This window comes from Falco cherrug, chromosome 1 (assembly GCF_023634085.1).
Source record: "Falco cherrug isolate bFalChe1 chromosome 1, bFalChe1.pri, whole genome shotgun sequence".
In the NCBI taxonomy this organism is placed as follows: Eukaryota; Metazoa; Chordata; class Aves; order Falconiformes; family Falconidae; genus Falco; species Falco cherrug.
The window spans coordinates 101,532,173-101,662,545 of NC_073697.1; the positions used below are offsets into that span (position 1 = coordinate 101,532,173).

At 57.4% G+C, this 130,373-nt stretch overlaps 7 protein-coding genes across 14 annotated transcripts in view; 4 read left to right on the forward strand and 3 right to left on the reverse strand.

Moving 5' to 3' along the window:
- LOC114015966 (C-C motif chemokine 3-like 1) overlaps positions 1-798 on the reverse strand; it is a 2,056-nt gene extending 1,258 nt beyond the window's left edge. The window contains exon 1 of the mRNA XM_027805940.2: positions 1-798. This exon is cut by the window's left edge and continues 26 nt beyond it. Coding sequence (XP_027661741.1) covers positions 1-47 — 47 coding nt within the window. The 5' untranslated portion in view covers positions 48-798.
- An 8,995-nt stretch (positions 799-9,793) lies between these two features.
- Positions 9,794-58,810, forward strand: HIP1 (huntingtin interacting protein 1). Of its 5 annotated transcripts, none has more exons than XM_055718773.1 (31): positions 9,795-10,003; positions 41,346-41,409; positions 42,010-42,152; positions 42,597-42,653; positions 43,155-43,235; positions 45,410-45,486; positions 45,765-45,826; positions 47,234-47,374; positions 47,902-47,959; positions 50,929-51,004; positions 51,389-51,520; positions 52,159-52,256; positions 52,460-52,532; positions 52,924-53,107; positions 53,203-53,291; positions 53,381-53,497; positions 53,593-53,694; positions 54,489-54,683; positions 54,827-54,974; positions 55,070-55,156; positions 55,246-55,353; positions 55,532-55,668; positions 55,775-55,885; positions 55,974-56,032; positions 56,166-56,259; positions 56,636-56,736; positions 56,849-56,954; positions 57,086-57,209; positions 57,430-57,491; positions 58,089-58,200; positions 58,541-58,810. In XM_055718773.1, exons 1-31 carry the CDS (start codon positions 9,887-9,889, stop codon positions 58,549-58,551), a joined length of 3,126 nt encoding a protein of 1,041 aa, XP_055574748.1. In that variant the 5' UTR covers positions 9,795-9,886; the 3' UTR covers positions 58,552-58,810. The 5 variants fall into 5 exon arrangements, with proteins under 5 accessions (XP_055574756.1, XP_055574748.1, XP_055574764.1 ...); XM_055718789.1 differs by lacking the exon at positions 9,795-10,003 and adding an exon at positions 33,186-33,338 and having other exon boundaries at positions 58,541-58,767; XM_055718798.1 differs by lacking the exon at positions 9,795-10,003 and adding an exon at positions 33,205-33,335 and having other exon boundaries at positions 58,541-58,767.
- Positions 58,811-61,815: 3,005 nt separating this feature from the next.
- Positions 61,816-75,028, forward strand: LOC114015973 (putative nuclear envelope pore membrane protein POM 121B). Of its 2 annotated transcripts, XM_055716626.1 has the most exons (13): positions 61,816-62,118; positions 62,201-62,404; positions 62,721-62,885; positions 64,747-64,827; positions 65,086-65,257; positions 66,306-66,397; positions 67,247-67,317; positions 68,055-68,179; positions 68,580-68,682; positions 69,005-69,181; positions 69,527-71,233; positions 71,956-72,084; positions 72,316-75,028. In XM_055716626.1, exons 1-13 carry the CDS (start codon positions 61,841-61,843, stop codon positions 72,408-72,410), a joined length of 3,399 nt encoding a protein of 1,132 aa, XP_055572601.1. In that variant the 5' UTR covers positions 61,816-61,840; the 3' UTR covers positions 72,411-75,028. The 2 variants fall into 2 exon arrangements, with proteins under 2 accessions (XP_055572601.1, XP_055572608.1); XM_055716633.1 differs by lacking the exons at positions 68,055-68,179; positions 68,580-68,682.
- A 534-nt stretch (positions 75,029-75,562) lies between these two features.
- On the reverse strand, positions 75,563-78,938 carry NSUN5 (NOP2/Sun RNA methyltransferase 5). 2 transcript variants are annotated; one of them, XM_055716647.1, is made up of 10 exons: positions 78,797-78,938; positions 78,480-78,602; positions 78,237-78,381; positions 78,047-78,155; positions 77,618-77,756; positions 77,086-77,201; positions 76,483-76,661; positions 76,195-76,399; positions 75,965-76,117; positions 75,563-75,781 (listed from the first exon to the last, which is right to left on the reverse strand). In XM_055716647.1, the coding sequence occupies exons 1-10, from the start codon at positions 78,887-78,889 to the stop codon at positions 75,676-75,678; spliced, it is 1,368 nt and encodes a 455-aa protein (XP_055572622.1). In that variant the 5' UTR covers positions 78,890-78,938; the 3' UTR covers positions 75,563-75,675. The 2 variants fall into 2 exon arrangements, with proteins under 2 accessions (XP_055572622.1, XP_055572616.1); XM_055716641.1 differs by having other exon boundaries at positions 78,237-78,411.
- Positions 78,939-79,915: 977 nt separating this feature from the next.
- On the reverse strand, positions 79,916-86,701 carry TRIM50 (tripartite motif containing 50). Of its 2 annotated transcripts, XM_027805937.2 has the most exons (8): positions 85,961-86,701; positions 85,630-85,739; positions 84,051-84,517; positions 83,052-83,147; positions 81,934-82,164; positions 81,574-81,596; positions 81,171-81,295; positions 79,916-80,868 (listed from the first exon to the last, which is right to left on the reverse strand). In XM_027805937.2, exons 3-8 carry the CDS (start codon positions 84,453-84,455, stop codon positions 80,261-80,263), a joined length of 1,488 nt encoding a protein of 495 aa, XP_027661738.1. In that variant the 5' UTR covers positions 84,456-84,517; positions 85,630-85,739; positions 85,961-86,701; the 3' UTR covers positions 79,916-80,260. The 2 variants fall into 2 exon arrangements, with proteins under 2 accessions (XP_027661738.1, XP_027661737.1); XM_027805936.2 differs by having other exon boundaries at positions 85,630-86,701.
- Positions 86,702-86,974: 273 nt separating this feature from the next.
- FKBP6 (FKBP prolyl isomerase family member 6 (inactive)) lies at positions 86,975-107,231 on the forward strand. The gene is made up of 8 exons (XM_055703258.1): positions 86,975-87,101; positions 88,340-88,462; positions 88,704-88,906; positions 90,178-90,297; positions 91,400-91,594; positions 91,924-92,033; positions 95,065-95,152; positions 106,792-107,231. Exons 1-7 carry the CDS (start codon positions 86,975-86,977, stop codon positions 95,138-95,140), a joined length of 954 nt encoding a protein of 317 aa, XP_055559233.1. The 3' UTR covers positions 95,141-95,152; positions 106,792-107,231.
- Positions 107,232-124,782: 17,551 nt separating this feature from the next.
- FZD9 (frizzled class receptor 9) lies at positions 124,783-127,097 on the forward strand. The gene is given in 2 exon segments (XM_027805987.2): positions 124,783-125,036; positions 125,038-127,097. Coding segments are annotated over 2 exon segments (1,752 nt in total). The 5' UTR covers positions 124,783-124,935; the 3' UTR covers positions 126,689-127,097.
- Positions 127,098-130,373: the final 3,276 nt, after the last annotated feature.

The following is a 130,373-nucleotide window of genomic DNA, read 5'->3' on the forward strand; positions in this document are numbered from 1 at the left end:
AGGACAGCTGCAACAAGTACAGCGAGGGCGGGCGCGGAGGTCTGCATGCTGCTGTTGGGTGGAGGTGGATTGTGGGCGTCAGGAGAGAGTGTTGCAGTGCCCTGGCTGTGCCTTGCACGTCGTCCCTGCCTTCGGCCACTTTATAGAGGGAGTCGGCAAACGGGGACAGAAACGCAGTGGAAACGTTGCTGGAAGTCATGACACAGTGGAAAAAGTCCTGTGTCAGGGGTACCACAGGGCCCTGGGTGGGGAAGTGCCCAGGGCCCCAGAAAGAGTAGTGCCCTAACATGGCATGTTATATATCAAACCACAAAATGACAGAGAACAGGATATGACCTCTTTTTTCCCTTCCCCTGACCAAAGGACTCTGTAGAGAACCTAGAAGTAATGATTCAGAAAATTAGCAGATGGACTTCTTGCCTAGAGGTCACATGATGGCAAGGGATGGAGAATGACCATGGCTGCCACGCATTCGTGTTTCCTAGAACATCCGCCTCGCAGACCGGGGACAGTTCGCTTCTCCCACAGCAGCCGGAGCAGGAGAGCCCCGAGCCGGGCAGCCCAGCCCAGCAAGGCACACAGGGCCCTGTCCTCCCGCAGGAGACGGGGGCTTCCTCCACCAGCCCCAGGCCATCAAGAGGGAAGCATGCAGAGCAGAGCACAGAGCGTGGCGTCATCCCAGGTCCCGGCTCCTCTTCTGACCACGACCGTCACTTGCAGCGAGTCATTATGAAACTGGTTCTGTTGCTACATTGCAGCTTCACAAATACCAGTGACAGCCAAGATAGCACCATGTTATCCATGGACATGCGAATCAGCCATTAATGTTTACAAAGAGCTTTAGAAGCTCATGACCGTGTTAGCACAGCAAACTTGGTTGAGATGGATTATTTGGCTCCAGCAGTGTAGAACCCACACCCTCCTGACATCACTTTGTTGTTGTCCCACCAGCCACAGCCACATACAGATGAGATTTGCTGGTTTAGCTCATATTGTTTGGAACAGGAATGGTGTCACTGCGCTGGCAGAAAAACCTCTGTTGGAAATGCTACATCCCTACAGAAAGGCTCCGTGGACTTCCAGGCAAAGGCTTGCAGACGAAGCCTCAGGAGAGCAGAAGAAGAATAGGGTCTTCATGGTGCTAGTAAATGTGTCCAGGTGCCAGACAGCCACAGCTGCCATGCAAAAGCTGCATGAGCAGGCTGCCTTTTGCTATGGTCCAGTGAAGAAAGATGATCTAACTCCTCTACAAAGGAGATTACAAAATAGAAACTGCTGCCCAAAGCGGTGGCCTTCTAGGAACCCAGAGGAGGAACTAGAAGGGAAGTGAAGAGATTCCCTGGACCAGCTGAAGAAGAGCTGACTCCAGGCCTGGGGCTCCAGGGCACGATGCACACCATCACCATGTCTCAGTAGACTGAACACTTTGAAAAAGGGAGCCAGACTTGTTAGAAAGTGTGGGCTAGGTGGCATTGCAGGATTTGTTTCACACAGAGCCTTTTGTTTCACTAAAACAGTAAGCATGAGTAAAACTGAGCCAGGGCAGGACCATGCGTGGCTGCCTGGCTGCTGGGGAGCCTGTGCCAGCCTGGAGAGCGGGTGGCCAGGGAAGGTCTGCCTGCAGAGCCCTGGGACCCCAGGGCACACGCCGCAGCGAGGCTTTTGCAAAGAGGCTGCTGCAGCAGGGACAGGCGCTGCCATCACACAGCAAGGCAGTCTCCATTCAGCCCGCAACCCACGGTGCCTCTGCCAGCCATCACAGTTCAGTTCCCAGCTTTGCCTTTGCAGCCGCGAAAGCCTTGGCGTATCCATTCATTTCTCTGCATCTCTCTTCCCTCACTGACGGGATTGCTGCCATCCCAGGTCATGCTGAGGGGTTAAGCTCTCAGAGCAAGAGTGAATCAAGGCAGCCGGAATCAAGCCTGAGGCTTTACTCACCCGTGGCAGAGAAGGACTCATGGTACCTTGCTCTGAAGAGCTGAGGAAAACCCCAGGATTCATCTGGGATCCTGCCTGCTCTATAACCCTCCTTGTCCTGTGCTCCAGAGCCCATTTGGATGCTGGAAACCTTGCACCCCCGGGGGCATGAGGTCCCATCACCAGTGTCCTGGGCTGCAGTGTCCATCTGCAGTGGGGCTGGGCAGATGTCAGCCTGCTGCTGGTCCATCCCTTGAGCGGTCATGAGTGGCTCATCGTGCCTGAAGCACCTAGCTTAACCTATCAGGGAGCCTCAGGAGAGTGGCTGTCCCAGGGAGCTGCAGCACACCCAGCACAAGATGTTAGCACCAGCAGCAGCAGGGCCAGCCTGGAAGGTGTGTGTCGAGTCACAGTCCCAAATCCACACAAATCCACAGCACCTCCGCACGCCCTCCGCGCCCCCGTCCTGCGACATGTGTCCATCTGTGCTGACAGGATGCCTGGGGCAGAGACACAGCAGCTCCCTCCACCCCCATGCCCAGCTCAGCCGTGCCGTAAGCGACCCCCCTCGCCCTGCACCCACGCTTCCCCCACCTCTGGCAACTCCCGGGCTGGCTGTGGATGTGCTGCCTGAGGCAAGAGACTGACAGCTTGGGGTGCCCAAGGTAACAGACCAAGACTGACACCCCTGCCTGAGGCAACAGATGGCAGGTTGGGGCTGAGGGTGCTGGAAACAGGCTGGGAAGCAGATCTGAGGGACTGGCAGGCTGGGAAACCGCCTTGGAGAGGCAAGACTGAGATCAGACTGAGATGAGACAAGAGGAGATGCACCCGTGACCTGCTAACCTAGGTGCCATCAACGTCTACCGCTTTCATTCCCCTGCTCCTTCCATTTCGACCAGTGTGTGCAGACCCAACGTGCACACATTCCCCGTTCAGACCAATCCTAATATTCCTGTTGCACATCTCCGCACAGGGACTAGAATAAAAGTGAGAGGAGGAGAACAGACTGGGGAATGAGCTGGAGATGTCCCTGCTGATGCAGCTCACACCAACACAGCCCAGCTTGGAGCTGCTTTTAGCTGAATGTTCTGGATGTTCTTGCAATATTCAAATATGGGTTTGATGGAAATGTCAAGATTCATTCTGAAAAATCAATATTTTCTATCAGGAATATAAATGCGCCTAGACATATTCAGTGAATTATCTCTCCTTTCAGATATACCGGGCTGCATTTCCTACTTCCATTCATCGCAAAAAGAATTCTTGGAGGTTTTGACACCTCCGTTATTCCCCCTATTCACTGTTTTCCTCAACTCTGTTCCTTCCTTGAAGGAAGATTTTGTATTTCAGTCTTGGCTGATGCTTCCTGCCAAGACAAATAATGCAAATCTCTAAATATTTTGATTTCTAAAACCTCCTCCATATCATACATCCTAAATAGTAGCTATTTATGGAGTCTGTGAAACCTCTGCCTTATGGTGTGTTTCAGCTTTCGATAGAAACCACACATGGTATCTTTGGATGCATCATCAGAGCAGATTTGGCACGCAGGAGGAAGTCTTTTCTTAGCCCTGAAGGCAGCCTGCTCCACCACACTGACTCAGGCTGGAGTCATGACTCGGGAATCACGTTATCACAGCGCCCCTGGGAGCTACCAGATCACTAATGTAGGAAAGTCTGGTTTTAACTGGGAGCAAATCAGCTGGAAACAGAAACAGAATGACTGGGGGATGTCAGCGCTCACTGTGTGGTATGGCTCCAAAAAAGACAAGAAAGACCTCAGATGAAAATAGGTATTTTCCAGAGGAATTGAAACTTTCTAACATGGGAACCGAGGTCTGCAAAATGATGAGTGGCCTAGAAATAGGGACAAATAGCGGTTATCACTGTGCCTCCCAGAGCAAGAACCACAGACCATCGAATGAAGCTGGCAAGAGCCAGGTTTGAAATGAACAGAAGGAAGCAGCTCTTCATACAAGGAGCTCCTTGCCAAGGGACATGGTGATCGCAAGGAAATTTCCATGTGTCTGAGTCAGGGCTTGGATTTAAAAGCGATAATCTCAAGATTTGTAAACTGAGAATGGTTGGAGGCTGAGAATGCACTCAAGGGAGGCAGCACAAATATCTGTCTTTTTCTTCAAGGCATCTGCTGCAGCCACATCTGGAGGTACTAAGGCTGGGCGATATGGACCCTTATTCTGCATCCTCTGGGACTGTTCCTATTTGATTCCCCAGGACAACTGGTCCTACAAAACTGTACAGAGTAGCTTGCGAAATTGCACTGAAACCCTTGGGCTGAAATTTTTATATCAGTATATGCCTCCAGATGAGTATTTTTTGTAAATGTCAGCAGAAAGACACCAGCGGTTTCTAAGCACACAGCAAGGCAGAAACATTTTGCTGCAGTTTGTGCGCTTTTCCAAGAAAAATTTGGGGTGCCTAGAAAAGCCTCACTTTTGGACCAAGAGCCTGAAGAGTGGGAGGTGGCTGGCTGCCATGTCAGGATGTGGCCCTCACAGAAATTTGGCAGGACTTGCAAGGACAGATGCAGGCTGCCTTTACCAGATTACAGCCACGCACACATATATCTTTGTCTCCCTGAAGATGCCCTCAGCACTGAGCACCATCCTGCCTGGAGCTGGGCAGTGTTTGCCCAGCAGCTATAGCACTGCGTGAGTGCTTTAATTACGGCAGCTGAGGTTCAGAGAAACCAGGAGAAAAAGATTCGGGTGTCAGCTTTTGAGACATCCAGGACATTTCTGAGCACTTGGCGTTAGCTGGTGCTTTGTACTTGCAAAGTCTGCCTCCTGTTGTCTTCAGCTGGAGGTACGTGTGACGCCTGCAACAGACTGTGGGACTTCAGGTATCTAGAAGACAAAGACAATGCTCCACAAGAGCGCCGGTAAATGGGGAGTTATGCCCATATCATAAAGGGAAAACGGGGATAGACTGGCTCTCAGGTCTACAGCCCTGCAGCCCCTGCCTCAGACACTACCCACGCTCTTCCACAGCAAGCGCAGGGTCCTGCATGCAGCCCTGCACACCCCAAGTCCTGCACATAAAAGCTTTCCTCAGCGATCCCGCTCTGGCAGCCAAAGGCTGTCTCACAACACAGAAGCCAAGCAAGCCTGCCACGTCCTACCTCGGGAGAGACCAGCTTCTCCCACCACCCGCTGCCGGCACCAGCAGCCTGGGCTTAGTGGTCGCCCCCAGGGCTGCCCTGGGCTCAGTGCAATGCAGCCAGAGCTGCTGCCCGTGCGATGGGGACGCTCTCCAGCAGATGGCAAACACTTCCCACCTCCAGACCCTGCTCCTGAGCGAGTTTCTCACCCAGGCAGCCCAAGGTCCCTGTTGGGTTCAGGTCTCCTCCTGTAGATCCATGCTCAGCTTTGCTTTTCAATTCTTAGACCAGCAGAGGCAGCTCCTGAGGCTTTAGTGCAGTGTACACACCCGCTGACGTTTTGGAGTTACAGCCCTCCTTGCAAAACCTGGGCAGGCAGGACACCTTGCCCAGGACAGAGGTGAGGGCCCCAGGCACCCTCACGCTCATCAGCTTAGCAGCCCCCTCCAAGACCCTCTCCCAGTCCCCTGCCAAGCGGCTGCTCTGCCTCCAATGCTCTCCCAGGTCAGAGCCGGCGTTCCTGTGCCAGGACTGCCCCTTCCCTTTCTGCTTGCACCCCACATAGCAGCCCAAGGGCTCTCTGGCAGCACAAGCAGCCAAGGACTCAGCAGCAGCACCGGTTTGCCCAAAGCATGACAAAAATGGGATCATAAGGTGAAACCCGGCCATATGCACGTTCCTCCTGGTGCACTGTACTGCCCCAAGTGCTCTGTGCTCTGCCAGGGACCGACCCTTCTGCTGGGGCTGGACTGCCACCCTGCACCAGAGACCCTGCTCTTCTCCCTGCACCAGGTGAACACTTTGGCTCATGCTTTTGTCCCAGGGTCAGAGCAAATAGCCCTGTTCACCAGGCCTGGAGGTTTTCCTGCAGCCAGAAATGGTTGCAGTATTGCATTTGTGGAAGGCTGGTCATGGCCACTGCCCTCCCCCTGCATGGCTTTCCAGATGTGCCCTCCAGGGACAGCTCATCCCCCCGGGCGGGCTCAGGAGATTGTGCCTTGGGGTGTCTAAAACGGCCGCTGACCGCTGACAGGGACCATTCGGGAGCTCACCTCCGGGGGAGGGTAAGAGAGCAGGATCTTTGCACAGAGCCCTGTGCCCGCCTGCTCCGGCGCAGCCAGCGGGTAACAGAGGAGGGACTGTAGCACTCTCTGTGCCTCTGTTTTCTTGCTGAAACAAGGGGGATCTGTGCTCTCTCTGAGCCCGGGCCAGGCCATGGGAGGGCAGAAGTGTTGCAGCAGCACCCTGGGACTCTCCCAGCTCTGGCTGGGGTGGGGGTGTCTGGAAAGGGAGCCTTTAGCTCCCAGCCCCTGGGAAAAGAGCATCCCTCAGCCCTGGCCAGGGCCCACAGCCCCTACAGTCCCTTGTGGCCCATCTCCCCCCTCTTCTCCCCCTTTCCTTGCACGACCTTTGGGTTGAGACAAGCTGAAAAGCAAAGTCCTGGTGGAGAGGGAGCAGCCCCCCTTTAGGGCTTCTATGGACAGGAGCCACAAAGCACCAAGCAGCAAGGGGAGGCTGCCCTACAGAGCCCTGCAACAGGGGAAGGACCAGCTCTGGTCCCCCCTGCCCAGCCTGAGCTAGTGCTTGGTGGGTGTCACACACTGCTGAGCACTATGCTGCCCGAAGGGAAGAAGACAGGGGACACACATCATCCTCTCCATGTCCCAGCAGACACCAGACCCATGGCCTCCATCCTGCAGAAGTTACTCAGGTGCAGACAGCCCAGGTAGCTACTGAAAGCAAGGAAGGTGACCACGCTCCACAGCCCAAGCCCCAGGCCTCCTGCCCCAGAAATACAAAAGCAGCTACACCTGGGTGTGTGGCGCTGGGGGAGACAGCATCTGTCCCCACAGACACCCCCATGACATGCTCTCCCATCACCCTTTGCCTCCAGACTGCAGTCCAACCTCTTGGACAGGAGCAAGAAGAGGACAGAGCACCTCAGCAGATGGCTTCCAAGAAAGAGCTGGGGCGAGAGGAGGGATGCCCAACCTGTCTTCCCTCCACCCTGCTCACTTCTAGACCTTCCCCATCATTTCCCCATGGAACCTGAGGCAAAGGAACAGCCCTGTGCCTTCCCCTCTCCCAGAGCACCTCTCAACCTGCCTAAAAACAAGGCTCCCAGTCCCACCAGCACGGAGCCCCCCAAATCCCTGCAGAGCAGCCAAGCCTGGGCGTGAGCCCCAAAGCACAACCCAGCACAGCCACTGCATGAATTGGGGTCAGCCCAGGGTGGTCTGACCAGCTGCCCATGGGCAGGATCCTGGCTCTATCCTGTTACAGCCCCTGTCTTGCAGAAGTCACGAGCAGCCAGCAGAAACAGCCCGCACTGGCCTGCAACCAGCCACCCTCCTCTGCTCCTGCCCAGGCAAGAGGAGTCTCCCAGCTGGCCAGCCCTGGTCCCAAAATGGGCACTCAGCCCTGGCCGTGGAAGAAGAGGACGTGACTGTTCTTCAGTAAGAGGGAGTAGATAACACGAGGTCTCAGTCTTGTGGTCCCTTGCTTTGGCGTCAAGGTTCGGCATCCTGGATCCAGGCCCGCATGCTGGAGAGGTGACGCAGCAGCAGGATGCTTTTAGCCAGGCAGAGGTGTGGGAGAGGTAGGCAGATCACAGGGACCTTGCTGTCCTTTGTCAGATGCTCTCCTCTGTTCTTTCTTTCCTCCATCTCTATTTGGTAATGACTTCATTTCTTCAATTATTAATCACCTCACTGCAATAGTGGCTGAATTAAACCCATTAAACTTCCTCTGGGACCAGCCCCAAGGAAAGAGGCAGCTCTCCAGAAAGTACATTAGAGAGAAGGCAGACAGGGAGTCGAGACAAGCTGGGGTGGGAGGAGATGCCCTTGCTGCACAGTGCAGGTCATTTCCCGTCAGCTGTGAATCTGATATCCAAGGCAGAGAGACAGGTAAGGTCTATCGTGCAAACAGCCTGTTCACACATCCCACTGGGCAGCTACAGGAAAGCATTTGCGTGGCAATTGGTTCTGCTGAAAAATAAGCCAGAAAAGTAAGTTGCACAAAAAGAATTACTTGCACAAGAGCTCCTGACAACCCACATCCTGAACTGTTGTTCCCAGATTGCCCCATCACCCTTAGCAGCGGCAGACAGGGTGGGTTTGCAAGCTACTCCCCACCTGAAGCAAAGACACTGATTTCGTGTGGCCTGCTGTTAAGGATCCAGCCAGGACGACCCCCACAGAGCCCACCCTGCCATCACTGGGGACTAACTGGTGTCTTTAGAGAGTTTTCAGTCTGCAGAAATACCAGTTTGTCCAAATTTTGCAGAAATGTTTAAGTTCTAGCAAAGGTCCCAGCAGGAAATTGGCCTCCAGAGTGGGACGGGATTCCTGGTTGAAACCACAGGAGCCAGACACAGTCCAGCAACTTGCCAGGATGAGAGAAAGCCAAGACCGGGCCCCAGCACAAGTCTCTGATTCTCTGATGAGCGAAGGGACCAGAGCTATGAGCCCAGGTCAAGTTATACAGAAGAGCATCTCAACCATCAGTATGCCAGCTGTTCTGGGGAAGCAAAAACCTTCTCCCACTTCTTTTTCCTTGTTTTTCAGACATCTGTAACCATTTTTCACCCCTCTGCCAATGGTAGCAGAGAAATGCCCAACCCTCGTTGCTCTGCTCTGCCAGTTGTGCCTGCAGCTGCCTCCTGCCGAGCACACCCTCCGCACAGCTCCCCTGCCACAGCCACAGCCGGGTGAGGCGGAAGGCAAAGGCGCACACAAGCTTGGAAAGGGCTGTCAGCCCCCCCCAGCCCCCCGGCAGGTGGCCCAGGGGTGCCTTCTCCCCAGTCCCCGGCAGGACTCAGATGCCCTGAACCCATCCCAGACGCAAAGTGAGGCCAGACAAATGCTGCCCAGCGGGATACCGGGAGCGCGGCCCAGCCCAGCCACTGAGAAGTGCTGGGGGCAGGCCTGGGCCTGTGATGAAGACCAGGGGAAGGGGGGCCGGGAGAGCCGGGGCCGGGGAGGGCCGGGGCGCAGGGGCCAGAAGCTCAGGGGCTCCGCATGGAGACGGCAGGGCCGCCCGCTCCGCGCTGCCCATGGCCCGTCTGCCGGCTGGGTGCAGCCGTCTCACCGCTGCGGGGCCGAGCCGGGCCCCAGCGCCTGGGGGCTGCGGGAGCCGCGCAGTCCCGGGACTGAGGGACCCCCCAGCCCTGCCCACCCGGGCTGGCTCCAGCCGCAGCTCAGGCTCGTCGGCACCGGGGCGCTCGAGCGCGGAGAGGCCCGCTTCGGGCCGGGGCTGGGCCGGGCCCCGCAGAGCCCTGCCCGGCCGGGGCCCCAGCGGCCTCGCAACCCGCCCCCGGCCTCGCAACCCGCCCCCGGCCCCGCGCCGGTCCCGGCCCCGCGGGGGAGCGCCCCGCCGCGCAAGAGCGAGTCCCGGGGCAGGACAGCAGTTGTAAGCGGCAGGCGCGCAGACCAATCAGCACAGGGCGATGGCAAGGGGGCGTGACCACGGGGCTGAGGCGGGCGGTGCCGAGAGGGCTCTCCCTGAAGGCGGGGCTCTGTCGGAGGGGCGGGAGCTGGCGTTGAGTAACGTCCGGTTGGACCAGTGAGCTTGGCGGCAGTCACATGAGCGGGCCGCCGGAGCCGGCTCGGGGCTGGACATTCCCGGGGCTTCCCCTTAAGCGGCAGCGGGGCCGGCAAATGAAAATTAAGAGGGGGGACCGCGGGCGGAGCCACAGCTGCGGAGGCAGTGCCGGTGGGGCGTGCCCACGCGTGAGTGGCCGGTGGGCGAGCCAATGGCGCGGGGCCCGGCCAGCGGAGGCGCCGGAGCGGAGCGCTGGCGAGGGCGCGGCGGGGCCGGAGCGGCGGCGGGAGCGGCGGGGCCATGGACCGTGTGAGCAGCTCCATGAAGCAGGTGTCCAACCCGCTGCCCAAGGTGTTGAGTCGGCGGGCGGGCGGCGGTGGCCTGGAGGCGGAGCGGGAGAGCTTCGAGCGTGCCCAGGTACGGGGCGGGCCGCGGGGCGGGGCGGCCGTGCGTGGTGCCGACTGAGGGGCAGGGGCTGTGGGGCGGGGCCGGAAGGCGGCGCCTGCCAGGTAGCTGGAGTCGGCCCAGGCGGGCGAGGCTGGCCCGCGTGGATTCATCCAGGTGGGCGTAGCTTGTCCGAATGGGCGGGATCATCCCAGGTGAACCACGGGGGGCGGGGCTTACCAGAGTGGGCGGGGGCAGCGCAGGTGAGCGGAGTTGGCTCAAGTGGGCGGGCCTGCGCCAGGTGGGCGGAGATTGATGTGCGGCCCCGCCCACCCGGGGATGGATGGTCCCGCCCAGGAGAGCCCCCTCCCTCCCCCCCCCCCCCCCCCCCCCCCCGCGGCGGGCCAGGGGTTGCCATGGCGAGCCCCGGTGGGACGCCGCTGCTGGGCCCCGGCACGCTGCCCCCCTCCTGTCGCAGCCGGGGCTGCTGGCAGGGGTCTGGGGGCTCCATCCTGCATCCCCAGGGCACGACCCCCTCTGCCTCCGTCCCCCGCAGGGGACACGGCGCTGTGCCCCCGCGGGGCCAGCTCGGGCGGGGCGCGGGGCTCCCGGGAAGGGGCAGCCCCGCGGGGAACCGGGCACGTTTTGCTCCCCACGGCACCCACAGTGCGTGGATGGGCCCTTCCCCTCTCCCCTCGCTCTGAGCCGTCCCTCGGGGTCCTGCATCGCCGGGACGCAGGGGAGGGTGGGGGCCGGGCTGGGGGGGGCAGCGGGGGTGCTTTCAGGGAAGAGGCTGGCGATCTGGGGAAGGGGCAGCGGGGGGGGCGGCTGCAGGGGGGGTGAAGAGGCGGGGGCGGCTGCAGGAGGGGCTGGGGACCCCTCGCCCCTGCCCCCTGCCCTGCCGCGGGGGGGGAGGGGCGGTCGGCGGCTGCGGGCAGGACCTGGGTGAGACCCGGGTGGGAACGGCACGTGGTGGCGGCTCGGTAATGGGAGTAAAACCGAGGGTCGGCGCTGAGGTGCCCTTACAGCAGAGAGACCCACCGGGCTGTGGCTGGATGCAGCGGCAGCGCCGCGCCTCCCCCGGCCGAGCCACCTCCAGTCACTTACGGCACCAAAGGGGGAACCAGGACGGGTTCGCTCGGGCAATCGCCGGCCTGCTCCGTGTCACCAAACATCCCCCTGGGACCCTCGGAGCTCCCCCGGCCCCCCGAGAGCTGCTGCTCTCCAGAAGGGCAGAGCTGGGGGGCCTGGCTGGCGCAGGGGCACCCACGGCACCCAGCACCCCGGCAGCGTGTGGCCCCATCGTACTGGCTGCGTTTCACCTTCCATGCTGATCAGCAAATGGCAGAGGATGGGTTTTAGGAGCTCGGTCCCTGCCTGGCTTTTCGTTCTTTTCTGTTCAGCTCTGCGCAGTTTCCTTCCTCACTTCTTTTTTTTTTTTTTTCCCTCATTATTTTTCATAACTTTGCAGTTTAGGGAACTTGCCAGGCACCCCTCAGATCTTCCACACATTGGTCATCCAGTTTTTACCAAACTTCTTCTTTCTAAGGTTTTTTAATAGAAACTTTGTGAGTTGGCGGGTTTTGGAGATTGGGGGTTGGGGTTTTTTTTGAAAGTGACTTTTCTTAAGAAAAGTTTAGTCTGTTAGGTGGGTTTTAAAGTTAAGATCTTACCCGTGTTTCTGCGTGTAAAGGCTCATTCCCTCCTTGCCTCCGAACCTGCCTGGCTCGTGACAGCAGCACACTCACCAGGAAGACTATTCTGGGCTAAGAGAGCCCAAACAGGCAGAAAATGGGTCAAAACTGGCCTTTAGTGAGCCTGAATAACACCTTGGGTTTGGCACCACCCTATTCCTGTGGTCTGAGACTCAGCTTGACAAACGAGAGCACCCTATGAAGCGCTGGTGGTGGTGGGACACCCTGGTAGTGGGGAGATGTGGTGGCAGGTAGCTGTCATGGTGGTGGGACGTTCTGATGATTGGATGCTTTTATGGTGGTGAAACATTCTGATGGTTGGATGCTTTTATGGTGGTGGGACATTCTGGTGGTTGGATGCTCTTACAGTGGTGGGACATTCTGGTAGAAGGACACTTGCATGGTGGTGGGAGGCTCTGGTGGTGGGAGGCTTTCGTGGCATCACATTGCACATCAGCTCTGCCCTGACAAAGTCCATCTGTTGGCCTGGGGACAAATGGGAATGAATATCCCAGTGGCCTCTTTTCTTCTCCCATGGTTGGTCAGGCATCTCGGTTTTCCTGGTGATGCAAATTGAGAAATCTGAGGACATGCTGAAACATGGTGTCGCTGCCGTTGTGCTGCTGCGCGTCCTTGCTGCCTGCTGGGCAGGAGCTGCTCAGTGAGAACCATGGAGATCAGGCCCTCTGGTCCGGACACACACCCAAGGGCTCCCCTTTTACCACCAATGCTGACGGTTTGCACAGGAAGTTGAGCAACAGGAGCACCAGATCATGCAGTTCTGTCCCGCAGATGCATGGCTGTACAGGGCGCAGCGTTGCCGGGCAGGGGACCAGTGTGCAATGACTGTCTCCCTTTTGCTGGTGTTCCACTTGCTGTCATTCACCTCTGCTCATCACCTCAACCTTGGTAGAATAAATCTTTGGACAGAGCAAAGGTCATCAAGGGAGGAGAAAAACCACCAAAAGTGCAAATTCTGCCGTATATTGAGGTAAATGTTGGTTTATCTGAGTGTGACGTGCATCCCCTGCAAGTTCTCCTGGTTGTATTGAGGAGCATGTCCTGGAGTCAGAGCTCTGCAGTGAAGGTCCGAAGACCTCCTCTTTTAGGTTGGTGCATTGGGATCTTCCCTCCTTGGGTCTCCCTCCCCTTCTCACTGCAGTAGCCCACAGCAGACATCCTTGTGCCATGATGGTGCCAAGGAGTGAGTTTCATTCTGTGCTGTGGCTGGGCTGACAAAGACCAGATGTTCAGCAGCTGGATGAGCCAAGGTCTTGAGGGTGAAAATGGAGTCAGAAGGATGCAGAACTTCTGTGGGGCACAGAGGGTGCACGCCAGGGTGAAATGCTGGGCTGTGTTCCTTCTTCACTTGTGTTTTGGACTGCCGTGGGGAATTTCCCATTGTTCCCAGCAGGGACATGACCAGTGAGGGCAGTTGCAGGCAGAACTGCAGACTGACGGAGGTGGTGCATGGCATCCCCAAGCACCAGCTGGCCCCTGGAAAGCCGAAGGTGTGGGAAGGTCTCCTTCATGACCCAGTGTGATTCTGCTCAGCTGTGCCTACACCAGCCCCTTCCCTCTTTTGGGAAACCAAACACTGGAGAGGGGCAAAGGTGCTCAGAAAGTGAAGGTGGGGGAAGCGTTCTTGAAGTCCCAGCACCATGTGTGCTGCGCTCCAGGCCTTATTCCTGCCCCTGTGGGCAGAAGGAAAGCAGTACACTGTGATTGCATGTTGTCTTCTGGGCTGCAGAGACAACAGAACTCTGCCGTATTTCCCCCCGTCCCCATTGTGGAGAGGGACAGAAGTTTTGTGCTGGTCCCCCCCGAGCTCACATCTGCTGGGGATTCGTGCCAGGAGATGTGGTGCCGCCTGGTACCGAAGTCACGTGCCCATCAGGGTCCCTGTGCACTTGTCCACTGGGGACAGTCCTGAGGCTGATCCATCCTGATAGTGGTGAGTGTCGGGGGAAGACCCTTCTTGTTTAAAATTCCTCCAGAAAATCTAAAAACCTTGTGCTTTATCTTCTTTGACTGCAGGTTTTTTTCTGAGAAAGTCACCAAGTAGCAAAGAGAAACGTGGTCCTCTTGGGTCACCCACGACCGCCACTTTCTCTTGCATGTTTGCTTGCTGGGTTCTTAGGACTGTGCATTGCTGCTGGACCAGCAGTAAACGCAATTTGTGAGTCAGAAATTACCCTGGAAAGGCATATTTGCCACAGTGATTGCTGATCTGTCTGCATCACTGCTGCTATCATAAGGGGTCCCTGATGTGGTGCGGTAGGGTGTCAAACTCTGCAGCTCAGGGTTTCCCTGCAGGGAGATGAAGCATCCTGAATGCAGGTGATGCCACATCTCCTTAGAAAGGTTTTTAAGGTCCCAAGCATCCATGAGCCACTCCACCACCATCTCGGAGGGGCTGCAAAGCTCTTTTCCTTCCTGCTCTGCTGCTGGGGGAGCCCCCTCAAAGACCAGGTATGTAGAGACACTGCAGAAGAAGGAGAAAAATGTATCGGGCACAGTGATGTCAAATGAAACGGGCTTTTTGTTTCCCTCCCCCAGTGTTGGTTAGTAAATCCTTTCAATGTGGGAACCAAATGTTTTCACAACAAAACACAGGTTGAAAGCAGCTTTGTGCCCATCCTGGTCCTTGCAATGGGCTGTGCCACCTTCGGGCATCATTGCAGCCCAACTGCCACCATTAATGCAATTAATCCCTTTCCCCCATCATTTACATAACTGGGAATATGTCACTGTATCTGCCAGCCATAGCAGCCCTGTTGTTTTCAGACCAGACCTGGCTTGGTATGACTTGCAGTCACAGAGGAAATACCATTTTACTACTGAAAAAAACAATTTTTGTGGTTCAGATGCTGCAGCCGCCGGCAGCTTTGCCAAGAACTTCAGTTCTTACACAGGAAATGAGGCTCCTTTCAAAGCACCAGAGTGGGGCTATATATATAGCCTCTCTGAAAAGATATTTAAAGAAACATATTGACACTAGCAAGAACAGGAAAAAATAGCTCCTGGCTGCAGGGAGCGAGGGCTGAAGGCAGCTGAGCCCATCCTGGGGGAGTAGGTGATACAGGGGATTGATTCACAGCTCTTTCATCTCCAGTAAAATGAGCTTTGCGCTGCGTGAACCCCCATGCTTTCGGACTCCTGTCTTTTGATAGGAATTAGAGGTGCTCGGGATTGAATACAGCTTCAGCAGCAAAGAAATGAGTCATCTCATCTCTTTTCAGCAAGTCCCTCTTAGGAACTTATTTCTGTCCCCAGGGAAAGAAAATAGTTTGCCTTTTACCAGATTAAGGGCTGCTTTTCTCTTTAGTGCAATATGGGATTGGGTTGGGTTTTTTTTTTTTTAATATGCAGGAATAACTGTGGTTTTTAATGGGGTGATGGACTCCAGAAGTGGCTGAGCCTCAGAAGGCCAAATAGGTTTGGTGCTGCAAGTGGGGGTGACTTCTGCCACTGAGTCCAGGGGGCTGCTGCAGGTGGGACCATGATGGTTTTGGACCCCCAAGTGACAAGGGGGGACCTTGCCCCAAATCACATCAGAGGCTGAGCAGGGAGGCAGGGATGCTGGGGGACGTTGCTGCCCAAGAACCTCTTGCCCCTTGCTCAGCATGTGCTGCCCTGATGGTTTCAAAAGGTTCTTTAAAATCTGATCTTTGAAATACAGCTGAGCATGAACAATGTGAGCCAGGTGGTGTCATTAAGTTGGCTCTGCAGTGAGGAGAGGGCTCCCACCAAGGGTGTCTTGTACTAAGGAGTGCAGGGGCTCTTGCCCTCTGAAATTCAGCTTGGTTAACTCCATCCTTCTGCAAAGCTGGGGAGAAGTAGCCAGCCAGGCAGATTATTTTTACCAAATTCCCCATCAGGGTACTGTGGACTGAGTGTGGTCCCCTCCAGCAGCACCGGCAGTGACCCCTGAGCCCAGGGAAAATGGTGGGGAAGGGCAGGTAGGATGTGGGCACCTGTCGTGAGGAGGGAGTGGCTCATCCCAGCTCTGCTCTTCCAGGGAAAAAAACCTCTGGACAGACCAAAGTGAACAGGCTGAAGCTGCAGGAGGGACAATTTTGGCTGGAGATTGAGAAACCAAGGGTGGGGAGAAGGTGCCCATTGCAGCTCCCAGCACATCATCCCACGGGTGCAGCGCGGGGCCAGGCTGAGCGTTGCCTGCTCCGGCACCATCCGGCACACAGGCACTGGGGCTGGAGCACCCGAATGCTGTGCCCGTGCTCATCCCATCGCCCACCTCCAGCTCTGTAACTCACTCACTGTTGTGGCTGGTGGAGTGGAACGGCTGCCCCAGCCTCTGTGCAGGTCCTGAGCTTGGCAGACGCTCAGCTTCTCGGGTGCGTGTATTTCTGAGCCTGAAGCTGGATGTATTTGTGGCTGAAAGCAGGCAAGAACAGGCGTAGCGGTTTAGAGCCAGAGGTCGCCATGTCTTTGCAGACTTGTTCTTGCACAAACCTGACATTTTTGTTTGGTTTTATTATTATTATTATTATTTTAATTTAATTTTTTAAATTAAATTTTAAAAATTAAATTTAAAAAATTAAGAATATCAATAGTTACATTTGAAGAAACATCCTCCGCACACAGCAGGCAGTGCTGGGCAGGCTCGTGAGGCTCAGCCCCGGTGGGCTGGGTGCTGGCGCTGGGTGCTGGCTGCAGAGAACTGACTCAAAACCTCCCTGTTCTGAAGGGATTTGGCCCCTCTGCCCTGGGGTGGCCCGTACCGGGGCAGGGGGCTGGCAGCTGGGGGGTTGCACAACAGCACGAGGGCTGGAGGAAGGGCCAGGTCTCAGCCCTGATCTCTGCCACCAGCTTGGCTGATTTATTTTGCACAGTCACCAAGTCAGAAAACTTGCCGGGGACAGGCTGTTCCCGGCTGACAGCAGCCACCAGCAGCGCAGCCTGTGCTTTAGCCCGGACGTGCGAGTCCTGGCCCACGGCTGGCTAATTACACATTGTGGGCTGGCTAATTACGCATTGTGTGCTGTTCCGGGCTAATCACGCACAGGGTAAATGGTCCTTGGTCCACATGTGAAAGGTGAAGTTACTTGCTTAAAGGCGTATACAGACATTTAATATTTTGTCATGGACAAATATTTGTGTGTCCAACACAAACTCAGAGTGGTGTGGGTTGGAAGGGACCTTCAGAGATCATCCAGTCCATCCCCCTGCCATGGGCATCTCCCACCAGACCAGGGTGCTCCAAGCCCCATCCCACCTGGCCCTGAACCCTGCCAGGGATGGATGTGGAACTGTTGGAGCAGGTCCAGAGGAGGCCACAAAAATGATCAGAGGGCTGGAGCACTTCTCCTGTGAGGACAGGCTGAGAGTTGAGATTGTGCAGCCAGGAGAAGAGATGGCTCTGGGCAGACCTTGGAGCAGCCTTTCAAAACTTAAAGGGGGCTTATAAGATGGGGGCAGGCTTTTAGGTAGAGTCTGTTGTGATGGGACAAGGGGGAATGATTTTAAAGTAAAAGAGGGGAGATGCAGACTAGATATATGGAAGAAATTTTTTACAATGGGGGTGCTGAGGCACAGGCACAGGTTGCCCAGAGAAGCTGTGGGTGCCACATCCCCAGGAACTCAAGACCAGGTAGGAGGGGGCTCTGAGCAACCTGCTCTGGTGGGAGATGCCCCTGCCCATGGCAGGGGGATTGGACTAGGTGACCTTTCAAGGTCCCCTCCAGCCCAAACTATTCTATGATTCCATGGGAGATACACAGCTTCTCTGAGCAACCTGTGCCAGTATCTCACCACCCTCATCATAAAACAGTTCTTCCTTATGTCCAGCCTAACCTATGTCCAGCCACAATCAGCTTGAAACTCCCTCTTAGCTCACAGAGCTTCCTTTTGTAACTGCAGAATTTCAGTCCCTTCCTTGGTGGGACATTTCTGCAGCTTGACAAGTCTCACGCTCATGGAGAGCATCTCATGTGGGCTGGTCGTGGTTGGCGTTGTACCACGAGGGTGGGCTTAGCCTTGGGGCTGCTGCAGGGCACAACCCTGGCCATAGCTTCCAACGTCTTCAGGCCAGCACAGAGGTGCTCCCAGGTGGCCCCAGTGCCCACCGCAGGCTTTGAGGTGGGGACGTCCATCAGCTGTGTCTTGGAGCCTGTGCCTTGCTGCAGGACTTTGTGCTCTCTCACTGATCCCTTCTTGCCCTGCCTTAGCCCACTGTGCCCGTGTGGTGCTCGGACAAGCAGATGCCATTGTGTTCTCTGTTTCCACCAACGCAAAGAGCATCAGCGCGGTGGCTGCAAAAGTTGTGTTACTGGGAAGTCAGGTAGCTGTAGAGCTCATTCAGCTTTATTCAGCTCATAGGGAGGCTACCTGGCTTTTTTTATGGCTTGGTCATAAAACTCCAGTTGTGAGGTTGGCTTGAGTTGCCCAGATCTGTCATACTTGAGTCTTGAGGTGGAGAAGACTCTTTGTCACTTGGCTGTTGAGCAAACTAACAAAACTCTGCCTGTGCCCCTCCCATCTGGGTTTTTGGTCCTGCTGCCCCAAATGCTGCATCAAAGGCTGTTGGCAGCTGGTTTCTGTTCCCTGGGGGGTCCCCGTGGTCCGGCATTCACTGCCCGGCTTTCTACCATTTCACTGCTTTGTGACCCAATTCCTGCATGGCACAGTGCAGCCCCTCAGCCACCACCGCTGTGCTGCCGGAGCTGAGGCGGCAGGCCAGGTGTGCCACCAGGGAAGGCACGTTAAATATTTACAATGCAGAAAAAAAGTGAGTTGCAGCAAACAAAGGGACCCTTTGGGAGAGAAGGCTTCTCTCGCCAGAGCAAGGCTGGAAACTTGCAGCTGATTGTTACCATTTGTCTCTTTTATTCCATGCAAGCAGCTCGGCAGTCTCTAGAGAGTGCATGGCATCACTTTTTATTTTAATTAGCAGATGCTGGCTGGAAAATAGTGGTTTCCAGTCATTGTGTTGACATGCAAGTAAGCAAGAATACAGGGTTTCATAGGTGCAAATGGTGTTGTAAGGTGCTTGTGCCAGAACATCAGAGTCACCCAGGGACTGGTCCCTTCTCCTGAGAGCCCAGAAAGGAGGTGATGGCATGAGTGCTGAGACCTCACCAGTAGACCTCACAGACCTAGTGATGTATGTCCTGAGATACAGCTCCCACCAGGCAGCGTTCCTGCAGGATAAGGCATCTGGGCGCAGGAGGGCTCTGGGTATGGTTACAAAGAGTCATTTGCTCTCCTGCACAAGCGAGATGTGGCCCGCAGCTCCCCAGCCTGCTGCTGGTGGAGGGCCCTGTTCATCCAGGTGCGGAATAAATGCAATCTCTGCCATCCACTGACTTAACACTCATCAGCATTTCTGCATCTTGGGGGGCTCGGCAGCAGGTTACACTGGTGCTGTGGACATCGTGGTTGTCCCTTTCCTCCTGAGCCATGGTTACTGTGTGCACCAAGTGTGCCGTCTTCAGGTTGCTCCTTGTGGGCCACCCAGTCCAGCTCTACAACCCTCAGAACTGCTCACAACAGAAGTCCCACACCACTAGTTAGTGTTATGCAAAGATTTTCCAAGGTCTTAAGGCAATGCTGAAGTGGAGACAGAGGAAGACTTTGACGACTTCTGGGTTGAAGAAGTCAATGTAGACTAGGAATGGCCGTACCAAAGAGATGGCTTCTTTGGCACTGAATAAGTCACTGAAGTTGTTGAAGAAGCTATCTGTGCTGGTGGAGCCGTTCCTAGTTTGGGACCTGGTGGAGACCTTGTGTTTTCCCTGCCAGAAAGGTTTTGTGCAGTTCACAAAACAGATGGGAAGGAAATGTTCTGATAGAGACAGCGAGGTCTGGCTGCTTCCACGGAGGTACATACTTGTCTGGAGAGGGCAAAGGCAAAGTGTTTCTGAGTTTCCTCAGTTTTATGGTCTCATTCTGTACCTGGAACTTGCATGGTCTGGACTGTCCTGCTGGGATGCATGGAGTGGGTGTCAGGTGAGGCTGTTAAGCCGTGCAAGAGCCAGCCTGGGGAGCGGGGAGCTGCATTTCAGCATGGCTCTTTCCTCCCCATGGTCCTGGGGGACACTTCATGCCCTGTCTCTGCTTACTGTGGTACCTGCCACAGGTGTTGGTAGATGTACCTGTGCCTCCACCCAAGCACAGAGCATCTGGTTGCTGCAGGGACCCAGGCTTGTGTTGGGGAGGGTCATGCACAGCGTGGCATGAAGGTGGACCTTTACCTCCTGTCCTCGTGCAGGAGGGGTGAGAGGTGGCGGGATGACTTGGGACACAGCACAACCAACATTTTGGTGGGTGGGATCCAGCCTGGAGTTTCTGCCATGCCCCACAGCTCTTTGTGGGCACCTTGAAGGGTGATATTAGCTGAGGAGCTGGGTTGAGCAAGACCATCTCCTGGCTTCACTCATCTCCTGGTGAGATGCTCTTGGCCTCAACAAGAGGACACACTCCTCTCTTGTTTGTCTTCCTGGCTACTGCAGTCCCACTCCAGCTCTTTTTATAGTACAGAAAGAAGTGCCTTGAGTTTCTGAGTCGTCTGGGAGGCCAAGCACACAGGGAGGAGTCGCAGCTAGAAATAGGGCTGCTCACTGCTTATGCATTCCAGTTTTATTATTTTTTTAGCTATGTCCAAGTTTGAAGAGTCCCACTGCCGCAAGCACTGAGCTGGGAACCATGTCCTGCATTTTTTCCACTCGGATTGAGTCTTCCTTCTCCTTTGCCTTATTCCCAGTGCCCTCACACCAGCTGTTGAGCCTCTACGAGATGGCTTTCCCAGGGAATGAGGTCTCTCAACCCTGCCTGTATTTTCTGTAACCCCCAGATTTCACACCTTGGCATGGCTGGTTTGGCAGAAGAGCTCCCTGTGTACCGGCAGCATTGGCCAAAGCTGCAGAAATTAATAATGCCTGGGGGGTGGATGACCGAATCAGGTATTTGCTAAAGCTGCTGGGTGGTGAGTGAAGAGCTCGGACAAAATGTTCAGTGATTTCTGCCCACTAGGAGGGAAGCGAAGCTTCGTCTGCTGCACAGACAAAATAAACAAGAGCAAAAAGGAGAGGACAATTTGTTTGACAAAATCTGTGGTTTTCAGCCCCATAAAATGAGCTGGGATTTTAGCTGTAGTGCAAAGCCAAGGGGCTGGCGCAGGCTCCATGGGCATCCCAGCGGGTCTGCTCCTCTCTCCCATGGGAGTGGGGAATAATTAACTATATCACCTCTAGACTTCGCTATTAATCCCTTAATACTTGGATACCATTTTAGGGCATGCCATGGCTGCAGTCTTCCCCTCTGAGAGTTTTTATCACACAGGCACTGGTTTGGGTCCCTGCTGCCACTTGTCTGCTGGCCTCCGTGGTGCCATGCGTGTGCAAGCATTATTCAGGCAGCTGGGCTGCATCAGCCAAGACAGGCTGACACAACACCGGTGCCTGCTGGGAGTGGGACACACTGGGGAAAAATTCATCTGAGGTCAAATCTGAACCGATCCCTTCCTCTGATCAGCCATCGTGTGGAAACAGCAATTAACCAAACTGTCCCTGTTACACCTTTTATGATTGTCCTCCCTTTTCTGCTGCCTTGACTAGCTCTGGGAACAATTGCTTTCTAGTTATCCAGCTTCACTCTCCATCAGCAGAAAAAAGAGATTTTGCATATCCTGGAAATGCTAAGAACTGCAGATTCCTATCAGAGCGGATGAAGTCTGTCAGCTCCTTTCTTCTGATGATAAGCAAATTTTGGGTATCTGATCCCAGCACCTCCAAGGGACTGTTTCTTTCCAGCTTGCAACCAGAAGTGGTGTGTTTACTGCTCGGTGAAATAACCAGCGGACGTTGTCGTTGTGAGCAGTGTGCGTAGCCATGGTGAAAGCTGCTTCTTCTTATCCTAGGTATTTCCATTTTTTCCAGCCCTAGAGGGCAAGTAGGACTGATGCTCAGCTCCTTCTGCGTCCCTGCCCCACGTAATGGCTGCAGCAGTGATTCCGGGGCTGTCCCTGCAGCCTGGATGCTCCTGTATGTGATGTCTGCTCCTCACCTGCATTTTTTTCTCCTGGTCCTGGTGTTCAGCTGCAATATGCTCTTCTCGCAGGTAGCAGCATTGTGCAGATTCTCACTAGTTGTCACCATGCAGATTTCTGTTTCTCTGTGCCTCACCGGTGAGCGCTTGGGTACGGCACCGAGCACTGGCCGTGGCAGCTGGGCTGTGTTCAGGCCTCTCTGGGTTGTTTATGATAGTATCAGTCAGTAGATTTCTAGCACAGTATTTATCCAGAAATGTAAAAAAAATTGCCCTGATTCCCTGAATGCCATGGGAACATGGAGGATTTTCTACAGACAAGCACTGGGTGCGGCTCCTGTGGTCCTCGGGCAGGTGCCTCACTCAGCCGTCCACCTTCACCCAGACCAGTCTTATTCCTGTGGCGTTTGTGTCCAGGAGGCTGGCTGTCACCCACCGGCTTTCACAGGAGCCCTTGTCCCCATGTCACACCAGTCACACGGGAGCCCTTGTCCCTGCGTCACGCCAGCCAGCTCTGTCACCTTCCAACCTGCATGTTCCTTGGAGGAGGGTGCCCCAGGGCGGCGAGGACCACGGTCCCCTGTGTTGGGCTGGCCTGGCAGTGTCTGACGACTGCCGAACTGCTGAAAAAGAATGAAATTGGGTGTGTTTAGTAGGATGTTTGATTTTGAGTACTTGGAAAACTTCAGGACTTCGCTGCACCAGCCGGACCCTTTATTGCCATCTCTGGGAGAACAGGACTGAGCTGCTGCATGTGGCTCATCTGCTGGTGGGAGCGCTGCATCATGGATGGGGGGTGACCGTGACCGGCGGTTGGGGTGAGGTGCCTGCTTGCACTTCAGCTCCAGCTCAGCTGTCAGTGCATAACCAGGAGCACACAATTTGTTTCTTGGAGCTGATGCCTCATCGTGTTGGCGTCCTGTGTGCCCCTCTGCCAGCGATACATGCCCAGCGCCGTCGGGCAGCAGTAGTATTGTGTACACTACGGATGCTGTGATTTGCTTTCGAGAGCAGAGATTTCCCTCTCAGATTATATCCTCTGATTTCCTGAAACAACAGAGAGATACTGGGCCCACCCTTCCCTCTGCCCTGTTTAATTCTGGCCGGGGCATCCTCAGGGTGCAGAGCAGCTTCCCTGCCTCCTGTCCTGCACCCGGCCGGGGCTGTGCTGCCGCCTTTGTAGCCCCGGTAGTGCTGGGGACAAGCGCTGCATCCCCCTGAACCCCATCCTGCTGCGGAGGAGGCATCATCCTGCTGGTGAGGTTGCAGGAGGCCAGGACCGGGGTGCTGGGTGCCGCTTGCCCATGAGTCAGGCCCGTGTCTCAGTGGAGTCACACGTGGGTGAGCCACGGGGCACCAGTGGCTCCCAGCGCAGGGGCATCTCCTGCTGCCACCGGTGAGGCTCCCAATGGAGCTGCCTCTCGCAGTCTTGCCCCAACCAAGTGCCTGTCATCCATCTTCCCCGTCCTGCCAGGAGGCACGGTTGTGTTTTCCACACCCAGAGCTAGGTTTACACTCTCGGTTCCTCTCCAGCCACGGTGCTGCGGCTGGCAGGAGCAGGACAGCGCAACCCTTTCTTCTTGGGCTGGGTAAGCCAAAGGGTGTGTTGGCACACACCCCAGCCAGCAGTGTTTGTTTTCAAACAAGGAAAATGAGTAAAAACTAATGTTTAGATCTCGGGAAGGGATCTCACAGCCTGCGATTCTCCCGTTGGTACGCGTCAGACAGGCAGCAGTAACAAACACATGAAGCAGTTTCCTTTATAGGCTGGGAGTTTTTTCCACCTCGGGCTCCACCCTGTGTCCCAGCGGAGATCCCTGCTCAGCTTTGCCTGCTCCCCAGGCGCCTTCCACACCCCACGAGCAGGCAGCGTGCCAGATGCTCAGAGCCCAGCAAAGTCACGGATCTCCCTGCGGGGAGCATCACCTGCAGTGGGGAGCGTCCACAGGCACAGGAGAGGTGTCAAACATGGGGAGCGTGGCCTGCTGGTACTCTTAAAAGAGCTTTAAAAAGCTTTGTAAAAAATTTTTTTAAAATTAAAAATTTTAAAAATAAAAGTTCTAAGATTTTTAACATTTTAAAACATTTTAAAATAAAAAAGATTTTTAAAACAAAAATTTTAAAATTTCCTTTTTAAAAAACAAGGAAAGCTTGCACTCACGTACCAGAACAGGACTGGCTTATTTTCCAATTATACATCCATCAGAGACTGTTTCTTGTACCTCCTCAGTCCCATCCTGTTCTGCACGAGGAGCGGGCGCCCATCGCTGGGCACTACGGTTACAGCCACCAGCAGCACACACCGTGCACCAGCAGTGCACAGTGGCCTGGGCACTGGGGCTTGGGGACCACAGCCATGGCTTAACGAAGGCAGATGCTCATTTCTGAACTGCTGGGAGATCCCAGGGGATGCATGCAGAGCTCTGTCCTGCTCCAATGCAGACAGCCCTTTGTCATCTTTGGGTTAGGTCCTATGCATTTATTAAACCAGTATTTATTAATTATAAAGGTCAAACCTTCCCAGCGGCAGAGGTTTGGATGCTGAGCGTGGGCTGTTGCCTTGCTGGGAGAGAGGGGAGTAGTTTCAGCCACAGGGTATCATCCTGGCAGTAGTAGCTTGCTGTGTAAGGGGATGCTGAGCAGTGAATTAAAAATGTCATTTTTATCTGTCATTTGGACATCAGTTTGTTTGCTCCAGCATTTTCCCTCTAGACTGAACTGGGCACCTTGATGCCACTGGGTCTGCTGGGAGGGAGACCAGCCCACTGCCCCTTCCCAAGGCCACAGGCTGCAACCCACAGCTCTTCGGAGCCCATGGCATGCTGGCACTTCTGGGAAGCGGCTCTGCAGGAGACAAGGAGGTGGACAGAGGTCTCCTCAGCTGGGCTGGGGGTGAGAGAGCTGGGAAGTGACCTGCAACACCAAAGAAAGCTGAAGAACCTCTGAGAGCACTTGGGGGAGGAGGCAGCATTGCAGCAAGACGGCGTTGCCCGCTTTGTTCCAACCTCTCCCTGCAAGTGCACGGCACTTAAATATGAATATACTCAGAGCTGGAAACTTTCCCAGGGCTGTAAATGTGTTGCCTATTTCCTATAAATACTTTTTCCACTGCCTGTTAGCTAGAGGCGGGCTCAGCTTCTGCAGCCCTCTGCATCTGTCCAGTGCTGCTTTGCAGGCTGCAGGCAGGGTCTGGAAAGGAAAGGGTCTGGAAGGGTCTGGCAGCATCGCCCCACAGGGAGAACATTTGCTGTGGCATTTCCCAACTTATTGCATGAGGTGATTCAATTTCAGATTAGTTTGTTCCTCATTCATTATGTGGATGTACTGAAACTGTTAACTGCTGGGAGCATCCACTCAGCCCCCTTCTCCCCCATCTTCTGCATCTGCGTGGAAATAAAGCTCAGGAGAAGGTGTGAGAAGGTCCTGGGTGGGGGGTGCAACAAGTCTTGGCTGGGCACTGAGCTGAAGCATCACACACGTGGTATTGCCACCGGGTCTGCAGGTCTGAATTCAAAGGACAAACAAAAGCAGATAATTAAAATGATTCCTCTGATAAGGCAATTTGAAGATCATTTAAGGCAGAAGTGTGGAGACTGCTGAAGGGAGGGGGCTGCGTGTGTGTGGGAGGAGGAGGAGAACAGCATCCGAGGGCAGATGCTGAAGGTATTTGGCATGGCTCAGTCTCCAGCCCCATGGGCACCAGCTGTGCTCCACATGAAACCTCCAGCTCCCCATGCATGAAGCCTCCAGAGCAGAACTTAGGGGCTTCCAAAGGAAATTGGTGGGAGCTGTGTTTTATCAATCATCTTCTGAATCCTGGGCAGCACTGATCCACATACGGAGGGCCTGCAGTGTAGAGAAGCGCAGACAAAGTTGGGGGCCAGTGACGGGGGTAAATGGCCCCATTGCTGGGGATGGGTGCTGAGGGCAGTTACCCCCGCAGCCCTCGGGAGTGGCAGAGGAGCTCTGGGCACCTGCAGCCCAGGCAGCAGCGAGGGGCAAACACGGGAGCACCGAGTGCAGTGCTGACGGCTCAGTAGCACGGCCGTGACCTTTGCTGACCCTGTTTCCTTTGGGGTGTTTTGTTTATCTCGATGGTGTCAGCATCAGGCTTACGAGAAGGAAGCGACTAACTGCAGCGGTGCATTATGCACGTGTGAAGAAAGACCAAGCCTCAGCTGCAGCCAGGAAGGGTTTCCAGATAAGCTGCTCAGACGGATGGGGCCGCAGGGGACACAGAACACATCCGCGAGTGATGAGCAAGTGGTCACATACGTATTAGCTGAGGTTAAGCGTGCAGGTTTACATCCCACTGCCATAACTCACTTAGGTGGCTGCTGAAGGCTGTCTTCTTGCATTGAGGGCTTCAGGGGTGTCCTTCCCCATCTGTCAGAGGATCATTGAGCAGGCTGGGCTGGAAGGGACCTTCAGAGATCATATAGTCCAACCCCCCCTGCTGTGGGCAGGGGCATCTCCCCCCAGCCCAGGCTGCTCCCAGCCCCGTCCCACCTGGCCCTGAGCCCTGCCAGGGATGGGGCACCCACAGCTGCTCTGGGCAGCCTGTGCCCATGTCACCACCCTCGTGGTGCAACATTCCTTCCCTCTGTCCAGCCTAAACCTACTCTCTTCCAGTTCAAAGCCGCTGCAGGCCCTGGTCAAAGCCTCTCCCCATCTTTCCTGTGTGCCCCCTTGAAGCGCTGAGCGGTCGCAGGAAGATGTGCCCAGAGCCGCCTCTTCTCCAGGCTGCACAACCCCGGCTCTCCCAGCTTTTCTCCAGGGCAGAGGTGTTCCAGCCCTGGGGCCAATTTGGTGGCCTCCTGTGGACCCGCTGTACCAGGGCCACGTCTGCCTTGTGCTGGGGACCCCAGAGCTGGAGCAGCACTGCGGGGGGCTGTGAGGAGAGCGGAGCAGAGGGGGAGCATCCCCTCCCTTGAGCTGCTGGTGATGCAGCCCAGGAGGTGCTTGACTTTCTGGGCTGCAAGTGCACATTGCTGGCTGATGTCCCATTTGTCACTCAATGATATCCTCCAGTCCTCATCAGGGTGCTCTCCATCCATCTGTCACAGCACTCTCCAAACTATCAAGCTGCAACAAGTTCTTTTACCATCTCATACCAACATACTCTTCATACAGTCCCTCTGCTGCCTTCTCCTCACCTCATCCAGGGCATATGTTGTCTCTCTTCCCTCTACTTCTTCCTCAGCTGCTCTCCCTTCACTGGCTCTCAACCTCTTCATTTACCCAGCCACACCTGCACCTTGTCTACAACAGCCAACCCACCACCCCTGAAGCCAACCCACAGTTGTGTATTATCAATGCTAATTAACCCAGCTTCAGTCTTCTACATCCCTCCCTCCCTCCCTCCCCCCACCCCAGTCTGTGCAGGTACGGGGGATTGCGCTGACCCAGGTGTAGGACCTTGCACTTGGCCCAGCTGAACTTCATGAGGTTTGCACAGACCCACTGGTCTGGCCTATCCAGGACCCTCTGGATGCCATCCCTTCCCTCCAGCATCTCAGCTGCACCAGTCAGCTCAGTGTCATCCCTTCTATGCCTTCCTTACCCCCCATGGCAGGAAAGGAAGGAGTTTCTTCTGCTCCAGTTTTGGATGGAGAATCTGCCTGAGTCCTTGAAACATCAGCAGGAGGCCAAGGATGCTGCTTATCCTGCCTCTCTCATTCCCTCTTGCATTTTCAATCCCGTCAGCTTTGGAGAGCTGCTTGCTGAGCTCCTAACCTGGGACGGGCCCTGTCCACGGGCGCTGCTTGAGCAATGTCACACGAGGCTCATGCAGCCGCTGTAACACCAATGGCTGTACATTGAACAATGAGCTAAAAATAACAAACGATCAATAACGGCAGCATGAACTCTGGCTTATTTATTAATTATTTTTTTTAGAAAATCTGTATATTGACAACACAACGAGGCAGCTTTCTGTAAAGGCAGGAGGAAAAATGGAGCCGGGCTCCCTGCCCACACCCCAGCCTGGGGCTGGCAGCGGTGCCAGCATCACCCGCGCCCGTCTGTCCCATGGGGGTTGTGCCGTCCTGCACCCTGGGAGCCCCACGCTTCCCTTCTGCCTGGGGTGATGTGGAAGGGCTGCCCTGCTCCCTAGTCCCCCGTGCTGGCCCAGCCCATGGCAAGGAGCTGGGGGAGCTCAGAACCTGCTGACATAACCCTGTCGCTGGCAGCCCCGGGCTGCCCGCTCCTGCCCGCTCTGCCTGCTCTGTGCCAGCGCACGCCTTCGGTGCGGCCGCCAGCCTTGGAGCCGTGCCCGCCTCAGACTGATCTGCTTTTTCCTCTCGCTTTCACATGCCCAGGAAACTGCGGCATTACAAGGATTTGAAAATGGCCTTGAGCTTTTTAAGCACTGCTCTGAAGCAGATATTTTTCCTAAATCAAGATTTGCAAAGGTATTTGGGCATTAGCTGGCCAGGGGGATTTCCAGAAGCATCAGAGCACCCAAACACCCTTTAAATCTGCCTCCCATGCGAGTGCAGATTTGGTACTGAAAAGCAGCTAGAACAATTTGGAGGATTTTTTTTTACATCACCAGTGTTAGTGTAAGTGTTCTCTGAAGGTGTTCCTTGCTGGTTCCCTTCTGAAAATTGCAGTGGTGTGGGATCAGCCCAGAGGGGTTTGGCTGAATTGTGGTGTCTGAGTCCAGAGAAACTCATTCCACCTTCAGCTTCTGCCAGTGCGGCTGCTCCGTCCCTCAATCCCAAGTAACCCGTGGTGTGAGTCTGGCTGTGGGGAGGGGACCTGGGGCAGGTCTTGGCTCAGTGTTGGAAGGACACAGAGCAGTGCAGTGGATCAGTCAGGACAGCTGTTCTGTGTGTTGTGTGTCACGATACTCTTAACATCCCAACTCAATGTGAAAAAAAAGCCATTGCCACAAACAGCAATAGTGAGGTGGGTTCTTCCTCTAAATCACACTATTACAAATACAACCCCGTGCCCAGCATTTGCTCTCTTCCTGTAAAAAGCAAAACTTGCACAGCCAGCGATGCTCACCCAGCTCCACGGACCAGTAACTAAACCCAGCCTAATGAGTCCTTGAGAGCGCTTCCCCTGAGCAAGTGCTTCAGATCTGGAGAGATGCCAAAAAGAGCTGAAACCTGCAAAACAGAAAATAAATAGTTGCCTAAGTGCTCAGTGGTTTTCCCAATGATCCTGCTGTTCTGTTTTATGCCTAGAGCTCTGAAAACCCCAGGATCCTGGAGATCCCATATCAGAGAGATGCTCCTGCAACATCTTGCACAGTTAAGCCATGGGGCTCTGGGGCAGGTGAGTTTAAACTGCTCCTGTACTGGAGCAGCTGGAAAAAAATGCCATTCCCTGAGGAAGACAAATTTAAGAGACTGAATCCAGGGGGTGGTTCGAGACCATGAGTCCCGTTTGGTTCGTTCCCTCAGGGAAGACTTGGGGAAATACAGAGAGATCAAGAGGGAGCAACAGATATTATTAGTCAGCCAGGAGGGAGGCGGCTGCAGGGGAAGAGGGTTTAAAAGGCTTCAGAGTATTTTTAGATGTGGTAAAATGAACAGTGGGGAGGGGGAAAGAGTCAAGGAGACCTTCTGAGAGACGTAAATGCTTCACAGAGCAGCAAATGCTTCACAGAGCAGCGTGGCCTGGGCTTTCCACTGCATCCTGCCCCAAGCATCAGCTGAGGCAGAGATTTGCTCAAACAGAAGTAGGGGATGTAAAACAATAAAAGAAAATGCCTTCTAGATCTTTACCTAACAAACCTTGTCAAGCTGGCTGTAATGACAAAAGGCCACATTTGCTGAGACATTTTAGCCCTAATTCCCTTAATTTTAGCTGGAGTCAGTTGCCAAAACAGAGTTTAAAAGCTGCTTGCGGAGCCTCCGGCAGGCTCGGGTAGATACTGAACATCTCTTCCATCTTCATCCACCATGGTCCAGACCACACACACCATCCCGGCAGCTCACGGGAGAATAATGGAGCTGCAGGAGGATGGAGGCTGTTTCCAGGGTGGTGTAAAGGGTCTTGGAGTGAAGCACTGGGTGAGATTAAATACAGCTGAGGGGGAGAGGTGGGGACTGTCCACCTCTCCTGATCATCCGGGAGGATAACGAAGGCACTCAGAGGACAGGGTGAAGCAAGGGGCTGCCTCCCCCCTGGTTCTCCAGGGAAGCAGCCCTTGCTTTGCCATCCCTGTTCCCTGCCAGGAAAGATCCCTTCCTCCCCAGGTTGGGGGGGTTGGCAGAGGCAGTGCCTTTGATGTCCTGTGGTTTTCCAGCATCCCCCCAGCTGCCTTCATTCACAGGGTGGCTCCCTCCATCCCAACTGGAGTACATCTGCTCTGGAGAGGCTTGCTGGGGCTGGTCTTCAGCAGGCACCTCCTGAGTTGCTGGGATGGGATGCAGCCCAGGATAGGGTTGCTGGGGTCTGGGGTGAAGCATCTGGGTTTGCATACCCCACTGGACGTTCTGCACATCCCCTGTTCCCGCCACAGCGCATGGAGGCGTAGAGGAAGACCCTTTACAAAGCCTTTGGTGGATTTGTGCGAGTGAGTCAAGTAGAATATCTATTTGTCTCTATAGCAGCTGAAGGAAACTGGAAGCAGAGCTGATGGTCCCGCAGCTGCCACGAGCAGCAGGTCAGCGCCTCGGCATCTTTATGGGAGGCCCTGGGAATAACCCGGGAGCGCCGTGTGGGGCAGGACCACCTCTCGTGCACCGGCACCAGTGCTTCTCCGCAGCGATGTGGTGAAGCAGGGAACTCCCCTTGAGCTTGGTAAAACAAGAAGGAAATTCTTTTCACCCTGATGCATCCCTGGGTGGGATTTGTCCCAACAGGTCACGCCAGCCCCTCCTGAGCCCCAGCATGGCCATGTGCACTGGCATCCCCACTCCCCACTAACTGCTTTCAGCTTAGGAAGTGCAGCTTTGCTTGCCACCAGGGAATCTGGGATTCCGTCTGTCCCAGGAACCCTCCTGAAATTGCCTTTAAATTAATTCTCAGGTTTTCTTGTAGAGATGCATTGGCTCTTTAATTTTGCCCTCTAGCTGAAGACCCCTGCCTTGCTGCGAAGCCAGGGGGGGCTGGAGCTCTTTGCCTTTTCCCCAAGTGCTTTGTGGTGGCCTCCAAGATCTGGGCTTTGCCAGCTGGAGCAGCTCAGCCACAAGGAACCACACAGCTGCCATGGCTGTGCCGCAGCAGCTAGACACTTGCACATCCCAGCTCTGCAGCATCCGTAGGAAGCCGTCGATAATGGCAATAACCACTGTCTCTCTGAACTGGCTTTAGCACCAGCTGAGACATTGGGTTCAGGGGTGAGCTTTTGTGACAGCTTGATTTTGAAAAATAGGATTAATGATGATGAGCTGACTTAATTTGTGGGATTAAGGAGGGATGTTGGGAGCACAAAGCCTGTATACGGGAGGTGGGCAGCTTGGCATGGCTGCACACGGGTTTCTGTGGTATTACAGGGTATCACCGGTAAATATGGCTAAAGAATGGATCCTGCATGTTATTTTACAAGCTCTCTATTTCTCATGCAGGTGGCATCGTAGGAAAGGTCACATCCATCCTATGCAGGTGATGGTGGGGATTGGGTTTTGCTCCAGAGGATGCTTTTTGGTTTTGGCTATGCTTTGCAGCGTGTGCTCTTTGCATACCTACCTTAAGGTCTCTTCATTCAAATGAAGCATTAAAACCTGATGACCAAGTGCTAATTGCAGGGCTGTGGCCTCTGGAGGTTGTGACTTCTAGGTGCTGAGGTGCTCTGGGAAGTGTGGACCGCATTTGCAGGACATTCTGGGACAGCAAGGCAGCAGCTGTCATGGCGTTGGGTTCAGAGCAATGCTAAACCCAGCCAAGGGTGAATTAATTAATTCCAGGATCCCATTAAACCAGGGGCAACACCAAGCTAGGGGGATGGGCTGCACAACAAGGACCCAGGCTCCCATTTCCCATGCCAGACCACAGCTGGGAATCGCTTGCTGCGGGGCTTCACTGTGGGGAGGGCACAAATGCCAATGCTACTTCCCAGCCACGGCGCTCAGTTCTGAGTTTGTCCCCTCTGCTTTCAGGGCCTGGGCACCCTGTCGCAGGGATGCTGGGGTTGGTGCTGTGCCTCCTGTGGCCAGCACAGCAGAAACCGTTCCTGCCATGCACACATGCTGTCACACCTATCGTGATAGAGGCTGTCAAGCACTGTCATACCTAGTGTGATGGGGCAGGCAGCAGATACCCGTGATAGAGGCAGGCCTGTGATGGGGCAGGTGTCCGTGACAGGGGCAGGATCCGTGATGGGGCAGGCAGCCACAACAGTGGCAGGTACCCAGCCCAGGAGCACTGCCTCATGTTCGCTCCCAGGCTCAGAGCAGGGACCAGACTCTGCTCCTGGAGGAATTTTGGCTGCTGCTCAAAACCAGCTGATCTAGCAAATGCATCTGTCCAGCAAACAAAAGACAAGCCATGTACCTGTAGTGCTGCCGAGCAGTGCATCCACCTGCCCATCCCAGGAATCACAGCAGAGGCTTTAACAGCCACTTGAGGAAACCACGACCTGGGTCTTGGCCCTAAAAGCTGCCCCCTGCTCCCCCCCCCCCCCGCCCCCGGCTAGGATTAATTGGGGGGGAGGGTGGGTGCAGAGCTGGGTGCTGGCAGGGCACCAGGTTGGTGGCACTCTGCGGGTCCCTGCAGGAGTGTGGGATCCCATTATTTTATTAAAATCGGCCAAGGCACCACCCCAGAGTAAGTGGCTGAGCCGTGGCCAGACTGCAGTAATCCCGGAGGATTAGCGTTCGGCCAGGGCCAGCGCCACAGGAGCATTTATTTCTTCTCCTCCACCTTGGGCCGAGGGGCAGCTGCAATGCTTCACCTCCTCCCCGCGTTGGGGTGGCTTTTAGGGACGACAGAAGAACGGTTTGGGGTTCTTTCGTGCCTCCAGTCGGAGGATGCTAAACTGCTTCTTGAGCACCGGTGGGAGCCGGGAAGAAACCAGATGCTGCTGCTGGGCGTTGGGCTGCACGGTGGCAGGGGGGCAGCGCTGCCTGGGGAGGGGGCACGGCGGGCTGGCCGTGCCGCCCCGGGTCAATTGGTTTTGTTGTTGGGAGCGGAGACTGCGACAGCTCAGTGGGCTCCTGTGCAAGGGAAACCCTGGGCAGGGCACCGGGCAGACCCTCGGGGGCAGCGTCCCCCTTGGACACAGATGTGGGGCAGACAGGGCAGGGGGTCAGGGGATGGGGCAGGCAGGAGCAGGGGTCGGGCAGGCTGCAGCATGGGGGTGCGTAGCGCCCCCCCCGCCCCCGGGCACCCCCTGCGCTGTGCCGCTGCCCCTGCACCACGCACGGGCTGCGGGCGCGTGCCGCGGCGGGGCGCTCCCGGTGGCGAGTGCCGGGTGCCCGGTGGCCCGGCCCGGCCCCCCCTCCTCGACCCCCTCCCCCTCCGCGCGGCTCCTTTGTTGTTCCGGCCGAGCGCGGAGGCCGCCCCCTCCCCCTGCCCAGCGCGGCTGTGCCGCCCCCGGCGGGAGCGCGCCCGTGCGCGGGAGCGCGCCCCCTCCCCTCCCTCCCTCCGCGCCGCCGCCGCCCGGCAGAACCTTCCAGCGCCGCCGCCCCGGTGCCGCCGCCATGGGCGCCGCGCCGCGCTGAGCCCGCATCGCGCCCGGGCCCGCCGCCATGGAGCTGGGCAAGGTGGTAAGTGCGCGGCCCTCGGGGACCCCCGCGGGGTGGCGGGGGGCTGCGCCCGGCGGGGCCCCTTCCCGGGGAGTTCGGCAGCGCGGGCGCGGAGCCGGGGGGCAGCGGGGGCAGCCGGAGCCGTGCGGCCCCTCTCGCGCTTACCGGGGGGTCTCCCCCGCGCGCGGCCGGTGCCCCCGCGCGCTGCCGCAGCCCGGGCCGGGGGCGGCGCCCACCCGCCCGTTGGACTCGCTGCGCCCCGCGGGGCTGGGCGGTGCCGCGCGCCCCCGTGTCCCCGCGTGCCCCGGCCCCGCGCGGCGGTCACGGCCCATCCGGGGCGGGGGGCGAGCTGGTCGGTGCTGGGGGAGCTCCCCGGTGCGGCGGGCAGCCCGCCTGGCCTGGCTGCCGCCGGCTCCGCTGCGGGGCCCGGGCGTCCCGGCGGGATAACGGGCGAGGGACGCTGCCGCTCGCGGGCGGCGTCGCACGAAACGGTGCCTACCGGGTTCCTACCGGGTTCCTACCGAAGCCGCCTGGGCACTGCCGGGCTCCGCGGCATCGCGGCACCGCTTGATTCCGGAGCATCCTGAGGGTGAGATGCGCCCGGGTGCTCCTGCGGGATAAACTTCCCCGGTAGGTCGGTCGCGGGATGCTGTTCCCCCGAACACACACCCGGAGGTGCGCCTCTGACATCTGCGTCCTCTGGCCTCGCTCCTGTATTTCCTTCTGTTTCGAAAAATGCCCAAATACTTGTATTTGCTGGGAAGCAGAAGTCTCTGGTCAGGACCATCAGGAACATTTTAGGAATATTTGAAGGCGGTTAGAACCTTCCTGAACCACCGACCCTGGGAAACAGCCATCCTCCCGCTCCAGATAGAAATCGCCACTGCTGGAAGAGATTATCTTCGCATAAAATCCCCACTTAAAATTAAAATCCTGGCTAACAGGGCAGCTTGCGGGAAAGGCTCTGGCTGTGGCCGAGCCAGCTGGGCAGCGGGGCAGGAGTGATGGAGTGCCCATATCAATAATTAAAGCAAGAAGAGTAACGAGTGTTTTTCATGCGGAGGAGTGTAGGGGTCCTGGGTGGCCTCCTCTTTTTCTGCCTCTCCTTGGACCCAGCTGCCCATGATGGGGTCTCTGGTTGTGCTGTGGGGTCTCTGGTTGCAGTGGGTCTGAAGTGCCTGGCAGCAGGAGCTAAGGCCCATGCTGGCCCTTCCTGGTGCTGGCTGTGACCAAAGCACTCCCCAAGCTCTTCTGCAGCTTCAGTTGTCTTCTCTTTTGGCTGTTATTTTAGCTGGAGGCTTCAAAGGGGTCTGCATTTTACAGCGTCAGCTTCCCCGATGGTCATTGGTGAGGTTTGGGTTTTTCAGTAGCCTCACTTTTTACCAGCTGTTCTCACCAAAACCACTTTTCTTGCAGTCCTTTTCCCTCCTGACCCTCCAAAGGTTTATCTGCATATCGGAAAAGTCCATGTTGCTTAAACTGGTTTTAAAAAAGACATGTCCAGTAATTAATCTGCATAAATTGCTTATGGCACTGGAGAAGTCCAGTGGCTCAGCTCTTTGGGTGCCGGTCCCCCAACAGTGGGCAGTGATGTGTTCAGCATAGCAAGCTCTCATCTCTGGCATCGTTGGAACCAAACCCTTCCAGGCACTGGTGACCAGCCCGGTTCTCCCATCCTGGCACTGGATGGTTCACTTGAGTCCTTGGGACCCACTGTAAGTCAGTTGTGTGGTTGTCTTTGTTCTTTGCCTTTGCTTGCCTCCAAGGTAGAGGAGTGGTCAGATTCCTGCTCTAGCTCTTGTGATGAGCTTATTGTTTGAGCTCCTTATTTTCGCTGGAGGCTCTGGAGAGGCCAGGAGGAGCGGTGGGTTAAGTCCTTGCACGTGAAGCTTGTGGGCACATCATCCTGTGGATCCCAGCCCACCCTGCTGCCCTCAGGAGGAGCTGCAAGCTAGCGGGGTGGTCTGTTCAGAGACACTCAAAATGCGTATCCTCCAACTTATTTTCGTTTTTCTACCATGGTAATGGTACTGCAACTCACAAGGCAAAGGCCTTGGTGGGAGTCAGAGAGCAGCTACCATCCTCTTGTGTCTCCTTGTGGTGTGGAGACCTCTGAACATCATCACATCGCCCTTCCCTGGCCTGGCCCAGGTGGTTTCTGCCCCAGAAGCACTGCCTGTGCTGGAAAGCTCCTCTGTAACACTCTCAGCAGGCTTCACCGTGTGCCAGAGAGTGCTGATAGTGGGTAGACAAAGTGTAACATTGACCTGAAGTCATCATCCTCCCAGCCTCAGGAGAGTGGACCTGGAGGTGGTGATGCCAGGGCAGGTCTCTGCCAAGAAGAGCCTCATGGCAACGCCGTTGGCTTTCAGTGTGGCTCCTGGAGCCCGTGGCTGTCTTATCAGTGACTGGTTTGGGGTGTCCCATGTGCCGTGGCATGGCAGCGGGGCAGCAGGGCAGGGTTGTGGAGCAAGGTGTCCCCAGACACCTCCCTGAGGGCCCCCATGCTGGTGTCCCTTGGGATTCAGGGCTGTCTCTGCTGCACCTTGGTCCTCCTCCTCCTGGCATCCTAACTGGTGGCATCGACATGAGAGCCACTGTCACTGGGAGCAAACCTCAGTGGATGCAGCGAGGTTTTAGGGTTTTTGATGCTGGAGGCCAACATTGCTTTGGGGAAAATGTAGTTGTTTTTATGGCCCAAGTAAAGGGAAATCTGAGACTTGGGTTATTTTGGGGATTATTTGTCATCTGCTGGGAGCAGGAGGTGAGAAGAGCGACAGCACCTTCAGGGAGATGCTCACACAGCCCTGGTCAAGGCACTTCATCCCTGGAGCGGCTCCAGTGTGCAGCCAGCTGGGAGACGAGTGATTTCTTTCAAAACTCATGGATCCAGCAGCAGAGGCAGCCAAATAGCCCGGATTAAATGGTGGGGAGGTATTTTTAATGTCTCACTCCCTACTCAAAGGCAGCATTTATTTTGGACTGAGCAGGAAGACTGGTTTGTGCTGAGCATCCTCTTATCCTGCACATAGAAACAGATCTGTGCGTGCACGAGACGCCCAGCACCTGGCCCGCGCGGCGGCCAGCCCTGCCAGCACTGCCCTTCTGCCTTCCTTCCTCCGGCTGCGGCGGGCGCGAAGCCAGCCTTGTGCCCTGCTCCTGCCAGCCTTGTTCCCTGCTCCTGGCTCTGCAGCCATGGGCCACGGCAGCCCAGCAGAGCGGGGACCACGGCTGCCCTGGCTCAACCCAGGAGCTCTTGCCAGTCCCAGTGTCCAGCTGGCTTTGCTTCGAGACTTTGCCGGAGAAGAAGAACCTTTCCTGAGCCCCGGCTAGGCTGTGATTTGTTTTTAGCTGCTGTTGGTGAGTGATGTTTAAAGAGACATGCGCCCTCCAAAAAGCTCGTCCACGCCCCTGTGTCCTGCACATGCTCCAGGGCTGGAGCAAAACTTTGCTACGCTGGGATTTGCATTTTAATTAAGTTCATGGATATTTTTTTTTTTTTTGCAGGCTTGTAGTCAGGTCTCCCTGTTCACTCGCTTCCCCTGGAGCCCCTGTGTCTGCAGGGCTTGGTTGCGAGTTTTCTGGAGGTATGCTCTGTCCCAGCTCTCCATTTATAGAAAGGAATTAAGGAGAAATGAGGGAGCATTACTAAGAGGATTTGCACTGCGACTTACTCAGTTTCTCCAAATAATTTGCAATAGCTCTGGATTCTTTAATCAACACTCATTTCCTTTTGGAAATGAAAGGAGAAGCGGGAAGGCGCCGTGCAGCTCCTGAGCAGAGCTCAGCTCTTCGCCTTGAACGGGAGATTTGCAGTTCGGGGGGGTGAAAGCGGAATTTGGGGAGTTCTGGCAGGGGGATGAGGGGATGTATATGTGCATGTGAAAGAGCAAAGTGATCTCAGTGCTCAGAAAGCCTCTGTCACTCTGTCCTGGGTCACTCTACAAAGCTTGGGGCTCTTCTGTCCCTGCCTGGAGCCGGGGTGGTCACCCCAGTGCAGAGCTGTCAGTGGCTCTGCTGTGGTGTGGCATCTCCTGTGAGAGGAGCTGGGCTGAGTCAGGGGTCACGGGGGGTGGGGGGTGGGTGGGGGTGGGGGGTGTCCCAAGGGATGTGGTCCAGCTCACCCCGAGGGCTGGCAATGCTCATTGTCAGTGGGATTCCTCAAGACCCATAGGAATGGTGCTAAATTCCCCTGTCCGAGGTGTATCTAGCTGTGGACAAAAGACCTTGCGTGGGTTTCTGGGGCACCCCTGGGTGCTGCGAAGAGAGGAAAAGGTGCTCAGCAGGTCCCACTGCTCTGGGGCAGGATAGTCCCTGGTCTGTATTACCTGACTCTGCTGCACCCCAAAATGGCCTTGAGCCCTTCTGTGCTCGTGGTGGTGGGTTTTCCTTAGCGTGCTCAAGAGATGCTGGAAATGCGAACGGTGCTTGCAGCAGTAACGGCATTGCTCGCCCAGCCTCGGCAGAACCCCCTCAGCCCAGCCCTGCCCCGGGCGCTGCCCCACTGAGGTCTGCCCCACACCTCAGCCCCGTGGCCCTGCCAGGGGGCAGCGTGGCAGTGCCACCCCCTTGCAGCTCTCGTGCAAATGGGGCCCCGCCGCCTCTGCTCTCGCTTCCCTGCCCCGTTGCACAAGAGGAAGCGCTGGGGTTTCCTTTCCCGGTGGCGGGGAAGGGTGTGGGGCTGGAGGAGGGGCCCGGCTGCCCCAGACCCACTGTGGCCCCCTGCCCTGCTCCCAGTGCTGGGGGCGGGGGACAGCAGTGGGAGAGGAGCCCTTTGGGCACCCGCATGGGTATGAGGACCAGGGGCTGACATCCCTCCATCAGCAAGAAGCTGGAGCTGGGCCAGCAGCGCTGCTAAGGACACTTGTGGCCTGACAGGGCAGAAACAGCCCTTGTAGTGTAGAAGCTCGTAATTAAATTAAAATTGAATTAGCATCAGCTGTAGGTGCTGGATGGTGTTGGGAAGCAGCGCCTGTGTCTTGGAAGGTGCCCCTCCATGGTAAAGAGGTCTGATCTTTCTTTCAAGGCAGCCCCAAATTTCCCTCCTCCTTCACCCAGCGTTGCAGCCAGAACCGGTGGACAGGAGTGTATTCTACTGTCGCCCTCCCTGACCCAGCTTGTCCCTTGGAGGTGACACTTGCAGCCTTGGTCCCTCGCCACTGCCCTGCGCTCCTCTGCTTTGCCATGCGGGCGCTGCCAGAGCTGCTGGCCGGTGGGGCAGCATCTCCGGCATCTCCCAAGTGCCGGTGCCTGCTCCGGGTGGCTGCTGGGTTGGGATCCCTGCCCTGCCCTGCCCTCCCAGAGGATGCAGTGGGGAAGTGGGGTGCCCACAGCACCTGCAGGGATGGAAACACAAGATCTGTCTTTTCTTCAGAAACCTTTCTGCCATCCACATGGACATCATGTGTGCTTCAAACTGAGCAGGGGACTTTGGGATGGAGGGTCTTGGAGGCCACCGCCTGGAGCCAGGGCCTGCCAGCCCCCCATCACCCTCCCACCATGTCTCCCCACTCTGGGGGGGTTGCTGGGGGCCTCTGGTTGGAAAAAACATGTCCTTGATTTACCAGGAAAAGCCAGCAGGAAAGAGCAGTTAAACTGGGAGCTCTGTTTCCATCTCTCCCAGTGGCGTGGTGCTGGTGGGAGTGGGCACGTGCCACAGCAAAGCTGCTGGCTTCGGGGAGCAGCACCCGCATCCTGCCCCTGGCCACGGGCTTCCACTCGCCAGCTCTGCCTGTGCATTCAGCTTGTTACGTGTGGTCCCAGACCCCCCCAGGTGGGACATGCATTTAAACAGCAGTGCTGGGGCTCCCCGCCACACCAGGGCCCATGGTGGCAGTCCTGCCTGCCTGTGCCTTCCTGGCTGTGGACTGGGATTTTGGACAGGGACAAGTTGCACCTGGAGCTGGATCTATGGCATGTGTCACCAGTGGCTATTGGGATGTGGGCATCGTGCTCCAGGCTGCCGCTGCTGCCAGAGCAGTAACTTCCTGAGGATTTTGTTGGGATTTTATTATTGCTGAATTTAATTTTATGGTTTTCATAAATGACAAGGGTCTGTGGCCCCAAGGACAGGCAGAGCTGCAGAGGTGGCTCCCACCCTTGGCCTTCCTCTGTAGGGAGCCTGCTCGCTTCCATCAGACCCCTCAGGAAGAGATGTCTGGTGGGGTCAGGTTTCTCCACCACAATACATGTCTCAGCTCTCCTTAAAACCAAGCTAAGATGCAGGTTCTAAGCTGTGTCCAGCCTACTGCTGGACCGGGATGCTTGTGTCTTGCAGCTGGCAATCTGGGTCCCCTGCCACCCCAAAATGAGCCTCTTGCTTCTTGCTGGTGACCTCTGTGGTCACCTGCATGGTCCTTACTGGTCACCTTTGTGACCTCGGTGGTCCCCAGTCAGCAGGGACCTGGTGCTGAGTGCGGTGAACAGCTGGAGACCTGCTGTGGTCCCTGGCAGAGCCAGCACCGTAGGGATGGGGCTGCAAATGCCACAGACCTGCAGGGACCAGCCCATCATAGCTGGGGCGAGCAGCAGCACTCCCACAGCAGAACTGGTTCATACTGGGGCATCAGGACCCAGCAGTTTCAGCTAAGGAGGTACTCAGCCTTGGGGTGGGGGTACTGCTGGCAGCTGTAGGTGAGACCAGAAGCTGCCTCAGCCTTCCACGCATTGTCCCTGCTCCAGCTGGCCGATGCTTTGGTGGCAGAGAGACTTTCTGGGGAGTGGGTCAGGCTCATCGCTGGGGGGTTGGGCTATGCCCAGCTGGACGTGGAGTGCCTGTGTGCCCCTCCAGCCCTGCTCGGCGCTGAGTCGTTGGGGTCGGTTGTGATGAAGCTGTAGCGGGGCTGCCTCGGAGAGGACCAGCCAGCAGGGATGCAAGAAGGATTGCAGTGAAGACAGCACTGAGATAATCCCACTGCTTTAATTGGTTTATATCAGCAATTAGCTACTTCTGGCAGTGCTGAGCCAAACGGTTTCATCCCTCAGTAGCTGGATTCACAGAGCAGGTGCCCAGCGAGTGCTTGGTGCTGCTACGAGCACATGGGAACCTGAGGAGAGGGCAGCCCGTGCCAGCATCACCGCGCTCCCACGCAGGATCAGCCGCAGCGTGCCCGCTGCTGGCACGGCTCCGCACGGGGCAGCGTGGAGTAGTGTTAGAAATCCAGCCTGGCCAAGGCTTCCAGCGGCTGCTTCTGCCTCTCCAGAGGCTACAAGGAGTGTGGCTCTGCCCAGGCTCCTCGGTGCGGGCTTCCCGAGGTGCCTGACATCTGCCTTTCCTGCGGAGAGCGGCGGAGGGCTGTGCTGGGAGAGGCTGCCTGCCCCCGCTGCCTGCCCCACAGGAGGGGTGGGCTGGCTGCCGGCAGGATCAGCACGCCAGGGGTCTCCAGGCAGTGGGGACCGGTTGTGCCGTGTCTGGATGTGCCCGTCGGCGGTGGGGTGGGGAGGTGGCAGCGGGTGCCAGCCAGGGCAGCTGCCTGTGCTGCGGGCAGCGGGTCCATCTCCTGCCCCTCTGATGCCGCAGCTGGGGCCACATCCTTTGCCGCCAGAGAGCACAGGCAGCCCCAGCCCTGCTCTGCTCCGCAGCCTGTGGTGGTCTTGCTGCCCCGCCGCCAGATCCCCGTGCCCCTAAAATGCCCCTTACACTGCAAGCGGAGTAGGAGGCACTGGCTCCTGCCCATGATCCAAGGGCAGGGGAGGGATTTGCCTTCCTTCTGCCTGTCCCACCACCCCAAGGGCAGGAGAGGGTTCTTTGTGGTCACTGCTTTTAATTGCGTCGTTGTTAGCCTGAGTAAATGAGTCCTGGCAGCAGCTGAACCTGGTGGATGCCAACTGCATCCCAGAAAGGCATCCGGCAACGGCAACGGGCAGCATCCAGCTGGCACGAGTAGGGGCTGGGGACCTGGATGAGACCCAGCCACTGGCAGGTGCCGGCAGAGCTGGGGGGGGTGGTCTCAGCGGGTGAGGGAGGACTGGGGGGGGCCCTTCAATTCCTTCCCATCTCACTCCCCCTCCACCACTTCTCTTTTGCAGACTGTCAGCATCAATAAGGCTATTAATGCCCAGGAAGTGGCTGTCAAGGAGAAACATGCCAGAAATATCCTTCCCGAAGCGGGCTGTGGGACACGCGAGCATGGGAGCGGGGCTGGGGCCACCTGGAAAAGGGGCAGCGGCAAGGTGGTGTGCAGGGAGGGGTGCTGGTGTAGCTGGGGCCACAGGCGCGGTGCTGAGAGTGGCTGGGTGGGACCCTGGGGGCTCTTGATGATGGTGGTCTTTTTTCTGGCATGGTATGGGGTCCCTGCTCCTTTGCTTGTTGGTGGGTGTCCAGCCTTGTGCCACCAGTGCTGCCACTGCTTGGGAGGGCGGGAGAGGCAGATGCCCACGGCAGTTTGTCTGCTTGGGGTGAGGATGCTTAATCCCCAAAGGTGCTTGTGGGCATGCTGCCACTAAAAGCAGATCCCAGCATCCCGGCAGGGCAGCTGGGAAGGCTTGGCAGAGGCACAGCAAAGCCCCGAGTGTGCCACGGTGCTCCCAGAGAGGTGGTGTAGGGTTGGAGGAGAGGGGACAGCGTGTGCCTGAACTTGGCAGCTCCCCGTGGTGGCCTGGCCCCCCTCAGCTCTGTGGGTACCAGCTGGCTTCGGGGTGGCCGCTTTCCATCACTGAAGGGGAGAGGAGCGTTTCCTTGACCAGCCGCCACCATGCATACTGGGCACGCACCACGAGAAGGGAGCACAGACCTTCTGGTCAGTGGTGAACCGGCTGCCGCTGTCCGGCAATGCCGTGCTCTGCTGGAAGTTCTGCCACGTCTTCCACAAACTCCTCCGGGACGGCCACTCGAACGTGAGTGTCACAGGCCCTGCTCGGCAGCTGCCCTGTGGCCAAATCCTTTTCCCAGCGGGACTGTGTGGGATGGTGGGAGATGCTGGTGTGTTGGTGTCCTTCTGGGGGTCAGTCCTGGGTGGGGGTGGATGCAGGGACCCCTCCCTGCCTTGCCACAGCCCCTCTGCACTGCAAATCCCAGTGCAGACTGCAGCATGGGTGCCGGAGGAAACCACTCTGCGTGGGGCATGGGCATCGACGCAGGAGCCACCACCAAGGATCCTGCTGTCCCATGTATATGGGGAAACTGAGGCACCCTGGGGCTGGCGTAGTGACACCACTGGCAGGCTGCAGTCAGAAAGGCATCAGGGCCTCCCATTCCTTACCCCAGTTGCCGGTTTGAAGTATGGCACACCTTTGCCTGCTGCCCACACTGCCTGCTTATTATCACTGTCATTCCTCCAGGTCCTGAAAGACTCTGTGAGATACAAGAACGAGCTGAGCGACATGAGCAGGATGTGGGTAAGCAGCCAACCCCACCAGCTGCCACAGTGGGGACACCCCAGGGGTCCCTCAGCAGTACCCAGCACGGTGGCCAGACTGGGGGGGTGGCGTTGACTTGGGGGGTGGTCTCTCCCAGGGGCAGCCAGGCTCCGAGGGCTGAGCAGATGCTCAGCCGTGGCTGACCGGTGGCTGCTGTGATCTCCCTGGACTGGGTTTGCCAGTCATGTTCGCTGTCCCCTTCCACCAGGATCAAATGCCGCCTCCCAATTTTATGGCAAAACCCAGTAAAACACCGCTCTGACAGTCAAAAGCAGCGCTGAAATCTGCAGAGATGATGAGAAGGTCCTGACCAAATCCCTTCAACATATCTGCTGCAAGCCAGCCTGCAGCCTGTGTGCCACTAGGGAGGGTTTGGCTGTGTTTTTTGGGGGGAGGTAAGGGAGGGGTCACTCATGCTGTAAGGGGAGAAGGCTTGTTCACAGCCTGCCCTGGATCTTAACAGCTTTTTGGTGTCCCCAGGGCCACCTGAGCGAGGGCTATGGACAGCTCTGCAGCATCTACCTCAAACTGCTGAGAACCAAGATGGAGTTCCACACCAAGGTGAGCATCCTCTCCCCAAGACTGCAGCGAGGGCTGGGCGCTGACGTGCTGGGGCAAAAGCAGTGGCAACACTCAGGGCAGGACAGGGACTGGCAGAGCCATCCCAGTGCTGTCCTCTCCTCTGTCCTGGCCGTTCTGCTGCCTCCATGAAACGTGCCCCAGGCTGCCGGTGTCCATCCTTGGCCCGGATCAAAGTTGGCCTGAGGACCAGTGCTTTGGGGGTGGCAGGTTTCATGGTGGACCAGGGCTCCTTGAAGGCACCGGGGCTGGGCTAGGAGTTGGGGTGCTATGAGAAACAGTAAGAGACCCCCAGTTTTTGGGGTGCATGTTCTCTCCCAGGTATCCTAGATGTGGAAGGAGGTGGAAGAGACGTGTGGGGTTCTGGAGTAGGGAGGGCTTATGGGGGCCATGCCATGCTGTGCCACACCGTCAGAGCAGCTGCTGCCCATCCCCAGCACTGCCCTGGCAAGATCCACAAGAGCTAGAGCAAGCCCTGGTGGCAGGGACAGGCAGGAGACAGCGTAGGCAGGGCAAGGGCCAGCACTGAGGTGTAAATCTGGAAAACCCTTATAGTGCAGCCTGGCTTTTCTGCATCACCATGGACATGGGGAGGGATGCCGGGAATTTGGGCTGGGGACGTGTTCCTGTTGGTGCACGAAGGAGGCTGAGCAGCAGCACCTGCTCTGAGCAGCATGCGAGCATGGAGGGTTATTTGCTGTGGTCAGCAAAGGAAATGGATGTGTATAGAAACCTGCCTTTGCTTGGGACCGAAGTTTGGATGTAAGGCTTTAGAGCTTTCTGAAATGAGGCTTTCATATGGCCAGGAAAAGTGCAGTGGAAGTGACAAGTCAGCCTGAATATTTAAGAACGGCCGTGCAGCAACGATGATCTGAGCGCTGCTGAAGCATGCACAACTTCAGTTCTCAGCAGAACTTTAAACAGAGTCACAGATTTGAGTTTCTTTATGAACACCCAGTTCATTGCAGACCATAAATCTCATGTTAGATTTATCAGGCGCGCAGGACGAGGTAGCACAGAGCAAACCCCTTGGTCCCCAGCAGCCTCGGTGCTCCCGGGACTTCTGCGTTCCTTCATCTGTCCCGTTTGATAAATGTCGCTACACACAGCATGCCGTGGGCTCGGTCCGGCCGGTCTCCCATCCTGTCCCACCCACTGCTGTCCCCAGCCTGAAAGAATCGGTGCCAGTCACCAAAATTCACATTTTCTCTCTCCCCTTTGGGCTCTTGGGCCATGTGTGCTCCTGGGCACAGGAGCATCCTGGGGAAATCCAGGTATCCATCACACATGGATTTTTTCCTCATCATCAGGAGCTTGTTTCCAGCCTCCGGAGCAGCACTGCTGTGCAGGTCCCTTCCTTGGGCTGGCCCTTGGGGAAGGGGTGCTGGCTCCAGACCTGCTCCATACGTGCCGTGCTGGCTGCCGGGGCAGTGGGGAGCACATTTACACTAAGTAACGTGGCATGCCCTGTCCCGCCTCAGGAAGCCACACACGTCGATGAAACTTCCTATTTAGGTAGAGGCTTTCTTATAGAATAGAATAGAATATACTTGTGGTGTGAAAATAACAGTGTGCTGCCAAAAGCAGGATGGAAGGTTGTGGTGGGCTTGTACCTGAGCACATCCCTGCATGGCTTTGAGCACCCTCATCCTCACGGTTACTGGCTGTGGCCGGACACCTGCGATGTTTCCTTACTTTTCGAGCCCTGCTGGAAAGAGGTGTTTTATGAAGCCAGGCTGTACCCATCACCCCAATTTGGTTTGGAGCTGTGACGTGACCTTCCCTGAAATGCCTGGGCAGCGTGAGGAGGCTTTGCCCCTTGGAGCAGATATTGGCTCCTTCCCCTCCAGCTCTCGTCGATGCTGTGCACAAGCTGGCAGCCCCATCTCCTCCCTGCTCAGCAGTTTTCTAAGCCCCAGGAGGAGTGGCTTTTCTTGCTGGGGAGAATATGGGCACTATGCACTGGGGATGCTGCAGTCAGCCAGGGCTCAGCAGACCTCGTGTTAGCCTCCTTTTGCCCCACATCACTCCCTCGGTGCTTCCAAAGAGCCACGCTGGTCTCTTGCACCAAGATCAGCAGCCCTGGTGCTCCCAGAGCTGTGGCCAGAGCAGGAGATAGTCCGAAACCCTTTCCTGACTCCTGTTTCCCCACGCAGAATCCCCGCTTCCCCGGCAATCTCCAGATGTCTGACCGGCAGCTTGACGAAGCAGGGGAGAATGACGTCAATAATTTGTGAGCACAGGGCAGGGGTGGGAGGCAGGGGAGGGGTGTGGATGCAGGCAGGGTGGTACAGCACTGCCCAGCTGCACCGGCAGCATGACCAAGCTGGGAACGGGACCTTGCACATTCCCCCCAGCCCTGCCATGGGTGCTGGGAGCAGGCAGAGCCCCTGGGCAGGGCTGGTGCATCCACACTGGAGCACCCGCTCATCCCTCTGGTGTCTGGCACAGGTTGAGGCCCAGGGGTGGCTCCGAGGATGCTCCCCAACCATCCTCATCCCTTTTTCTTAGTTTTCAGCTGACAGTGGAGATGTTTGACTACCTGGAGTGTGAGCTGAACCTCTTCCAGACAGGTAAGCCCCCATGCTGCCTTGCCGGAGGTTTGGGTGGGGGGTCGATGGGGGCTGAGCTGCACTGGGGGAAGGCTGGGAAGGATGCTGTCTAAGGGCATCACAGCTTCTCTCTTTTCTGGGCACTTCACCTGAGCTGTTATTAGCTGAAGTCCTGGCGTGCCATACTGCCTTGTGGCATCCCTCTGACAGTGCCTTGAGGCTGGTCACATCACCTCACCCCACTCCCTGCCACCTGCATGGCTTCCACCACCCAGGCTTTGGGCTCTCCCGCTCCAGCAGCCTCCCCAGGCTGAATCTCTTCTTGTCTTACTTGTGGGCTTGCAACAGGTTTCGGTTTTTATTAACAATGAACGCAAGCTGCTGCAGGTGTTTGCGGCAGTGCTGGAGCTGGGGGGGCACCCTGCCCTCCTCCTGCACAAGCAAGCAGAGGGGTAAAAACAAACCAGTCTCAGCCCTCAGGGCTGTCACACACCTCTGCACACTCGAGCAGGGTCAGGTTTAGAGTAAATTGAAGCAACTCTGGAACAAGCCTTGATCTGCTGCAGGCATCAGGCTGTGGGTGCTGGCAGGGCAGGGCTCTGTTTCAGCAGAACTGGAGCAGCACCTTCATCTTGTGCCCACGCCCTGGCACAGCAGGATGGTGCCCGTGCCGGGGAGCTCATCCGTGTGGTGCAGCCCCATCCTCAGACTGCTCGCGGGGGCTCTCACTGCTCTGCCCGTTGGAGGGGAGTTGCTGGACAGAGGGAGTTGAAGCTGCCATCTTCTCCTACCACCCTACTAGTCTGCCAGCTGCCCGAGCACACTCTGTGGGCAGGTGTCCCACGACTTGTGGGAGACCCACAAGGACAGTCGCTGGACATATCTCCAGCAGCCTGGCATCCCATGCCCCTGGCTGGCCCCAGCTCTGGCAGAAATACCTTCGTGCCCTTGTGTCATGGGGCACATCCTGGCACGAGATGCAATTCGACGTGATGTGGATGGAGGGTTGTGGGTGTGAGGTGCTGCCTGCTGCTCCTGGCTGCTCTGGGAGTGTCCCCCACCAGCACGCCTGGCGCGCCTGGATGCCAGTGGGACAGCAGCAATGGGCAGAGCACAGGGGCCGTGTGTTCTCGGGGGGCCGGGAGCAATGCCTGCGGACCCAGCTGGGGCATGGGGTGCTGGGCACCTCCAGCCCATGGTGCCCAGTTAAAGTGTTCCCAGGCCTGCATGGGGGTCCCAGGTGGGAATTTCCCTGCCCACTGATGTAAATGGCTGCGGGGCAGCGGGCTGGGTCCCCAAGGGCCAGCAGGTAACTTGCTCTGGGCAAAGGTCTGGCTCCAGGTGATGTTTGTGGACACAGCCGACAGTGTGGCACCCGGCGGTGCTGTCGGTGCCGCCGTGGCCTGATCCCATGTTCCTTCCCCGCAGTGTTCAGTTCCCTGGACATGTCGCGCTCAGTGTCGGTGACGGCCGCGGGTCAGTGCCGCCTGGCCCCGCTCATCCAGGTGATCCTGGACTGCAGCCACCTCTACGACTATACCGTCAAGCTGCTTTTCAAGCTCCACTCCTGTGAGTGTCCCCAGCGCCACTGCCTCGGGCGGGGGAGGACATGGAGGGGGGCACTGGGGGTCACCATCCGGGTCAGGATGGGATGTTCACCCCCTTTGTCTCCTTCCCAGCCTTTTTGGGGGGGCGAAGGGAGTTGCCATGGCAAGGAATGAGGAGGTGCAAGTGCTGGGGGAGCCTGCCCCGCTGAACACCCCTCAGCCACAGGGACAGTGCCCCCCAGGAGCTCTCCTGGCTTTGGGGAGGCACTGGCTGCAGAACCCATGTCCCCCAGGACCTCCAGTTGCTGTGGTGACTGCCTGAACGCCAGCTTGCTGCTTTTCCCTGTCCTGGGAGCATCTGGGGGGGGACGCCATCCACTTCTGCAGCGAGACACTGAGCCCAGCACATTCAGACCCTGGGGAGGAGGGTGGCCATCTCTGGGAAAGACCCATCCCCACGTGGCTGTCCCCCAGTGGGTTGTCCCCTGATCTGTGTTCCTTCCCAGCACAGAGGTGCCTGGTGATGTTTCTGCTTGCTGCTTCTTCCAGGTCTGCCAGCGGATACACTGCAGGGCCACCGGGATCGCTTCCTGGAGCAGTTCAGAAAGTGAGTGCCCAGACCTGGGGCGCTGACTCCCCGCTGCTGGGGATGCTCTGGGCGTGCACCCAGGGCAGAGGGGGTGCAGAGGGGTGCTGGAGCCCCCATGCCAGGGCTCAGCAGCTGTGTGATGGAGATGGCAGACATGTATGAGTCAGTCTTGCCTGGGTCTCTGAAATCCAGCCTGCTTCAACTTTCCTTTTCTTCCAGGACAGCGGCTCCGCTTGGCTAATCCACAGCTATTGAATTACCAGATAACAGCGTTGTTAATTCTAACGAGGCATTCAGCCACTGACAGCATGTCTGACCATTTAAAACCCTCAAACCTTTTAATTGCAGTTTTAAATGCAATTTGCAGCTGGCATGCTGAGATGAAAGCCTGGGCATGGGCTGAGAAGCTGAGCAGGGGGTTGCTGCTGGGGACACCCTGGGGGCGCCCCAGACTGGGTGTTGGGTGAGCAGGGTGCTCAGCACCCTTAACAGCATTTTCTGCTTGTGATGGCTCATTCAGGAAAGGGATGCATTGGTAGGAGAAGTGAGCTAGGAGACTGCAAGCAGCATGTGGAGGTGGTTTGAGATGCTGCTGCGGGAGGGAGGGTCTTCGCAAGCCCTGGGGGCGACTCACACTTATGGTGCTGGGGGCGTGGGAGAGGGAAAAGAGATTTTCCCCCTAGTTCTGTTGAATTCCCAAAAAAATGCCAGTTGCACAAAGCTGAAGGAGCTTGTTAGAAGGGGCAGCCACAGGATGAAACCTTTGGTTGTTCAAAGCTGAGGAGGGGTCCGTGAATTGCCTCGGAGAGAGCTTGGGTGCCTGGAATGCGGCTGGGTGGTGCAGTGCAGCAGAGGTGGCTTTGGGGTTGGAAAGACATCTAAAGGGCTCACAACATCTGTGTCTGTCCCAAATCAAGATACCAATGAAAGAGATTTTAAAAGCAGGAGATAAAAGGTGTAGGACGAGCAGAACCAAGTCATGGTCACCCAGTTACCTGAGACCTCGGACGTGTGATGCTGCTGGAATATTGCCAGTGCCCCAGGGCTGAGAGGTGCTGCGGTGCTGGTTCATAAAAAGGGCTCGAGGAATAGGGGAGGGAGGCAGCCCAGGGGCTGAGCCAGCTCTTGGCACAGCAGGGGAACAGCGAGTGGGATTAGGGTCTTCCGTGTGACATGGGGGAGCTGGGCGTTGGGTACATGAGAGGCCATGAGCTGCTGCAGGGTGATTTGCGGTAGGAAGTAAGGTATTTATTTCCAAAATAAATACATTATTTATTTACAAAATAAATACATTATTTATTTCCAAAATAAATACTGGGGGAAAATGGAACTATCCTGTGAAAAGCTGAGTGGTGCAGCTGAGGTGCTGGGGGGAAAGGGTGGCATCCAAGAGGGTCCTGGACAGGCCAGCGCAGTGGGTCCATGAGAACCTCATGAAGTTCAACCAGGCCAAGTGCAAGGTCCTGCACCTTGGTCGGGGCAATCCCGAATATCAGCACAGACTGGAGGGTGGGGGCATGGGGGGGATGGATGGAGATCACCCCAAGGAGAAGGACTGGAGGATACTCTTGAGTTGTTGAGTGACAAATGGGACATCAGCCAGCAATGTGCACTTGCAGCCCAGAAAGCCAAGCACCTGCTGGGCTGCATCACCAGCAGCTCAAGGGAGGGGATGCTCCCCCTCTGCTCCGCTCTCCTCACAGCCCCCCGCAGCGCTGCTCCAGCTCTGGGGTCCCCAGCACAAGGCAGCGGCTTTGAACTGAATGACGGTGGGGTTAGGCTGGACAGAGGGAAGGAATGTTGCACCGCGGGGGTGGTGACACGGGCACAGGCTGCCCAGAGCGGCTGTGGGTGCCCCATCCCTGGCAGGGGACGGGGCTGGGAGCAGCCTGGGCTGGGAGGAGGGGGCCCTGCCCATGGCATGATGCTATGAGATGTGAGGGCACTGGATTAGTAACTGCAGAAAGGAGAGGAGACAAATGGTTGGATTTTGTACCAGTGAGTATGTCGAGGTGATCTCCAGCGATGGTGCTGGAACCAGTCCTCTCGCTGTATTTTAAATGAGCTCAAAAAAGAGCGTGCAGTGAAGTGCCGTGGCCTCTGGTACGTGATTATTTAGGGTAGTCGAAATGAAAACTGACCACTGAGAGCGCGGGGGGAGGATGTCATGGCACTGAGGGACAGCTCAATTCAGGTCACAAACTGCAAACCAGTGCCTGTGGGAAAAACACAGGCCATGGACGTCGGCAGATAGCAGGGGTGTGCATGGGCTCTGACCACCCAGGGCAGAGACCTTGGGGTGGGTACCAAGATACCTGCTGGGGTGGCTGGGGGGGGAGGGGAGCCCCGAGTGGCACAGCCAGGCACTGCCACTCCTCCCCAGAACTGGAGATCCAAAGGGAGGTAGCCCTGCTCCTGGGGGAGATGCTGCTGTGGGAAGCTGAAGGTGATGATGCAGACGTGGCCTCCAGGCAGGAAGCCCCCGACCCGCTGATGGCTGGGGTCATCGTGGGAGCAGTGGTGGTGTTCCTCTGCTGTCCCTTTCAAGCTCTGGCTGTGGTGAGGACAGCACAGAGAGGTGGCTGTGCCTCGATGCATCCCAGTGCAGCCATTCTGCTGCGGCTCATGGATTCATAGACTCAAGTGCTTTGGTTTAAAGTGACCTTGAAGACCATCTAGTCTAACCCCTCTGCTATAGGCAGGGACATCTCCCACTAGAGCAGGTTGCTCAAGTTTCAGGTCCTTCTCCCTGCTCATCAGGTCCTGGCGTTACGGGAAAAAGTCTCCAGCAGTCAGGTTTTGCCAGAGAAGGGAGGCTGCTGATGGGATCTTCCCAGGAGCTGCTGTGGGTTTGGTGGCAGCACATACCATGTCCCCTCCGGCACAGCCCAGTGGCCCCCTCCTGGAGCCAGGCAGGGGGTTGGAGCTACCTGCATTTGCTATGGGCTGTCTGGCTTGGGTCCCTAACCATTCCTTGCCCCTTGCAGGCTGAAGGACCTCTTCTACCGCTCCAGCAACCTGCAGTACTTCAAGCGGCTGATTCAGATCCCACAGCTGCCAGAGGTGAGACCCTGTGGCCCCCAGGCCCCCATGGCCAGGAGCAGCAATGGGGCCGGTGGCACTGGGAGGGTGTCCAAAAAGGGTCACCTGCTGCCTTGCCCGGCTTCCCAGGGCTAGTGACAGCGTGGGGCTCGTGGGGCCTGAGGCTCATCCTTGCAGCCCTCTCTGGGTGGGAACCTGCGGGATGGAGGTGTCCCTCTGGCTGGGATCCCCTCGCGCACTGACCCTCAGCTCTTGCCAGGATCAGTCCCCATGGGTCCTGGCTGCATTCCCACGAGTCTGGGCATGACCACCTCAGCATCTGGGCAGGATTTTGGCCAACTGTGCCTGAAATCCTGCAGCAGTGCTGGTCCCCCAGCACCCAGCCATGCTCCCCTCCCTCCTCAGAACCCTCCCAATTTCCTGCGTGCCTCGGCGCTGTCGGAGCACATCAGCCCCGTGGTGGTCATCCCCGCTGAGGCATCCTCACCTGACAGCGAGCCCATCACAGACCTGGTGGAGATGGACACGGCCTCACAGGTGAGCCACTGTGGTGCTGCCTGTGCCCTCGGGATGTAGAGGGGATGGTGGGTGCCCTTCAGCTCTGAGACTCGGATTATTTCTCCAAAACCATGCTGCGGTGGGGCTGAGACAGTGGGGATGGCCTCAGGCACAGGGGAGCATCCCTGCAGGGGGCTTGGTGGGTGCTGGGTGTCACTTGTGAGTGCTGCTAGGTCTGAAGCCAGGCTGAATTCATCTCACAGGGCTTTTCTTAGTGGTTTGGTGCCCTCCAGTGATGGCCAGCTGGAGATACTTGGCGTACATGGCAGCTCAGCTCTGTGTGCTTGCATTAGGTCTTCACGCCCCTCTCAACCCAGGGTTGTCCTCAGGCTCTTGAGTGTTTCGGATGGGGAGGGGAGGGGGTGTGTGGCAACATGACTTTGGGGATCTTGCCCCCCCCGGAAGTTAGGAGGGGACGGAGCAGAGATGCTCCATGTTGAACATGTCCCAGCACATTCAGCGTGCTGGGAGCGGCGGCGGGGATCCAGCCCTGGTGCCCAGGCAGCAGCCCTGCCAGCACGTGGGCTGGCTTGGTGGTGCTGCGGGGCACGTGGAGGGGGGCGAGGGCTCCTTGGTGGTCGTGGGTTCACTCCAGGTCCGTGCTGCTCTCCCCGCAGAGCCTGTTTGACAATAAGTTTGATGACATCTTCGGCAGCTCTTTCAGCAGTGACCCCTTCAACTTCAACAGCCAGAACGGGATGAATAAGGATGACAAGTAAGCAGTCCTGGTGATGCCGCGGAGGCAGATGAGTTTGGACTAGGAGCTCCCTCCCCGGCACAGCACCACAGCCACCTTCCAGGCTGGTGTGACGAAGGAGCTGCGGTGGCACAGGGGATGCCTCCCCTCCCAGGATGCATCCCCATGGCACCGGCGTGGCTGGTGGCAATGACAATGTACCTGGTGTCTCTCCTTCCCAGGGAACGGTTAATTGAGCAGCTTTATGGGGAGATTGCAGCCCTGAGGGAGGAGCTGGAGAACTTCAAGGCTGAGGTGGGTGACAGCTATCCAGTGGTGTCACACAGTGAGCACTCATGCAGCACTCAGGAGCAGGATGAGACCCAGCACTCACACTGGGAATGGGGCTGGTGGGATGGTGGCTGCGTCCCCAGGTGGGCAAGGTCATGACCCTTTCTGTCCTGCCCTGTCCCTGATGGCTTCTGCATCCCTGGTGCAGCCATTCCTGCCCATACAGGGGTCTCTACGTGTGCCAGGGGGCTGTGTCCCTGCTGGGCAGGGTGGGGAGGAGGCTCACTCCCACTGCCCAGCATCCTTAGTGCTTCACCCTGCTGCATGTGCGGCTCTTGGGATGCTAGCCATTCGGTGGCCACCAGACAGTACCGGTAGGCATTGGACAGTGCCTGCTTGCCTGCCATCCTTGCAGAGCGCACGGGGCGCAGTGCAGCTGCGCGGTCGCGCCAGCGAGCTAGAGGCTGAGCTGGCTGAGCAGCAGCACCTGAAGCAGCAGGCGCAGGACGAGAGTGAGTTCCTGCGCGCAGAGCTGGAGGAGCTGAAGAAGCAGCGGGAGGACACTGAGAAGGCACAAAGGAGCCTGACAGAGATTGAAAGTGAGTGGGGAGAGCTGGCATCCAGCGTGGGGTGAGGGTGAGCCCCAGGGTGGGGGTCCTGGGCGCTCACCTCGGCATCCCTGCGTGCATGGCAGGACGGGCGCAGGCCAACGAGCAGCGCTACAGCAAGCTGAAGGAGAAGTACAGTGAGCTGGTGCAGAACCACGCTGACCTGCTGCGGAAGGTGGGCTCCCTGAAACTCCCTCGGCATCGCCTTTCCCATCCATGCCCCTGATACCGGGGGTCACTGAGCCCCCTCTCTGCCATCACCAGAATGCGGAGGTGACCAAGCAGGTGACAGCGGCCAGGCAGGCCCAGGGGGATGTGGAGCGGGAGAGGAAAGAGCTGGAGGATTCCTTCCAGCGGGTGAGCGAGCAGGCTCAGAGGAAGGTGAGTAGGGATGGGGTGGGGGGACACATGCCAGGGATGGGATGGGAGCTTGCCCATGGAACACCGTTGCCAGTAACCTCTCTTCTTGCCTGCAGTCTCAGGAGCAGGCAGAGGTGCTGGACACGCTGAAGCGGGAGCTGGCAGCCAGCAGACAGGAGCTGCAGATCCTCCAGAGCACACTGGAGTCCAGCACGCAGGTGAGAGCCCGTGGGTGGCCCCTGCCAGCCTCACCACTGCCCTGGGGCAGGCAGCCTGGGCGAAGGAGTGGCCTGCCTGCCGTCATGGTGCTTGGGCGAGGTATCACCCAGTCAGGAGGTATTAGCCATCCTTGGCCTGATAACCAACTCCCTGTCTTCTTCCTCCCCACATCTAGACAGGTTTAATGATCATATCAGGGGGTTTAACGCTCCTGGGCACAAGAGCATGCAGAGCAATGGCCAGCACAAATCGCTGGACAAAATCCCTGCAAGAGCAGCGTCAGGCAAGGCGGCCCTGCCCGCTGTAAAACCCAGGCAGGGAGCGTGCCATTGCATTGCGAGCCTTTGCATGAGCTTGCTGCTGTGCCAGAGGGTATTTCATGCCCGCAAAGCTGTGCAGGACAGCAGGGGTGTCCAGGTTTGTTGTAGAAGCCAGAAGCTGGCAGGAAAATGGAGCTGCCTGTCCCTGGGGTGGGCAGAGACTCTGCAGCAGGACAAGGGTGAGGCAGAGCTGGCTCCAGGGCTAGGAGCCAGTGCCCTTCATCTTTTCCTCCGTCGGGATGTTGACAGTCATAGCAGAAGTGATTTTTTTTTTCCACTGGTAAAGCAAAAGGGCTCCCCAGGGAGCCTCAGCTGGCCTCATGCGAGGCTGTGGGTGCTGCAAGGGTGCTGCCAGGTGGTGGGTGATGCAGAGCTCTGACTTGCATGGACTGCGATGTACCCAGCCCAAACCAGGATCCTAAATGAGTGTTCACCCTTGGCACAGCCCTGACCACTGTTTTGTGCCCACCCAGGCAGGAGCGGAGCAGAGCACCCAGATTGCTGGTCTGGAGCAGGAGAGGGACAGCCTGAGACTGGCAGCGGAGCGGCACGGGGAGGAGATGGCTGCCCTGCAGACCGAGCTGAAGCAGCTGCAGGACATGCTCAGCCGCGAGCAGGAGAGCAGCAAGATGGAGCTGGAGACGTTGCAGACCCAGCTGAGAGACAAGGTACCCTGGGGGCACCACCAGCACTGGGCATCTCCCTCCCCACTGAGCTGCAGGGCTCTGGTGGAGCTGGAGGCGGTGATGGGGAGTGGGGGTGATCCCTGGCATGGGGCGGGAGGGGCATGATGCCTGCGCTGGCTTGGCAGGAAGGTGAGGAGCAGGCACTGCAGCGGCGCCTGGCCGAGGAGCAGTTCGCCCTGCTGCAGGGCACTGCGCAGGAGGCGGAGCGGATGGTGCAGGATGCCCTCAGTCGCCTGGAGGATCCGGCTCACATCGGCTGCACCGGCTCAGCAGGTGAGTTCCCTGGTGCTTGGCAAACCTGGCGTTATCCCAGCGGCAGAGACGCAGGGACGCCCCGCGTTTGAGTCCTGCCTGCTGTCTGCCTGCAGATTGCCTCCTGTCCAGGACACTAGCGGCCTCCGAGTGTGTGGAGCGGCTGAGGGACGCACACAGCAAATACCTTTCCAACCACGCAGGTGAGAGCCAGCAGCGCTGGTGGGGGCTGGGCTGGGGAAAAGGGGCAGCACCCGCCAAGGCTGAGGCGTGTTCTGCTCTCCCGCTGCAGCTGTGGGCTCCCTGCTGCCCTGCCTGGCCCTCTTCGCCCACCTTGTCAGTGACACCCTCCTGCAGGGCAGCGCTACCTCCCACATGGCCCCCATGGAGCCTGCCGACCGTGAGTGCTGCCCGATGGCAGGGGCCAGGGCGGGCAGGGGACTGGGCGGGCAGGATGCTGGGGCAAGTAGGATGCTGGGGCAGGCAGGGGCCAGGGTGGGCAGGAGCTGGGGCAGACAGAGGTTGGGTGGCCCTGTCCCCACGTGCAGCACCCTCAGCCTCTTGTGCTGCCTGCGCAGGTCTGCTGGAGATGTGCAAGCAGTGCGGCAGCAAGGCTGTGAGCTACCTCAGTGCCCTGCAAGACCCAGGGACAGTGGAAGGCACCGACTGCAGCCTGGTGACAACCTGCCTGAGGCAGATCAGCGCCATCGGGGAGGTGGGTGCCCCAGGAGGGCTGGTGTGACGGGGTCAGGCCACGGCGGGCACTGCCAGAGGGGCTGTGCCACCCCCGGACGGTCCCTTTCATCCTGTCCCCTCTGCAGGAGCTGCGGCCCAGAGGGCTGGACATGAAGCAGGAGGAGCTGGGTGACCTGGTGGACAAGGAGATGGCAGCAACGGCAGCGGCCATTGAAACAGCAGCTGCCCGGATTGAGGTGAGGGTTGCTGTGTGTCGCAAGGCACCCATGGGTGCCGTGCCTGCCGGGACCACTGGCTCAGTACATCCTCTCCCCCCTCCACCAGGAGATGCTGAGTAAGGCACGAGCTGGTGACACTGGGGTCAAACTGGAAGTGAATGAGAGGTGAGCAGGGGCCGGGGCACTGGAGGGGGCCAGGCAGGCAGGCTGGGGCCCAGGGCTGCAGGCAGAGTGGCTGCCCCACAGCTCTGGGGTCTCCCTGCCCCACATGTGGGGCTCAGTGGGGCTTGTCTCGCAGGATCCTGGGCTCCTGCACGGGCCTCATGCAGGCCATCCATGTCCTGGTCCTGGCCTCCAAGGACCTCCAGAGAGAGATCGTGGAGAGCGGACGGGTGAGCCACGGGCAGGGGTGCAAGCACAGCATGGGGCAGCAGGAGCTGGGCCAGCCGTGGGTCACCGCACACTTGCAGGGGACCTGCTGCTCCAAGCTTGGCCTGTTGGGGCATCAACGCTGGCTGCCAGGAGCTTCTGCCCTAGCCCCGGCGTCTCACCATGGCCATGGTCCCTGGGGTGTCACAGAGGTCCCTGATCCCCCTTCCCATGTGGGGGACCCCATGACCCCCTGGGCTCACTGTCTCCCCAGCTGCTACGCACATCCTAAATGAAACCTTGACGTACTCCATTTCCCTGAGAGCAAGGGGTTTGGGGGTCCCCAGCCCTGCCCACCCCCCTGTCCCCAAAGTGTGACCATGCCTTTCCCAATGGCAGGGTGCAGCGTCCCCCAAGGAGTTCTACGCCAAGAATTCCCGGTGGACCGAGGGTCTCATCTCCGCCTCCAAGGCGGTGGGGTGGGGTGCCACCGTCATGGTGTAAGTGCCACTGTCACCAGAGCGGGGAGAGGGTGGCAGGGTGCTGCTGTCCCCACGGGGAGGGGACTGAGGTGGTGGGAGGATGCTCCAGCCCCTCTCTGCCCTCCTGCAGCGATGCGGCCGATCTGGTGGTGCAAGGCAAGGGGACGTTCGAGGAGCTGATGGTCTGTTCCCGGGAGATCGCCGCCAGCACTGCCCAGCTGGTAGCAGCCTCCAAGGTAGGAGCCCCTCAGGACGCTGCTCCCCTAGCCATGGTTTGGGGTGACCCGGGGGCACCGTGTGGTCACCCCAAACTGCGGGGCTGGTCTTCTGCTTGCCCGGCAGCCCTAAGTGCTCACTGCCCCGGCAGGTGAAGGCTGACAAAGACAGCGCCAACCTTTGTAAGCTCCAGCAAGCCTCCCGGGGTGTCAACCAGGCCACAGCCGGCGTGGTAGCCTCCACCAAAGCTGGGAAGTCGCAGGTGGAGGAGAAAGGTAAGTGTGGGGCCGCAGGACGATAGACCTGCCCCGAAAACTCCGCTCTTTGCACGTGCCCTCTCGGGTGGCTGTGCCCCGGTGGGCTCTGCCTGCCACTGCCCCTCGCTTGCTGCCGGCGTGCGGCATGGTGGCAGACCCTGCCAGCGGCACGGAGCTGCCGGGGTGTCCGCGCTGGGGAGCAGAGCTTGAGCAGGGCTGGTGGTGATGTCCTCCGCAGACAGCATGGACTTCTCCAGCATGACACTCACCCAGATCAAGCGTCAGGAGATGGACTCGCAGGTAGGAGGTTTGCCCATGTTTTGGGGTACACGCCCACTGGTGCCTTGCTTGGGCTAACAAGGGGGAGACTGCTGGGGCTGGGGGAGAGGTGGGGGGGGCACCAAATGCAGTGGAATGGGGTACCCTGCCCAGCTGCCTGGCCCCAGGCAGCACCAGCTCCTGGGGAGACGCCAAGATGGGAAGGCTGCCATCCGTTTTCCCGGGAGCCACATGCAGGTAGTCGTCAAGCCTTCCCTGACACCATCCCCATCATGGCACAGCAGCCCTGGGCCTCCCCCTGCCCCTGTCTGCCTGCTGCCCCACAGCACCCACCTCTGCCTGGCGTGGGGCAGCCCTGGGGAGTTCCCCCTCCCGGGGTGCCCATGCGGGTTGCCCTGCCCACACCTGCCTGCGCAGGCAGCAGCCACCTGAGCTTGATCCCCCTCCCCAGGACCACTTGCCATCAGAGCACTCATGGGATGTACCTTGGTGGTCTTTGGGCTTGATACTGGGGGGATAATGGGTGTGAAGGAGGGGTGCCCAGCCCCACACAGCTCCATGCCAGCTAGGTGCTGTGCTAGGCTGCGGGTTGGCCATGGTGTGCGTGATGTCCTTCAGGTGCGGGTGCTGGAGCTGGAAAACCAGCTGCAGAAAGAGCGGCAGAAGCTGGGGGAGCTGCGCAAGAAGCACTACGAGCTGGCAGGAGTGGCAGAGGGCTGGGAGGAGGACAGTAAGTGAATCCCAGTCCTGCTCCAGGCTGGGAAGCTGCTCTGGGAGGAGTGGGACAGGATGGGGAAGCCCTGCCTGTGGGCCAGGCAGCGAGCGTGCATGGGCTTCACTCCAGCTGGCACAAGTGGAGTCTGGGGATAAGTTAGCACGTAGGCAAAGCTGTGGGGACACAACCTGTGCAAGTGCCTGTGGGACCTGCATCACTGCTGGGCAGGGTGCTCAGGTGCTGCTGAGGCTCTGCTGGCCTGTGAAGACCTGGCGGCCCAGGGGGATGGGGCAGAGGGATGCTGGGGGGCACTGCACGGATCCCCCAGCCCCTTACCTTCTCTTGCCTTCCCCAGCTGCAGAGTAGAAGCAGCGGCAGAAGCAGCCTGCAGGGGGGGGACCCCCTACAGCGGGCTGGGACCCAGCTCAGTGCAGCCTTTTGAGAAGACCCACAGTAAAGAGGTGCAGAAGCCACCCCGAAGCACACATCTTCCGCGCCCCCCGCCAAGAGCTGCCTCCAGCGCACCAGAGCTGCCTGGCAAGGCCCGGGGCCGGAGCAAGGGCTTGCCGGCCTGACGCCAGCTGCAAACCGCACGTGTATTTATTAGAGCTGCTTGGGGTTAGGGGGGTGTCTCCGGGGGGGGGGTGTCTTTAACCCTTTAGTTTTGTTTTTGCACAGATTCTCTGAACTCTTTGAGCCGGCTCTGGCTGAGCGAGAGCAGTCAGGTTTCTTTTGCCTCTCGCTGCTTCTCCAGCCTTAACCCAGTCCCTGGCTCGGTGCGAATGCCCCCCCGCCCTGCGAAGGAGCCTGCCACGGTGCCCAGGGCCCCGGGGTGCAGCTGGGTCGGGAGCCAGCTTTTGGGATGCTGCAGGGCTTGGTGCTAGGTGTGTCCCCCCTGCTTCAGCGGGGATACCGAATGCCTTTGGCCACTGCAGCATCAGGGGAGCGTTCCTGTGGGACAACCCGGCCCATGGGACCAGGGTGCCGGGAACAGTGCTGGGAGGAGGGAGTGGGGCGGGCAGTGGGGAGGGTGCTGCCATGAGCTCCTGCACCCCGTGCCTGTCCCTGGTTCCCAAAATGCCCTCACCTCCCAGAGCTGGGCTGCCCTGCCCTGACAGATCACTGTGTTCATGCCAGCAATAAACCCTCCGCAAGGTGCTGGGTGTGGGTTTGGGCCACCCTGGTGCCACCGCACAAGCCACCAGCTCCTGGGGATGGGGGGTGGCTCTAGGGCAGCAGCACAGAAGGGTTGGGAGGCAGCCAGGGTGCCCCAAAACCAGAGCACCCTGAAGCCAGAGCAAGCAGCTCCTCGTGCTTGCTTGCTCCAGGCTGGTGCCACCCCTGTGTCCTCACCACTCTCTTCAGTGCACGGAGGATTGGTGCTGGCATTCCCATGGGCAGGGGCAGCTGTGGGGCTGGCACCAGCCAGGGAACCTTTGTGCCTTGAAGCAGGGGGCTTGGAGGGCAGTGGGGGGCATCTGCCAGCTCCAGGTCCCCCAGCTCATCTTGCTGCAGCAGGAACAGTGATGTCAGACTGCAGCAGTGTCCCTGTCCCTCATGGTCATCACCATGATCCTGCCAGTGCCCCTTGCAGGGCCAGGGTGTCCTTGCCAGCCTGGCAGCATATCGCTGCCTGCACCCTGCCTTCAGGCAGCTGCCGCTTCCTTGCAGGGGAGACAGCCCGACCAGCCCCCTCGGGGTGTGCTGGGGGTGCAGGATCTGGCCTTTCTCCCTTTAGGAAGCGGTGGCATTGCCCAGAGTAGCTGGGCTGTCACCGCGTGCTTTCCCAGCGAGGTCCATTAGCCCTTGGCTGGTGCTCAGAGCAGTGGGACCCACCTGCAGCCCCCTGCCCAGCCAGGTTGGCCTCGGGGCTGCCACCCCCTAACGCGCAGCAGAGCGCAGCCATCCACCGCGTGGGGACCCAGTGTCCCCACATCCCCCAGCCAGCCCTGCTGCCAACACACCCGCTTCCTGCCCCCAACCTGCCAGGGACCCCCCAGGGCTCCCACTGCCCCCCAGGCTGTGCTGCGGTACCCGACCTGCTCCCCTCTGGATGCAATACCAACCATCCTGTTCCTGCAGGGCACAGGGAGCCCCAAAACCCTCCCCGCTCTTTTGGAGGCGGGGGTGGGTGTTCCTGCATGGGGTACCCCCAACTACCTCAGGCCTCCAGGCCGGGTTGGGGCTGGGGGGCACCGAGGGGTTTGTGGGGGCTCGGGGACAGCAGCACCACTTGGCCAAGACCACTTCTCCTCCTCTTGGTATCTTGGCTGGGCGCTGGGGGGGGGCGCAGTCCCTGGTGCTGGGGGCTGGTGATGGGGACGGCGGGGATGTCCCTCTGCTGCAGGTTGGGTTGATTATTTTTTTTTTCCCTCGTTGTATAATAATAATTACTATGTCGTGTGGTTTTTGATTTTTCAATAAAGCCTTCAGCCCAGCCCTGCCGGCTCTGGGTGGGGACCAGGGAACCTGTGTCACCATGGGGGTTCTGGGGCTCTGCAATCGTGGGTGTGCTCAGCACCCCCTAAAAAATAACTGGGGGGGTGGTGTTGGGGGTGGTGTTGGGGTGACCTGGGTGATGTCCTGGGGATGATGTCCACCTACCAGCTTGGTCCCCAGGACCACTCTGCATGTCACCTCCCGTTGCTTTGGAGGAGACCAGGACCTCAGCCCAGAGAAGCAAGGGTGGCTTTGGCCTCCCCACCACCCGTGTCCTTTCCTGAGGGGGGTGGGGGGTGGGGGGTGGGGGGGGTGACACTTCAGGGGTGTGAGGGCGTGCAGGCCACCCTGCCTTCCCTAGCTGTGCTGCAGGGTCACCCTGGCAGGGCCATGTCACGGGGCTTCTGCTGCCCCGTGGGGATGGTGCCATGCTGGTCGGGGGGGCGGGACGGGACACAATGGACAAGGGAGATGCTTGGGAATGTCCCCTCCCCGAGCATGCCACCATCCCTGCCGCGGTCCCCTGCTCTGAGAGACACGGTGGGGTGGCAGGCAGCTGGGAGCGTTCCCCTGGATATCCACGTCCCCGGGGACCCAGCAGCACAGCCCACAAGAGTGGCTTTCCCACGGTGGCCAGCGCTGCGTGGGGTGGCATGTCCCCAGCCCAGCAGGGCAGGGCGGAGACGGTGGCACCCCCCAGCCAGGGCTGTGGGACAGGGGTTGGCCACGGAGGAGCTGACCCTGCCGCCGCTGGAGACCAGGGACAGGGACTTGCCGGGCTGGGGACATGTGCCTTCGGGTGCCTGCGGTGTTTGCTCACACGTGGTCAGGGTGGGGGGATACGCGGGTGACCACAGGGGCTGGGGCTGTGGGGGACGGCGACACACGCAGAGGCTGGAGTGGTGCGGGGGGCTGCAGGGGATGGGGGGACGCGGGGGTTGGGAAACGAGGACCCTGGCTTTGGAGCGGGGATGGGGAAACAGGAACATGCGGGCAGGGGCCAGGGTGGGCGGACCCGGGGCGGGTGGGCTGGGTACCTGCATGAGGATGGGGACACCGGGGCGGGGAGCCGGGGAGGCCACGCGCGGGCGCGGAGGCGGGGCGCGGCCTGGCTCTGCCCACTCGGCCCAGGCCCCGCCCGCCGCCGGGGCAAGCTCCGCCCCGCGTCGCGCAGTGCATGCCGGGCGGGCGGGCGGCGCGGCGCGGCTGGGAGGCGATGGCGGGCTGCGGGCCGGGCGCGGGGCGCGGGGAGCGTCGGGCCGTGCTGGCCCTGGCGCTGGCACTGGCCCTAGCGCTGGCGCTGGCCCTGGCCTGCCTGCTGCTGCTGCGGGGCGCGCTGCTGGGCGCGGCGGCGCTGGGCGCGGCGGGGGCCTGGTGCGCGATGCGGCCCGGCCCGCCCGTGCCGCGCCCGCCCGGGAAAGCCGCCGCCAACGGGGGCCCGGTCGCTGCCTCGGGCCGGGCCGCGAGGGCCCCGCCGCGCCGCCTCGGCCTGGGGTAAGCGCGGGGGGAGCGGAGCGGGGCGGGCGGGGGGCGGCGGGAGCCCCGCGGCCCGGTGCTGACCCCTCTGTCCCCGCAGGGTCCCGCACTGCTCGCCGCAGGCCCCGCGCCGCCGCTACCCGCTGCCGCAGGCCCGGAGCCCTGTGCCGGTCGGGCTGCCTGCCGCCCGCTGGGAGAGCTGTTCGCCCCGGAGCGCGCCCTGGGCCCGCCGGGCCGGCCCGCTGCGCAGCCCCGTCACCGTCAGGATCGCCCGGCCGGCCGCCGGCCTGGCCCGCTCCCCAGCGTAAGTACGGCGGGGGGGCCCGGCCCGCTTCGGGCTGGCCTCACGCGTGGGCAGCGCCGCCTTGGCGGGACCGGGCGGGGGGAGCCCGGTGATCCGGCTGTGCCGCCCGCAGCAGTGCCCCTGGGGCGGCGTATGGCTCCCAACCCAGCGGTGACCACTCTGTCCCCGGCGTGGTGGGGAGGGGTGGGTGATCCAGACCTGGAGAGGCTATGCGGGACAGTCCTCTCCCCTCTTCTGTGGGGGCACCTGGGGGAGGGGGGGATCTCACCCTGGGGACCCCAGCTTGCCTAATGCCTTGTCTTGCTTTGCCTCACAGCCTGGAGCAGCTGATCTCACCCGTGGCCTTCCCAGCCAACAGCAGCCTGGATCCGTGTGCAAAAGAGACTGTGCTGAATGCCATCAAGGAGAGCAGGAAGAGAGCTGTGGAGGAGGAGGAGGAGGAGGACCAGGCGTTTGCAAATGATCAGGAGAGCAAGAGAAGGTAATAAGCCAGCAGTTCAGGTTACCACCAGTGTGTTGGAAAGGTTGTAGATGGGGCTAGCGCTTCAGTGGTGACAAATGGGACATGTCCCAGAGTTCACCCAGCCCAGTGTGACCAGGAGTCCAGGTTGGAAAAGTGCTGTAGGAAGTGAACTGCAGTGAGGAAGCACACTACATCACCCAGTCCTCTGGGTTGTGTCGGAAAGTCCTCTGAGACTTCGTTTTATTCTTGAGATCAAAGGGAGGTGGTTTAGGTTTTTGTCTGGGCAAGCTCATTGGTCAAGCATGTTCCCTTGCATTGCTGGGGTTGGGAGAGCCTGGGATGTCATTCAGGGGAGCCTTGCAGGGCTCCCTGGCCAGGAAGTTGCTTCTGTCATCGCAGGGGTTTGCAGACTGGGAAAACATGGTGAGAAATGCTGGTATCTGCTGCAGGTTCATCATCTCTATCCTTCGGTCAGCCCCAGGCTTCCAGGAGAGACAGGATCCCCGAGTCTTACAGCCCCAGCTGGAAGCTCTGCACTTCAAAAGATCTGCCTGCTTCCTTCATGCACTGTAGCTAGCAAAAGGAGGTAGAATCATGAGGGTAAACAAGAAAGGCTATCTTCTGCTTTTGTTAGTGACTGCCAGTGATTTCCAGCTCTGAGCTCAAAGAAATGAGGATGCGGGAAGGATAAGGTATAAATCCTGGGTACCAAGGTCTGCTGGAGCCTCTCTAACTGCCTGGGCACAGCACTGCCTCACCATTCTCCCCTCCTGTTTTTCATCCTTCCCACCTGTGTCCATGGAGGCTGTTCACTCGTGCCTCTCTGCCCCTCAGGTACCAGGGCTGCCTGCCTGGGCTTGAGCAGGGGAACTGAGAAACTGGGGAAGAGTGGCTTGGGTACTACTCTGGCACGTGGTACTGTGTACTGCTGCTAGAGGTGGCCCAGAGAGCACAGCAGGATGAGTGGCGGGTCACAGGGAGCCACTGGCTCCCTTCGTGCCGCAGCAGGGCATGCTGTCCTCTTCCTCCATCACTGAATTTCCCTCTACCTTTGAACCCGTGCTTTGGCTTGGTGAATCTGAACCCTGCAAGAGCCAAGCAGGACAACAGGATGGGTGCACAGACAGGATCAGCTCAGGGTTATAAGTTTATTCTGTTGTTTTAACATGCCAATATGCATCTGTGCCACAAAAGTCAATTCTGAAGATGTTAATGTCTGGCAAGCATGAAGAATGCTTGTAGGCAGAAAGTGCTGTGACCTTTGAGGGCAAAAAGGAGCCTGCATCAGCTGGAGAGCGCAGGATCACCTGTGCGATAGGGTAAGCGTGCTTGGAGCTCATGAGGAAGCACTTGGGCGAAGTGACAGGGCTGACTGTACACCTCACAGGTGTAAGGTTTGCTTTCAGACTTCAGATCGTCTCTGACTCATTGTAGGAAGAGGGATTCAGTTTCAGACTCATACAGTCAGGGTACTGGCTAGGAAGAGGTCAGAGATACAAGTTTTAGAGCTCAGGTCTCTTCCAGAAATGAGCTGCTGAGTCTCTCTGAAATATTTTGGCTTAGAATAATTGATTTGAGTAAAGATTTCTTTACATCAAAACTACTCTGCCCAGCAGGCAGCTGGTGGAGCTGCTGGTGCCTGGGAGGAGGCAGCTTGAGGTAAGAATCGGTGAGGACAGAATCAGGTGGGGAGAAAATCCGCAGCAGGATGTGGATGGGGGAGAACTCTGCCCCAGGTATCAGGTGGGAGGAAGAAAGCAAAGTTTGTGCTTTACCAGTGCTGAGCCTGCCTGGAAGGGGTCCTTTCCCCAGGCTGGAAGGGCAGCCCCTGTCTCTGCTGCCTCCACACTACCACAGGCTTCTGCCCTCTCTCCTGCAGGCGTCACGATAGCAGTGGAAGTGGGCAGTCAGCATTTGAGCCATTGGTAGCCAACGGTGCCCCCGCCTCTCTCATACCCAAGTAAGTGCCCTTGGGCCAAAAGCTGGGAGCTGGGAGGCAGGGGGAGGTCTAAAAGCCTGTGGGCTCTGTAAAAGGAGATTGGCTTTTGCTTGCGGAGCCCAGCTTCAAGGGAGAGCAACAGAGGCTGTGTCGTTGCTGAGACTCGTTTCCCAGTGCTGTGAGAAAGAGCGGGCTTGCATTCTTCCACCTGCCATGCATTTAAAGGACCTGTGGGCAGAGTTCTGGGTGGCTCATAAAATATTCCTTAACCTCCTACAGGCCTGGCTCTCTGAAGAGGGGCCTTGTCTCACACTGCCCAGATGACTGCTCAAACAAGAGGTCACGCACCTCTTCCATGAGCTCCCTCAACAATACATATGCTGGCGGGATCCCCAGCTCCAACCGCAACGCCATCGCCAGCTCCTACAGCTCCAGCCGGGGCCTCTCACAGGTAGGAAACATCCTGCCAAAGGCAGCGCCACAGCCCAGCCCAGAGGGGCTCCACCTTCCCCTGGGATTGCCCCATGTAACTCTAACGCTGGTCTCATAAGAGGAGAGCAATGTCACAGCTGGGTGCCTGGCAGTTGGCACTGCGGGGAGTCCCCAGCACAGCATAGCCAGGCAGTTTCATCGCCTCCTGGGTTAGGCAGGCTTGCTGGGCCAGCAGCAGCAGGCAATAATGTTGCACGTCCTTTGATGTATGCTGCTGGGGGAGCCCCCAGGTTGAGCCTTCCTGCTTGTTTTACACTGAAGCAAGAAGGAAGCTGTTTTCCCCTCCCTACTCAGCCTTGACCAGTTTGCTAGGGTGGATAGATCCAGGTGGAAAGGAAAAAAATAGCTTTGCTGCACTGACACCTTTTCAGCCAGAGTCAGTAAGTATGGGAGCCGTGCATTCCCGCTTTGACCCAGGTCCCCTCAGCAGCTGCTGAGCTATAATAAAATGCCTGTTTACATGCTGGGTTGGTCTTGCAGGTGTGACAGTGAGATGTAGCTGTGGCTAATGGGGCTCTGCATCCGTGTGGGGAAAGGTTTCATCTGGGTTATGTTGGTAGGGAAAGGTTTGCTCTGGCTGGGGTGAGTCTAAAGTTCTTGAGGTGGGATCCGTCCACTGAGCTCCTGGTGAGATGGTGGCCTGGCTCCTGCCAGAGAAGCCCCATACACATCAGGGTGTCTGAGGCAGCCAGGCAGCCTCTGCCTGTGCCACACGAAGGCAAGAACTGGCATCTGACCAGCAACGTCCTCCTCCCCATTCTCTCAGCCAGGCTGTAAGGAACCTGGAGTCCGCTAGCTCCCACAGCAGATTCACTTTCAGGTGGCCAGACTTCATGCTCTATGGAATGTGGAGGGGAGTTAAGTGGTGTTGAAGCAAGAGAGGCTTCTGGTCTCATTAGCCCCAGCCCTGAGAGACAGGATTTAATCTGTGAGCGAGCAGGAGGATGGGGGGCTGTGCTTGCTGCCAGCCCCTGTACTGAGTTACTGCTGGCCTCTCTGCATTCCAGGTGTGGAAGAGAAGTGGTGTGAGTGTGTCCCCGCTGTCCAGCCCAGCGTCCTCCCGCTCCCAGACGCCAGAGTGGCCTCTCAAGAAAGCCAGGTAACTAGTCACTTGCCTGGCGAGCACCTGCTTGTCAATGCCAGCTGGGAAGAGACCAGTTGCCTTCCCAGCCATCCCAGTGCCCCAGTCCTGCTCTCCACTGGAGCCAGGACACTCAAAGTCTATTTCTGAGATGTGACTGCTGGGTCAGCCACTGGTGGAAGCCTCTTTGCTGTGTTAATTGGCGTCCCTGCCCCCTTGTTGCACTGTGTCCCAGTGGCTGAGCTGCACCATCCCTGCTGTGCTCCCAGGCTGGGTTAGAGGTTTAAGGGCTCAGGTTGCCACAGGGGCAGTGTTCCCTTGTGGCATTGGCAGAGTCTGGGTTGCTGGATGCCGAAACACTGGGATGAGACAGGCCCTAACTTTTGCTGTCTCCTCAAAATTGGTTGATGGGAGATAAAGTAGGGTTGTATTTTAGCATCTGCCTTGGAGCACCGGCCCTTTTTCTCCTCCTTCCCAGCTCAGAGAAGGACCTGAGCTTAAGTCAGAACTAAAACCAACACAACTGCCTGCCCTGGTGACAGGGTGGGTCCAAGCTAGGGACCTGTGAAGGGCAGCGGCTCCCATCTGGGACCCCCCCAGCTGCCACCCTGAGGCTGACCTGTCCTGTGGAGGGTGCACAGGCTTGGCAGCCTGACTGAGCAGGGGAGCAGCTCCTCTGTGTGGAGATGCTTTCAGGCTGGTGCGGTGAGGACAAGGCTGTTGTCCTGAGGTCTGTTATTCGGCGGAGACAAAGAAACGCACCAGGGATGCTGGTGGGAGTCCTTGGCGTGTTTGGTCTCATCGTGCTGTCTGGCGACGGGGCCAAGTCTCGGGTTGACCCTAACTGGCTCTCTCCCACTTGCGCAGGGAGGAGGAGTTGCATCGCTCCAACACTTCCACTCCAGTGAAATCGGACAAGGAGCTGCAGACAGAGAAAGGTAAGCGTAGGTGGGCCCCAGCTCTGTGTCCGGGTTAGATGGGCCACCAGTGCAAGCAAGCAGCGGGTCCAAAGATAGCTGACATCTGTAGGTGGGATTGGTTTGTTACCTGGTAACTAGGAACGTGCTGGTCCCAAGGCAGTGGCACTTTCACTGCCCTCTGCAGCTGCCCCAAAGGGATGTCCAGCTCTTAAGCAAGGGGTGCTAACAGTGTCAGTGTGCTAGCAGGTGCCTGGGAGCTGGCTTGCAAGGGGGGACACCGGCCTCCAAGCCAGCAGGGGTCCAGGTGTCAGCCTTGGGGCAAGATCTGCTGTGGTACACAAGTAGAACCCTGATCAGATTCCAGGATGAGCTTGTTCCAATGTTTCCTCAGCTAAAATGGAGAAGAAATCCTTTGTGCCCATTGCAGATAGGTTGCCACGGCACAGCACTAGATGTGGCTCACACAGTTTGTGTGGTTTGTGGTTCAGGTAGGCAGTGTCCAAGGGCTGTCCATGCAGGGTGCAAAGAGGCTGCTGCCTTGTGGAACACCAGCAGGTTCTTGTGACTCCCCTGGGATGCACTGTGGCCAGCCACTCTTCCAGAACATCACAGCCTTGTCCTCGGCTTACAGCCACGCCCCTGGCTCTGTCCTCTGAGATGGGTCATCCAGAGAGAAGTCAGAAGGGACAACCCCCTTGGTACAAGCCAAACGCTGCCTCTACCCAGAGCTGGCCCTGACTTGTCTCCTTCTGTAGAGGTGGAAGCGCGGGTGCAGAAGAAGCAGAATTCCTTGAGCCCACCGTCCGCGCTGGGGAGCAGTGGGAAGCGCAAGCGGAAGATCCAGCTGCTGTCGTCTCGCCGGGGGGACCAGCTGGCGCTGGTACGTCGCTGTCTCGCAGCCCCTTTTGCCCTCCTCTGGCGATAGAATGTGCTCACTGCAATTTCTGCAGGGCTGGGGGGAGACTGACCTGCCTGCCCTCAGGAAGGAGGCCCCGTCCTTGGCCGAGTGGGAAGTGACGCTATCCCCAGCCCCAGTGTCTGGTGGGCTGTGCGTGATTGTGCTGCCTGCTGCCGGACCAGGTAATGGCCTGGGGAAGGCCTGCCGTGCCCTCAGCGCCAAGCCGGGGGCCAAAATGAATGGGGATCGGAGCTCCACGGTAGCGTGCTGTGGCAGATCCACCTGCTCCACGGGTCTTGCGACGGCCAGCGTTCACCACACGTTCAGAGAGGCTCTGCCGGCTTCCCTGAGAAGGAGCTAAGCTGCTGCTCTTTCTTGGCAGCCCCCGCCACCTCAGCTGGGCTACTCCATCACGTCGGAGGACCTGGATGCGGAGAAGAAGGCAGCGTTGCAGTGGTTCAACAAAGTTTTGGAGGATAAGGCTGGTAAGGGCAGACTGGGAACATGGAGGGAACAACAAGGAGTGGAAACAGAGGGTCAGGGCTCACAGGGCAGTGTGGTGTATGTGTGGCACAGGCTAGGGAAGCTCCTGGGCCAGTTCTGCCTGGTCCTCAGGTTTGGGGATGCTCCTAGTGCCTTTAGTCTCAGTAGAGCTCGTGCCCCAGTGTCCCCAGGGTGATGGGTGAGGTTTCCCAGGGCCAGAGCTGTGGGATGTCCATGCAGTTTGCCTACCAGCTGGGGAAGCTCTGCGAAGGGTTAGTCCCCTGCAGCGAGTTGCCAGTCCTGATTCTTGCTCCTTCCCTGTAGATGTGGTCCCCAGCACCACTGCAGAGACTACTACGCCCGTGTCCAGGCCACTGGCATTCACCGTGACCTCCTCGGGGCCTGCGACTGCCTCAACAGCCCCTGCCCCTGCCAGCACCAACTCGCTTCTGGACAGCCTGAAGAAGATGCAGAGCAGCCAGGCTGCACCCACGCCAGCAGGTGAGGAGAAGGAGATGGAGGAGGGCTGGCAGATCGGGACTTTGGCAGAGCAAGGCACTGCAGTGGGAGCTCCACGTTGCCTCTGTGGGAAGCAGGTGGCAAAACTCCCTGTTCAAATGCTCTGCTGGCAGTGGAGCTGGCAGGCGGGCCTTGGGGGGACAGGTTTGGGGATACTGAACCCGTGGTCCTGTTGGGAGCTACGGTAGGCGTGGAGGGCTGAGTTTGTCTGGTACGGGCAGGTGCTTCTCCGGGAGCCTTTGCAGCAGTGGTGTTGGGTGCATGGCGGAAGGGCTGTCTGTCAGCAGGTGACCCCCTGTCCCTAAATAAGCTCTCTCCCCTTTTCAGACTCCACTGGAGCCGCAGTAGTGTCCCAGACACCCTCATCGGCTGCACAGCCACCTGCTCCTGCTGTATCACTGGAGTCGAGTTCTCTGCCTGCCACCTCTGCTGACACCAAACATGTGCCCGCATTGAGCGTGCCTGCCCCTACCGCCCCCACTGCCTTGGGGGCGCAGGCCCCCAGCGGCCTGGCATCTCCTGCGTTCACGGAGCTAGGCCAGACCCCCAGCAGGACTCCCTCTTTCCCGAAGCCAAGCATCCTTTTTGGGCTGCTGAACACCCCTCCTGCCAGCCAGCCAGCAATGACTGCTGCCACTGCTGTGCCCACCACGACAGCTGCTGTGCCCACCACGACCCCAGTCTTCAAACCCATCTTTGGCGCTTTGCCGAAAAGTGAGAGCACAGCACCCTGTACTACAGCTGTCGTCTCTGCCACAGTCACTGTGCCTGCAAGCTCAGGCCCTTCCTCCACATCCTCCACCACCACTGTGTTCAAACCAATCTTTGGCAGCATCACCACAGCTTCATCTCCAGAGAAGACCTCTCCTTTCACCTTCAAACCAACACCGCAGCCAGCCTCAGCCGCAGAGCTGCCAGCAGCTTCCACGACTACCCTGGCAGGGTTCACAGGTCTCCCTAACGTCATCTTCACTACTGCAGCTACGACTGCCACCACGCAGAGTTCCTCCACAGATGCCACCATTAAACCTGTCTTCAGCTTCGGACTTGACCCGCCCACTTCCACCAGCCCCACCACCAGCCTGACTGTCACCGCTGCCACGTCCACCAGCACATCGCAGCCCTTCCTGTTCGGGGCCCCAGCCAGCTCAGCTCCCAGCACAGAAACCAGCTTTGCCACTCCAGGGCCTGTGTTCCAGTTTGGAAAGCCACCTCCAACCACAGTCACTGCCACCACCAGTGTCCCAGGAGTTCCTGCCTTTGGCCAGGCACCTGCAAACTCAACAGCTCCTACCACCACTGTGGGCTTTAGCATATTTGGGAGCACCATGCTGACTACTTCTACCCCAGCCACCACAGGTCAAGCGACGTTGATGTTTGGCTCATCTGTTTCAGCTTTTGGCAGTTCCTTCAGCACAAGTGCAAAGCCGCCACCACCATATCCCAGTGCAGCAAGCCAGCCTGCCTTCAGCGCTGGTGCTGCGGAGAGCCAGCCACCCACCAGCAAGGCTGCTACTGGTCCTGTCAGCTTTGGCCCTCCATTCAGTTTCGGACCTCCCATGGCCCAGTCTGCTGCTCAGCCGGCATTTGGTAGCAATGCTCAGCCAGCCTTTGGCACAACAAGTGCCCAGGGCTCCTTCGGCACCAGCAGCACCCAGGCAGCGTTTGGGACCACCACGTCGGTCTTCTCTTTTGGGACAGCCACCTCCACCACCTCCAGCTTTGGTTCAGCCACCCAGACCACAAGCAGCAGCACTGGCACTGCTGCCTTCGGCACCACCCCTTCTCCTTTCACCTTTGGGGCGACTGCCCAGCCGGGCCCCTCTGCCAGCGCCTTTGGGATCGGCACGCCCACCCTAAGCAGCGGCTCCCCTGCCGTGCCGTTCAGCTTCGGGGCTGGGCAGAGCGGGACAGCCCCAGCGGCAACACCATTCGGCTCTTCCCTGACGCAGAGCGCGCTGGGTGCGCAGAATCAGAGCACGCCCTTCGCCTTCGCCGTGCCCAGCACGCCCAACAAGCAACCTTCGTTCGGAGGTGAGTCGGGGCAGCGGGGCCTGCTCAGTCGGGGTGAAGGGCTGGGCTGGATTTAGGCAGCAGCTTTGCCGCCAGACTTTGCTGAGCTCCCCAGGCTCAGCAGCCATAGAGGGACTGGTGCCCGTGTTGTGCAGAGCCTTGCCATGCGAAGGAAAGGCACTTCCATCACTCTGTGTCCCCAGCCCTTGGTCGTGGAGGGAAATCTTTAAATTCTGCTCCTTGGCCCTTCTGAATGTAGCAGCTCTGTGCAAGTATTTAGCCCAGCCAGGTGCCCTGCAGAAGCCAAGGTCTTGCGAGTGCGTAAAAGCAGTCTGGAGTTTCTTGGCAAGTAGAAACTGCCAGCCAGCGGCTGCAGTCGCTTCTTGCTCTCACGGCGAGGTTTTGCGTACTGCTCTGCACCCTCACTGGGCCACCTTGCCTCCCACAGAGCTGAAACCCACATGCTGAGCAGCTGCTTGTTCTAGAAAGACGGAGGCCTTTGTTCCTCCCTGGCCTGCAAATCCTCCTGTGCAGCCTTGCTGGCAGGAGAGCCCAGGGATTGCCATGAGAGCGCAGCTTCTTGCATTAAGAGGGCTTCTCGGGTGAAGAGGCTGATCCTGGGGGACTGTGATGCTTCAGCCCCTGGAGGGAGATCAGTGCCTTGTGCAGGTGCTGCTGGCTCCTGAAGGCCAGAGTCTTTGTCCTTTGTCGACCCTGGCTCACAGTAGCTCGTTGCTTTCCAGGAACTCCTGCACCCACCTTTGGGCAAAGCACTCCTGTCCCGGGAGCAGTGGGCAGTGGAAGCAGTAGCCTTTCCTTCAGGACACCCAGCACTCCTGCCTCGGGTTTTGGAGGAGTTGGTGCTGCCTTCGGTAAGTAAGGAGTTGGTGCTTCGGCCTTGGGGGGAGCTGATGGGTCACATTGTCCCCTCAGGCTGGGGATGGTGGGAGGGCCAGGCTGTGCTCTTGGAGCCACCTCAGGTGGTGCCTGCTGGGTTCTGGAGGATGCAAAACCTTCCATTCCCCCCAGGACAGGGGTTGTACTTCCCCCCGTGCCAGCTCTGAGTGAGGCTGCAGAGACCTGAGCAACCTTTCTGCTTCCAGGTTCATCCACCCCCACCTTCTCCATCGGGGCAGGATCCAAGACGGGTGCTCGCCAGCGGCTGCAGGCACGGAGACAACACACCCGCAAAAAGTAACCTCCAGCCGCCTGCCGGGCCCCCGCCGCCAGCCTGTGTGAGGAACCCCTGCACACGCGTGGGGGACTCCGGTCTGGAGCGGGGCCAGCAGTGACAGGGCCAGGGCCCCATCTCTGACGCCAGCTGGAGACCATGCTGGGTGGCAGCAACCAGGGTGGGACGGGATAAACCAAACTCTTCTTACTTGAACAGTTCTTCAGCCAAGGCTGGAAGAACCTCTGTACATATCTGCAGCGTTTCCTCCCTCACTTTATTTTGCCATGTTTCATATGTGTAAATTTTTTCCCATTTGCTTCTTCTAGCTGTTCCCTGAGCCCTCCTCTCCAGCCCCCCCCAACAGTCAGCCCCACGGCACGGCAGCTGGCAGAGCCACACTTCCCCACTTGCAGCCCAGCTGGAGATGTGCTGTGTTCCTGCCGGCCGCAGTTCCAGGCTGCTGAGGGGATGCCATCTTCACCAGGTCCCGAAATCTTTCCCTGTTGTTTCATCCCGTGGCCTGGTGAACGTGCTCCCTCCAGAGGGCTCTGCTTCACTGCCGTCCCTGCAGAACTCGAGCCGGGGTTAGTGCCAGCCTGGTGTGGGTGTCTCAGTGCCATGGGCGACTTTCTGGAGCTGGGTGGCAACCCCCTGGCTGTGACCTAATCTCCCATCTGACCTCCAGCTGTGGGACCTCGGCTGGAGGTCTGGGCTGTGGGTCCTTCCGCCCCCCTCCCAGCTGCCGAGCAGCCCCTCCGGCCCTCGCTGCTCCCCGCTGGGCTGTGGGCTCCCCTGACCCTGCTCGCGTGAAGCCCCCTCTGTTTTGCTTTATTCGTGCTCCTGTTTCGATGCGCTCATTGAATCGAGTTTGGAGGAAGAACTGAACCGTGTGTGTGGCGGCATGTTGGTTATGCCGGATTTGCTGTTTGGAGTTTCTTTTTTTTGGAGGGCACCCGTCCCTTAGCGGAGGACTTGCCCTGGCTAATTGGGTGTTGACAGTAGCATCACTGCGTGGCTGCTCGTGCTGGGGGAGTTGTCCCTTTGTCGTTGTGACTGAAAGGCAGGCAGCCAGGGTCAGGGGGACGGGGCCTGGACCCGCAGGCATGGGGGCTCCAGCCCTGGCAGTCTCTCCCCTCCCTTCCCCTCCTGGTGCCCCTTCCCTACCTCGGGGTGCTCTGGAACTGCTAAGAGTCCAGAGCGGGTGGGTTCCCCCTACTCCCCAAATTCACATTGTTTTGTTGGGTTTTTTTTAACCTCATCCCCATCCTTTTGGGTTTTACCAGCTCTTAGGAGCTACGGTGCTGCCTCCTCTGTTCCCATCCAGCCAGGAGTGGGGCCTGTCCCCCTGCCTGGGTGCTCCCGTGGGAAGAGACTGCTGGAGCTGGGGGTCACCCAAGAGCCATCCCCTACCCTGCCCTGGGCAAGGGATGGGGTCCCCACCACTTCCAGGAGTGCTTTGCTGCCAGGTTTTTTACTCTCCGAGCCGTGTGAGTGTGTGTGTCTGCCGAAGTCTAAATTAAAAAAAAAAAAAAAGAAAAAAGAAAAAAAAATCACAAACAAATATTTAAACATTTTTTAACAAAATAAAAATTTATTTTTATATTTAAGCTAAATTGCCTTTGAATTCCTTCAAGCTTGGTTCAGTGAGGTTGCCTGACCCCGCAGTGCTGTTGGTAGTGTTTAGCTGTGCTGTCACAGCCCCGTGAGGAGCTGGCCTGTGCCCTGGCTGTGCCCGCAGGGACTGGCTGTGCTGGGGAAAGGCAGCTATGTCCCGTGGGCACTGCCACAGTGCGTCCTCCCGCCCTCTAACATCTCCTTAATTTTAAAATGTGATGTATGTGGATGTGACTAAACATTTTTTTTTTTAAATTCTTTCTCTGAGGATGAGGAGCAGGAGCTCTTTTGTGTCTTACGGTGACGAGTGGTTTTCTTGTCTGCCAGGAACAAGGCGTCTCTCCCAGCAGGCAGAAGAAGGGCAGGTGACCAGGCTCTGTGCAGCCGAGGGGACACAGCCCCTCAGAGCGGTGGCCGAGGGTGTGCAGGCTTCCCCTGCCAGCAGGTTTCTAGCCTTCCCCTGCCAGCGTGCCCGAGGGGGGCAGTGGGCTGTTAGAGCAGAGCAGGCCTGGGACAATGTGTCCTTGGGGCTTGAGGATGTGGCTGAAAAGGGCTTAGCGCACGCAACGGCTGGCCCCGGCGGTTCCTCCCTGTGCCCTGGGCAGGGTGCTGAGCCCAGAGAGTGTTGGCTCCGCAGCCCTTGCCGGTGGCACAGCACTGGACAGCAGCTCAGGGCGGGCAGCTGGGCTTTGGCCACATCAGCTCCAGCAAGACCCATGTGGCAGAGGGAGATGGGGATAAGCAGGGTACAAGACGAGGGCAGCCTGGGGAGCACGGGCTCTGAGTGCTGCCCCATCTAGGTCCCAGGTGCCCAGCCCTGCGAGGAGACGGGCTGCATCCCTGCTGGGAGAGACCCTTGCGCCTGGCCTGCCGTATGTATGTGGCCAGAGGGAGGGTGGGTTTTAACTCAAACTCAAGACTTGGATCATTCCTGGTGTGGCTGATGAGGATTTTAGTGTGAATGTGCAATTTTTTTCCTTGCTTCTTATGTCCCTGGTTTAAAATAAAAAGACTGTGTTCACACCTGCCTTGCCCATGTCCGATTCCTGGGCCTAGGCAGGGCCAGGCATTGCTGGTGCAGTACTGGGCACTGCTTTCCAGCACCCTCTGGCTTGTGTGACCTTGCTCCTTGGTCAAAGGCAGGTGCAGGGACAGGATTATTACTACTATCATTTTTTCCCCCACTTTGCCTGTGAGCAGTGGCCATTTCAGGGCAAGACTGAATGCTAAGAGTGAGGAGAAACTTTAATCTGTTTCCCACAGTCAAAGGCTTTTCTGAAACCCTGCATCGGGCTGGGGAAAGGATTTTTTCAGGTCGGGTGGAACATGGTAAAATAACACCCTTAACCCAGCTGGAGCACTCCAGCCTTGCGGGCTGTGGAAGTGCAGCTTGGGAACACTGGTACTGCCCACACACTTCCCAAGGCTGCCCCAGCCCACGTCTGGCTTTAGGGGCAAACCCTCTGGGGGGGGGGCGGGGGCTGGCCCTGGCTGAGCATTCCCCCCTCCCTGGTGGTAGGGTGGCCCAGGGGAGCAGGGTGTTACAGAATTCCCACCACAGCTGCGGCTGGCACAAAGCTTTACTTGTGTTCAGAGGCCCCGCTGTTGTTGAGGCAGTGGAGGAGTGTTCCCCACCAGCCACAGCTGGGCACTGTGCAGTCCTAAAAATGTTAGTTCACTCCTTCACCCGCTGCTTTTTCCTCTTCCTCTTCTTGGGAGCTGCTCCTGGCTCTGCTCCCTCTCCGTGCTGCGGGTTCTCTTCAGCTGCCACAGGCAGGGAGCTGTGGACAACAGCAAACAGCCTGGCTGTGCACCCAAGGCTGTGCTCACAGCTGCCTTCCCCTCCCACACCTGCTACAGCCAGGCCCTGCCACCTTCCCTCCCCCCCCGGGTGCCCTGGCAGCCCTGAGCCTGGCCATGGTCTCCCCCAGAGGCAGGCAGAGCGCCCCAGGGCCTCCTCTCACCTGGGGGCTGCAGCCCCTTCCCCGTGCCGCTCCAGGACAGCCACAAAGAAGCCGTGGGTGAGCGTGTCCGCAGGAGAGGCGCGGAGGCAGCTCTCTGCCCCAGGGAAGGCAGCGAGTCCTCGGCAGGGCCAGGAAGGGAAGGCGTTCACCAGCCTGTGACACGGGACAAGGGTCAGCGCCAAGCCCCGCAGTGTGCTGCGTTCCTCCCCTGTGCCCACCGAGACAGACACCTGAAGGCCGAGCCCCGCTCCTGCAGCACAGCGTGTACCACGTCCTCATTCTCCTCCTGGTACAGCGAGCACGTGGAGTAGACCAGGCGCTGGAGAGCTGGGAAGCTTAGGGCATGGCTCAGGACCTTGCGCTGGAAGCCGGCCAGCGCCTGCAGCCGCTCAGCACTCGGGGCAGCCTCTTCCCTTGGCACCCGGTTCACCATCCCTGCAGGGAGAGCAGCCGTTGTCCAGGGGCCCACACGCCCAGAGCCTGGCTCCAGGCAGGGTGCCCAGAGCCCCACACGTTACCTGAGCCGCTGCAGGATGGGTCGAGGAGGATACAGGTCACCTTGCTGTACTTGGGGTTCCCAGGGTCCACAGTCAGGAAGTCCTGCTGGGCCAGCTGGAAGCTGGTGACCCCAGCCCGCATCAGCATGGTGTTCATGGTGGCCAAGCGCTTGGTGTCCACGTCAAAGGCAAAGATCTGGCTGAAGGCAGAGCCCAGGGCCTGTCAGAGGCATGAACATCCTGCCCGGCCCCGGGAATGGCGGTGGCGGTGGCAGGCTGCCCCAGCAGCCCCAGGCACCAGCCGTTTGCCAGGTGGGCAGAGCCTGGGAACTGCTCCCCCAGGCAGGAGTACTGAGCAGGGCCGGTGTCAGGCGGAAAGCAGGGTCAAGGGCTGCGAAGTGATCCCCCTATGTGACTTCACATCCCCTCAGGCCCTTCCAATGGCCCAGCACCACCAGAGCCACCAGCCCACGCAAGGAGAAGCGGGCATCAGCCTGAGTTAGCGGGGCAGGGTGACAAGCTCCAGCTTTCCTGCCACCTTCTTGTGCTCTCTGTGACATCATCGGGGGGACCAGGGCCACCTGTACCCCTTCCCTCCCTGCCAGCACACCAACCTGCCCTCACCCCTTGTTTTTCAGGATGGCAGCCAGGTGGCTGGTCTTGTTCCCAGGGGCAGCACAGGCATCGATGATATGGGAGCCGGCAGCAGGGCTGAGGAGGAAGGCAGGGAGGCAGCTGGCCTGCAAAGAGGGCAAAGCCCCATGAGAGGTGCAGGCAGCAAGCACCACTGGCCCCTTCTCGGGGCACAGCTGACGCTGCAGGGTCGCAGCAGCCACAGCAACATGGGGACAAGTCCACCACCATCCACCGCTGGAAGCCTCTGCCCAGCCCACAGCCCTGTGCTGGTCCCCAGCTGCTATAGTGGTGGGTTTTACAGCCCAGCTCACAGCAATTTATCGCGCACCTACAGGCTACAGTAAAGCAAGCCCAGAGAGGAGCTCCACTGCTGCAGGCTGCATTCAGTTTCAGCTTAGACTGCAAGTGCTGTAGCAAAGCTGGCCAAAGCCCAGCCCTTGGTTTGGAGGAAGAAGCCGACCCTCCACCCATGTCAGTGGTTTTCCTGCCCCTGCAGCCTCCTGCTCCCCAGCTCCCCTACCTTGTCCTGTAGAATTATGTGCCCTGAAGTATACAGCAGGTTGTCATGGAAATCCGTTTGCGGAGGGAAAACGAGCAGCTCCGGGAGATGAAGATCCAACAAGAATTTCTTCCCAGAGAGGGCCCTCAGATCTTCCACACTGCCCACGAGGCACAGGGAGGATGAACACACAGTTCTGCTTCCCTGTGCCCACACCAGAGCCCTCCAGAGCCCAGGCTGAGACCCCCCCCCTACATCCCATGCCTGCTCTCCACTTCAGTACCAGGCAGCACCCAGAGACAGAAAGTAACAGTGGGGAGTGATGGAGGCCCCAACCCAGAAACCTTAAGCACCAAGATCAAAAACCCTTCAACCCACAAGCCCTTGTCCCCAGCCCTCACTGCTCGCTGACATCCCAGATAAGGTGGGACAGCAGAAAGAAACGCTTACCTGGCTGCTTGGCCCAGGTAGGAGTAGCCCTGGCGCTTGAAGAAGTCAATCACATCATCCACACAAGTCTTCAGGGTGTTGACTCGGACATAGCGCGGTACCTGGGAGGCTGGGGGGGCCGGGCAGGTCAGACACAGCCCACCACTGCCACCCAGCACCGGGAGACCACCCGGCCCCGAGGCCCACTCACCTCCGGGGCTCGCTGCGGCCGCCGGGGCCAGGAGGTCCTCACTGCGGCTCACCTTCCGCTGCACCTTCAGGCGGGCCAGCTCGGCCTCCAGCCGGGCCCGGTGTCGGCGGGCCAGCGCCTTCCAGCGGCCCCCGCACTTCAGGCCCTTACCAAAGAGCAGGTCGTACACCAGCACCTGCGGGATAGGGGTGAGCCCGGCCCTGCCGCCGCGGGCCCCCTCGCCGGCCCCCCGGCCCCCCTTACCTTGGCCAGCTGCGGGGGCAGCTTCTTCTCGGCCTGCAGCAGCGCGGCGCCGGCCAGCAGCTTCTCCAGCACCGGGGAGTAGCGGAGGGTCTCGGACACCAGGGCGTACAGCTGCCGGACGCGCTGTGGGGCGGTCAGGGGCGGTCCGGGGACAGGGACCGAGCCCCCCACCCGCCGCCGGGGCCTCCCCGCCTGGGGCCCGGCCCCCTCGGCCTGCCCGCCTCGGGCCTCCCGGCCCCCCACCGGGCCTCCCCCCTCCGGCCTACCCGCCTACGGCCTCCCTCCCCCCGGCCCCCCCGGCCCCGTGTCCCCCGCACCGGGAAGCCGCTGTTGTACACCAGGGCCTTGATGCCGCCATCGCCGCGCTCCAGCCCCGCCAGGACGGCGGCGGCCGCGCTGTACAGCGCCATGTCCCCGCCCGGCCTCCGCCGCGTGCGCGCCGCCGCTTCCGGCGGGGGGAAGGGCCCGCCGGGGAACGCCCGCGCCAAGCGGCGGCCGGTCGGGGCCGGGCCTGGGCTCGGGAGGGCGGGCTCGGCCGGGGGGGAGCAGCGGCTGGGGTTGCAGCCGGGCGGGAGCGGCGGGGCGCCCCCCGGCCCGGGGACAGCACCGGCGGCCCGCCCGGGAGGCCCCGTGGCACCGGGTCGCGGCCGGGCCCGCAGCGCCGGCGGGCGGCTCCTCTGGACGCGTGGCGGTGGTCGCGCTGAGGTGGAACAAGGCCAGGGGCAGCCCGGCCCCGGGGGCAGGAGCTCGGCCTGGAGAGCCGCAAGCGGAGGGTAAAGGAGAGCCCAGGTCAGCCCGTGACAGCGGCGCCCCGAGCCCCGGCGCGGCGGGGCCCCTCCCGCACCGCCCGGCCTCGCGGTGGGCACCGTGGGCGCCCGTGACGCGGCATCGCCCCGTGCCTGAGCGACGACGGGCACCACGGCCCTGTGCGAGGCCGCTGTGCGCTGCCCGAGTGGCGGGGACCGTGCCCTGCGGCAGCAAACCCCGCCGTGGCGGCGGTGCGGCTGGCGCCTCGGTCTCTTGGCTGGCCCGGGCAGGTGGGGAATTCTGGTGGCAGGCGCTGGGAGCGGGCCCCGGGTGATGCCCTGCGGCTGGTGGCAGCCGCCACTCACCGGGGGGCTGTCGGGGAGCTGCTGCCGGGCTGTGTGCGGCCGCTGCCCGCCTGGCCCCGCTCCCCCACACAGCCCCGGCCCCCGCGGTCCCCCCCGCCAGCCCACGGTCCCGGTGAGGCGCTGCCGTGGGCTGCCCGCTCCCGCCAGGGCCTGACCCCGGCTGCCTGGCCGGCTGCTCTCTGCAGCGGCTCTTCCAGCTCCTGCTTTCCCCTCTCGGCAGCCCCTTGCGCTCTGCAGGGCACTGCTGCTGCCCAGCCAGCTCCGGCTGCACTCAGTTCCTCGGAGATGGGACCCGTGCCAGCCAGCAGCCAGCTCACCCAACAAACTATTTATTTAGAAGAAAGACATGCCAACAGAGACCCTGGACGCTCACGGCTCGTGCTTTTCAGGCAGGCGCTCCTTTCCACAGGGAGATCTTTGCAGGCCAGCTGTGTTTTAGGCTTTAGGGTCAGCCTGCCGGGAGGGGGATGGGGATTCAGAGGTCAAGGCTGACATTTTTTGCTCTCGGAGGAGAGCGGAAGGACCCTCCTGCGCTGCTGCAGCTTACTCTGCAGCACCACAGCCTCCACGTAGAGGACAGCCCTGCATGCAGCCTGACTGCCCTCTGCTGCAGGCCCCCCAGACTCAGCCAGAGCCATCCTGGGTCACAGCCTCATCCTGCTGGCTGGGCTACAGCTTTGTGGGTTCCTCTGGGGCAGGATGGTTGTACGGCACCCGGGGGTGCTGGCTTGCAGCAGGTGCGGGCAGGATGATGGGGGGGGAGTAGGGCCTTCGCTCGGGCCAGCACAGGTCCACGATGGGGTAGAGCTGGCCCTGGAACTCCGCGTGGAAGGTGTAGATGGGGCTGAGCTCATCGGGGTTGTCGGCATTGTAGAAGGTCAGCTCACCCTTCTCGTAGTGCAGGTAGATGCCGATGCGCTGGGGCCGGGCAGTCAGAGGCAGGGTAGCCCGCGGGGTGCTAAAGGCCTCGTAGACCTTCCCTTCCTTCAGGCCGATGAGCCACACGCCATTCTCGGGAGACTTGCTGAGCTTCCCTTTGCGGCTGACTGTGCCCTTGATGATGCCCACGCGCCAGTGGTTCCTGGTGCCCACAATCACCTCCCAGTAGTGCTGGCCGCAGGAGAAGCCCTTGCAGGTGAGGATGCAGTTGCTGGAGTCAAAACGCTTGGGGTTGCTGTCTCGGCGCTGGTAGAGCCCGCACTGCACCACCGTGTCACCCTTGAATAGCTCCAGGAGGGGATGCGCTGTCACTGGGTCCAGTTTCAGTGTCTCTGGAGCTAGAAGGAAAGCACACGGGCTCCAGGCACACTAGCAGGCAGGGGTCTGGCAGACCCCAGCTTGGACCTGAGGGCTGGCACAAGCTGGCACTGCTGAATTTCAAGCAGCTGGACTGTTAGCCAGAGCAGGCTGCTACCAGTGCGAGACATGGCAGCCGCTGCTCCAGCAGCTCTCCTGGGGGTGAGGCACACAAGCAGAGAGCAGGACAGGAGCTGGGGCAGCGTGATGCTAGCCAGGCAGCCTGCCCCGTGTGCCAGTGAGCCTGGGCACCCAGGGTGCTGCCCATGGGGCAGGTTGGTACCTGGCAGGACACGGCGGTGCAGGCGCTTCCACACAGTCATCTTGATGTCATCTTGGTGGAAGCATGGCTTAAAGGAGACAGGACTGAAGATGCCATCACCAGGGTGCAGGCAGGGGAGCTCTGACCTGGAAAGATAGAAGCAGCTGTGACACAGGTGATGAGGACAGTGTAGGACCCCTTCTCACCTGGCTGCTGTGTATGATGGAGCCACTGCTGTCTTGCCAGCTGCTCTTGCCCTTCTGTGGGGCTGAGCGCATGGCTCTGGCTATCTATCGCAACAACAGTGTCCATGCGAGGCTGTCCCAGCAATGCTCAGATGCCCACTGGCCTAGGAACTCTAGTCTTGGTGTAGAGGCACTGCCATCGCCATTGATGCTGTTTGCTGCTGGGTTCCACCACTCACCTGAACTGGCAGGAGCCATATTTCTGGAAAACACAAGAGAAAGAGTCAGTGGCGGGAGACTGACAAAATGGCAGCTCCTCTGCATGGTCACAGCTGCATACATCTGTGCCCTGGGCTGGAGAGGCCAGGGCTCTCCTCTCCTGGGACAGCTACGGGCATTACCTCTCGTGGAGGGCAGGTTTATCCCATCAGGGGAAGCCCTGGCTGGACAGAGGGCACCTATGTGTCATTTCTTGTGTGTCCCAGCTGTGCTTGGTGAGGGTACCCACTGTCCAGGACAAGGCTCAGGGCTACAAGCAGTGGGCTGAGGGCTGGAGATCCTGGCTGACACTCACTGCCTTCACTAGTGAGCGCACTCACCCGGATGAAATCAAGCTGACTTTCATTGCTGAGTGCCTCCAAAGAGCTCTGCATCTCCTTAAGCCTCTGCAGGGCATCTGATGTCTGCTTGACCTGGGACTCAATGGAGGTGAGGAGCTGGGCTGCCTTCCCCTCGATGCTCTCCAGGAAGGTGGCCTTCTCCTCATCGATGTACTTGTGCAGCTCCTGGAACTCCTTCCGGATCACCCATTTGAAGACATCCGCCTCGTTCTGCAGGAAGACAGCAAGTGGGTGTGCAGGTCTGCCTCACACCATCCTCTTCGCCCATTTTTTAGTTTCAGAGGGGCCACCAGCAATGTCAGTGTGTCACACCAAGCTGCCCTCCACTGGTTTTCCAAATGGAAGTGCAGCTCTGTACAGCAGGCTAGATGATACCTCATCCTGCTGTCCACAGCAGCTCACCACCACAGTACCCCTGTCTTACACCTCTCCTCTCACAGATTTTGATTTCCTGATGTCCCAGCCAACTTTGTCAGGGCCTTGAAGGAGCTCTTGGGCGCCTGTGCTCCCAGGGAACAACCTGCGTCCTGGGCTAAGGGGAGAAAGTGCAGCTCCACTTTCATTTGGGTTGAGCCCTTCTAAGGAGCCCCACTGGGAAGTTTTAGCCTCAGAAGGGATGCCAGGAGGTCCCTTGGAGACATCTACTCCGTGGGAAATGGGGACACTAAATCAGGCATAAACTTGATGTGAAACCAGCGGCACTGCTCTGACTGGCAAGGCTGCTCCAAGTGGGGTCCTTTTCATCTCTTATCTCCCCACCTCCAAGGACATTCGGTCAAACCAGCTCTGACTGCTGCTCCCGCCAGGACGCTTGGAGAGGTTTACATCACCCCTTCCGAAAACAAGGCTGTGCCACCCAAGAGGGGTACGTCACCCTTCCCGAAAACAAGTCTATATTTAAGCCCCGAGTTGTGTGGAGAACACGAACCTCAGGGAACGGCGTGGAAGATAAGCCCTGTCTGCTATCCCAGGGAAGGGAGAAGAGCAGGAGAGGAGTGTGGGGGTGAGCTGGGGAGAACCAGGCAGAGGTTACTCCAGAGGCTATGTAGGACACAAAGGACTCGGGGACATGTGCTCCCTTGGCATGTGGCACTCACTGCGATGCGGCTTTTGTTGTTGATGAGCTTGCTGAAGTGTTCATCCAGGTTTCTCTTGTACTGGTGGACATCGGTCAGCAGCACAGACAGCTCCTCCTGAAAAGACAGCACCTCTGTAGGAGGGACCTCTGTGGCAGCTTCTTTGGTCGCAAGCAGTGCTTGTCAGCCCCCCCAAGGAGCACATGGCCTTCAGAAGCCATGTTCTCCTAAGATTTCTCTGCACTTTTCGGGGCCTTGCCCATCCTGCTGATCTTTGGTCTCTCGATCTAGAAGATTTGGGGTTGCTAGAGGCAGGAGAGTGCTCAGAGCATGGCCCTGATCTGGATGCTGATGACCAAGTACTCTTGCCAGGAGCACCCATTCCAGACCCTCTGTATTTCACACCCCATGGCAGTTCTGCACCGGGCAAGTGGGTGGCAAGTGAGTGGCGAGCAGCCACAAGCCAGCACCAGGCCAACAGCACCCTCCTAGCACTGGTGTTGGGAGCCTGGCCAGGACAGGAGTGTTTCTGATGCCTCCTGCTCTTATCTCCCTGGTGCCAGGCACAGAGGGGATGGGTGGCCCTGGGCTTTTCCATTCCTGGGACTTTCATGTGATGCTGGGCAGGTGATGCCAGGTGTTTACTCTACCTGGCTGGGGCTGCTGTTTACCCTGCCTCCCTGCTCTCCTGTGGCACCTTGCCTCAGCCCTTATCTCCCACTCTTTTTGATGGTATTTGGAAAGAGTCTTGAAAGTCCCCACTGACATTCCCTGACCCCTGGCTCTTGCCACCACAGTGTAGTCACTGAAACTGTGAGTCCTCTCAACTGGGGACACGCTCAGCCTGAGAAATAGCCGCCCCACAGCCCTGCCCCACATCTGGCTGTGCTATGGGACCGTGCTTCTCACACTGGCATTGTTTCCAGCTTGTCCCTTGAAGGAAAGGGGACATTTGGTCAGCAAGCACTGCAGGTGCCCTAATCCCCACCCCAGGAGCTCTGGCCAGCTCTGCCCGCCAACCTTCATCCGGCAGTATGCGGTAGAGATGGGGGTGATCTTGTGCTGGCGGTGGTTGCCAATGGTGCCACACAGCCCGCAGATCACCTCTTGGTCAGCCTCGCAGAAGAGGCTGAGGGGGTTGTGGTGTGTTGGGCAGGACTCCGGGGTGGGCTCTGCCTCGCCCCGGCTCTGCAGTGCCTCGATGACACGGGCCAGCGTGACGTTGGGGGGTGAGGCGCTGCAGTCCACTGTTTGGCGGCACACGGGGCACAGGAACTGCCCGTTCAGCTCTCTGGAGAGTGATGCCACGCAGGACTTGCAGTATGAATGCCCACACTGCAGCATCAGGGGCTCCTTGAAGACCTCAAAGCAGATGGGACAGAGTAGCTGGTCCTCCAGCTCATCGATGCTCATCCTCCGAGCCATCCTGCCACCCTCCCACACAGCAGCACAGACCTGGGCTGGGAAACACGGCTGGGAGATCCGCCCTGTTCCAAGAGCAAGGTAAGCAGAGATGAGCAAAGACGGAGCTCAGCACGTGGGGAAAGTGAAAGAGTCCACCCACCCAGAAGCACCACAGACAGCTGCAAACTCATCATTAGGCTCCACGCAAAGTCTGAGATGCTTATTTTAACCTGCAATGGGTTTGGGCTCTTGAGATGTGAGATCACACATGGCCTTGCCTCTGGATCTGCCTAAGGTATCAGAAGTCACCACCAAGCTGTTCCCATGTGGGACCTTTGCCTGGCAGCCCACTTCAGGGGAGACCTGCCTGTGTGCCAGGGCTGGGGACAAAGAGGGATTTTCTGCTGAAAAATTCCAGTACTGACCCTGGCCTGTGTGAATTCCTACAGATCTCTTTGGGTTTATCATCTCAGTCCATGGACATTCTCAGGACTGGCATTAGCTCAAGTGATGTATCTAAGCAAAAGCAGAAGGAAATCATAAAAAGTACGTCTATCTAGGAGACAGGGACAACGCTCACACAGCAAACACTGGATTTGACTGACAGGAGGGCTGAGAAGCTGAGACACAGCATGCAGGGATGCGACTGCAGCTCACCCCCTTGAAACGCAGTGGTCCCCACAGCACTCCACGCTCTGGGCTAGCACTCCCAAGAGACATGAGCCCAAATCCCAGCCTCTCCTGCCAGCCCCAGGGCTGCATGTGGCCAGCGTATTTAAGAACTCTAAGGTTTGTGCAGCATTGCTCTCCCCTGCTGTTTCTAGCCCTGTGGGATATAACTGCTGAGATCCCGGGTGAGTCAAACACATGACCTGAAGTTTGACTTCAGGTCAGAAAATAAACCTGAAGTCAAAGACATGACCTGCAGTCAAAGAAAATAAACCTGAAGTCAGAGACTCAGTAAAGGGAAAGTCAGAGACAGGGAAAGGGAAGGCTGTGACCTGAGCTCAGTTTTTATCGTACACTGCTATAGGAGCTTGGTGAATCAAGGAAAGCATGAGTGTCAGCCTGTGGCTCATCAGACACCACAGGACCCATACAGGGGAACCAGCTTCAGCTGCTCCCTCTGCTTACCCAGAAACACCTCCCAGAGACCCACATAACAGCCTCCCCTCCTGCTTGCCACACAACTCACACGCTTCACAGCTTCCTCCTGGCACCGGCTCAGACTCTGCTTGTCCCAGCACACCAAACCCAACGGATGTCACTCGGCTTCTCTCAATCAAGCTGAAGATTTTGACCTGGCTGGAGAAGTGGATGAGGCAGGCGGTGGGACCAGCAACCCCTCGGCAGGGCAGGGAGCTGAGCCGCCTCCCTCCTGCAGCCTCAGCCCCGCTGGGGTTGTCCCTGCCTGCCAGGGGGAGGCCAGGCAGGCTCTTGACCACCTCTCCTGCTCTCAGGACACGTCACACCGTGTGAAGGGCTGCCCACCGCCCGACACGCAGGTAGCAGGTATGGGCACACACCTCACATGACCACATGGGCGGGAGCTGGTGTTTGCATCTCAGCAGTCAGCGTCTGCAAGTCCTGCTGGGGCTTCACTCATCTGCGCTGCCTGGGACAGCAGACACTCTTTCACCAAAATGCTTTATTAACTAAAGCTCTTTTTTGGTTGAAACTTTTGTTGTTGTTGTTGCTTGGGGAAAACCTTTCATTCTTTTAGAAAAGACCTGAAGGAGACCCAAAGTGTTGTTCCTCCAGTGTCAGGCAAGGCATGCACCTGTTTTTGTCTGACTGCAAAAAATGATTCCTCATATCGTTACTCTTCGTTCACGGATGCGTTTGGCTTACGGCCACCCCGGTGGCCTCCCTCTCAGCACTGCCCAGAGCTAGCCGGGGATGACAAAGACTTCCAGGCCAGGACCCAGCTTTGGGGCAGCCCTCCAGAGGTCACGGGGTGGGGGATGCAGGGACAGAAGGTCAAGAATTAGCCGGGGGCTCCCCCCTCTGCCTTACGCTGAGGACACTGGATCTCTGTGCCACAGGAAAGCAGGAGGGTGCAGCAGCCGCTCCCCGGCGCGGCCTGGCGGGCTGCCCCCCCGGGATGGGCCTTTCCTGCCGCCACGGCAGCACCAGAGCCGGGCTCCCCCGGGCGCGGGCCCAGGGCCCGTGGCTGCAGCGCTAGGGGTGCTACCGGCGCCCCGGGGGCAGAACGCGGCCCCGGCCCGCGAGCGGCTCCGGCCGCTGCGACTGCCCGTCCAGCCCAGCCCCCCCCCGGGAAGCGGCGCCGAGGGGCAGGCCGCTGCCGCCGGGGCCCCCCCCGCGCTCCCAGGGTGCCCCGCGGCGCGCCGCGCCGCCCCCATCGCCCATTGGCCCAGAGGCGCCGCCGTGCGGCCCTGCAGCCCGTGTCGGGCTGGGCCGCTGCTCGGAGCGTGACTGGCTGGAGGCGGCGTGCGGCGGCCGTGATTGGCCAGGGCGGCGGGGGCGGGCCGAGGCGCGGCGGGACACGGCGGGGCCCGGCGTGGGGGTTCGGCGGGGCCATGGTCGCGGCTCCCTTGCAGGCTTGGGCGCGGGGCCTGCGGGACCTGACCGGCGATGGGGGGGTGCGCAAGGCGGAGCTGCGCCCCGGCAGCGGGCCGGCCGTGCCCCCGGCTGCCTCCGCCGCAGGTATGGCCGGGGTTAGGGGTCTGTTGTGGCGGCCAGGGCCGGTGCTGCCGGGGCCCTAGCTGGGCAGCGCCCTGGCACGGGGCCTGGCCTGGCTCCCGCAGCTGCCCCGGCGCTGGCTGCCCGCTGCTGCCGGCCGCCGGGCGGGCGCTCCATCGTGCAGGCCTGTGAGCTGGCAGCACCGAGCTGTAACGTCCCCTGCCCTGTGGGGACGCACCTGTGGGCTCCGTTGGCCGTCCCCTGAGCAGCTGGCTTTGTAAAGGGCAGTCGTTACATTTAATCTGTGGTTAGCAGGACTAAGAAAACCTAAACTCTTTGGAAGCATAGACTGAAGTCCGGATCTCGTGCTCACTTCTGCCATTTACATCTTGGTGTGAGGTGCTTGCTTTGGGCTGTGTGGCTGGGCCTGAAGTGTGCTGGGGGAGGTGGAGAGGACAGAACCTGCTGTAAGAGGTGAACTGAGTGTCTAATGTTGAGGCGCTTGTGGCTGGCAACTCTTGAGTGCTTTGGACTTCAGCCTGAGATCAGAACAAGAACTTGAAAGTGCTTATATTATACAGTAGTATGTCTTTCTGTTTCAGAGACTCTCTGCTTTCCTTATCAGTATTTTAGCACTTGGGATACTCTGTTTAACTTCTTGTGACTGACAGATTAAATGAAAGGGCATCTTGACCTTGAGAAAAAAAGGATTTCCAGGGCCCACCTGTGCTCACAGTACAGAAAACTTTGAAGCTGAAAGTGGTTCCTGAAGTGCAGCAGTCTGGTGCTGTGTGGAGTCAGTTAATGTGCGTTTTCTAGCAGAGTGAGAACTGGAGTTAGCATACAGCCCTCGGGAGAGTGGCAGAGTTGGAGGGGTACATTTTCCCCTTTGTTTCTCTTTCCAGGGCTCCAGCTTTGGTTAGGAAAGGCTTTGTTACATATTTCTGCAGATAACTGGGGCTTTTTAATTTCTACAGCTGAAGTTTCCAATTCTTAAAAACACAAAATCGTATCTCTTTATTAGATAGGGATCAAGGCTGTGAAGCAGTTGCTTTATCTGGTGATGTTAAAATGCAGTCAGCACCACTTGGCTACTTGGTCCAGGTTTTAGATGTGAAATACAGGGGTGGTTTGTGCTGCCTTTTCTGTTCTACAGCAGAAGGAAAAAAAAAAGCAGGATAAAAGTGTGGCATTGCAAAACCAGCTCACAGTGTACTCCTGATGGTGCTGTTACTGGACATGAAATCCAACTCTTACTTTTCTTTTCTCCCCATTCCTTGCTTTGGGCTGCACAGTGAAGTACTCCGGGTACCTGGAACACCGGGATGTCCCCTTCTGCACAAACGGCTACGACAGGTCTCCTGGGCTGATGAAACTTGGAAAAGGTAGGTTTTGGCCAAAAAACTTGTCCCAGGGCTCAGGGTTGTAAAGACCATCTGTTTACTGTGTGTGGTCCCACAGCAGGCTGCCTTGATAATCCGTGACAGGGGGCAGTGGACCATTGTAGTTTGAGATATGAGCTACCAAACAATTTTTCCTCCAGGCCTTGGGAGAAATTGTTGTTTGGTGTCTGAGGGGGTTTCCATGTTTGCTAGTCTTACGACCTTCCATATTTTGTTGTGACAGACATTACGTTGCGGGGCCTGGAAATTGGCCTGCTGACAATGAAGAAGGGAGAGGTGGCAAGATTTGTCTTCACACCAGATTATGCTTACGGGTGCCAGGGCTGTCCTCCTCTCATTCCTCCAAATGCCACGGTCATGTTTGAAGTGGAGGTGCTGGACTTCCTAGATTCGGATGAATCTGACAGATTCTTTGAGTTGACTGCTGTGAGTTGCCTTAAGAAGGTTTGAGACCTAAATCTGGATGCTAAACCTTTGTTGTCTTTCCTTCCCGTTCCTGTGGGTCACACATTATGTATGTTTAGCCTAATGCAGTTATCCGGAGCCTGGGCTGCTAGCTCTGCTCTGATGCAAACACATGCCCTTTAATGCTGGCCCTGCATGCCTTGCGCTGTTTGCGCTCCCGTGTAGAGGGAGAAGGTGGGTGCTGCCTTTGTTTGCTCCTGTGTGCTGGAGCCACTGGACCGACTTCCATTTATTTTTAGCTGTACAAGAAACCTTACGGTTTCACTAGAGGGCACCAGCTTCCAGGGATTTCTCTGAAAGAACAGTAATGAGCTGTCTGTAAAAATCCTGTTCAGGCTGCAGCGTCCAAGTGCCCCTCCAGCCCCCACCCTTTGTCTCTGCTTCTTGGCTGCTTTCCCAAGTGCTCCTTCACTGTTCACTTTCCTCCTTGGTGAGTTACGCTGTTATTGTTAATCCCCCCTTTTCATGTAAAGGGCTTTGGGCTGTGGTTGTGGGTCAGTGAGTGGGGCACAGGCAGCAGCAGTGGTGGGGGAGGCCCTCCTTATTCCCTCCTGCTGCTGCACAGGCTGTTCTTTCCACACGTAGCCCTGTGAGCAAACCACACTTGTTGCAAGAGAGCTTACTCCCCTTCTTGCCGCTGGCCTGCCCCTTCTGGGTAACTGACTTCACTCTGTGAGCTGGTTCAAACTTGCAAACCCAAGACAAAACCCGTTCCTTGATTTTTATCTTTTTTTATTATTGTCAGGTTTTTTGTTTTGCTGGTTGGTGTCTCATGGGTATCAGGCTGGTCCCAGAGCTGCCCTGATGCAGCCACCCTGGGTAATGCCAAAAGCTGTTAGAGCAACGGAGCTTTCAAGCAGCTTCACCTTTTGTGTCAGCAGTAGCGTTTGTGTTAACTCTGCTCTGTGCTAAGCAGGTGAGAGAGTTGGGCAGGATTTAACAACACATTCCTGTTTTTTTCACCTCCCCTGAAGTCCTTGTGGTCCCAGTGAGCTTTCTGACCTAGTTAGCAGCACTCTTCACCAGGAGTTACCAGCACAAGAACAGTGGCATGTTTCAGCCTGGCCAAGGGAAATGCCACGTGGTGGTGGCCTGGGTGGACACTGCAGGGGCCTTGGCAATGGCCTGGCTCCTTCCCTGTGAATAGAAGGGGACTGTGCAGGACTGTCCTGTCTGAGCTCTCTGCTTGTTTTCTTTTGTTTGAGCTGAAATTCAGGTGTTTCTTTATACAGGAGCAGCAGGATACGTTTCCGCTACAAAAGGTGTTGAAAGTGGCAGACACGGAGAGAGAGTTTGGCAACTACCTCTACCGTAAGCAGCACTTTGAGAGTGCCAAAGACAGATACAAAAGGGTATGACACCAGAAAAAAATGTGGTTTTCATTGTGAAAAACTGTGAAAGTAGTGGTTATTAAGTGCTAGCTCACCATAATAAGTACAATTTAGAGATCAAATAACTTCATCACATTGTCCAGGCATAGTCTGTTATTTATGAACAGATCTTGGACACCTGCTTTCGTGTGAGCAGCAGCGGTACATGAAGGAGAAGGGTTGGCAGAAATAGGCAGAACCCTGTTCCTTCAGGCTTGCTCCCTGTGGGCTCTGTCTGAGATGGAAGGGTACATCTCAGCAGCTGTGTAAGCCCTGAGCAGTTTGCGTGGCTGACTGCTGAGCTGGAGCCTTTCAGATCAGCTTTTGCTGGGAGACATTACAATGCAGCATAGCCTTGTATTGCAGTAGTGTGCTGATTAATGCTTTGAGAAAGAATCTGTAATCCCTTTGGTCTGGAAACAGGTATCCCTGGCACACTGGGCACTCTAACTTTATTTTTAGCCTTCCAGTTGGGAATCTCAGAATAGCTGAGGTTGGTAGGAACCTCTGAAGGTTGTCCAGTCCAGCCCCCTGCTGAAGGAAGGTCAGCCACAGAGGGACGTTGCCCAGGACTGTGTCCATTCAGGTTCTGAATATCTCCAAGGATAGAGACTCCACAGTCTCTCCAGGCAGGGAAATACTCAGTTTTTCCCAAACTGGAATGCATCTGCCTGTGTTTTGGGGTTAGTGTGGTTTTGTGAGATTTTTTTCCTCTCCCCATTCAGAGTTGCTTTTTCTTAATATTTTTGTAACAAAAGTAATTTAAATTGCCTTTCTCCCTGTAAGATTTCTCTTCCTTAAAATCTGAGTCCTGAGTGTACGGGTTTTTTTCCCAGTTGCTTTCAAGTTTCCTGATACGTTCCTAAACCTGTATGTAGTCTTATGGTTGAGCTGGCTAGTCATGCTGGTAATGCATGTATATTTATATAATTAATATAATGCATGCAGTATATTTAGAATTTTGATTATTATTTTTAACTGATCTAGGTGAACAGAAGCATGGGTGTAGCTGTCTGATGAGACTGATTTCTCACTTGCTATAACAGATTTGTTTCGCACTAGTTCTTTTTCCCTGTCTGCTCAGGCATTCTCCATCCTTGGTCGCAGCCCTTCCAGTGAGGCAGAGCAGTGTCAGATCGATGCTTCCAGGTTGCTGGTGCTCCTGAATCTCTCACTTACTTACCTGAAACTAGAACGTCCTGCCCAAGCTTTGGCATATGGGGAAAAGGCCTTGGAAATTGATCGAAGAAACGCCAAAGCGCTGTTCAGGTGTGGCCAGGTGGGCAAAAATTAATTCCTTTGGTAGTCACATCAAGGAATACCCCAGCCTGACTGACTGTGGAGGGAACCTTCATTGAACTGAGGAGAACCACTGAAGTCTGGGCCAGGCCTCCTAAACTGCTGTGGCAGTCAAGGGAGTTCATCTGCATCTGACCTTTTGGAAAATCTGGCGCTCTCTAAATCTGTCACACAGATTTTTTTCATGGGGGATTCCTGAGCTACCTGGATCTGTCTCAGAAATGTTTGTAGTTGCACATGTTTGAGTCCTGAAGAATGACAGTGATTCTATATTTATGTTGCAACACATCTGTCTTCTTTCATCGGCAGGCTTGTCTCTGCATGACAGAATACGAAAAAGCCCGGGATTTCCTGGTCAGAGCTCAGCGTATACAGCCATTTAACCATGATATTAACAATGAGCTGAAGAAGTTGGCAAGGTGAGAGAACTCCTTTCTATCCCTGTGGAAGAGAGAGTGCTTAGACAGGCTGGAACACCCACTCAAAAAATATTTAAAATGTGTTTGGTTTTTTTTTTTTAAAAAAAAAAAAACAAAACAAAATACAAAACTATTGGGTTAGCAAGTGACTTGGGAAAATGAGTGTGGAGACAGCTGACTCAAAGACTTTGCAGAAGCAGTGGTTACAGGTGATAGGTGAGAAGCTGAGAGCACCCCCTGTACAGTTTCTCTGGGGGGATGTGTGTGTTATGCTCCTTGTGAGTAGGTAGGTCAGGACAGGGAGATAGGGGCTGCTGAAATACCTCAAAACCAATGAAATGCAGTAGGCTAGCACTCAATCTGGTGATGTTCTGGTTTAATAAGTATGGTTTTCGTTCCTTTTAAAATGCATGGGTGAATTGCAGCAGCTCTTCTGCACTGCAAGTGCTTCAGTGTACAATGCTACAAATACTAATGTTCATTAAAAGGGAATTTCTTGCTGTCTTGGAGGTAGCAAGTGAGCAATCCTGAAGGCAAACTTTCCCTTTGCCTGCAGGCTGCGTACAGCACAATCCTGCCAGCTTTAGTCATGCCCTAGCCACACCAAAACATGACGAATGCTGTCTCTGCCCTCATTCTGGTCTTCCCTTTGAAACTGGCAAAAGCACCAGCTGGTTCCCAAAAGTGTGTGCTGTACTTCTGGCACTGTTCACAGACACAGAAGGCAATGCAGTCCCCAGCTTCAGAGATCACAAAGCAGCCCTTGAATATGAACCCTCTTCTTTTGTGTGTTGCTGCTAGGCATTTGCAAAAAGGTTTGTAGGCAGCAGTAACACCTCATTAGAGTAGTTGGTGCAGCTGGAAAAGCCAGTTTCGTGGCCTGAGTGCCCTTCACCAGGTAGCGTTTTGGTAGAGGGCTGTCCTTTCCCATCGGTGCCCTATGTATCCACATCATCTTTAAGTCTGTGGTAACACCAAGTCTTCAAACTTGCTGTTTTCTCTGAAGTACAAAGAACCTGAAGGCAATATTAGCTGCTGGTCTGGAAAGCTGAAATAAACCACTTCTATTCATCTTGATCTGCCTCTGGGTACATAGCTACCAAATTGCCAGGTGAGCGCAAGCATTTATAAAATAGATCTGGGTGGCTGGTTAGCTACTCTTGGAGGCTTGGTATGTGGGTAGTATCAAAGCCCAGTAGTAGAGTGCTAGAAGTCCTGATTCTAGAAGCCTCATGTGTTCCCTTAGACTTGTTTGAGATATGTTGGCAGGTGAAAGAGAAATCTTCCTAATAATGTTGAGGTTGTGCTGCCAGGAAGCAACAAGGCATCCTGCCTTCGGGGAAGCAGTGGGCAGGCTCGTTGGCTCTGACTCTGGAGACAGCAGTGTGTACAGCTAACGTGTGTCAGTAAGCTGACTATGCATTAAACCACTGTTGTCTTGGGGTTTGCTGCTTCAGTGCCAGTTAAAATTGGTGTATTTTTTGTTCTTACTGTGACAAAGAGTGGAATTAGAATAAAATAGATGAAGACAATATTATCAGGTGTTGTTAATTTTGCCATACCTCAGTCTAGATCCTGTAATGTTGCCAAACTTCCTTGCCTGAGAAAACTCATAATGTGATCTGGCAAATGCTTCAGAAACAGAATATGAATCAAAATCTTGTTCTCAGAGGCTTTTCACTTCCTTACTGAGCACATTTATACTTTGCAAAAAGAAATGTGTGTTAATCAACAGCTACCTTTTGCTGTCTAAAACAAAACTTCAGAAAGCATCTGTTTAACAGCTGAACCAGGTTCTTGGCAGAATTCACTTCACTGGAGAAAAAAACGGGCAGAATCTAGGGTGAGGATTTTGTGGAACGAACATCTGGTACCAGCTGTAGTTAGTGGTCTTTGTGCAAATTCTGCTGCTGGATTTGGCAGTTCTGTTGGAAGGCTTGATTTTGCATCAAATCCAGAGCAAAATGGGGTTGTTCTGGTATCTGGTATGGATCTGCGCCTCCAAGTGAGTGGCTCTTGGATTTCTTCCTGTGGGAGGCATGACAGCATGCCATCCACAATCTGGGTGGGCATCCCTGATCTACTCGGTGTAGACAGTTGCAGCAACATCTGTCTGAGACTTAACAGAAGAGACTTGCTGTGCTGGGATTTCATTGAACTTAACGCTTTGAGGTTCTGGACACAGGGGTGCTGATGGTAGGGGCTGAGAGGGCATTAGCCATCATCACACTTGTGCTATTTCTGGTGTGTTGCCTGAAAACCTTGGGTTTGACCTTATATGGTAGCAGATGCAGGAAAGCTGGCCGTGTGGGCAGCCATTGATCCCTGGGCTGGTGCCCAAACTGAGTCACCCTCCGGCTCAGGGATTCCTCACCAGTGAGACCTCTATGCTGGTGAGGTGAGAACACAGGTGCGGAGGATGCTGTGTTTGCAGAAGCAGCCATTAAAATGGGAAGCTTTTGCCATGCAAAAGGCAGGGAATGTGATGCTGGCAGGGAAGTGAGAATGGAGGAGGAAACATCTGCCCTGTCATCCACTTAGTCCAGACACAAATCCTGGCTGCCTTCCACCCATCCTCTGCCCAGATTCTGTGTCAATGGAAGATATCCTGGAGTAGGTCACTTGGATGATGTCTCCTGCTGGGTGCTGAAGGAGCTCACACAAGAAGCGGCACAAACGAGGAGACATGAAACTAGGCCACAGGATACAGGTGGGGTTCCTCTGCGTTGTCACACGCTTGCGAAACTGGTGTAGAAAGTATCTGGCTACCAAAAGTCAAATAGTACTTAGCTAATAGTAACCAGCAAAGCAGAGACCCAGGGTGTGGAGGTGAGGCACAGTGTTTCCAGCTCTCCTTTCCTGACATGGTAGAGAGAAGGGCTTGGAGGAGCTGCGTCTTTGCTACCAGAACACTCTTACATTAGGTTAATTTGTTTGTATAGAAAAAATAATACATGTTTTCTGGTCATGGCATGGCTGGCTGGGTGGGCAGTCTGCAGCCTGTGATGCCATGCCGTGCTCTACTTTGCAGCTGCTACAAGAACTACATGGAAAAGGAGAAACAAATGTGCTGCCGAATGTTCACTCCTCTCAGTTCTTCTGACTGACTGGAAATAAAGGTAATCAAGTTGTGAAATAGGCTGAGGTTTCACAAAACCTCTGTCTTGTCTGAACTGTTTTCAGGTGGGGAGCCTGCTTCTCTTGTGCATGAGAGGATTTTGGAGGCAAAATGTAAGGGTAATGGGAGTGTGGAGGAGAAGGGGCAGGATGGTGGGGTGAAATGCGGCTACATGATCAGCTTGGGGAATCCTTCCTGCGAGGCAAGCTGGTGTGGGACACGAACCTGAAACTGGCAGTGCTTGAGTAAGTTTGGTTTTGTTGTTTCCTGTGCTGCTCATCCCAGCTATTCCTTGTCAGAATGAGGGGGAGAAATAGCTGTGTAGTCTTGTTCCTCTGACAATTAAAAGAAACAAACAAAAAACATTGTTCCTGTCAAACTTTAAGAATTGGATTTCCTTCTCCTCCTCCCCTCCAGTGTTCCTGTCTGGAGCTGTTGGAATGCCTCGCTTCAGAAAAATCTAAATATTTTATTTCTGGTTTTTTTTTTTTTTTTTAATATTAAAAAATCTGTTTGTATAGAAAATTTCAAATAGATGTTTTGGACTCTTTAAAGCCTTAAATCTTCTAGCAAAATTGATGGGTTTATAAATGCACAAAGGCTCTTTGATCATTTCTTTTTTTGTCAAAACCTTTGGGGCGGGGGGGGGTGGGGTGGGGGGGTGGTGGGGAGTGTAAGGGGGAGTGAAAATCTTCACTGGTCTCTTGCCTCAGGGTAAACCCTGGGGAAAGAGCTGCGGAAATGACAGCAGCCTTCTGTCAGAAAGCATCACCAGCTCGGGGCTGTCAGTGTGCTGCCATTCTCTCTCATGCAATACCTCTTCTGCTTGTAGAAAATGCATATTGGCAGCCTTTCCATCAGCAGTGTGAGTGCAGGGTGCAGGTCTGGTATTTTAAGATCTTTTGTCTGAGCGTATTAGGAAGCTAAGGTAGTATTTGAAGAAGAGGTTTGACTGAACCGGCAGCTTCCTAAAGCAACACAACCCTCGTCTGGCTGGCCATGCCTCCCGGCTGTAGTCTGCACCCCTCTCTGAGGTCTGAGCTGGGCGTGTTGTTAAACTGCCTCAGAGTTAAATTCTTCTGCCCTGGGTTCAGGATGGGACTGATCACATCTGTTAGCAGGTACCTACCCCCAGGCCAGTAGCTGCGGAAGGGGATTAAGACAGACAAGTGTGTGCAGGAAATCTGTGACCCAGGACTTAGCAAGGAGGCTGTGATTCTCCACTTGTTGCATTTCAGAGACTTGCAGTTTGAAAGCCTGTAGGACTTGGGTCTCGTGTCTGGTAGCACGTAGCGGTGCCTGACCTGGGCAGCTTCTTGTGTCGGTCTGTGCAGCCCTGCTTTGTGGTGGGAACTCTGAATGAATGCGGTGGGTCACCAAACCACTGCTCCCCTGGTAGGGTTCTGCAGCCTCTTGTTTCCCAAAAAGCAACTTGCAAAGATGCCGATTTCCATGCAGTTGGTGTAATGGCACATAGCGATGTCAGTAAAACAGTGTCTTCAGTTAGTGGAGGCTGAAAAGTGCCAAGGGGAAGGGAAAAAGAAATCTCTGCTGGAGGCAAGCTTAAAGATTGAGCTGAACTGTCAGCCAGAGCTTCTCCACCGATTCCTACCGATACATGTGTACAGTGCTTTCCTGGAGTTCTCCTGCCTTACACAGCTGATTAACAGCTGTCACTCAAAAAGATTTCTAACCTTCTTTGAAGTTGATTTTGGTTACAGTATTAAAAATAAACTAAGTCTTCCAGACAAACATAAATCACTGAGACCTACAGAAGAATCTACTGTTAATTCATGGCATGAAAAACCCCTTGCTGGAGGAGGCTCTTGCAGGGCAGGGCCTTGTGCTAGCTGGAGGTTGGTTTGCTGCTGCATTGTGCTTAAACTTCATTACATATTCAGAGAGGAGCAAAGCAGTTCCAGCTGTCAGAGGCACTGCTACTTAGTCAGACTTGAGGCAGAACATTCTTTGGTGTTTTCTGACAGCTTTGCACAAGTTCAGTTGAGGGCACAAACTGTGCTCGGTCAGTCTGGCAGGCCTGCTTCATCCTTTCTGTCTCAGGCACCGAGTGAGTAGGTGGCCTGTGAGTGCTGCCTGTAGCTCATGTTTAATGATCCAGTGGAATCACAACAGTTACGGAAGACTTTCCTATGTACTAGCTGGCAGGTGCTTGTTAGGCACTGACCTGACCTGTTGTCCAGTTTACGAGCTAAATGACTTGGAGCTGTAGTTGTGGCATTTTCTCCTTCCTGAAACACTGCTGCATCCATCCCCCTGCTTCAGAGCTTCCCAGGTGGGTTTGCTGTACCTTTTGGTGCGTTCTGCAGCAGCTGCTTTGTTACAGGGTGAAATGCTTAATTTCTCTGTACTTGCATAGGCCAGGGCTATGTTCTGTGTTTTGTGTAATGACACTCAAACCCAGACACACTTGAGTATCTCCATTCTGCTTGCTATTTCTGAATCCCTCTCACTGTCGAGTCCAGTCCCTCTAGTTGCCACAAAGGTTGTCTTGCTTGGAACATACTTTCTTCCTTTTTTAATGGAGTTTCAGGTCAGAATAAATCTTCTCTTTGGTGAAATGCAAGGCCACTTGTGATGCTTCCCGGAGGAATTCAGAAATACTCAAGAGGGAGAAACAGAAGCACAAAAACTTTCTTAAATCCATCCTGCTGCAGTTCTTTGCAAATGCAGTGGCTTGGGTCTCATGCTTGCCCCTATTTGAATCTGGGTTATTTGCCTGCCTCTGTATGCTCTGTGCGGTGTGGATGTGTTGAGCCAGGTTACCTGGGATGTACGTAGCTGAAAGTAGTCCTCAGTGTCCCCTAAATTTCAGGATGGATGGGCTGAGGACCACTGGCTTATTGGAGCTTTTTGCTCTTTCTTGTTTGAAAGACCCAGCAGATAAAAAAAAAAAAAAAATGGAATTTCTTATCGTTATATTGCTGTGGTCCTTCATGAAAAAGATCTTAATCATGAAGATCGGGGACAAGTTCCCTAGAAATGTCTGGATTCTAGTGAGGGTCCTTGGTGATAGTTTCATCCCAGAAAGATGTCTCTGAGGGGTTTTTTAATTTATTTTTTTTTATTATGGATGGGCCAAAGTTGAAAGCTTGGCTCTAATGTGTATCTCAGTTCAATACACAGGAGAAGTGGTCTTATAGTTGAGAGCACACAGAGAAGTGTTCCAGTGAAAACAAACAATGCTGAAATTATGGCAGGAAACTATGACTCTGAGGTCAAACTTGAGATTGCTACGAATAGCAGGGTCTAGCAATTCTGAAGCCATTAATTGGTGAGAATTGGCTGCAGAGCTGGGGCTGTGTCACCAGGTAGAAGTGATTATAACTGGGCTTAAAATCAACAGCAGTTGCCAGTTAAACTGACCTAATAAGCTGAAAGAGACTTGCAAATAAACTGAGAAGTATGTGCACAAAACAGTCAAAACTCCTGCCTTGGGAAGGCTCCCGATTTTGTGTAAACAGCAACTTGCTCCTTCCCCTCCTGCTCTCCCTTATTACTGAGGAGATCTAAAATGTGCCTCCTGCTGATACTATCCCTACCCACTGCGTAAAGCTGAACAACAGAGAACTGGCAATTTCACTTCTCCTTTAGAATATGCAAATTATTGTACCTCTGAGATGTACTGCGAAGGAAATTGTTAAATGTCTGCTTTATGCTGAGCACTGCTGGAGCGAGTGGGAAGGCTTGAAGGATGAGTTAATTAAGAATTCTCCTTGCTAAGCAAAGGAAGGAGAAAAGCTTTAATAAGGTGGTTGGGTGGGTTGTTTTTTTTTTGTTTTCCCTCCAGCTCTCTCCTCATTGAGCACCTTTATTTTTTTCAGAGTTCTGCAGTTCCTGCCTGCAGTAGTACCTGTAATACCTCTCTAGAAGATTTGTGGGCTCTTGTCTCTTCTAGAAACTGTCAGTGGAGAAATGACTGCACCACCTGTGCTTAGGGGTGCCGTGCCACGCGTGCTTCCTGGTCAGGTGTACTGGACATGGGTCCCTGGTTTGAACACACTGGGAGTGGCTTTGCTCAGACCAGGAGGTCTGGCCTGGGATTAGAAGTGCAAAGATGGTGTGAAATGAAAAGGAGGGAGACCCATGCGGTATCGCAGTGCCCCTCCGTGCCCGTCCTCTGAGGCGCTGGTGAAGTGATGGTTCTCCAGCCTCATCAGAGGACTGCCCTGTGGCCCAGCCCAGGGCCATCCTCTCTGAGATGCCCTAAGTGCCTAAAGCCTGGGGTTCACCTTTATGTCCTCAAGCATGAAGCTCCCTGGCGTGGTAGGAGTGGGTTCCTGGCTGTGTTTCTCCTCAAGCTCCTGTCTGCTTGCCTGAGGCCACTCAGCACACTTGCCCTGGAAAGGACAGGATGAGCCCCTAATGAATAGCCCTGTGTGGGCTTTTATTTCTCAGAGCTTTTGCCAGCAGCTGGAAGACAAAATACGCTGCTGTTAGAAATCAGTAGAGAGTGAAAAAGATGCTGGGCTCTTTTCATTCCCACGATGGTACTTGGTTTATCATGCAGGTAGAGTTTAAAGAGAATGGTCTATGTGCAAGATCTGAATTTCTTTATGAAGAACGTTTTAGTTTTGCAGAGCATTCAGAGTTACTGGCTTTCACTTCTAGCAGCAAGGAGACACACAGTTATTTTAAGGTTTTCTCTGAAGTATCACTTGTTAAGGCTTCTTTCTCCATCCCTTGTGTGTCCGTTGTGATAAGCTATATGAAGTGTAAGTAAAAATGTTTTGTTACCTTGATGGGTAAAAAGGCAAATTGCATAAACCTGCACCCAAGTAGGTAGTGACCAAACTGATTTGTGGATGGGAGCCTGTTGCAAGTGACTGTCACCAAGATGCCTGTCACTGATACGCCTGGGATAAGGCTATAGCTTAGTTGTGCTGGTAGCTGAGGCGCACAAGTCCCCAGTGCTGCTCCTGGTCCTTGTGGCATTACAGACAGTGGTAAGAAGCTCTCCCTGGCCTCTTGCCAACCCAGGCAGAACTGGCATGCCTGGCCACCAGTCCTGCTGATCTGGGGTGCTCCAGGCTTTCTCTCTGAGCTAGCAGAAAAAAATGTGCTTATCCTATCTATTTCTCTTAGTCTTAAATCTTGGGATTTTAAAAGATCATGCTTTACACAGCATACAAAGGGCCCTTTTCCATATTTGCTGTTGTATACTTGCTCTTCTAGTTGGGTTCCTCGAAGGAATGTTGGCTATTCAGAGCTGTAACCATACCTATATGAAGAATCATGTATCCTCTTGGGCTTGGAGGACATTGCCACCTCTAAAGAGCAAAGGATGCTTTTCACTGCTTGCTTACTTCAGTGACGTCTGGTCCTGAGCCAACATGCTTAATGCTGTAAATCGCTGTGTGTGGGTGTGGGCCAGGTATGGCCTGGCTGGTGTACCCATGTGTCCCACTGACACCGGGGTCAGTGTCACTGAATGTGGGTGTCCCCATGTCTCACTGCTTCAGCATGGCACTGCGCTGAAGGCTCTGCTGCTGGGATGAGGCGTCGGAGCCTGTAGCAGCATGCACAGCAGAGGGGAGCTGGAGCACAGCAGAAGGTAACTTCAACATACAGTTGGGAAGAAAAAAAGAAACAAGATGATGGTGGTGCGAACATGCCCTGGTGGCTGATTTTTTTTTTGGGAGGGGGGGGGGGATGGGGGGCGTGGGCATGGGGAAGTGGGCTTCCATGTTGTTTTTTTGTTGTTGTTATTCCACAGTCTCCATTTTTTTCAGATGAAACTGCAAACTTTTAATGACCTGATACCGTAGGCTTCAGGTGAGATGCTGTCCTGATTACAAGAGGGTACTGATCAAGGTCTTGAGACCTGCCAGCTTTTTGCTCCAGCAGGGTGAGAAGTGAAACACAAACTTTGGAAGAGTTTAAAATGCTCTTAACTGGGCATTGTAGTAGCTGTGATGATACAGGCAGCTGAGTTTAAATAAGTGCTAATGGCCTTAAAAGTGTTCGTTGTGGTTTTGGGAAATACTCTTGTGCTTGTGAGCTGCCGAGCATTATTGACCAAGTGCAGCCCCCTAATGCAGTGTCCTTTGCGTCAGCAGCGACACAGAGCAGCTGACAGGGGGTAGGGGGCTGCATCACTGCTTGAACAGCGCCAGGGCATTGATTGCTGTGTCTACAGCGTGGCAACAGCACTTTGCAAAAAGACAACATGTATGGTTGTCAGGAGCAAGAGGCACTAATGAGGTCTTCAGATTTGGGGAATGTTGCTTTCAGAAAGGCTTTTTGCTTAAGATGCAGGGAGTGTTTTGGCACTGCTGTGAGTTGGTTTGCAGAACTGCAGAGTTATTTCCAGTAAGGGTAGACATGACCTTCATGTGTGTCTCCCACTACCCACCCTGCTTTCAGGGACCTGTTGATTTGCCAGAATGCTGAGCATTATGGACATGAAAGTTATCTGAGCTCTTGAAGGACTGGGAGCTGCGCTAAGGATCAGTTTCAGCCCAGACTTGCTGGATGAAGTCCTTTGAGTCAGAAGTGTGTGTTGAAGAGTTCATCCCTTCTTTCGCCTTCCCATAATTGTCCCTCTTGTGAGACCTCTTGCTTTCTGGACAAGTTGGTTTGTTGCTTTGTCTGGATACTGTTTTAAGGCACTTTTTTTAGAAATGCTTGGGAAAGAGCTCTGCTTTCTGTTTTTCCTTTTTGTTTTAGGTATCCTTGCCCTATCATAGATCTGAGCAGACTTGACAGATCCTTCTTCCATCACCTCAGGTTCAGGACGGTAGTGCATGTCATCAGCATTCAGGGTCTTTGGTGTTGAGACTTGTTAAAGATCTCTGGAGAATTCATCCTGCCACTGAGCTGTCTAGCATACAGGCAGTGCTTGAAACTCGCTGTGGATCCTTTGCAGAGCTGAGGATCATGACAAATTGACTTGCAAAAAAAAAAAAAAATCCTGAAAAAAACCCGCATAAGTACAGATCTTCAGATGGCAATGGAAGTTGCTATAGTGTGGTTATATAAATGAGGAGTAGCACATCTGCTTATTGCACCTTCATCTGGGAATCTGGACGTCTGGTGCAGCTGTGATGGGGTAGTTGGAGCCTGCTCAGTCCTTTAGACATGGGGAGTCTTGTGACTGTGTGTGCTTATGTGCTGCCATGGCCTGAAGATGGGCTTCACAGCCATCCTGGCCATAAAAGTGAGTCCACTTGAAGCACAAACTGCTGAACATCCCCAGACAATGTGTTGGAGAGAGAACGAGGGTATGGCTGACTGCAGAGTCACCTCCGTAGGTAGCAGATAAGTGGTACCCTAATTAGGTAATTTTCTGAAGGCATGGTGCACGCTCAGAGAAGGGCTCTCTGGGATGGTGATGTGTTATGTTCCCTCTAATAATTGTCCAGATAAAACCATGATAGCCTGGCGTTGTAAATAGCTGATTCTTCTCCTTGTATGAGGGTGGATTGCCCAGTACATCTTGTTATCAGCTAGCTGATAGCACCCTAGCTGTCACTGGACTTTCTTAGTGCCGTTCAGGAGAGCTGCAGCCTGTCAGTAAGCTCTCAGGAGGTCCACATGGTGCGTTTCAGAAGGAGCTTGTTCACTTCCCGGTAATGGTTTTTCTCCAGGCTGATATTCCAGAGTGGCTCTTCCTTTGGAACTTGACAGAGTTTGAGTGAAGAGCACTTCTTGGGCAATTGCCCTTCAAGGTTTTAGCTCCTTTGCTGATCTCTCCTCCAAATGTGTGCACATAACATCTACTTTTCCAGCACGCTTATGAGGAGCCATGGTGTAAAATGTGCTGTGTCCTTCTGACTACCAAATCAAAACTTCCCTTCCTTTCTTCTCCATGGTCAGTGAGAATCCTATTTAGCTGGGATCAGAAGTGTTGAAAAGAAGGCATTCTGCCTCCCGTAACAGACATGTGGAGGCTACATTTCACGGAACGTCCTTTAAAGGCACTTCTCTGAGCTGTAAAAGCCAAGCCAGCCTTCCAGGCTGCCCTCCGTGAAGCTGGTGACTTGATGAACTCGGCTCTCTTGAGCACCGCTCCTCTCACTGAGGGTTATCTGAGTGCTGCACTGTTGGAGCTGCCACTTCAAAGCATGGGTGTAATGAGGGCAGAACTTGCAGGAGCTACGCTTCAAGTACACGCTTCTTACTTTCCAGTTTCCTTGTGCTTTGACGAAAATTTCATCTGTTGTGTTTGGTGCCTATATGGGACTTCCCTGAAGCCCTGCAAGGGATAGAGGCAGGAAAGGGGGAGCTGGGGAAAAGGCAGCAACAGTTCTTTATGCAAGAAAGAAGCTTAAACAAATTTTAAAGCCTTAGTTAAACATTAACTGTTAATTATGGCTTTAATGCAGAGTAAAGGTGACTGTGATTATAAATGACCTGTGACCTGGCATGTTGCTTACTGTAAATTGATGATCGACTGCCTTGTCTTTCTGAAGCATGAATTAAAAGAGCTGGTACCAACAGACTTCTGTCTGAACTTCAAAGCAAGCGTGTGCCTTGCTGGTTTTTGTGGCTGAGTAGCTGCCAACCTGCTGTTAAGTGAAGGAAGCAAATACTGGAGCAAGTTCTGGTTGGAGCGCGCTGTTCTACGTGCAGGAGCAGCAAACGCTTTGAATGCGATCCAGCTCTCTGCGTCTTCAGGGCTGTGTGTTCCCCCCCTCCCCTTCTCTTTTGATTGTGTAGCCATTAGGTGGAAATGAAAGAGATGAACTGATCAAACACGCCTTGAAATGGCTTTAGGGTTTCAGTTTGAATATTTTTTTAATTAGCTCCATGTAAAGACTTTATTACTTCAAATAGCAGACATGAAACTAGAAGACTCACAGTTTGATCCTTTGTTTTTATGGTGCACAAGAAGTCTCCGTAGCTGTAGGTTTCATGCCCAGCTAGACACCCCAAACCACAACTAACAGCCGGTGGAGACATCTTGTGATTATCTTTTAAGTGTGCCTATCAGCGACACGTAAAAGGAAGTGCTGTGTGAGGATAATATTAGACTGACAAGTAGCAGAGTGGAAGTCGGTTGCATTTTAGCAGGAGCAAAGATGCTTTTCTCTAGTAACATGTAGAACACTGTAGCCCATCAAGGATAATGATTTTTTTCCACTGTTGAAACCTTTCTTTCCTTGTCTTAGTTGCTAGAAATTTATGCTGTGAACTGGGGAAATGATTTTAACATTTCTATCTCTGATTAATTTTCAAAGAGAAGAGATCATCTGAAGTGTCCTCCAGTAGTTTTCCTTCTTTAGAAACTTCTTCTCCCCTTTCTCCTGGTCAGGGGAGACACTGGAAAGCACTGCCCGACTGAAGCTGACTGTGAATATCTTGTGTTACAATGAACCTTGTTAACCCCCGCTTTTGGAAGGTTTGGCAATAAAAGGTGGCCTGTTAAATGAGACTGTAACACGGGATTTCATGAGTCTGGATGACCAGGACAGTGACTGCACTGACTTGTTACCATGACTCCTAGTTTGTACTAGCCTAGAAGTCTTCAGTTGTGTGTTTCTGGCAATCTTGAAAGTTGCTTGACTGTTTTGTGCTTTTATTATCCCAAACTTTAAACTGGGGGCAGCCCCTGAGAGAGGCACATTGTTCTGGTTCAGACTCATAGTTTTCTGGCCGGGTGGCATTTGAGTCACGGGTTTTGTGTGGCTCTGAGCATACAGACCAACTAAAACCTGGCTTCTTCAGGGTCATTGGAGGAAGATGAGTAATCTGGTCGACCTCACAGCTAACCCTGTTCTGAGCAGGAGGTTGGACTAGAAACCTACTGATGTTCCTTGCGGCCCTAATTATCCTGTGATCCTGTGGTGCCTTTCAAGGATATATAATGAATGAGGTGTGGATTTTGAGCATCATGTGATGCTTCATCATCTCATCCTTTAGTCTGTAAAGCGTCTGCTTTTCTCACAATTACTGATTTTTTTTTATTTTTTTTTTTTTGCTTTCTGGTTAGCAGTCTGTAAGCCAATACCCTCTAAGGAGCAGGCTTCCCCCTTTTGCTGCTAGTAATTTGATTTACATTTGCAGAGATTGCCACTGCAGCTGAGCCAGCTGAGCTAGCTGTAGTAGCTATCGCTGCGGAAAGAGTATCAGAGATTGGTTTGGGCTCCTGGTATTCTTGAGCTGAGAGAAGATAGGGCATCTTTTGAACGTACCTCCTTTGATCCTCAGAACTTCTGTAAGAGACAGATAATGGGTTATCTTGTGGAAAGGCTTCCAAGGATTTTTCTGGGGTTTGTTGTTTTTTTTTTCCTTCTCCCTGCTATTCATCCTATGGGTGATGGAGGGATGAGGCTGACTTTTCAGCAGTGTTTCGGTACCATCTGCACTCTGACAAATCAGGGAAATAACCCTCTGTATCAGTATTCCCCCGTGAGTATCTCAGAGATGCCAGCTGCAGCAACATTGTGAGCAGCAGGGTGTTGGAATATGGTGATGGGCATATCAGAAAGCAGCGTGAATGTGTGTGCTGAGTGCGTTCTGTCCCACGTGCTTAATGGCTTTGGGGACAAGAGAGATCCCCGCATCACAGTTGCGTGTACCACAGCTCCACTGCAGATCTTGCAGCATTAGACCAGCACTTGAAAAACAACTGACACAGCTCGGGAGGGCTGGGGAGGAGAAGGTGCTGGTTCTGTCTGTGGGTGGAGGGGCGGAGGGAAGGGTGGTTGGGAGAGGCACTGAAGGGGCAGGCCAGCTTTTGGCATCGAGGTCAGTGTGGCCATGTAGAGGTGGCGCAGGTGATCAAAGTCCTGATCAGTGACCCAGGGGGTTCCCCTTTGAAACACGGGGTCTGGGTGTGGGAGGAACAATACCACAACTCAGAAACAGTTCTGGTTTATATCCAGAGAAAACCCACCCTGTGCCTAGGTACCAGTTTCCTTCTAGTGAAGCTCTCATGACCCTCAAGAGGGGGAGGGATGGGGTGCAGGCCGCAGATGAAAGAGCCTTTGCTGGTACGGAATCTGCCACCTTCTCGGTGTGTGCCAGGGCTGCAAGACTGGTGAGGACCCAACTGCAAGTGAAGGGCGATGGGGCAGGGGGAACCGACAAAGAATAAGGTGCTGGGAGTACTTTGTGACGTATTGCCAGCGCCACAGCGGTGTGGCCAGGCCGCTGGTGGTCCTGCCCTGCAAACAGCCTGTGGGCAAGGGGGGAGGGTGGGAGTGGGTGAATACGGTGAGAAGCAATAGGAATGTCAGGTGAGGAGAACGGTGAGTCTTCTAGGAGATACAGGACTGTCTCCCAAAGGCCAAGGGTAAGTATCCAGGCACGAGGTTTCCCAGAACAGACTGGAAAAGCACAAGTGATGGGTAGCACGGATGACCCTGTACGGGATGGGAGGTGGCCTGAAGGGTGTTCTCAGGGTTTCTCTGAGGTGGACTTGCTAGTTTTGAGTTTGTCGCTTAATACTCGCTTTCCTCCAAGTCCTATGTGAGGAAATTTAATTAATTTTGTGGGGATTTCACTGCATCTGTTCCACTTGTGCTAATCCGCAGACATCTGGGTGTTTCTTTCAGGGCCACTGTAGGTGTGTGCTAGGAATGATTAACTGTTTAATGCTAAAATGGAATAATATGTATCCATTTTAATAAGGTGTGATCCCTGTGGGACGCTGACAGTGGTATTTTGTTATCCTAGGACCTTGCCAGCACATGAGCAGAGCAGTTCATGAGCAGAAAGGAGACCTACCTCTGGGCACATTGGAGATCTTGCCATCGCATCTGTGGTTTGGGAAAAGGGGCAAGAGTGCTCTCTTGTTTTGGGAGTGTGAAGTGGAGGTTCTGTGTCTATATGCAAGCTGATTTTCCTGAAGTTGGTTTTGTTTACCGTATTCTGAGGCTGTTTCCAGACAAACCAAGTCCTGCTGTAGGAGAGAGGAAGGTGTTCCCTCTCCCCGGCATGCTCTTTGAAGAAAACTCTTTCCTGACTTCCTACGTCTTGCAGGTTCTGGGCTGCTTTTAGGGAATCTGTAAATGGGAGTAGGATGCCATGAAGTTTTGTATTGTTTATATGGGTTATTCTTTAAAAAATTGTTTGATATTTTTGTTCTGAGAAAAATAAACCAACCTGAGAACTAACTCTTGCAGGACTTGTGCCAACTTATTGTGCAGAAGTGATTAATGTCTCCCTTTCAGTGTAAGGAGCTGGAATTTGGAAATAGGGTCTGGTTTGTTGCTGTGTAGCTAGCTCCCTTCTTGGGTAACAGCATGTTGTGCTCTTTGTTTTGGCTGAATGTGCCTGTGAATGTTGATACTAAATTTCAAATTACTTGGGAATATCAACTTAATCCCTTACAAACATTGCTGACTCCCCTAGCTTTGATCAAGGTGGCTTCCTCTTGGAACAGAATCTGCTGTGTGTTCCCCACATGTCTCTGAACGTGCACCTTTGTGGCGTGGCTGAGATTTAATGCAAAATCAAATGCTTCTTGGTGACACGGTGGCAGATAAATGCAAAACTAGCAAGAAGCCATGGAGGAGGAGGGACCTGGTAACATCAAATTATGTTTTCACGGTATTTGTCCTGTCTGTGTTTGACTAGGATGGTTAATGTCTTCTAAACATGATTCAGTGCCTTGTTGTTGTCTTGCCGGGCAGGGAGGGTTGCCTGTGGTCACTGTGCAATCCAAGGCAGCCAATTGCCAGGAGAGAAATGTCTGAAGCGTTCTTGTTCTGCCAGCATCCTTCTGGCTTTTGGATTCCTTACTGCTACGCTCTGACAGTGTCTTAAAATAAAATGCCCTCTTGGTAGGAAGTCCCAGAGGGCTGGGGCTGAGGGTGTGGGGGTGTTAGGAAAGCTTTGGGTTGGCAGCACCTAGCAAGCACGCTTCTGGACCCTACTGCTTGTCTACTTGTTCTGGTCCTGTCTGCTTTTGGAGGAAGGATGATCTCTGAGAGGACATCAAATCCTGCTGTGCTGCTTAGCTTTAAGAGAGACCCAAAGAGTGCAGGGTTTGGGGTTTGTCATCTGTCCCATAAGAAGAATCCTCTGATCAGGTTTTTTTTCCAGAAGACTCAAGAGCCTTCCTGATGATCGGGAAAAAAAAAAAAAAAATGGAGTCACATGACACTAATTCTCTTAATCATACACTGCGATGCTTTGTCCTGATGAATAGCATGCATTGGTAACGCGCCCCTGGAAAGAAGCATTGCGTGGAAGGCTGTCGGTGAGACTTAAGTCAGCTGGGCCGGTAACCGGGATCACTCGCTCCGATTAAAAGATCACCAGCCTGGCTCTCGCTCGTCCAGCAGCTGGCTTCTTGGGCTCAGACTTCCACAGCCACTGTGGCCAGGGCTGCCCGCTGTCCTGCTGCAGGCAGCCTGCCCTGCTCGCCGTTGCCCTTTTCCAGGCAGGTATTAAGTGTCCCCCGTTCAGGGCGAGGGGAGGGGGGGTCTTGCCGAGTCCTGTTAGCTGTGTCGACACTAGATGGCAATGCCTGCCTCGGAATGCCTTGCCAAAGGAAAGTGGTTCAGGGGGTTCTTTCTCATGGGCCTTAAGTCTGGTATCGGTGTTTTGCTGTACAGATTGTTCCGTAACTTCGCTTGGGAGCTGATGCCTCTTCCCTACAAGACGTGGAGAACTTTGTGCTTCCTGGCTGTTGGGGTTAAGATGGGGCTGGAGACATAAACATGGCCGAGTTTTCCAGCAGGAGACAGCCGTGCCTTTCCTGAAGCTTCCTCGGCCTCGGCTCTGACGCAGGGTGCGCTGGCGTTTCTCGGGCAGCCTTTGGGTGCCTGGGTGGAGCGAGCACGGGCGGCTGGATCTGCACATGGACGCTTGGCGCATCTGTGCCCATCAACGACCTTGCAAAGGCAGGACCGTCTGCTCCCCAAACGGTGGGGACGAAAGTCATTGTGGAAATCCAAAATGTACAAACGAATGTCGGTGAGGTGGCTTGCTGTGGCACGGCAAGGAGCCCTGTGAGTCTCTGAAAGGTCTGCTCCTGTGGTCAGCTGCCCGTTGCCAGCAGTGCTCGCTGCGGGAGCCACGGCCACCCTGCCCTGAGCTGTCACCCAGCCCAGGCTGGTGACTTGTATTTGACCTAGAGCCTGTCTCCAGGTCGAGGGCCAGTTTACTGCTCTATGAGAGACTTCCCATGGTTAACTAGACTTTGCTGAAGTGCATATTTCCATTTTTCTTTACCAAATAATAGCCAAAAATTACTTTCCTGATTTTGTTTTGGTTTGGGTTTTTTTAATATATATTAAAGGGAGAAATACAAACTTTCAGCCTCTGGGCAAAACCAAAGATGTGTTTGGATCTTGACTTGGCATTAAAACAGAAATGCAAGTCCTTGAGCAAAACAGACAGAAAAATCTCTACAGAGAATCATGCTTTCTGATTGTTAATCAAAAAAATGCAGGCCTTTGAGAAGTTTGCTACTGGAATTTTTATTTTTGGCCAAAATGCTTCTTCTTCCCCACCCCACCCCCTTAAATAATTTGATAAACATCTTCAGTGTGTTCCCTGGAGAAACTGTTCCAAAGGTTGGTTACAGCTCAGAAGTGGTCTTGTATTTCCAGTTTGAGTTTATCAAATGTCAACTTGCAGCTCCTGAGCTTTGCCGAGCATTTGCTAAATTAAAATATAATCTGATATCATATGATGTTTTCCTGGCATGGGTGTTTAACCAAAACCTGGCATGATGTATACCCTCAACCCATCGATTCAGTTCTTTGGGCTGCAAGACATGATTCACACTTGACATAGATAAACCTATAACCCCGGTGTGTCACCTGGGGGTCAGGTCTCCCAGCTTGTTGGCCCCCCAGCCCCACATGCTGGTGAGCCCCCAAGGGACATGATGAGGGCAACAAGACCGCACTTGGTGCCTGTGCCCGATGGTGGCAGCTGATGCAGAAACCCTGGAGAGCGTTGATGGGTCTTGATGCCCCCATGTTGTGGGCTGCGCTCTGCCGGGGGCGAGGGTAGGCTGAGATTGCTGGTGGGTAACCAAAGCATGTGGGAAGGCAGAGCTAAAGGGGTGAGGGGGTGTGGGTGTGGGCAGGAGGTGTCCAGGGCATGTGGGACCCCTTTGGTGGGGATGCTGGAAAATGCTCCAGGGTTTGGCACCTCCTGTAGGGTCTGAGCTCAGCCCTGGGGGCTGCTCACAAGTCTCTTCCCCTTGGCACTGGGTGTTGTGGTGGGAGATGCAGCGTCTGCCCCTCTAAGCCTTCATGTGACTTATGGGGCAGCCGAGCCTGGGCTGGTCCCATCAGCTCAGCCTGGGTGGGTGGCTCAGCACCCTCCGGGAGCGATCCTGCTGATCCCTTGGCCAGGTGCTTGGGGGCTCCTGCCGCCTACCACATCCCCTCTGTGGGTGGCAGTGCCCTGGTGCAGACCAAAGGAGACCAAGTCACTGCAGGCAGGGACCAAGCACCCCTGTGGTGCTGGAGCCCATCGCCTCTGCCAGGCACCCACTGCCCCTGTGCAGGGACAGCCTGGGATGGGGACAGGGGACTTGCGTCTTTTCATTTCGATGGCTGGCTCTGAAAGCCAGCAGAGCAGAAACCCCTCGGTGCCGCCAGCTGCAGCCGAGCCCGACCGGGCACTGAACGCGCCGGCTGTGGCGTGCTCTGCTCCCTGCCCCCTCGTTTGTGTTGGCACGGGCCGGCGAACGAAGCCAGTTTAATTGGCAGTTGTGTTTGTGGCCAGGGTGTTATGAAAAGGTTTTCTGTCTCCCTCTGTAAGTTACCCTGAATATGTTTTCACTCTTAATATAATATTCACTTCATTATTAGCTGAAAGAGGCTCTTTTCAGAGAGGTTCGTTCCCCGCCCCCCCCCCCCCCTTCTTCCAAAAATATATTAAACAACCCCTTCATGCAGTGCAGCGCTGAGGGCCGGGATTGTCTGCTGGAGGGGAAGTTGGAAACCCGACGGTAAATGGGATTTACACAGAAATTCCTTTCTTCCCCAGTGTGCTGGCGGCGCTGGCTGCAGCAGCCCAGCGGTGCCCAGCACTGCAGGTGATGGAGGAGTCATCCATTGCTCATGGGGCAGCTGGGGGTATGCTCACCTTCCCCCCTCTGGCAGAGCAGAGCCTCCCCAGGGGCTCCTGGCACCCTGGGCTGGTGTTTCCAGATACAAACCAGTCCAGCAGAGTTAGGGCAGGCCTCAGGGAGCCCGTGTGCGCTGCACTGGCTGCTTGGCTCACGCCGGTGTTTGGTGGTGAAGGTGTTTCCAGCACCTGCAAAGGTTTCAGGAGCTTGTTCTCTGTTGGGTGGGTTTTGGGGCATCGCATGCAGCTGGACCCGCCTGTGTTGCCATCTCGCTGTGCTGCTGCTCTTCTGGGCTTTGCAAAATCCATCAGGTTTTGCTTCCAGGTTTGGAAAAAACCCTGTGGGCTGCAGGAGCAGAGAGCTGCTGCTAGGGATGGTATCACACACAGAGCATCCAGCATGGCTTGGGCTCTGTGGTCCTGGGGAAACAGCTCTGCTTCCCTCTTGCCTGAGCTCGAAGGCATCCAGAGCCGGGCAAGCTCTTTCTGTAGTTGTTTGACACATTTGGGTGGTTTTGCATGGCTGCAGCCCCTGAGCCACGCAGAGGCATGGGACAGCAGCAAGCAGCCGTGTGCCCTTGCTGGGGTGTCCTCAGCCTGGCCCGGCTGGGGAGACCCTCTGGCTGGGTCAGGCTGGTGCTGCCCTTAGGTTTGTGCCTCCCCACAGCCCTGGCTCGAGGGAGCTGCCAGTTTTTGGGGCTGCCCAAAGGCAGCCGGTCACAGCAGGGGGGGTGACTGGTTGGGCTGGGGCAGAAAGGACCTGCCAGAAAGGGGCAGGTGCTTGTGCTGCTGCTGAGGGGTACTGGGATCCCTCTGGACCCCCAGATCCCTGCTCCGTCCCTCAAGGAGCTGCCATGAAAGCTTGGAGGAGCCTGGAGCACGTTTTCCTTTTCCCCAAAAGCAGCATAAATACAAATCCCCCCCTCAGCAGGGCAGGCGCCAGCGGCGGGACGCCTTCCCCTGCTCTGCTGCCACCATTCCTCGCCATCCTGTGAAACACATTAGGGCTGGTGCCATGCGCTGATGAGTATTCAAGACCTGGCCCTAACTGGGAACAATTAGCAGTTGTTGCAGCAAACGTATGTCTGTTTGCTGTGGCTCCCCGAGCCCAGCGCTGTCTGACAGCTGACACAGGCATCCCCATCCAGAGCAGAGACTGCGGCCAAGGGAGCTCCCTATGGATGATGCAGCTCAGTTACAGATGCTCTTGGGAGGAGTCCGGCTTGTGCAAGACTGAGCATCCCTAACCCCTCAGCCAGCCCTGCTTGTCCCTCTCCAGAGTGGTGGCCATCCCTGCTGCAGATGTGAGCAGGTCTGTGGCTTGCTCGGGTCAGGCTGTGGAGAGAGGCCACAGAAGTGCTGCTGGAGCTGGACCCAGCTGATGCTGTGCTGGACCCGTGGCACCTCTCCTCCCTCCTGAGTTCCCCTTAGGGCTCTGCCATGCAGGACTTCAAGCCACACAAGATGGTGCTCTGAGTCAATCAGATGCTGAGGACCAGTCCCTTGGCTGGGGGGACAACGGTGGGAGAGAGCACTTTGGGTGGTGGGGAGCTCGTACCCTGGTCTTTAACCTGCACCACCGTCTGTGGGGCAGCCCCCCAGCCTGGCACCCGGAGTGACTGGGGGTATGTTCCCCTACCACTGAGTGGGGCTGCCCTCACTCTCCCTGGCACTGGCAGGGAAGCGGGAGATCTCTGATGTTCCTGGACCTTTTTTCCAGCTTTTGGGAAAATGTCAAGTCAGACTTGAGCTGTTTTTCCAGGGTCTTGCTGGTCTGTTCCCACATTCCCAGACACACCTTGTGTCCAGCGTACCCCAGTGTCTTCCCTGCCTCCCCCCCACGTAAGGACCATCCTCTTGCATAAAGCCACACAGGAACCATACCTGGCAGACTGGAGGGGTCCAGAGAAGGTAGCAGAGAAAGTTGCGGAGGGACTTGGGCAGGAGGAGACTCCAAATTTACATTAAAATAGGACTTGAAGGCTAAGAGTAGGATCCTGACCCAGCTGGGGAATGGGAAGCTCTGGGTGTGCTGCGCGGCATGGCAGGGAAAGGGCAATTCCCAGCTCCGCTCCCCGCAGCGAGGCCGGAGGGCAGAGATGCTCGTGCTCCCAGGGATGCTGCGTGCTGGCAGCGCCACTCCGCACCTGGAGGTCACGTAGGCTGGAGCCATGTGCAGATGTAGGACCTGGGCCCGGAGCAGCACGGGGAAGGGTGGGTGGGGAGACCACAGGGGCTTTGCTGGCAGCGCCAGGCTTGAGCACTCTCACCCTTGGAGCTCTGGCTGCTCCATGAAACCCTCAGCGAGCTCCAGAACCGGTGCTCTGCAGCTTGGGGTGCTGCCGGCAGTGGTGAGTTGTGGCGTGGGGGGAGCAGGCAGCCCAGCTGGGGTGGGACAGGGTGTGGGGAGCTGGGCAACCCGTGGTCAGCGAGACGGTGGGGCTGAGGAGGAGGAAGGTGGCCTGCCTGCTGGGGCCTGGCTTGGTTTTCCATGGCCTCACATTTTCCTACTCCACAGAATGTGCAGTGAGGGTGGAAAATGTGGCGGCCAGGAGGGGAGAGAGGGCAGGAGGGGAGGCAAGTGGTGCTGGTGGGAAGGGTTTGCTTTGCCAGGGTGTTTGGGACGTTACGCGCCTGCCAGGGCAGGGTCTGTGCTCTGCCAGACAGCGGGGGAGGGCGGGGGGGGGGGCATGGATGTGGTCCACACCAAACCCCCGTGTCTCTGGGGAGCGTACCCTCCCAGGGTGGGTCAGGGACAGGAGTTCGGTGGGAGGCAGAGCAGCACGGCCGGCAGGATGCTGCCTCAGCTTCCCAGCTCCCACCGGATGGGCTGCCAGTAGCCCCACTGGGCTCCTGCGGGCTGGGGGTGCTTGGGGGGCACCGGGGGACCCACCAGGACAGGGAGCACAGGGCCGGGCCCAGGTCTGCTGCTGCGCTCAGCTCCCTGCTGTGCATCTCAGCGAGGGGGAGCCGGGGCAGCAGCCCTTTTGCCACCTGAGACTATCCATCTTGTCATGCAGACACCCAAAATCCTGTTTGGGCACCTCCTCGCCGCTCCTGGGGCCTTTCCAGCAAACCTGGCTTTACTAGGAAGTCTGCTGGGTCTGGAGGGCTTGAACCCATCCGAGAGGGCAGCTGCCTTCTGCCCTCGGCGCTGCCAGCGCGCGTTGCTGGCAGGCACAGCGGTGCCATGGGCTGCCGTGTTTCCTCGGCCGGTCTGCTGCGGACCTGAGGCATGCTTGTTTTCCAGTCCTGGATTTTGGAAGTGTCGAGGGCCGACAGGGCATGCCGGCTACGCCTGCCATCACCACCTCCCTGCCCCTTGTTCTTTGCCCATTGCACAGGGCAAAAGAATTAGGGATGGAGAGGGGGGGAAAGATAACTTGGGGTGCCCCAGGACAAGGCAGAGGGCAGGAACGCACAGGTTGAACATCAGAAGAGACAAGACGCAGCTCAGTTTCATCCTCTGCAGATGTGTAGATGGACTCCTCTTGCTGGTCTTTAACCCTTTCATTCTTCCCTCTCCTGTCCCTGTCCCCACAGCCATCTCCGCCTCTTCCCTCCTGGAGCTGTGGTCCCAGCTGGGCAGCAGCTCTCCTGCCTTCACGGTGGCCGGCAGAAGGGAGCACTTCGTGCTGGCTTGGGGGAGACCTGCCAGCACCCAGGGTGGGACTCATGGTCTGGCACCGCTCTGGGACCAGATGTCATCTCCAGATGTTGACCTCCCCAGTAACAGTGAGTGAGCCTTCACCTGCCCCGTCTCCCTCAGCAGCGCAGCACGTGCCCGGAGGGTCAGGACCATTTGCAGAGGCAGGAGAGGGACCGGCTGGGGCTGGGGCTGGGGCCGGGGCAGAGCAGAGCCCACCCCCAGCACTGCTGGAGGCACCTGGGGGGTGGATGACCCACCTCACAGACTTGGTGACACATCAAAAAAACATCTTTTCTTAGCTGAGGGCTCACGCCCAAATGGCAGGGGTTGCCAGCTGGGGTGAGAGCCTTTGCCATGGTTGCCTGACCTTTAAAGAAAGGTGGTTGGAGAGATGGGGGAGCAGAAATCCCTGAAAGATTATTTGTTTCTCATGAACTATATTTAGGCACTATTGGCAAAACCCAAAAGTGCTGAGTTCTGCTAAATAAACATGGGAGCTTTGTGTTTTTTTCCCCCAGAGGAGAACAGGATTAGTAAGTGAACGGTAAATAGTATTTTTGTTTGACATACCTGAGGGTTTCCATTCCAAGTTGCCGTCTTGAGCTCTCGATGCTGTGATGACGATGATGGACCTAAAGCAGCACTGCCCCATCCTGTGAAAATATTTTTTGGAAAAGAAAAGGAGGCAGCCAGCTTACTCACCATGGTGTGGCTTTTTTTTTTTTTTTTTTTGTTGAACTTTGTGTTCTTGAGTATTTTCATAAATGTTTGCATATTTGGATGTTTTTAAACTAGAAGTAGGTCACACCAGTGCCACTCCAGTAGCAAAGTCCTTCCTCGGTGGGGTGCGTGCCCCTGGGCTCCCCACCTGCCTGCACCCACCAGTGCTGCCCTGGAGGGGCAGGGTGCCCAGGCAGCCCTGGGGAGTGGGGTGGTCCTTGGCTGGTCCGAGTGGGTCCACAAGGGATAGGGAGGAGGGCACCTCGCTTGTCTGGAGCACACTTGGGTCAGTTTGGGTTTAGTTCTTTGCTGTTTTGGATTCCCGTGCTGGTTTGGATTCCCGTGCCTGAACCCCATCTCCCCCAGGGTCCCACTGGGATTGGGTCTAGACTTCCCCGTGGAGTGTTTGCAGTGGGGTGTGGGGCTGCGAGTGGGTGCCAAGCAGGCGAGCGGTGTTTTCTGGTCACTCAGAGGTGTAAGAGCCTGTTTGATGGGCCAGGCACGATGAGGAGCAGAGTGATGGGTCAGGAAACACCTGTTTGGATGGGAAGTCCAAAGCCCGCAGGTGGTAGAAGGCAGCAGGGCACAAGGGCTCTGGGTTCATCTCAAGCAGAGGAGAAAATATCTTGCCCCGAAGTCATCAAAATTCAGTGTCCCTCAAGCTGGCTCTTGCCAGTTCATCCATCCCTTGTACAGGTAAGGCACTGGGTTAATTTGGGGCCTTATTGCAGCAGCTCATCCACAGCAGCTCTTCTCTAGAGAGGGACAAGTGGAGACTGAGATGCACAACGGTAGCACCCTGCTAAGCAGAACAGAGACATGGCTGAAGAACTTCCCCTTGGAGCTTCTCCTCTGGCCAGGTTAGAGATGATGGTCTCCTGGCGTGCTCCACATGGAGAGGAGAAGATGAGGGAGTATGCAAGGAGAAACCAGGTCAGGGAGGAGGATGCTGGTACCAGATCATTTGTCAAGAGCAAGAAGTGGCCCAATCTTGCGTAGGAACCATGAGAAAGAGGACTGTGACCTGAACATGGGCTGATTTGGAACCTGGGAAGAGAAGAAGAAATGCAACACAGCGTTTCCCAGCGCTGATGAACTCTTCTCCCGTAACAGGGAGGAGGACAGTGAGGTGTCAGGTACAAATACTCAACCAGAGGTTGCAAAGGTGGGAGAGCAGCAGCCTGGGCTGCTCCAGCCTGCTCACCCCTCTTGGTCCAAACCTTGCTGGAGGAGCTGAAACCAACCCGACCCAAAAGCACTGGAAGTGCTGAAATTCTTCCCCAACCACCCTGATGAGTCTGTGCAGCTTGGAGGAAAGTGTCTGCATCCAGCTACCACAGCTGTGCTGGAGCTCGCAGCGGGCACAAGGAGGACTTTGACCATAGCACCGGCAGCACTTGGGGCTGGCACGAGGCCACCTGTGGTTATGGGGCACCCAAGGGAGGCGGCAGGGTGACGGTGCCTTGAGGTTGCACTGGAGAACTTCGGTTTGACTTGGCAACCGAATGGGCAGCTTGGCCCATTCAATAGTAGGTTAAAACCACTTCCAGCAAGTTCCAGTCGTCTGTGTTCGTGGGGCAACACGGCTTGGGCTCGGCTCTGCAGGGGTGTTCCTGCTTCCCAGGGGATGCTTTGGCTGTGTCCCTGCTGAGGTCCATCCTGTGAGCTCAGACCACCTTGAACCAGTGCAGAGGTGCTTGGCCCATGGCACCGTTCAGAGGGCAGAGCAGCACGTGAGCTGTGCACAGGAGCGGGCCGGGGACACAGGAGCTTTCTGCCAGGCCAGGAGCATGTGCAGCACTGGCCTTGGCGGTGGTGGGGCTTGAGGGTGCTCCCACACTTCCCAGATTGCCTGGGAGAAGGTCTCTCTTCCAGCTGAGGAGCGGTGCCGGTGGCCAGGGTCTGTGCCTGGCACAGCGAGTACCTCGCCGAGTGCTTGCAGCAGCCCTGGCACTGTGGAGCTGCCGTCCGGATGGCGTTTTCTGGGATTTCAGCTGCTCCTTGGAGACGTACAAGGGACTTGGCTCAGACCCAGGGAGCATGGATGTCCCGGGGGGCACAGCCACCGTGGGGCATCCCAGGACCCCGCTACCCCCTCCTGGGGTGCTCCCAGCCCCGGTGCCGTGGGGCTCAGCCCCAGCCCACGTCCTGCCTGGCTCCAGGCTGCCCCGTGGTTCTCCCCTTCTCCTCTGGATTGTATTTATTTATTTATACGGTGAATGTAATAAAACTCCAGCAGGAAACGGAGGCGATTCCCTGCCATTCCCCGCAAGCCAGCCCTGGGCCGGGGCGAACAAGGAGGCGCATTGTGCGGCACATACCTGCCTGCCAGCGCCGAGCTGCGCGCGGGGCCGAGGGGGAAGAAGGGGCCGTGTGTGTTGGTGCTGCGCTGGGACCCAGCACCGCGGGACGGGGTGTCCCGGGGAAGAAGTTTCACTCTGCCAGGGCCAGTGGGGCTGGGGGTGAAAGGGGTCCTGTGCTGGCTTGGTGTGTCACCTGGGAGCACCACAAGGCATCTCCTCTGCCTGGCCTTGGGCTGCCAGGAAAGAGGGGTGGGTGCTGAGGGTCAGCTGAGGGGGCAGAAGGTCACCCCATGGCCCGGTGTGGTGGCTGTGTGACCTGCTCTACCCAGGGCTGAGCCAGCTGGGAGGGAGCTCCAGCCCCTGCCTGCCTCCGTAGGCAGCTGCTGCAAACTGCAGTGCAGCCATCAGTAGGGTTCAGAGTAAACGCCCGCTGCCAAGGCTCACCTGGGTCCTGTCATCCCCTTTAGAGGGGTCTGTAGGAGTGAACGAGGTGGCTGGGGACAGGACATGGCTCAGTTCAGCTTCCCCTTTGATGGGGAGGCTGTCCCCACGGCCAGGGACATGCATCCCAGCCCCTCCAGAAGGCTGTAAGCAGCCTGTTGTGCTGCCAGCTGCACTGGCCAGCTAAAATACCGTGGGGGAGGTGGGGGGGACTGCCCAATGTCCCCTCTCATCCCCTTGCGAGGCAGCTCCCCACCTTGCTCGCAGCTGGGGCTCCCCCAGGGCACCCCCTACCCTCCTGCCCGTTCCTGAGGCCCACAGCTGCACATGGTCCCCATGTGTGTGCGGGTCCCTCGGGCTGCCAGGGCTCCGGGGGGGATTAGGGACATGCCTGTGCCGTGTCTCCTGCCTGCTTCATGCCAACACTGCATCGTGGACCGGTGTCACAACCCAGGGACCTTGTGGCCATGGCCAGGGAGGTGGGCTGGCTGGCAGCAGGACTGTCCCTCTATGCCACCTCCCATTTGCAATGGCCGCAGAGTGCCCACAGATCCCCAGCTGCAGGGTGATGGGGTGACCAGGTTGCAGAGAGCACGCCTGGGGGTTTTGTGCCCCCCGTGTCCCTGAACCCTGGCCACGGTGCCCTTGCACCACGGGCTGGGGCTGTCACTGCAGACACATGGGGACCCAAGGCCAGGTGATGACTCAGGACACGGCATTACCCTGGTGTCACCCAGCTGCCTGCCACTGCTCCGGGATGACCAGAGGTCCCACTGGGTGGGTGGAGGTCCCACGGGGTGATGGTGGGGCGGCAGGGGGGACATCACCTTGCTCACATGCCTGCAGCACCTTCTGCTGCCCACAGCTGCGCTCAGGCGGGGAAGGCAGGCACAGGCAGTGGCTTTCGTGGCTCCTCGAGTTACCAAAACCACATGCCCAGGAGAAAGGGGTGAAAAATGCCCGGCTCCTGCAGGAAATCTCTGGAAGCCCCGTGGCAGTGGTGCTGGGGCTGCTGCCTGTGTGCGGACACATTGTGCGAGGGACAGCCGGGGGCAGGGGTGTCACCGGGGGGCACTGGGGCTTTTGGGAAGAGGTTTTCTTCCCTGGGATGGGGGGATCCCTGACCTGGATACGAGGACAGGGTGCAGGTTCCATGGCCCCTCGGAGACCCTGCAGAGCCTTTGGCGTGGCTGGAGAGTGTGCCAGCAGGGACACTGGGAGAGCAGATGGCAGCAGGGTGAGAGAAGAAGGGAACAGTCCTGTCCTTCAGGGGACACCTGCCAGGGTTTGGGTGTCTCAGCAGCAAGTCACAGGGTGTGAGCACCTGGTTGGGGGCCAGCGGAGCCCCAGGTTGTGGGGCTGGGTTGCTCAGTGCTGCCTGCCTTGGCGGATGCCGCTGGCTCTGCCGTGCCCAGGGTGCCCTCCCAGGAGTGGGTTGCCTGCCCAGTGGCACACGTGACAGAGCCCTGTGGACCCACCAAAATACCGGCAGCTGGGTGTACAGCAAGTGGAGCTGACGATTCCCCCCTGCCGGGGTTCTGGCTGCTATAATGAATGCCAAAATCAGGGAAGAAATGGTTTTTCCCTTCTGTTGGCACTGGCTGGGACTAGGCAGGATCCAAGCCGCATGTTCACACACTTCATCCTGCCGGTGTGGGGTTCTTCCATCCATTTGTTTGGGGACTGTCCCCCGGGATCCCCATCTTTCCCCCCGCTGCTGCTTGCCCATGGCAGGGAGCCTGGCAGGTCACTCAGAGGCCGCAGGGTACAGAGCATCACTTGCCCCATGGCGTGCATGGTCTGGTGCACGTGTGTGCATCTGCATCACACAGGACTGTGCCCAGGGGGAGGAAGGGTTTGGGCTTGACGATTGCTCCCACTGGTGCACGAGAGGGTGTCCCCAGGGAGAGGGTGGCCAGCGCAGGGAGCAGCTGCCCCTCTGGCCGGGTGGGTGCCAGCCTGCAGCCCTGTGGGATGCCCAGCGTGGGATGCTCCCAGGATGGACCCCTCCACCTGCTCGCCAGCCCATCCGACCCCAGCACTGGCATCCCTTTGAAATCAAAGCCACTGGCCTTTCACACCAGCTATTCCTGTGAAATTCTTCAGGAAGGGAAAATTATCCCCCCGGATCTCTGTGGGGCTGTGCCATCACCCTCCCTCCGGGCTGGTAGAGAGACCACGGGGTGCTGCGGGGCCCAGCGTTGCCCTGGGCACAGCTGGTGGCCCGTTCTTACTACTTGGGTTTCCCTCCATGCCCCCATGTCTGCCTGCGGACCTGACGCTGGGGTGAGCTGGGACCACCGAGGCTCTGTGGGCTCAGCGGGGCAGAGCCTGCTAGGGAGGGGGAGGGGCAAGGGCAGCACAGCCGGCATGGGGTCCCTCGCCACCCCACAGCAAGTCCTGCCTGCCTCGGCTAAGGCGCGACAGAACAGCACCCACGGTCCCCTCTGCAGCTGCATCACCCTCCCGCCTAATCCATTGCCCTGCCTCTATTGCCCCATCCCCCATCCTACTGCCACATCCCCTGCCCTGTTGCACCCTCCCCATCTCCGTTGCCCTCTGCCCAGATCCATCACCCCCTTCCCAGCTCCATCACTCCCTCCTCTGTTCCATCAGCCCCTCCTTGGCTCCATTGCCCCCCTCTCCAACTCCATCACCTCCTCTACTCCACTGCTCTATCCCCACCTTTACTGCCCCCTCTCCTGCTCCATCGCCCCCTTCTCTACTCCATCGTTCCCTCCCCTGCTCCATCACCCTCTCCCCAGCTCCATCGCCCCCTCCGTGGCTCCCGCCGGGGCTGTCCCCATCACTGGTGCCAAGAGGGATTCCCCCAAACCCTGTAACCCAGGAAGGACCCATCCATGGCTGGGCAAGAGGGGCATAGCTGCAGTCTCTCTTTACCCCAGGATGGTAGCGGGGGATTTTTCTCCACCCGTGGCCCTTCCTGCTCTCCTTCCCCCTCCTCTTGCTGAGGCTCTTGCACAGGTTTGCAGGCGCTGTTGACGGGAAGAAAGGAAATGGGGCAAAGCTGCTGCCAGGAACCACAGGCTCCCAGGCTCCGGCGATACAGCCCCACTCCACCGTCCTGGCCGCTTCCCGGGCAGGATTTCTGTGCAGCCTCTGTGAGCCCTTTCTTCCAGATATTGATATTGGATTCCCAGCCCAGGGCCACTTCCAAGGCTGTAAATCTGCTGTGTTGCTCTACCTGGTGTTCTTGTTTTCACTGCAAGGCTTCCAGACCTGCTGGAGATCTCGGCTTCTGTGCGTGGCTGTGATGTCCCCATCCCGGTGGTGAGCACTGTGCTGTCCCCAGAGCATCGATGTACCCCGGAGGTACAGGCAGGGGCAGGCAGGTTGCTCCCCAGCAGGCACAGGCAGTGCCGCAATGGAAGGGCAAGACTTGGCCATGGACTGGGATGCTGGTGGCATCCCCCCCCGTGCACCACTGCAGGGGGGATGAAGGTCTGGGAAGGGCTCCATGGGCTCTTTGCTGTCCCCACTGCAGGTCCCTGGGGCTTGGGCAGGGCTTGGGCACCCCATGGAGCATCCAAGGAGGGTGTTGGGGTAGGGGAGGAGCACCCCAGGGTCTGGGGCGGAGATGAGGGGTGGCCGCTCCTCTATGTTAAAAGGAGCCCCTTGACTCTGAAAATCCGTGTGTTGCTTTTGGCTGGGCTGTGTAACCTCCTGCCAAGAGCAACAGTTTTACATATTAAAGCAAAATTAAATTAAAAGACATTTATTTGTGCGTTTGCCCCCCGTTAACCCTTTGCAGCCCAGGCGGCAGGGTTGGGAGGTAGGAGGGCACCGATGGGGCTGAACTAGGATGGTGGGGTTGGCACCCCGGGGTCCCATCCAGCCCCTGCCTGTGGGCCTGGCTGTGCCCGCTGCCCGCCCGGCCCCAGCACCGGCTGCCCAGTGATGGTGCTGTTTGTTGGAGACATTTGGGTGTTTCCAAGCTTTCCTCAGCAAACAGCTCCCTTTAGGACAGCCTTGGTGGCAGGAGCTGGGCTTTAGGGTGCCCTGGAGCGGTGGCAGTCCCTCACCCCAAGCAGGACATGCATCCTGGGGCTGGGGGTGGATGGGATGAGTCACCCCAGGGACAGGTCCCAGCACCCCACGGGTATCACTGCCATCCCCACCGCGGCAGACACAGCTGTGGCTGCTAGCTCACCTGTGGGTGACAATTTGCCCCCAAACCTGTGTCCACAGCACAAAATACCCCAACCCCACCCAGTTCTTAGAGCACACAAGGAGAAGCATGGCCTTAACGCAGGGCATGAAGCCCCCTGGAGCTGGCTGCTGCTCTGTGTCATCTGGGCACGCAGGATGGTGCTTTCTGGCCCCACACCCCCAGAACTTGTGGCCAGAGCCCCCTCCGGCACCCCAAATCACCCTTTTCCCAGGGTCCCAGTGCCAGGGGAGCAGTTGCCCAGTGCTAGAGGGAAATTCCAGGGTGACAGCTTATCTCCTGCACTGTTACACCAACTGATAAGCGGCTACCCTGGAATTTCCTTATAGTGCTGAACTGGGATGTTTAAATAATGTATGGCCGGGGTGGCAGCAGGGGCGGGTGATTAGGGGCCGCGTTGACAGGTTGTTATGTTGTTACTAAAGAAATTGCAGGGCTGTGAGAATGCTTGGGAACGGCGCGGCGCCTGCCCCCCTGGCCCGTGCCCGTACCCGCCGCCAGCCCCGACAGGCACCGGTGCCGGGTGTCCCAGTGGGGCACCCCAGGGACCTTACCCCAGCTGCCCCGGGACAGCTGAGCCGCTGGTCCCCTCCCTCTGCACATGGGTGCTGGGGATGGCACAGAGCACCTTGTGCCCAGGGCCCGACGGGGGATCGGCAGCTCCCGGACACGGGACGCAGCTGGTGGCATCCTGGGAAGATGGCATGTACAGCAAAGCCCATCCCCGGGGGTGCTGCCACCCCCAGCTGGCCTGAGCGCCCTTGGGTTCTACAGCTGGGCACCCTCAGCTCCCCCTTGCCCCCGGCACAGGTGATCTGTCATCCTGCAGGTGGGACACCGGGTTTTGGGGGCTGGCAGCTCCAGCTCGGCCACGCTGACTTGTGTCACCACCCAGGAGCTGCCCTGGCCTCGCACATCACCGGTGCCACCAGGCAATGGGCACAGGGCACTGCCCAGGGACATGGCTCCCCCAGCCCACGTGCCGGGGCTGAGCCGCCTCCCACGACACCCACTGTCTCATCACGGCCCCCCAGCCCCATGGGTGCCGGCCCCCTCTCTGCTCCGTGTGGGGTTTCCCAGTTCTCAGCAGCCGGACTAAAGTGGCACTTTCTGTCCCCAGGCTGGGGACCACCCCACCGGACTGCAGGCAGGAGGATTCCCAGGGGCTGCTCCCCCCCCCCCCCCCCCGCCCCGTGGCCTGCCAGACCAGCTGCTGTTGTGCGACATGCCTGGCGCATGCACCCCCCAGCCACACACACCGTGTGCACCATGGCCCAAGTGCACACCATGGTCCAAGTGTGCACCATGTTGCCGGTGCTCCCAGAAGTAGGTTCAGCCCGGCAGCACCCTGGTGCGCCTGGGGCGCTGGCAAGGCCACGCGTGTTCCTGTGCCCAGGTGTTGGGGTGTGTGTGCACACGCATGTGCCAGTGCACATGGCTGGCCCCACGGGTGTGCAGGGCCACAATCCGTGCTGTGCCAGGCTGCGGGTGGGTCTGTACGTGTGTGCGTGAGCGCATGTGGGCATGTACATATGTGCGCAGACATGCACATGTATGTGTGCATGTGGGACTGTGGGAGGGCATGTGCAAGTGTGTGTCTGTGCGTATGCATGTGCACATGCATGTGCCCGCTGGGTGTGTGTCAGTGTGTGTGAGGGCATGTGGTGGTGCAGGCGGTGCAGGCGGTGCAGGGGGTGCAGGGGGTGCGGAGCTGGGGTGGGGGGGCTGGGGCGGGGTGCGGGTGCAGGCATGGGCTGTGATGGTGCGGGAGGGTCCGGACGTGCGCCCCACAGCCGGGGGGGCTGGGCAGGGGCAAGCCCCGGGGCCCCGTGCTGGGGTGTCCCCCGCGGGTGCCCCGCGCCGAGGTCCTGCGGGTGCTGCGGCTGCGGGTCCCGGTGGGGGTGGGGGTCCCGCTCTGACTGCGCGTCCCGATGCGGGTGCGGGTCTCGGTGGGGTCCCGCTCTGGCTGCGGGTCCCGGTGGGGGTCCCGGTAGGGTCCCGCTGCGGCTGCGCGTCCCCGCTGCGGGTCCCGACGCGGACCCCGGTGCGGAGCCGGGCGCCGGGCGGGGGTGCGTGCCCCCCGCGTGCCTGCGCGCCGGGGCGGGGGCCGGGGGCCGGTCACGCGCGCGGGCCCCGCCCCGGGAGGGGGCGTGGCCGCCGGCACCTCCCCGGGGGCGTGGCCGCGGGGCGTGGCGTGGCCGTCCCGGCCGGCGGGCGCTGCGCGGCGCGGCGCGGCCGGGGCTCGGCGGGCGCGGGGCGGCGCGGGGCGCTCGGCGGGGCCGCCGCCGCATGGCGCGCGGGGCCGGGGCCGCGGGCGGGGGGAGCTGCCCCGGCGCGGCGCCGGCGCCGCAGCAGCAGCAGCGGCGGCAGCGGGAGCGGCGGCGGCAGCGGCGGCGGCGGGCGGCCGGCCCGGGGGCGCGGGGGCGGCGGGGCCGGGCGATGGCGGCGCTGTAGCCGCGGGGCCGGGGCCGGGGCCGGCGATGGCGGCGGTGCGGCTGCGGCTGGCCCTGTCGGTGCTGTGGCAGCTGGCCGCGGCCGGGCGCGGGCTGGAGCTGGGGGGGCTGGAGGGGCCGCGGGGGGCGCGCGGCGCGGTGCCAGCCCGTGGACATCCCCATGTGCCGCGGCATCGGGTACAACCTGACCCGCATGCCCAACCTGCTGGGCCACGAGAGCCAGCGCGAGGCCGCCCTGAAGCTGCACGAGTTCGCGCCGCTGGTGGAGTACGGCTGCCACGTCCACCTGCGCTTCTTCCTCTGCTCCCTCTACGCGCCCATGTGCACCGACCAGGTGAGCGCCAGCATACCCGCCTGCCGCCCCATGTGCGAGCAGGCCCGCCACAAGTGCGTCCCCATCATGGAGCAGTTCAATTTCGGCTGGCCCGAGTCGCTTGACTGCGGCAGGCTGCCCACCAAGAACGACCCCAACGCCCTCTGCATGGAGGCCCCCGAGAACGCCTCGGCCACGGAGCCCCACAAGGGTCAAGGCATGCTGCCCGTGGCCCCCCGGCCCTGGCCGCCGGGCGCTGCCGAGGGCCGCGGACCCAACAGCCTGGGGGCCTGTGACAACCCCGAGAAGTTCCAGTACGTGGAGAAGAGCCTCTCCTGCGCGCCCAGGTGCTCCCCCGGTGTGGACGTCTACTGGTCCCGGGAGGACAAGGACTTTGCCTTCATCTGGATGGCCGTCTGGTCCACCCTCTGCTTCGTCTCCACCGCCTTCACCGTCCTCACCTTCCTGCTCGATCCCCACCGCTTCCAGTACCCTGAGAGGCCAATCATCTTCCTCTCCATGTGCTACAATGTCTACTCTGTGGCCTTCATCATCCGCTCGGTGGCAGGGGCCGAGAACATTGCCTGCGACCGGGAGAATGGCGAGCTCTACATCATCCAGGAGGGGCTGGAGAGCACGGGCTGTACCATTGTCTTCCTCATCCTCTACTACTTTGGCATGGCCAGCTCGCTCTGGTGGGTCATCCTCACCCTCACCTGGTTCCTGGCCGCTGGGAAGAAGTGGGGACACGAGGCCATTGAGGCCCACAGCAGTTACTTCCACATGGCTGCCTGGGGCATCCCGGCCATGAAGACCATTGTCATCCTCACCATGCGGAAGGTGGCAGGGGATGAGCTCACAGGGCTGTGCTACGTGGGGAGCATGGACGTCAGCGCCCTGACCGGCTTCGTCCTCATCCCCCTCTCCTGCTACCTGGTCATTGGCACCTCCTTCATCCTCACAGGCTTCGTCGCCCTCTTCCACATCCGGAAGATCATGAAGACGGGTGGCACCAACACGGAGAAGCTGGAGAAACTGATGGTGAAGATCGGAGTCTTCTCTATCCTCTACACCGTCCCGGCCACCTGTGTCATCGTCTGCTACTTCTATGAGCGGCTGAACATGGATTACTGGAACCTCAGGGCCCTGGAGCGCGGCTGCCTGCACCTCCCCGGCCGGCGCGCTGCCAACTGCTCCTTGGAGGCCTCGGTGCCCACCGTGGCCGTCTTTATGCTAAAGATTTTCATGTCGCTGGTGGTGGGCATCACCAGTGGCGTGTGGGTGTGGAGCTCCAAGACGCTGCAGACCTGGCAGAGCCTGTGCAACAGAAAGCTGGGCGTGAGGACGAGGGGCAAGCCCTGCAGCGGGGTGAGCTGTGGCGGGGTGCACTGCCACTACAAAGCCCCCACAGTCATGCTGCACATGACCAAGACAGACCCGTATCTGGACAACCCGACGCACGTCTAGAGCGGGGGTTGCCCCCTCCCTGGGGACAGCATGCCGGGGGAAGCCGGCCTCACGGGTAAGGGGCGAGGGGATGCTCATGGAGGTGAGGGCAGAGGCTGAGTGGCAGTGGGAGGGGGCACGCACACTGGTTTGGGGTGGTGAGGCCCGCGGGACCCCCCTGGCACCGCTCGACCCTGACAAGTAGCTGCTTTTTCCTAGAGGTTGTTTTGTTGTTGCTGTTGCCAAATCCAGTGACTCTTCTAATGCTTTCTTTTGGGAGGGGGGCGGGGGGGTGGCGGGGATGGGGCAGGGAGGGGAATAATCCAATTCGTGTTTATTTAATTCTGTAATTTATTTTAGATTATTTTTTTTTTAATCATTAGCTGCGAGGAATGGAAAAAACAATAAACCCCTGGATGTGTTATTTCAACCGAGCCTGGTGCTGTTTGAAGGAGTTCGAGGGGGTCAAGAGCAGCCCCATGGGAGCCCCCCCAGCTCGGCGGGTTGGGGCCGTGGTCCCCATGGCGCGTGTGTGGCGGTCCTGGGGGCTCTCGTGCTGGCAGAAAGGAGCGTGCCGTGCCGGGGTGCCTCCGGTGGGAGCATGGCACCGGGGGAGGCTCCCAGTGTCCAGCTCCCCTGTGGCTTCCCCGAGGCCGGTTCTGGCACCCGCTGCCTCCTGGCCGAGGAGGAGGGTTTTCCTGCGCTGTCACGTAACGAATCATGTTTTCCACTCCACGCTCTGTAGGTGATTTGTGTCGGTGCCATCGGCTGCTGGGGCCTCGGTGCCAGGGCGAGGGGGCCTCGGCGCTCCGGCACTGGGGCACGGCACCAGGGCACGGCAGGCCAGGAGCCAGGGTGATGGGCTGGGGACAAGGGACCTCGGGGCACAGAGGGCTCAGCTTTGATGTCCCACACAGAAGCCTGAGGTGCGGGTAATGGAAACTTCTGGGCAGCTTTATTTATCCCCTGCTCCAGTTACAATCCCAGCTTGCCTTCCCCATTGTCCGGAGGGAAATTCAAGCCTCAGCTGGTGTTGCCGGGGCTGGTGGGGGGAGCCAGGACTGTCCTCTCCACGCTGGGCAGCAGCGGTGGGTGTCCCTGGGCTGGGTGGCTCTGCCGGGGGCTCGGCAGTGGGGGCTGCTGCCCACCCTGCCCTGAGACACCTCGGCTCGGGGGAGCCAGCTCGTCCCTGGAGGGTTTGAGGGGCTGGTTTGCCCACTGCCCCACGGGACGTGCAGGGGGCTCCCAGTGCCGGGGAGGAGTGAGAGATGGGCTTTGCCCCACGGTGGGCAGGGCGCTGTAGCAGGGACACAGGCTCAGACTTGTCCATCACCTAATTGCCTGCTAATTAGTCAGCATGCAGGCTGGGACAGTGCTGGGCCCCAGTGAGGGTCTCAGGGGCCCTGTCCCTCTCCACTAGGGAGCAATAAGCCAGCGAGGGACCTGCCTTTGATCACCCAAATTAGCACCTGCTGCCTGCCCACACCAACAGCCCTTGGCCCTTGCCCCAGCAAAGCCCTTGTAGCGCAGAGCCCCGTGTCAGGGCTGCAGCCAAAGGAGGTGCAAGACCCCCCCACCCCGAGCCGGAGGTGGCGGCAGGGGCTGGGTGCAGTGGCCCCTCGCCTGCAGCCGCACTGCGCTGGGGCTTTGTGCTGCCATGATTGATGTGAAGCGCCTTTCATCCACCCCCCACGCCTGGGGGTCCGGGATGGCGGGAGAAGTGACTGATCTGAGAAAAGCCTTGGCCTCCCCCCGGAGCCAGCCCGGCAGCTGAGGTGCGAAGGAGCCCACGGTGGTGGCGGTGGGATGCTGTGGGGCTCGCGCCTGATTTGGGGTGCTGGGGGGCAGGCATGGCCCTGGCTGGGCCGGTGGGCACCCAGCCCCTTCCCCAGGCTGGTGGTGGTGCCAGGGCAGGGACCCCACTGGGCTCCCACCGCTGGGGGGGCTGCAGCCACACGGGTTCCCCCCAGCTGCCACGGGAGGATTTGTTTGGGCAGGTAAAAGGGCAGTGACCTGGGGCGAGGGAGTCAATATTGGCTGGGGACGGGCTCCAAAGTCCAGCCCGGGGAGCCGGGCACGGCGCGGCGAGGGGGCTGCCCGGGGAGGGGGTGCAGGGCTGCTCGCTGTGCTGGACCCCCGCCCCGCGGCGCTGAGTCCGGAGCCAGCTCGGTGCCCCATCGGCTCGCAGGCCAGAGCCCTGGCGGGGTGGCGGTGCTGGGGCACCCGGTGGGGACCGCCTGCCCTTGAGCACCCCGGCACCTGCCAAGCAGCTCCGGCCTCAAGCGCTCGCCCAGATAACCGGCCCCGCCAGGCCCCAGCTATCGGCTGTGGGGCGGCCGCCGGCGCCGGACCACCACCCACTATCAGCCCCGGCAGCCCGGCTGGCTCCAGCAGAGCCAGCACCGAGCTGCTGGGCATGGCTGGCCCCACTGGGGAGGTGGCTTGTCCACAGCGACTGCCCCGAAGCAGAGCTGCCCTTTGGAAGGGCTCTGTGCCAGGGGACACCAGCTGTCCCCTTGTCACAGCTGCTTTCAACCCTGTGCCGGGAGGCTCAGCCTTCCCCTGTATCCCCCGGCCCCAAGACCATCCCTGCATCCCCTCTCCATCCTACATGGAGCAGCCCCTAAGGCAGCCAAGCACAGGCTACGGCAGGGCCGGGGCAGCTGTGGAAGCCCCTCTGCAAGGGGCAGGCCGGGCTCAGCGTTGTCCCCTCCCTGCAGGAGAAGCCCCCCAGTTCGGGCACCACTGCCACGGCTGCCCATGCCCAGTGCTAGCAGGAGGGGCAGCTAGCGAGGGCCGGCACTGGGCGAGAGCGGGCTCAGAGCACCCCAAGGTCCAGCTGAGCATGGAGAGGTCACGCCTGGTGCCCTCCACACTCACTGAGCTGTGGACATGACTCCCCCCCCCCCGCCCCCACAAAGTTTCCAGTAGCAGCAGAAGGGAAGCTGCTGTACTCTGGGAACATGCTAAAAATCCCAGGCTGTTAATCGGTTAACAATAATTAAGCCTTGAAGAAGCCAAGGGGGGGCCAAGCTGAAGGCTCCTCGCCTGCTGCACCCCTGCGCCTCCTCCTGAGGCCATGCTGGAGCCCCAGAGAGCAGGGGTGCCCCACGGGGGCTTGGTGGTGGCCAGCCTCCACGAGGTGGTGGGTACAGCTGGACGGGTGCCTCCCCCTGCCCACAGTGCCAGGGGGCAGCAGGGCCACAGCTGCCTGCCAGCCCCACGCTCGCGCCTGCCAGGTGTGGGGACGGTATTTATAGCCCCTGCCCAGGACACTAATGCCATGCAGGGGCTGCTATAAAAAGCAAGTCTCCAAAAAGGTCTTGGAGCAGACGCTGGTGTGAGGTCTCCACGCTGGGGCCTGGAAACATCCCAGCCTGAGTCACACTCTGATTCACCCAGGTCCTGCTGCATGCCCAGCAAACCAACCAGCTCTTGCGGATAGGGGATGAGGCTTCTCTAGGGAAAGCAGCATCTGTCGCCAAGAGCTTCGAGCCCTGAAACCCATCAAGGGATTTCCTCTGTCCAGCAGAGCTAGACCTGGCTGGAAGGCTCCCAGCTCAGCTCCTGAGCAAGGAGTATGATGAACGCACCCAAGAAACCATCAACCTCCTCGCAGTGCAGCACTGGTTCACCACCTCCCCAGCCCATCCTGCCTTTGAAGCTCACCATGTCAGAGCACCCAGCACATCCCCGTTAGGCTGCG

Bases quoted from the DNA above. Each gene is read 5' to 3' on its own strand.
- HIP1 (XM_055718773.1), top strand. From the start codon at position 9,887: ATGGACCGTGTGAGCAGCTCCATGAAGCAGGTGTCCAACCCGCTGCCC. The intron at 42,654-43,154 runs GTAAGCAGCCAA...TGGTGTCCCCAG, and splicing joins GCGACATGAGCAGGATGTGG to GGCCACCTGAGCGAGGGCTA. The intron at 56,955-57,085 runs GTAGGAGCCCCT...CTGCCCCGGCAG, and splicing joins AGCTGGTAGCAGCCTCCAAG to GTGAAGGCTGACAAAGACAG.
- LOC114015973 (XM_055716626.1), top strand. From the start codon at position 61,841: ATGGCGGGCTGCGGGCCGGGCGCGGGGCGCGGGGAGCGTCGGGCCGTG. The intron at 62,119-62,200 runs GTAAGCGCGGGG...CTGTCCCCGCAG, and splicing joins CCGCGCCGCCTCGGCCTGGG to GGTCCCGCACTGCTCGCCGC. The intron at 65,258-66,305 runs GTAGGAAACATC...TCTGCATTCCAG, and splicing joins CCAGCCGGGGCCTCTCACAG to GTGTGGAAGAGAAGTGGTGT.
- NSUN5 (XM_055716641.1), bottom strand. From the start codon at position 78,889: ATGGCGCTGTACAGCGCGGCCGCCGCCGTCCTGGCGGGGCTGGAGCGC. The intron at 78,412-78,479 runs GTAAGGGGGGCC...CCTATCCCGCAG, and splicing joins TGCCCCCGCAGCTGGCCAAG to GTGCTGGTGTACGACCTGCT. The intron at 76,662-77,085 runs GTGAGGGCAGGT...CTCTGCCTTCAG, and splicing joins GCCATCCTGAAAAACAAGGG to CCAGATCTTTGCCTTTGACG.
- TRIM50 (XM_027805937.2), bottom strand. From the start codon at position 84,455: ATGGCTCGGAGGATGAGCATCGATGAGCTGGAGGACCAGCTACTCTGT. The intron at 81,597-81,933 runs GTGAGTGCGCTC...TGTGTTTTCCAG, and splicing joins GTCAGCTTGATTTCATCCGG to AAATATGGCTCCTGCCAGTT. The intron at 81,296-81,573 runs GTGAGTGGTGGA...CTATCTTTCCAG, and splicing joins TATGGCTCCTGCCAGTTCAG to GTCAGAGCTCCCCTGCCTGC.
- FKBP6 (XM_055703258.1), top strand. From the start codon at position 86,975: ATGGTCGCGGCTCCCTTGCAGGCTTGGGCGCGGGGCCTGCGGGACCTG. The intron at 88,463-88,703 runs GTAGGTTTTGGC...TTGTTGTGACAG, and splicing joins GCTGATGAAACTTGGAAAAG to ACATTACGTTGCGGGGCCTG. The intron at 90,298-91,399 runs GTATGACACCAG...CTGTCTGCTCAG, and splicing joins CCAAAGACAGATACAAAAGG to GCATTCTCCATCCTTGGTCG.